The following is a 117,987-nucleotide window of genomic DNA, read 5'->3' on the forward strand; positions in this document are numbered from 1 at the left end:
TTCTGCTGGGTATATACCCAGCAGTGGTATTGCTGGGTCATATGGCAAATCTATGGTTAGTTTTTTGAGAAACCGCCAACCTGTCCTCCAGAATGGTTGGATCCTCCTGCATTCCCACCAGCAGTGGATGAGTGTTCCCATTTCTTCACATCCTCTCCAGCATTTGTAGTCTTCTGTTTTTTTTTTCATAGCTGCCAATCTTATGGGAGTAAGATGGTATCTCATTGTAGTTTTGATTTGCATTTCCCTGATAGCTAGAGATTTGGAGCACTTTTTCATGTGCTTTTTAGCCATTTCTATTTCTTCTTTGGAGAAGTGTCTGTTTAAATCTTTTTCCCATTTTTAAATAGGTTGTTTATCTTTTTATTTTCAAGATATAGGAGTTCTTTATATATGCAAGTTATAAGTCTCTTATCGGATATATGGTTGCCAAATATTTTCTCCCATTGTGTAGGTTCCATTTTTACTTTCTTGACAATCTCCTTTGAGGTGCAGAAGGCTTTAATTTTGAGGAAGTCCCATTTATCTATTTGTTCTTTTGCTGCTCGTGCTTTTGGTGTGGTATTCATGAAGCCATTTCCTAATACGAGGTCTTGTAGATGTTTCCCTGCACTGTTTTCCAAGGTCTTTATGGTCTTGGCTCTTATATTTAGGTCTTTGACCCATCTTGAGTTGATCTTTGTATAAGGTGTGAGATGGTAATCCTCTTTCATTCTTCTACATATGGATATCCAGTTTTCCAGGCACCATTTGTTGAATAGGCCATTCTCTCCCAGTTGAGAGGGTTCGGTGGCTTTATTGAATATTATATAGCTATAAATATGAGGTTCTATATCAGAACTTTCAATTCAAATCCATTGGTTTGTGTGTCTCTCCTTATGCCAATACCATGCTGTTTTTTTTTTTGTTTTTTTTTTTTTAAAGATTTATTTTTATTTATTTAATTCCCCTCCCCTACCCCGGTTGTCTGTTTTCTGTGTCTTTTTGCTGCGTCTTGTTTCTTTGTCCGCTTCTGTTGTCGTCAGCGGCACGGGAAGTGTGGGCGGCACCATTCCTCAGCAGGCTGCTCCCTCCTTCGCGCTGGGCGGCTCTCCTTATGGGTGCACTCCTTGCACATGGGGCTCCCCCACGAGGGGGACACCCCTGGGTGGCTCGGCACTCCTTGCGCGCATCAGCACTGCGCATGGGCCAGCTCCACACGGGTCAAGGAGGCCCGGGGCTTGAACCACGGACCTCCCATGTGGTAGACGGACGCCCTAACCACTGGGCCAAAGTCCGTTTCCCACCATGCTGTTTTCACTACTGTAGCTTTGTAATATGTTTTGAAGTCAGGTAGTGTGATTCCTCCAATTTCGTTTTTCTTTTTCAATATGTCTTTGGCTATTTGGGGCCTCTTTCCTTTCCAAATAAATTTCATAGTTAGTTTTTCTAGTTCCTTAAGGAAGGCTGTGTTGATTTTTATTGGGATTGCATTGAATGTGTAGATCAGTTTTGGTAGGATAGACATCTTAATAATATTTAGTCTTCCTATCCATGAACAGGGAATATTCTTCCATTTATTTAGGTCTTCTTTGATTTCCTTGAACAGCCTTGTATAGTTCTCAGTGTATGAGTTTTTTTACATCTTTAGTTAAGTTTGTTCCTAAATACTTGATTTTTTTATTTACTATTGTGAATGGTATTTGTTTCTTGATTTCCTCCTGATCTTGTTCATTATTGGTGTACAGAAATGCTACTGATTTTTGTGCATTGATCTTATAACCTGCGACTTTACTCAACTCATTTATGAGTTCTAGAAGCTTTTTTGTAGACGTGTCAGGGTTTTCTATGTATAGGATCATGTCATCTGCAAATAATGAAATTTTGACTTCTTCCTTTCCAACTTGAATGACTTTTATATCTGATTCTTGCCTCAGTGCTTGAGCAAGTACTTCTAAGACAATGTTAACTAGAAGGGGAGACAGTGGGCATCCTTGTCTTGTTCCTGACTTTAGAGGGAAGGATTTTAGGATTTCTCCATTGTAAACAATGTTGGCCGTAGGTTTTTCATATATACTCTTTATCATGTTCAAAAAATTTCCTTGTATTCCAATCTTTTGGAGTGTTTTCATCAAGAAAGTGTGCTGTATTTTGTCAAATGCTTTTTCTGCATCTATAGATATAATCATGTGATTTTTTTCCCTTCAATCTGTTTATATGGTGTATTACATTGATTGATTTTCTTATGTTGAGCCATCCTTGCATACCTGGAATGAATCCCACTTGGTTGTGGTGTATAATTCATTTAATGTGTTGTTGAATAGAATTAGCAAGTATTTTGTTAAGTATTTTTGCATCGAGGTTCATTAGAGAAATTGGTCTGTAACTTTCCTTTCTTGTGGTGTCTTTGTTTGGCTTTGGTACTAGGGTAATGTTGGCATCATAGAAGGAGTTAGGCAATGTTCCTTCTGTTTCGGTTTTTTGGAAGAGTTTCAGCAGGATTGGCAATAGTTCTTTCCGGAATGTTTTGTAGAATTCACCTGTGATGCCATCTGGCCCTGGGCTCTTCTTAGTTGGGAGGTTTTAATAACTGATTCCATCTCTTTACTTGTGATTGGTTTGTTGAGATCATCAATTTCTTCTTTCATCAATATAGGCTGCTTATGTGTTTCTAGGAATTTGTCCATTTCCTCTGAATTGTCATTTTTGTTGGAATATAGTTTTTCAAAGTATCTTCTTATGATAGTCTTTATTTCTGTGGGGTCAGTGGTGATATCTCTTTTCTCATTTCTTATTTTGTGTATTTGCATCTTCTCTCTTTTTTTCTTTGTTAGTCTTGCTAAAGGTTTGTCAATTTTATTGATCTCCTAAAAGAACCAGCTCTTGGTCTTGTTTATATTTTCAGGTGCTTTCTTATTTTGGATTTCATTTAGTTCTGCTCTTATCTTTGCTATTTCCTTCCTTCTTCTTCCTGTTGGGTTACTTTGTTGTTGTTTTTCTAATTCCTCCAAATGTGTAGTTACTTCTTCAATTTTTGCTCTTTCTTCTTTTTTGATATATGAATTTATGGTTATAAATTTCCCTCTCAGTACTGCTTTTGCTGCGCCCCATAAATTTTGGTATGTTGTGTTATCAGTATCATTTGTTTCAAGGTAGTCATTGATTTCTTTTGAGATTTCCTCTTTGACCCACTGTTTTTCTAAGAGTGTGCTGTTAATTTCCAAATCATGGTGTGAAATCTGGGCCTCTGGCCCTTGCAAATTTCCAGCTTCACTCCACTGTGGTCAGAGATATTATTTTGTATGATTTCGATCTTTCTGAATTCATTAAGCCTTTCTTTGTGGACTAACATATGGTCTATCTTGGAGAATGATCCATGTGCACTTGAGAAAAATGTATATCCTGCTGTATTTTGGTGTAATGATCTGTATATGTCTATTAGATCCAGCTCCTCTAATATACTGTTCAAATATTTTGTTTCTTTAGTGATTCTCTTTTGAGATGTTCTGTCCAGAGTTGATAGTGGTGTATTAAAATCCCCCACTATAATTATAGATGCATCTATTCTTTCACTTAGTTTTTCGAGCGTTTGCCTCATGTATTTAGAGGCGCCCTTGTTAGGAGCATGAATATTTATGATTGTTCGATCTTCTTGACAGATTGTCCCTTTCACTAATATGTAGTATCCTTCTTTGTCTCTCACAATTGTTTCGCATTTAAAGTCTATTTTGTCTGATATTAATATAGCTACTCCTGCCTTTTTTTGGTTATTGTTTGCTTGTAAGATTGTTTTCCAACCATTCACTTTCAGCCTCCATGAGTCTCTGGGTCTAAGATGTGTCTCTTGTAGACAGCATATAGATGGGTCATATTTTCTTATCCAATGTCCCAGTCTGAATCTTTTGATAGGTGAGTTTAATCCATTGACATTCAGTGTCATTACTTTCAAGGAATTATTTATGTTAGCCACATTTTGATTGGACTTGTGTTTGTCATATTTTGTTTGTTTGGCTTTTTTTCCCCTTCTCTTTTTGTCTTTTTGTTGCTCTTACACTCTCCTCCAACTCTGCCTGTCCTGTTTTTTTCCTTTCTTCCTGCAGAACTACCTTTAGTATTTCTTGAAGGGGAGGTTTCTTGTTGGCATAACCTTTCAGTTTCCGTTTATCTGTGAATATTTTGAACTCTCCATCATTTTTGAATGCTAGTTTGGCTGGATAGAGTATTCTTGGTTGGAAATTTTTTTCTTTTAGTACCTTGACTATATCATACCACTGCCTTCTTGCCTCCATGGTTTCAGATGAGAAATCAGCACTTAATCTTATGGAGCTTCCCTTGTATGTGATGGTTTTCTTTTCTCTTGCTGCTTTTAGAATTTTCTCTTTGTCTTGAGTGTTGGATAATTTGACAAGTATATGTCTTGGGGTGGGCCTGTTGGGATGTATGATGATTGGGGTGCACTGTGCTTCTTGGATATGTACATCTGTCTCTTTCAGTAGATTTGGGAAGCTTTCAGCCATTCTTTCCTGCAAACTCCTTCTGACACCTTTCCCTCATCTTCTCCTTCTGGGATGCCTATAATACATATGTTTGAGCATTTTGCATTGTCATTCAGGTCCCTAGGTCCTAGCTGGATTTTTTCTATCTTTTTATCGACCAATTCTACTATCTGTTTGATTTCCGATGTACTGTCTTCCACATCACTAATTCTCTGCTCTGCCTCTTCTAGTCTGCTGATATTTGCTGCAAGTGTATTTTTGATTTCTTGAACTGTGGTGTTCATTCCCACCATATCTGTTATCTTTTTGTGTATGTCTGCAATTTCCCCTCCAAGTGTTGTCTTCATGTTGTTCACCTCTTCCTTTACTTCATTAAATTTGTTGGTGATAAATGTTCTGAGATCTTTAATTACTTGTGCAAAGTTCTGCTCCCCTTCCTGGTTTTTAGTTTGTTCATTGGATTCAGCCATGTTTTCCTGATTACTGGTTTGGTTTGTAGATTTTTGTTGCTGTCTGTTCATCATTTTATCTTGACAGGTTTAATCAGTTCCTTAGCTTCTTTGTCTAGTCTTGGGGATTAATTCGCTGTTGTCTTTGCATAAGTGTTGTATCGCCTCTTTTTCACTTTGTTCTTCTTATTCTAATTTCTTATTGCTGGTTGAGTTCACTTTAAAGGAAAGTATTAGGGCCAGGGAAAGGCAATTGTGTAAGCAAGGAAAAAGTGTAAAGTAGTATTAGTGATAAATATTAACAGAGCAACAATATGAGATCTGGGAGGATGGATATTAGATTCATGTAGGTTGTGTAGAATTATAGCAGTAGGTAGAGTACCTATAATCAGGTAGTCGACTGAATATGGGAGGAATATGGTATGAATTAAAAAGCTATTGTTTTTCTGAGAGAGGGAAAGGGAAAAGAAGGGCAATAGTTTCAAGAGTGGATGAAAGACAGACAACAAAACAAAGGTATTAGAAATTAAGAGTTAGACATTTTGGGGATCAAAGAAAGGGAGGTGGAATATAGGAGAGACAGTAGATGATGGAAGATATCAAGATGTAGGGGAAAGGGGATAGTGTAGGTAGCCAAAATCAATTCACACAGAAATGAGGCAGCAGAGGATGAAGAAACCCAGCAAATGTGAGGCGTTCACTGCAGCACCTATTGTATAATTAAGATAAAATAAAATAAGAAGAAAATGAGGGACAAGAGAGAGAAGAAAAAAAAAGAGAAGAGAGGAAGAAAGAAAAAGGGGGTGGGTAAAGGGAGGGGAACAAGTAGGGAAAAGAGAAAAATGATATAGAACAACCACAACAGCAACAACAACCCCCCCCCCAAATAACTGAAAAAATAAAAAATAAAAAAAGGACTTTGGGGGATACGCTGGGAGAAAAGACTAGGAGATAATGCAATGTTAACAATCAGGACATTAAAAATAAAAATAATAAAATAATAAAAACAAAACAAAACAAAAAAGAAAAAATGCAAACGTTGAGGTCCTGGACATTCAAGGACCTGAGATGGACCTCAAGGTGTGATGGATTCAGGGATGGAAAGTCTGAGATATTGAAGACTCAAGAGGTGTGAATCTCTGGGGTGTGGGCCACCAGGGTTTCGGGGACTCAGACCTGGCAACCTCAAATCTGGTTAACAGGGAGCCTGGGAGCACCGCAGTGCAACACGGCCTTCAGGGATCCCCGCAGCTGGGTGCCAGCCCTATGGGAGACTCTAACCTATGTGTCTGAACCCCTCAATTCACTCACTCACTGGGTTTATTCTGTGGCTGTATCACCAATTCGACTTCAGGACACCTCCCACCCTGTAAGCCCCCCAAACGGCAACCTGGGGGCGCCTCTACACTGCAGCCAATTTAATGACACAGATCAGTACTCAGGCCCGGGGGTGGGGCTCCAGCCAGAAACACTGATAACAGAGTCCAAAACTGAAATTCCCATGCTTTGCAAAATATTCCCTTAATGGGCTTCCAGACGTCTCCCACCCTGCAGGCCCTGAAACAGTCCCCTGGTGATGTCTCTTTATTGTGAAAAATTTAAGGCTGCTTTAGATCAGCAGTTGGCCTGGGCGGGGGCGGGGCTCTAGGCGGAAGCGCTATTATTTGTGTCTGCAGTCAAAAATTCCCCGCTTCGCAAAAAAACTCCCGTTTGTCTCCCCACATTGGTCTGCGAAGGCCTTCTGTCCTGTTAGCCCCCCAATAGCCCGCTCAGGGCTTATGAATTCCCCAGTACGACAGAGCCTCCAGAAATCACCGCCGCAGCGCCGATGCCACGGCTCGGCCCACCCCAGGAGGGAGCGTCTAGCGTGCAGCTCCCACCTCTGTGTAATAGAGTCTCAATTATATCTTATAACCGAATTTTCTCTATTACCTTCCCACCAAATCGATGTCCAGCCACCTCCTGCCCTGCAAAATCCCGAAACAGCCTGGTCCCGAAGAATTTCCAACGCTGCCCAGCCGCTTCTTTGCAGGAGAGAATCTCAGGTGTGCTCACTCAGCCACCATCTTGCCCCGCCCCTCTAGCTTCTGCTCTTGCAGGCCCTCTGACCTCTCTTAGCCTCAGTCTCCCCATGCATAAATGAGATCATAGCTGCCCTCAAGGAGGCTGTGACATTGACTTGAGATGATGCCTGTAAATGTTTTAGCACAGAGCCTGGTCCAGGATGTTCAAGTGATTGCATCGCTTTACCATAAATGTTTCTCTCGTTGTTGACCAAATGCCATAGTGTGCACTCATCGCCTGCAGCAGAAGGAGGAACTACGGTGGGATTCTAGGGTGCCCAGGTCGTGGCAGAATTTTCAGGCTCCTGAGCCCAATCTGTGGCCTCTACGGTGCCCCTCCACTCTGTCACCCTGGCAAAGTCTCCTACCCCTCTGTTTCTGGGTGAGGAGGAAGGAGCACTGGATTGGGGCTCAGAAGACTGGGTGGGAACCCCTGTTCAGGGTCTCATTGGTTGTGTGACTGTGGGGTCACCCTGCACAGCTTGGGACTTCCTCTTTCTCCCTGGTCAAATGCAAGGATTTCAGTCAGTCTACACCTACTGCTCACCAAGGTGTGTGTATCAGGGGACACCATTAGGTTAATGTGTCAACTTGGTCAGTAATGATACCCAGTTGGGTGGTGAAGCAAACACTGGGCTAATTGTAATACAGTGGCACAGCATAGACTTTAATCAGTGAGGTGATTGCATAGAAAGCTGATTACATCTAGGATCACTTGAGGAGATTGGCATCAGCAATGAGTGTTGTTCATGCAATCACCCAAGGGCCTTAAAAGGAGAAGTGATGTCAGCATGCAGAGAGAGAATCCCCATCTCCACTTCAGACAGCCAGTGTGTGCTCCTGGGGAATTCATCAAGGGCCTTCATCTGAGCCCCTGGCTTCAGCCTGCCCCACAGAACTTGGACTAGTGCACCCCCACTGATCCATGAGTCAATTTTATAAAATCTCATTCTATTTACAGATTACACCTGTCAGTTTTGTTTCCCTAGAGAACCCTGACCGTGGTCCAGAGAAATAGCTGGACTTGACACCAGAGGCTCCCAGTAGGGAGGAAGCTGTGCCTGGCTCGACACTGATTGCTTGAGATGCAAAAAAAAAAAAAAAAAAACATATTTCTTTAGAAATATATTTTTTTCTTTAGAAAAAATAGAAGGAAGGGAGGGAGTTGGGGAGGGAAAGAAATAATTCCAGGTGTAAATGTAAATATCCATCAGAAGTCAGATGGGGAAAGGAAGCACTGACTGAAGAAGGGCCCAGAGTCAATCTGATGAATAAACCTTAAAATCTTCAGTGTGTGTGTGTGTGTGTGGCATTGTGTACATTTATTTTATTGTCATCATTGTTTAATCTCAAAGGGGAAATGGTAAAAACTGTGCTAACTATATCCTGAGGGGGGAAAACCTTAAAATGCTAATGATTTAAAACTTTAAATTGAACTTATATCTGAATTCTGAATCAGGACTTCTGGCAAATACTCAAGCCAGCCTCATCTAGCTAAAATATTCTGACAGAACAGACCAATATTTCTCAAGGATGACTGTATATTATTATCACCTGTGGATTTTAAGAAATCCCAGTGCTGAAATTAAAAGAGAATCTCTGGGATTGGAACCCAGGCATCAGTATCCTTTCTGATCTCTCCTGGGGGTTTCATTTTCAGTAAATTGGAGAACCACTGATCTAGACTGAGCTAAACCCCTAAGTCAGTTACGTATGGAATGAGACACATTTTCTCTCCCAGTCTATGCTCAGCCCCTATTCTTTAAATGTCCACCAAGAGCGAATAGCTGGGCATCTGTTGTCATTTGTCGGATACATTGTGACATTTACTTGGCCAACATATATTATTTATGCCCTTCGAGTAAGCAGGAGACTTAACTCTGGCAGAATCTAAGATTTGATATATAATTTGTTAAATCGTGTTTAATATTGTCAACAATTAATTTTAAAAGTGTAGTTGCTTGACCCATTAAATTGAAACTTTTCCCTGTTTTTATTCCCTTTTGGAATCTGGTGCCTAACTGATTGGCAAAATTTTCCTTGTTCCTGTTCCTAAAATACAGTTTGCTATTATAACTGGAAACTCCTGTAAAAAAAAAAATGACCGAGACACCAGCATATACCTAGTACAGTTCCCCAAGGTCAACACTCAGAAAGACTGCCTTAGCTTTGCATGTGCAGAAGGAAAGAGCAGCCTGTACAGGTCACCTCCAGGGGGACCTCCAAGGAAACTGTTTCTCTGCCCCTCCGTTCTCTGATCTATCAGAGGACAGAGAGGCTCCCACCCTCAGTAGCCCCTGGGCAGGCAGTGGGCTGCTGCCAGAGCTGAAAGACTTTTCTCTCATTGGAAGAGTATGATGGCTCCTCATTTCAAAAGATGTTTTTTGAAGCAATCCTGTGCTTGGTTTTATGGTTTCTTTATATTTACAGTGAGGTAAATATAATATATATTTACAGTGAGGTAAACTGGATACGGTTTTGCATATCCAGTAGCGATAGAAAGTTTCCTGCTTACATTAAATTTACTTAACTGTAAGAAGTGTTGAGACTTTTAACAATAAGGTTTAAGCTGCTGTGGACTTGACTGAGTCTGGGAAACAAGGCGTGCAATCTCACAGGTAAACACCCCAGGGTGCTGGGCTCAGGACAGGGCCCAAGAAGAATAGGTGGTAGTGGGATCTCTCCCAGGCACTGGGGCCCCTGGGACCCTATCTACCTGCTTCACCTGGACCACGTATCACCCTGGTGCTACCAAGCAATCTGGGTATTGTCCAGTAACCCCCCCAGGAGAAAAACTGATGAACTTAGTTAAAGTGCAAAAGTTCCTTGTAGATCTGAGAGAGAACAAGCATGAGTCAGCTTGGATATTTGAACCATTTGTACTCATAACTTAGCCCACATTAACAGGTGGTAGGGTGACATGGTTAAATGACATGTCCACAGCTATTCATCCTTTTTGGATATGGGGAAGGATTTCAAGATCATAAAATCTTTCCAACCCAAAATGCAATTTCCAGGCCAGAAAGAGATGTATTTTAATGCCATGTTTTCATTATTATTTTCATTGTACTCAACTATATTCTCTTTTCTATTGTAATTTCTTCTGCTCATTTTATTAGGAAGGGTAATTCTCAGGGAGCAGATGTAGCTCAGTGGATGAGCACTGCTTCCCATGGATGAGGCCCCAGATTCAATCCCTGGTGCCTCCTAAGAAAGAAAAACAATAATTCTCCATTTCCAAACATAGGGGGATCTCTAGTTAGGATTTTCTCAATTTCTAGCACAGTTACAATTATAATCAGAACACATGCTCTGATTTCATTTCTATGTTGAAATATATTGAAAGTTGCTTTTATTGCCAGAATCGGGTTAAATTTTGTAAATGTACCATGTGTGCTTGAAATTAATGTATCTTTTACAGTTGTTAAGCATAGTGGTCTCTATTATGTCTCTAATGTTTAAATGGCTTCTTATACAAATCTGATCTTTCCTCATTTCTTGCCTGCTTCTATCAAGGGCTGGGGGAAGGGTGTGACAACACCCAGCTCCGCTTGTCTTTTTGTTTCCCCTTACACTTCTGCAATCTGAGGGCATCCCTGGGATTTCAGGAAAGAAGGGAGGGTCCTAGAAGGGGGTAAAGGGGTGGGGGTGGGCGAGCTGGATTGGAAAGGGCTAGAACTCAGTAGTGACGGTTCCACAGAAGACCTGTCGGTTGGTGGGGATGGCTCGTGAGGGGGATCCGTTAGGGGGAGGGGCGTTCTAGGTGTGAGGTCGCGCGGGGTCCACTGTGATGGCCAGGAGCGAAGGCAGGGATTGGTCGAGGAAGGGTCTAAAGCGTCCAGGTTGCCAAGGCAGCGATCAAACCCGAGTAGGCACCGAGGAAGACAGAGCCTCGTCCTCCTGCTCCCACTGCTCTGCGAGTCCACTGCCCCGCGCCCGTGGCCCCGCGTCCTGCTGTCCTGCTGGTTCACCGACCCCGCAACCTACTGACCTGTCTCTGAACCGTCCTCCCGTCTCCCCAGCGCAGTCGGCTCCCCTCCTCCCCCCTCCCCTCCCTTCTCCCCATCCCCTCCCTCACCTCTCCCCGCCCCCATCCCTCCCCCTCTTAGGTACCCAATCGGCCCCTCCCTCCCAGCTCACACCCCCACCCGCGTCCTCGGCCCCGCCTCCATCCTCACCCCCAGTTCCCGCGCCGCCTGCTCCCGGCACCCCCTTAGGAGACCTGGACATGAAGGCGTCGCGGCTGCTTTTCTGGCTCCTCCTGCTGGGGTGTGCCGATCCCCGAGCCTCGAGTGTGAGTACACGCTGCCTGCACCGCGCTGTCCTCCTTTTCCCTGGGGCGTTTCTTGCTGGGGTTTAAACAACAGCTTTTGCTTAGGGTCTGTGAGGGGCCACCGCCCTCTCTGAGGACCCAGGACCTCAGGGTTTTCTTTCTTTTTTGTTTGCCAAAAAATTTTAGGAGGTACTGGGGACTGAACCCGGGACCTCGTCCGTGTGAAGCAGGTGCTCAACCATTGAGCTGCACTCGCTCCACTTGCAAACCATTTCTAAGCAACTTGGTAAATGGGTAAATTGTTCGTAGGCCGCAGCGGGTTCTTAGCCAGCCTGCCTGGACTGTGGCAGCCGCTGTCCACGGGGAACTCTGGGGCCTGCCGGCTCTGCTTGTCCCCTACACGGAAAAGACTGAAATGGTGAAAACCTGAAAATAGTAACTATCTTCAAAAAGTAAAGAACTGTAGACATATGAGAGCTATCGAATGCAGGGCTTTAAAGGGGGGAATTGTAAGATATGGGAATTACCTCAATGCTGTTGTTTTATTAAAAAGCAAGGGCCTTTTCGTTAATAGGCACATGGGCGTCGCTGTTGCTAAGCAGCGTCCCACGCAAGGCGCTGCACTCTTGTTGTCCAGCCCACGCACACTTCACTTTCCCTGTATTTATTCATATTTACGAAAGCTTGGCAGCCGTGCGAGTGATGATACATACGCATGGGTGTTATTACTACTCTGTTAAAAAAGCAAAACGCCAGCTGCAGTCTGTGCATTCCAGCTTCCTCCTTGGCTTGAGCACTTGGGGGCATCCCTTTCCTTCTGCTCCTGGAGTTCGCCCCCCTCCACAGAAGCCCTGAGAAGCCCGTGAGCCCTGAAACCCATGCCGCCTCCTGCCGGCATCTACTGAGTGGATCCCCTGGGAGGGACGCGGCCAGGAGGCAGAGGCGTTGCTGCCCTTTCCTTTGTTAGGGGTGTCTTGGTGGACTCCTGCTTCACCCAGAACAGATAAGGTCCATGATGTCCTTATGATTGTCCCAGCACAGGATGGTCTAATGTGAACACTTTCACTCTCATATGAAAACAAAAACAAAAACAAAAAACAAGTCCCCCAAAAAGAGACGGAGAGAGAGAGAGACTCAAGACACCCAGTAGCAATCAGTAGGTTTGTTTGATCTACAGGTGCCGGGTTTGCAGAGAGGGCTCTGGGAAGGTCCACTGGGCAGGGATACCCCTCGCGTGGAGGCAAAATCACCCCAGCTGAATCCCGCCATGCCAGGAGGGCCCATTCTCTTTCTTTTGAGTCTACTACAAGGGTTCATTTCTTGATCATCTTTATTCTGGAATTCTCCCCCCACCCCATACCTTGGCTGCATTTGCCATAGAACAGCTAGGTTAGGTTGTCTTCTGCCTCAGCTTTGAGCTTTTGTGGAGGAATTAACCCTTACTGTCTTGCATAGCCCACCTCCACCCTTGCTCACGGCCATGTCCTCCCTTACCATCCTAGGGATGGTACTAAGGTGAAATCTTATCATCCCCCTTTTGCAAAGCAGGGTCTTAGGACCAGCCAGAGGGAAACTTTGCACCCAGAGTAGGTTTCAGGGGAGCTTTGCTTGCCTTTCTCATGAGGCAGTTCTGTTCGTTGCCCTGCCTTGCAGCAGTTTGTTTACATGGCTTTGCCTCCCCGGGAAAGTCACATCTATGTAAGGGAAGAGGCTGTGCCTGGCCCATCCACCTCTTTCCAGAGAATACCTACAGGGCAGTGACAGTCATTTCCCTGCATTCTGACAATCACTAAGGCAGAATTTGCTTTGTAGAGGCAATATTCTACTTGCTTTGAAAATCAAAGGATGGTGCAGAAAAGTAAACTCAAGCATCACGTGGGTGGTGGGACATACAGATTGCTTCCTGTGTTGAAGGCAAATGATTCTCTAAATTACTTGTGAGATTATAAGAACCTTGACACCACCCCATATATAACTGGAGAGTTGATATCACCCGTGTCTTAGTGGCAAAGATTAAGTAAAAATAAATATCTTCCTTTCTTCATATATTTCTGATTTCTTTCTCTTTCCTCCTTTCTCTCATTCAGATTTTCCTCAAAAGGGAAAGTGTTCTTTCCCTCAGGGTCCCCTCTCATTGCCAAGCCTTGTACTTTAGGAAATTAAAAATTCTCTCCATTTGGCTTCCCATATGGTGGTTGTTTCTGAGCTTTAGATTTCATCGTGCAGGACTTTTTGATTATTTAAGGTTTCTGACACTGTGGGACCACAGCTTTGAGTGGCCCTTTCTGATCAGGCTAGCCAGTGTTACACTTCTGATACCAGAGTCCAGATGTAACAGGACTGCCCTGACTGGGGAGGCTTTGCCAGTTAGGGACAAGTTGGCCTTTGTTCTTTCCGTGCATTTGCTGCCCACCTTTAACTATGCCCTTAGAGCTATAGCTCCTCCAGAGGGCGGCTGCTTAGAGATAGTGTAAGTTTCCCCAGAGCACATACTTTCCCTCCCTCAGCTGTGAGGGCTGAAGATGAAAGGGCTCTAGAGCTCAGAGGCTATTTTCTAGACAGGTTTGAATGTGCAGGAAAGTGAAACAGTGTGTGGATTAGTATAAATTAGGTTGCAAATATATTTTCTTCTCAAACACTTCTACAATCCAGTTTCTATAAAAATGGTATCTTTGCTTTTTGTGGGTGGTTACCATACATGCCAGATTTTTGCATTCTTTTTGCATCATAATTTTTATGGTAATAATTGGCTTAGGTGCAATACTATGCAATATGAAGGTGAAGTCTTGATAGTGGCTCTGAAATTTTCTTTAGGGAAGCGGACTTGGCCCAGTGGTTAGGGCATCTGTCTACCACATGGGAGGTCCACGGTTCAAACCCCAGGCCTCCTTGACCCATGTGGGGCTGGCCCACATGCAGTGTGATGAGTGCATGGAGTGCTGTGCCATGCAGGGGTGTACCCTGCATAGGGGAGTCCCATGCGCAAGGAGTGCACCATGTAAGGACAGCCACCAGCATGATAGAAGGTGCAGCCTGCCCAGGAGTGGTGCCACACACACACAGAGCTGACACAACAAGATGACACAACAAAAAGAAATACAGATTCTTGTACCACTGACAACAACAGAAGCAGACAAAGAAGAACACACAGCAAATAGGCACAGAGAGCAGATGATGGGGAGGGGAGGGGAGAAATAAATAAAATAAACAAGTCTTTAAAAAAAAAGAAATTTTCTTTAGAACTAGCTACAATTGTCATAGTTTTAATTGATAGGCAAGATTCCTCTACTAGCAAACATATGTACTCCCAAAATCTGACATGCCCTGATTTAGAGAGAAAATGAATGTAGAAAGAATTCTTTAGTGGTTTTTGAAATGTGGGCTTAACAGTATTCTGTTTGAAATTTTATTGGAATAGTAATATTAATATAATATAAAGCAGTTTCCTATCTCTCTGTTATGGCCATACTGTAATCATATATATAGTTCTCTCATTTATATTTTTAATATAGAAATTTGATTGCTATTTTGTTGCATTCATTTATGCAGGTTCAGCATATTTTCAGGAATATGACAAGGAATTTAACTCAGGTAATTCATGAATATACAAAAGAAAACTTATTCTTCCCTTTTAATGTAAGTTTCAATTTTCTGTCAATTGTAAATTGGCTTCTAAATTGATCATTTAAATTGTGAACTATTTACAAAATATTTGCAGTTTTTTTGCCAGGAAATAAAAAGCTAAGTTTGCCTATCAGCTTATTTTTCTAAACCTTGGTTGAGTCATGTGATGCACAATAAACAGCAACTATTTAATGTATATAAGCAGTTGATTTTGACATGTGTATACAACCATGAAACTATCACTATTATCAAGAGAGTAATCATGATCAACAGCCCAGAAGTTTCCTCTTGCTCCTTTATAATCCATCTTCCCATCCCCTGTCTCCACTGCTACCACCTTCCCTCAACCACTGATCTGCAGTTGATAGAATTTATGCAATGGAATCCTATAGGATGTATATTTTTTATTTGGATGCTTTAAGGCAATGTAATCATTTTGAGATTGATGAATTCTGTTTTGTGTATTAATAGTTTGTTCATTTTCATTGCCAAAGAGAATTCTTTGTATGGATATACTACAATTTGTTTATCTTTTACCTTGGAAAGACAGCTGTGACTGGTTTTAACCATCTGGTCATGGCCATTAAAGCACAAGGAAGCACCTCTGTGAGATATACTTGTCTTTTGCAACTCAGTGCTGAATTGGATGAGGAAAAAAATCCAAATGGGATGGTGTCTAACAGAGTTCAAACACCTAGGCCTTTAATAATTATTTGGATTCTCATTCAAAAGAGCCATCACTGATTTGTGCTCTTTTGGTTTTGCTAATTCCACCTAATAGCATATGAAAAATTTCAATGAGATAGCAATATTAAGTCATTAGCATTCAACTAAACTTGATTTATCACATCTATCCATTCATCCATCCACCTACCAATCCTCCAGCCATCCCTCTATCCACCTGTCCCTACTCTCATTGTAGGTTAATTACTTTGTTGTAGAATTTCAAATAAATAGATGCTTATCAATGTGTACTCTGTGGATCTACTGCTCAGTACAACATTGCTGGGATTCATTCATGCTCTTGCCTGCATCAGTAATTCATTCTTTCCCCTTGCGAACTCTGTGTTCTATTGAATGAATATGCCTGTTTGTCAAAAGCTGTCTTCAAGAAAGCATTTAGAATTAGTGATATCAAGTTGTTTTTTAAAGCATATTGTTAAATTCTGAGTTATCTATCTAGATCACTCATCAGGAGCACTGCCAACTTTTCTTCCTTCACATCAGAGTGCCATAGAATTAAAATCAAGAATCTTAGAGAATTCTCACATTATTCATGTCATCTTCATTATCACCACTTACATTTTATTTAAACCCTAAAAGTTGACTTTCTGAGTAAATGTATCTATTGTTTTTTATAAAATGAATTGCCTCATGATGATCAAAATTAACTCATCCAAGAGAAAAGTGTGAATCAAAGGGACTTCAGCCCAGCTTTAGACACAGGAATGGGTAGGGTCCATGGTGACCAGGAAATTGTTTTCTACTTAAGGACACACACACGCAATATCCAGCAACACTGCCGGCCATGGGCAACACAGGGTGCCAACTCCCAGGCGTTCTTAGAGCCCAGTTTAGGGTTTCTGTGGTTGATGGTTTGTCACTGCTATATGACAGATTTCCTTGAAGTTCCTCCTTATTTCCAATATTTATATTCCAGCTGATTGAATACCTGCCTGAGGATTTTTATCCTGGTCCTGATTTTTATGAAATACCTTGGAAACCTCTCATCATTATTGTTTATTTGGGAATTGCTCCATTTGCCATTTTAATCTGCAGCTATGTGCTTGCCGTGAGTATATTAAAGTGCCTTCTAGGCGTGTTGGTCTCTTAAATAAGCAGGAAATTCTGTCTTCTTTTGGTTTTTTCAATTTTGCTTTTAGATGACTGACATGAATGCGTGTTTGAAATGGATGCTAACCTTGTACAATCCAATCTTTGAAATAAGGACTCAGTGGGCAAGACAACTGTATACTCTTGATGGAACCCTTAATTTATAAATCCCTTTTATCATAAAGTAGTACTACTATTAAGCATTTTCTGAGCCCTTCATATAGTGCTGGTGGAATTGTAGGTTCACCTGAAAAGCAATTTATTTTTTTTTTTTTTTTTTTTTAAAGATTTATTTATTTATTTAATTCCCCCCCTCCCCTGGTTGTCTGTTCTTGGTGTCTATTTGCTGCTTCTTGTTTCTTTGTCCGCTTCTGTTGTTGTCAGAGGCACGGGAAGTGTGGGCGGTGCCATTCCTGGGCAGGCTGCTCTTTCTTTTCACGCTGGGCGGCTCTCCTTACTGGGTGCACTCCTTGCGCGTGGGGCTCCCCCACACGGGGGTCACCCTTGCGTGGCAGGGCACTCCTTGCGCGCATCAGCCCTGCGCATGGCCAGCTCCACACGGGTCAAGGAGGTCCGGGGTTTGAACCGCGGACCTCCCATATGGTAGACGGACGCCCTAACCACTGGGCCAAAGTCCGTTTCCCACCTGAAAAGCAATTTAATAATGTGTCTGAAGCCTTTAAAATGTTCATATCATTTTTATTCATTATAAATCTACATATGAGACTCTACCCCAATGAAATAACCAAACATGCTTTCAGTGATCTTGGAGGAATATATTTGATCAGATGGTATTTATTACAATGAAAATGTGGCAACAGTACAGAAGAGCTAAATCACTGTACATCCTTATAGTGCTGCAGTGTTAGGCAGCTTATAAAATCCATATGTTCCAAAGGTATTTCAGGACATGGACAGCATTCTTGATCAAAGGTCAAGTGGAAAAAAAGCAGAAACCAGGGATTTCTGTAGAGTTTAGTTAGAACACATGTGCTTTCACACACACGGGGCTCTCATTTCTGGTTATGCTTGTGCATTTTCTCTGCTCCTCAAGCACTCCTTTTCTGATTTGTTGACCTCTGTGTTTAAGTGTTCTGATAAAAACACAGGACCTTCTTTGCTGTCATTGTAAATCAATTCAGCAAATAGTCAACTCTGAAAAAGATGTTTTAGATTCTGTATGGTGAATAAAAGAAGCATATTTTAGTTTAAAGATTTTACTTTTTCATTTGTTTTTTGGGGGACATTTTAGTCAACCCTGATTCTGGATTTCAATGTGTATTGGATTTGAAAACAATTATTTGCAAATAAATTTTTAAAATGTGTGCTATTTCCAAGAGGGATGTTTTTGATGTGGGAAACTGGGAGGGGGAGGGAGAGGGCATATGGGAATCCCTTATGTTTTTTATGTAATCTAAACCTTCTTTAAAAATAAAAAATTAATTTAAAAAAGTTAGGTAGATTGTGTTCTTTTAAATAGAATGTTAACCCATCAAGATAAGGCATTTACCCAGTACTCCTTACTAGGAATGATTTATGAATTATCACCATATAAACAGGATATTCTGTTTTTCAAATTTTAAATTCAGTGAATACACATTGAACTAAGTAAATATTGTTTTAATTTCATTGAATTATGATTTCATTTATCAGAAACTAAAGAATTGTTTTAAGAATATGTTTTGACATAAAATTTAATTTCTCCCCCCCACTCTTCTAGGTTAAACATCGACTATATCAAGGTACGGTTTTAGACTTATACTGTCTTTGTAATATATTTTAAATACTAGTGTTGACATGGGTTCTAATACAGCCAGAAGGATGTATGGTGACTTCTGATGCCTTGTTGGCTTCTTACCTCTCAAAATCTTACTATTCCTGGGCTGTCAGCCTGGATGCCAGAGAGGATGGAGGTGCCACCAATGGAGAGAGGTGATGAGGAGGAAAAGGTTTCGGAAGCTGTTGATGAGAAGAGTCTGGAGCCTGCAGGGAGGTGTTTCGCAAGACCTGGCTGTGGGAGCAAAGTGAGATGAGCAAGATACTGACTGTGCCTGTCAAGAGGTTAAAGCTCAGAGGTCTCCAGATCTTGCTAGGCAGAGATGTGTCATCACAGGGGTTCAAACCATTTGCTGTGGGGTTTGGGAAGGGCCATTGATTCCAGGGGAGAATGAACAGAGTGGAGTGAGGTAAAATGGAGATGATGAAATCTGCATGTGCTTTGTCGGTGGTGAGGCTTGAGTGGAGCTCTCTGTAGGGCAGGACAGCTGCACGGCCTATCACAGCCCCTCACATGCTCCTGTTTATTACAGGGCTGACAGTATTTGGGTGGTGAGAAGTGTGGCCTCAGGGCACCAGAGCTCTCAGTTTGGGCAAATAGAAGAAAAGTGCTCCCTGGGGTCAGATGAGAGAACTAAGTGCCAATTGGAGGAGTCTGGTGCCCTGGACCCTATTCGAGGTGCACATAAATGGTTCATACCCAGAAGGTAGATGTTTGTTGTTTACCTGTATGGTGGGAGACAACATTCTCATCGTGGCAGTGAAAAATCTTGTGACTTATAGATATTGGAAGTTGTCCAAGGTCCTCCATAGATCACATGGTTAAGTCAAGTTTCAACCAGGTGCATCTGATTCCCAAGCCAATGCTCTCCAGGCCACCCCACACTGATAGTCATGACATGGGTTCTATTGGGTTGCAGGACAACCCATGAGGCTTCTGACTAGATACAGCAGGTGATGTTTCAGAAGGAAATCTCAGGAATGAGTGTGGCGTTTTTGTGAGAGGAGTCATGAGGTTTTCCTCTGTAAGGCCACTGCAGTGACATACTTATTTGTCTTGATAATTAGAGGACAGACATGTAAGTGGACAGTATGCTCAATTTCTCTCTCTCTCTCTCTCTTCTCTGGCAATGGTATACCTATTTGAAGAGCTCCCATTTTTTAAGAAGGGTGCTTTAGTGAAGGGAGAGGTATTACTCTAAGATAATTTACTGTTTTGCAATCTCTGAAAAAATTAAATAGGAATCTCATTGAGATAAGATTCTTTACATATTTTAAAATAAACTTACATATCATTCACTAAAAATTACTTTTTTTTTTGGCATGACATTAATGCTAAGAAGTTTTCACTCATAGTGCCAGATAATGTGTTTTATCTGTTAATGCGTTGTGTAATTCAATTTTATAGGATTTTCCTAATAATTTCAGAGATTATTTTTATCTCTTTTTAGCCAATGTACAGCAAGTGATGTTGACAATCAAGAGTTGTATGGAGGAAAACAGTAAAATTCTAGAAAAAATATCCAGTAGGGAAAAAAAGGTAAAATTACCTTTTCATTTTCTTTTCTTATGGCTTCTCCTTGAATTCTCCCACCTTCTTGTCATTCAGGTTTTTTCTTCTTGCATGTTCCAGTTCTACTTCATCATGTTCTATAAACTGCAAATGCAAAGCAGCATCATGAGTACAGAGTAATGCTTTCTTTATGTCTGTGAGGAGTCACCCACTTTGAGACATATTTAGCAAATCCTATCATTAATAGTTTTGAATTCTGACTCTTTTATTGCATATCTGTACAGGTCAGTGAATTGACGGAATGGATTAAAGAAAGGAGGACAAACAATGATAGTCTGTCTAACAGAATAAATATACTTGAGGTAAAAAATCCCTTTTTTCTGCATTAGGTTCTAAAAGCAGAAGTAAAAGGAGTGACTAATTATTACTGATCTTGATGTGCTGTCTTCAAGGTTAACCTCAAAACCCTAGAAGAGAAAAATGAAACACTGACTGACATCCTTGGGCAGACACAATCATCCCTACAGGAAGAGAGGCTTAAGAATGCCAACTATCAGGACTTGGTAAGAGTTTTAGGACTCAGTGTTACTATCAGTTGGCTTTTGAGTCTCTGTACCTGGGATGAAAAGAGCCCCCTACTTTCCCGTGCTGTCACCTAAGGTGAGAGGAGTCTGCAAGCTGACCCTTCCTCTGAACATTGAACTGGAATATTCCCAAGTCTTTTGGTATTTTAGGACTTAAGAAGTATAGATTTTCACAACCATGGGTAATTTTCTCATCATTTGGCATGCTGTCCCTGAAAAGTAGAAGAACTGAGGGCCTGAGAGAGATGACCCAGAATTTCATGCCAATTTGAGGGTTCTCATGCTTCTTAATGTAGAACAGAGGCTTTTCAAAGTGATGGTTTGTTTTTTTGCCATGAAGAAAAAGCTTTCATTAGAGCTGTTTGACTTGAAAGATTCCCCACTCTCTTTCTGTTCACCTTGTCATCTACTAGATTCTCCCACCCTCTCTTCGGAAGGTTGTAGAGGTCACCAATTATTTATGCCTTCCAGGATTTTCTTCATTTCTCATTTCTGTGCTTAGTTTTCTCCTAGGGTTTAAACTGGATCAACTGATTTTACTTGAGCTATAGGGGTAGCTCAAGAGATATGTCTTATGATGTTCTTTTGAGCATATGGCCTGTTGTTTCTTTTGAAATCCTAATATGTTTTGTTTCTATCCTACATGCAGATTTCAGAAAATGAAAAACTTATAGCCAGCTTGAAAGACTCTATTTCAAAGACAGCTGCAGATATAGCTGAGGTATGGTTGCCTGCGCTTCCTTCAGGATTCACTGAGTACCTTAGCTTTGTTCAGGAACAAATATTTCATGTCTTAGACAATCCAAGTTATGTGATGTCTTGTGGGAATTGGGTAAATCATTTTGTTCTTGGGAATTAATTCCTTAATGGGAATATTTTGCTTTAGGTCAAAAATGCCCTTCTTGAAGCTGGCATTACTCTGGTGAAAGCTAAGACAGAAGAGGACAAAGCAAGGAAGGAAAATGCTGATCTGAAGACCCAAGAGGAGAAGGTAAAGAAAAGTCACTTCTAGAGACTGGGCAATGAGACAACCCAAAACCCTACCTTCTTGACTGTCCTTTCTCAAATCTGCTTGAAAGTCAGGGCAGGAGAGTGCAGGGTTCTCTTCTTATTGGCAAAGGTTGAAATGTGTCCCCAGGGCCATGGTGTGTGTGCACATTCCTTGTCTCTGCATACTTTTTTATGACCATCAGGAGGTTCATGCTTTGTCCTACTACACACCAACCAGATTCTCACCCAAGACACCCAGGGAGTGATGGCAGCTGATTCGACTTGAGCAGGTCTTTGATGATCCTCACCGGGGCAATTACTGCCCCACTGACCAGGGGAGGTTCCATCCTGTGGTTCCAAACCTGGGAGACACTGAGCCAGGCCCTTCCGTCCACACTGGAAGTGAGACGTGTGAATTGCCTGCTTGTGGACTGTTTTTATATGGTGTGAAAGTGCTTTCTGCAAGATATTCTCAACTCTCACTGGATCAACTTCCTTGACAGCTATTTTTGGGACTCCAAACACCCAATTCTGGCCTGACTCCAGCATTAAAGTTTCGACACTTTGCCTCCTACTTTTAATCAAGGCCACGGTTAGAGTTAGAAAGACTAATCAATGAGGGGAACTGGCATCCTCCTTCCCTACCTCAGTCCTGTGGCCCCAAATCCTGACTTATCTAGTGCTTTTATTTTAGGTACTGGGCATGGGGATTAAACCTGGGATCTCACACGTGGGCAGCTGGTGCTCAACCAGTGAGCCACATCGGCTTCCCTGAGGTGTATTTTCTGAGAGCTTGTTTGTGTTTTTAGGTGGCGCTGGGACCGCCCATGTGGGAAGCAGGTGCTCAGTGGCTTGAGCCCACAGCTGCTCCCTCTAATGCATTCCTTTTTGTTTTCAGTACAGCAAGAATTTGAATGCCAGATAAGAGAGCAGTCTGATTTCAGGAACAAATCAAAGACTTAGAAAACACAGAAAGAGTTTGAAGAAGCTTTGTGTGAAACATAATAATATTGTCATAAGTTCTCCACATTAATAAAGGTGGAAATTTGCTTAACTAAAATTGAGAGGCTTTTTCTGACTTTTTCTTTTCCCAGGCTTTGACTGACTGCACTGCTCAGCTGAACTGTGTCTCTGACTGTATGTCTGAGGACATGAGTGGAGAACTGGCAGGTAAGATCAACCTCAGCGGGGCCAGACCACTTTCCCCTTATTTAAGTTCTCAAATGCCCTTTTAGCCACTTGCATCTCCTCTCAAGTACTGGCATGTGGGCTCCCAGCCCTGGACCTGTGTCCATGAGTGTGTGTATGTCTGGCCAGGAGGGTGCTGGGCATGGCAGAGCAGGGGCACACAAAAAACCCTCACTTGTCATTTCCCTGAATTGTACACTTGAAGTCGGTGGACTGTATTGCATGGGGAGGATATCCTAATTACAGTATTACTTTAAGGAAAACGCTGAGATACCACTTCACACCCAGTAGGATGCCTATGATTTAAATGACAGACAATGACAAGTGTGGCCAGGATGGGGAGAAATTCTGATCCTGTACATCAAAGTTGGAAATGTACAATAGTGCAGCCCCTTGGAAAAAACAGTATCACAGTCACTCAAAAAGTGAAACAGCTTTACCTGATGACCCAGAAGTTTCACTTCTAGTTTATATTCAAGACCTACAGAAATGTAAGTCCATGCCTAAACGTGCCCTCAAATATTCGGAGCTCCATTATTTATAGGAGCCAAAAAATGGAAACAAACTAAATGACCATGATCAATAGATAGAATATGGCATATCAGAACAATGGAATGTTATTTAGCAATAAAAAATGAAGTACAGATACATGCTACAACATGGATAAACTTTGAAAACTGTTTTTCAAGCTAGACAACACACATATGATTCTGTTTATATGGAATGTCCAGAATAAGCAAATCCATAGAGAAGGAAATGAGATGAGTGGTTGCCAGGGATTAGGAGTCCGAGGTTTGGGTAAGTGGGGAGTGACTATTAATAGGTACAGGTTTTCCTTTGGGACTGATGGAAATGTTCTGGAATTGGATAGTGGTAAGGATTGCACAAATTTTTATTTTATGAATAGACTAGAATCCACTGAAAGGTTACTTTAAAAGGGTAAATTTGGTGTATATTACCTAAATATAAAAAGTCAATTACTCTTAATTCTGCTACTAATTGTGGTTTTCTCTGAATGTTTGAACCTAATGAAGTGTTTACTTCCTTGTAAAACTCTAGGATCAAGGTAAAGTTAGCAAGCAAAGGATTACAAAGCAACTTAACTCTTCTGTTTTTTTTAGGTGACATCAACCCAAGAACGAAAATTGAAATGCACCAGATGATAGATGTCTCCAGGGTATAAATCTTTTCATAGTTTCCTATGTGCTGCCTGGGAGCTCTTATTATTCCTCACTTTTAACTGTATTTCTGTTTGGAATTTGCAGGAAAATACTTCCGTATCAGCAGCTGAGGATGCTCTGAAACCTTTTAAATTTCAGCTGAGTGACTTGATGCCCGCTGTCTGTAAACTGCAGGGTAAGTTGCTTGTTGGAAAGAAATCTCCCCATTTGAGGAAATGGTTTTGCCCTAGACAGGTAAAGAGTGGCTTCTTGCTGTGGCAGTGTACTTCCTGCTGCCCATCAGCCCAAGCTCTCAGGCCTACATGCTCACACAGATTGGACAAAGGTGTTCTACTTTACAGAATACAAAAAGAAATTGGAAGATGATTGTTCTTTACTGAGGGCTGCAAACGCTGCAAAAGAAGAGGAATGTAAAAGCCTAAAGCTGAAAATAGAGATTTTTGATGAAATCTTGGAGAAGCAAAGGATGGCCGCCGAAGAGTAAGATGTTCCTTGTCATGGTTAGGATAATGCTGTGGGAATGAACGTGTGCGCCCAAGCAGATACCTGTAATATTCTAGAATAGTTCCCAGCATATGTTTGTCACTTTCAGTCACTACAGAGTTAGCTCTGTTCTTACTGCCTTGATTTCCACAATCTGTATTTTTCTTTGCATTCAAAATGGTTGTCAGAGATTCTTGCCTGTGTTTTATCTGGGAGGGCAGAAGGGGTACTGTTACCTCCAGTTACTGCTGCTCAGCTACTTCTGTCTTTTTCATGATCCTTTTCCTTTGTTCTCCAGCACTTCCTTGATCCTTGCTTTCTCTTTGACCAAGTTACTGGAGTCAGATCTTCTCTTCCACTTGTTCTAGTAGCTCTTGCAAATCTTGAGTATTTTGTAGGGCATGTGTTTCAGTAGAATAAAATCTTTGATGTCTTTAAGGAATCTTAACTATCAAAAGTGTCATTTGTTTTGGGTACAAAATAAGGCTAATATTCCAACCAAATGCTGTAGAGTGGTTTGGTGAGGGGTATCCTCTTGGAGAGTTAGACTTGAGTAATCCATTACTCTTCATAAATGTGCCTCTCCAATTTAGAATTAGGTTACTTTGAAAAATACACAAAACCAAAACAAAATTTAAAAAACTAAAAAACACTTGCAGTGCATTTTGTGTTCTTCCTCTATAAAAATAATTTCTCTGAAAACGGACTTTCTGTGTCGATTTTCATTTGTGACTGCACTTGTACTTTATTCTCCAAGTATGTGGTACTCTGAGAAGATCTGTTTTGTTTAAGCTAATGCAATTTAGTTATTTTTCATTGTTAGAGCCACTACTCTCTTCTGCCATCAAACCCTGAAACCACACCACTCGCTATTTCCACTATTTCCACTATTTCCTTCATTCTGTGCTCACCAGATCTTCTTTAGAGAAATGTTTCTGATTTCATTTCTTGTTTTTTAAAGAATGAATCTCTCCCTACAGTGGCCCTATGGTTCCATAAATATCTATTGTTTTCTTCCTGACAGGGATTCAGCAATTCCAACATCCGTTCAGGCCCCTGTTTGTTGCCCTAGTCTCCCTCCAAAGCCCCCTCCCTAGCTCTGGCCCGTATCCCCTTTCCTGCCCCAGTCTCCTAACTACTCTCCTTAATTCAAGTTTCCTGCCCTTCTGTGCCCATCGCAATATGTTATCTATCCTCGCTGGAGCTACTGAGGTGAATTTTCTAGACTCTGCATCATCCATGTTATTCCAGGCTCAGTCTAGAGAGGACATGCCACTCCCTGCAGGGCCGATGCAGCCCCCTGCACAGGGCAGAGTCCCTCCCTTCCATGGGTCTCTGGTGGCCTCTCCCAGTTCCTTCCCTGCAGTCCCCTCCCAAGCACACCCCCTGCACCCCTCTGTGAAGCTGCCTCAGGTCCCAGAAGCCTCTCTACCTCTGTGTGGACTGTGTTCTCAGCAGCGAACATTTTTCATGAGTGACTGGATGTGGTGTGTATTTCTGTGCCACCTTAGGATGCTCAAACTGAAGGCCCGTGAGCAGGAAGAAAGGCAGGCACAGCTGTCAGAGGTAGAGGGGAAGGCAAACATGGCCACAAAGGAAATCCAGAGCTACAAGTGAGTTCCCCCACCAAACACCATGGGATATGAGAAACCCTGTGGGAAGTTTTTGTTTTAGTCCTCTGGTACACCATTTAGAGAAAAATAGCACAGAACCAGAGATAAATGGTCAGAAGACCTAGAAAATTCACACAAGGAAAAAAAAGCTTACAAATGAAGGAAAGTATGAGGTTTTCAAAACTTTCCCAATCCTTCTTGTTTGTCAGAATGTACAGAACCTTGACTCATGCTAACATTTCTGGGGTGGTGTCAATGATGGAACTCCTCGGGAAAGTAGTTTGGTGTAGGATGAGTCACAGTCCCTAAACATGATTGTGCCATTTGAGAGCTCCAGTTCCTGCAGCCCTGGGCAATGTGCTAAGAACATAAGTAAAGGAAGAATCAAGCTATGATGAAAGATATTCTCAGCAGGAATAATCAGGGAAATCCTGAGACTGGCTAAGAACGTTAAAGCACATCACTCAGAACCTTCCAAGGCTGTAGAGAACAAGTGAGGGACTATGCGGTAATGCCTTTATCCTGTTGTGTCCTTCCAATCATGTGCCATGAGCTTTCACATGTATGGATAATGCCTCCAAGGGGCAGTTTTTAGGGTGATGGGAACAGAGCAGATCCCTTAAATTTGTCACCAATATTGTGCTTTTTTCTAATGTGAGCTCTTGTCACTCACAGGCAAAACATTAAGGCAATGGAAGAGAAGCTGCAGGCAGCAGAGTGCTCATTCAGAGAACAGGTAACAACTGATAGAGCCGGATGCCTGAGATTCTTCAGCACCCCATGCAGATGATTATAATGGCCTTGAGGATCCCTAAACACTTATTCTTTATTTGTTGTCTTTTTCAGATCGCTTGTCATGAGAAGAAAGCTCATGAAAACTGGGTAAGCTGTTTCTTCCTTTCCTTTCTACTGTGTACCATCTACTGCAACTGAAAGTGGATATATTTTTTAATCTACAGATAAAAGTTCTTACTTTGGAGAGAGAATTGGTTGAGCAGACCAGAGAGACTGACTATTTGAAATATAAGTATGTGCTTAAAAAAAATTTTTTTTTTACTTTGAAATAATTTCAAACTTATTTGAATGATTACAGAAAGAATAGCAAATCCATTCATAGAACTCCATTATGCCCTGCCCCAGATACTTAGATCCACCCATTTTAACATTTTCCATATCATTCTTTCTATCCATTTGTCTTTCTCTAATGTCTATCTATCTATCTATCTATCTATCTATCTATCTATCTATCTATCATCTAACTATCTATACATGTTTTAAATATTTGAGACTAGTTCTGTCCACATCATGTTCTTTGAAAAAGTCATACTTAGAAATATGATATTTTGATGTCCACTTTTTTAAGAGTGTTTTCAAGTTTTTAATTCCAAGTTGTTTGGTAGCTACTAAAGTGTGTGATTTTCTCACTTTTATTCAATTCTGTTCTCTTTCTATATTCAAGATTGGAATTCGCCCAAAATAGGAAGCCCCAAGAGGAGGGTGGCATTAAGGCATGGGTGCTGCGAAGGCCTGATATGCACCACCCTCCACCAAGAGGTAGGCAGCACCCTGTGAAGAGTCATCTTTCAGTTTGCCTAAAGCTGCTGGGAGCAGTTTCCTGGAAATGGGTTGGCTTTTACAATGGGAATTTAGTAGCTTAAAAGCTTCCAGTTCTGAGGTTGTGCAAGTGCCCAAATCAAGGCCTCCTTAAGAGCTGTCTTCTCACCAGGTTGCCGCTGTGGGTGCTCAGGCGCATGGCAGGACATAATGGTGGCTCCATTGTCTCTCGGTTCTCCTCCAGACTTATCTTCTCTCCGATGGCAGCTGTGGGTGATCAGGCTCACCACTCCTCTCTCTTTCACCTTCTCAGGGGGCCTCTCTCCAGTCCTCTGGTCTCTTCTGACTCCAGCCTCTGGGACCTTTCCCTCAGCCTCTCAGGATTTCTCTTGTCTCTCCAGCTGTCTTCTCTGTTTCTGCTGCATTTAGTTCTCCATTTATAAAAGATTTACAGAAAGAGGATTAATACCCACTCTGGGTCATGCAACCTAATTAGAGGCCCTTAACAGGAGACATTTAATGAAGACTTCCCATGTACAATCGTGTTACATGCACAGGAATGGATTAGCTCTAACAAGATAGTTATTTTTGGGATCCACCAAAAGCTTCAAACTGTCACAAGCTCTACAATAATTCCTGCTGCAAAGTCCACATAAAATGCTTTTGGCTCTGGTGGGCAGTCCTTGTGCAGCCTGAAAACAATCCCACACCCTTGCCAAAGAGAGTGAGTCACTTCACAGGGTGACCAGATGCTGTCATCTCAGCTCCCCCAGCCACAGTGGTTTCTTGGGTCTACCCCCTGTAAATGGAGGCAGCTCATGTCCCTCATATGTCAGCAAACACCCTCTACCCCATCCTTGGGGTTATTCTTGACTGAAGAGATGTCACCAGAAAGTTTTTGGTTTGGTACCCAGTTCCTCCCTTGTAGTAAACTTCTTTTGAGAAAAATCACACCAAACATCTTAGAACGTGGCATCTATGACTTAACTGGAGAAGCAATTTTCTTGATTTGTCTTAGTGAATATGTAGTCTACTACAACAGCTTCTTTAAGATATCAAACTTATATTTATTACTGTTAGTGATCACATTTTTTTGTTCATTTAAACTTTTTATTGATAATTACAATGCTCTATATACTTCCAGGAAATTTTGCTCCTCTACCCTAATGAATGTAAGCCTCACACTTCATGATTAATACTCCTTAGTTCTTTCTTTTCCTCATTACCGAGATGTAAATGTTGGGGCTTGAAGGGCAGGAGCTGTGCTCTTAATGTGTAGGGTTTGTTGACATTTTTCCCGTCCAAGGCTCTTCTTCTGATTTCTACTCTTGATCTGGACTTTGACTTCCCCTGTGTCTCTTGGGAGACCCCTGGTTTTCATGCTAGTCTGGGCCCTGACCTGTCCACAATTGCTTGACTCACTAAGAAAACACCTGGGCCTGCAGCCAGAGCCCCATCATGTCCTCTTCAAGGGTTAGGGGGTACCCCCTCCTTCCTCAGGATTATCTGGGCATCTGGGTAACTCTGTGCTTCTGGTGAGGGCTCCAAGTGGGTTAAAGAGCTAGAGATGGAGGAAGGTGGTGGAGGGTTTGCTATTCTTCCCCACCCAATGTGCAAATATGAAGAAACCCACAGCAGTTCTCCTGCGTTCCTAGATCCAGGACCTGGTGCAGCTCCCCTGTGGAACAATGGCTCCAGAAGCTCATTCCCTCCTGGGGAGACAGAAGAGGGCAAGGTAAGTGCTGCCTCACTTTCAGTGGTAAGCAGCTACTTCAGGAAACTTTGATAGCTTAGTACAAATCCTCTCTGGCCTCAGGTTGGTGTGGTTACTGATCCCTCTGCTGTCTCATTTCCTTTTCAAATAGCAAACTCCTCTGCCGAGGCCTGAGGGCAGCGCCAGTCCCAGCAGACCACCTTTGGCAGCACCTGGAGAAGCTGTAAGTCCTTAGGGCTGAGGCTGCAGGGTGTGTATGCTGCTCTTTCTGGGAGGAAGAGGAGGAGAAAGACCCTTCTCTCCACTACTTTACTTTTCCTGGTCCATGCTTTAGTTTTCTGGTTGCCAAAGTGAATTGAATACCTGGAATAGACTGACTTCAGCAATGGGAATTCATTGGCTCCTGGTTTTGAGGCTACAAGTCCAAATGAAGGTGTCATCAAGGTGGTGCTTACTTCCCAGAGACATCCTTCGTCTTGGCTTTTCTGTCACATGGCAATGCATGAGACTGCCTCTCCAGACCTCTTAAGTCATCTCTTCCTAGTTCTGTTGACTTCAGCTTCTGGCCACTCCTTTGTGTCTTTCTGTCTGTCTGAATTTCATTCTATTTTATATATAGGACTCCAGTAATAGGATTGAGACCCATCCTCTCTGAGGTGGGCCACCCCTTAACTGAAATAACCATATCCAAAGGTCCTACTTACAATGGGTTCACACCCACAGAGTTGGATTAAGTTTAAGAACGTGTCTTTCCTGGGGGTACTTAGCTCACGACCACCACAGGGCAGTTTTAGATTTGTTATGGAGCTCCTTGACTTGCTGGTGTCCAAAGACAATTCTACATGGAGTTTGCAGCCTACAGAATTGTCTTAGGGACACCACAAAGTTTTGATACAGCAAAAGAAGCCACATCACTTCCAAGAATGGAGGTAGTATCGGGTTTCTAGGGATAACACATGATTTTAATAGATGTAAAAAGGAAACTTACTTGGTTCCTATTGATTGGATGAGGGTTTGCCTTCCTCTACAGGCTGGTTTGGAGCAGATGGGCTTTGTTTTGTATTGGGCCAAATAAAGGGAACTAGGAGCTTGGTTGGCTATCTAGGTTAGTTAGCTTAGTAGGGATTTCCTGTTTCAAAAGATATTAAGAGGAAGCTCAAGGGAATTCAAAGAGGCAGGAGAGCACAAGTCTTTTGGTTCTCAGGGGCCCCAGGGGCCCCAGGGCTTTATTTAATTTTATCACTGGATTACTGAAATGTGCTTTTTTTCATTTTAAGGAGGTCGCAGGAATTGAATCTGGGACCTCATACATGAGAAGGTGGTGCTCAGCCACTGAACCATACGTGCTCCCCCTGAAATGTGTTTTTGTTGTTATTTATACCTTCTCTCATCTTAGATTAGCTGATTACCTGTTTAGAACCTGTGCTGTCATCCTCATTACTGAGAAAACATGAAAAGTCCCCCTTCCCTCTTACATTGTATGCTTCAGGCAATTTTGAGTGCACTTAGACACAGGGAGTCCATTGAAATTCCATAATTTATCATTGCCCCATCTGTGTTTGGAAATGTACTATTGCAGAATCCCTCCACTTACACCCTTGGTAAAAATTATCTGAATTATCACACATTACATAATTGGTAGAAATGTCGAGTAGGAGTGAAATAGTGAGACGTGAAAGGCAGCCATGACCTGGAGGGCGCTTTGCCAGCAAAGGCCTTCTGGCACGTTCACATGGTGGGGGGTTCTCGTGTGGCCTGTGCAGCTGGTAGAGCTGGTCATTCCTCTGAACGTGCCTCACAAGCTTTGTCAGCCTTGAAGTCAAAGTACAGTTAGTTCTGTTATGGGGACTTCCCACCTCACTTTTCCATAGGATGAAATGCATCTGCATCTCATAATGTACTTAACACACAGGATTCCCTGTGACTTTAGATAAATATTATAGCTGAGCAGCTCTAACTTTCATGGGTAATGTTTCTGTCTGAAAACACTGTCCCAGGTCCCCTGCAGGACTCCAGGAATATGACCTCCCCAGAGGGCTCTGTGGCCCTGGGCAGCTGCTCCGGAGAGAGAAGACCCCTCTGCCAGGGGGGCAGGCAGAGGCGGTGAGCAGAGGCCGGCAGACAGACCGGGCGTTGACACAGCTCTGCCTCTGCCTCTCGGAGACCCTCTTCCCTTTCATTTAGAGCAGGATGGTCAGGTTTAACTTTTTTTTTAAAAACAAATCAATTTTATTGATACATATTAATAAAGCATAAACCCAACCAAAGTGTACAGTCAATGTTATTTGGTATAATCACAGAGTTGATCATCTGTCATTTCAATCATTATTAGAGCAAGAGTTCTAGAATCGGAGGGGAGATGGGAGAGGCCTGTGGAAGGATCTGAAGAGTAGCTTCCATTCCTTGCGAAGAGAATGGACCTCTCATCCCCTCTCATTCCTTCTGTTTCCAACATGCAAAGAGTGAGCTTCTGTGGTGTTGCTGAAGGACCCTGGAAATAGACACGTGTCTGCCTGGATTCTGCTTTTTCCTTAGTTTTGAATGACCTCTGCTAATGTTTTGGGACAGGTCCCTCTCTCCCCTGGCACCCAAAAGCCCCTGCCTCTAAGCTGTCCATGGGATGAATGAGGGGGGTCCAGTTTCCCGGCACTGATGCCCTCTGGAAACCTGGCCGAGGGGAAGGTGCCAGGCGCTGACCTGCTTCACTGGGTTTCAGCTTCTGTTGCTATCAGTGTTTCATCTGTCACGTGAGAGTATCTCCAACCTTCACATCCTTCTCCTCTGCAGGTTAATATGGCTGCAAGGGGGCCCCCTCCTTTCCCAGGACCACCCTCCATGTACTACCCCATGGGACGTCCCCCACCACCAGTGTTGAGATGCCAGCCACCTCCTCCATCCTGGGGGCCTCTCGGAGGACCTCCCCCACCAGCATACCCTCCACCATTCGGTAAGAGGATTTGAACAGTATGAATTCTTTACAGCAAAGGTCACAGTTGCTACTTCGGTTTTCCAATGCAAGGGACACCCTGGCTGAGGACATTGTAACCCTCCTCAAGCGGTTAGGACACATGATGGGCTGCATCATCTCCCCACAGGAGCTGTCCCTTGGAGACAAAGAAGAAGGTTGATTATAGACAGCCAGAAATATCAGTTCTGCCACTGTGTTCAGAGCCACAGCCTGTGCCCGGCTCTCTCAGGGCTAAGACACCCCTAACTCTAAGAGCCTAAGATACCCCACAGGAGAGTGGCACTGCCATGGCATGGCACAGAACACGTGATTGCCCATAATGGAAGCACCAGTGGAGGGCCCTGGAGTGCAAAAGAGGGAGATGGGAAGGGCCTCTAAAATAATCAGGAGGATTTTGAAGAGGAGGAAGAGTTAAACTGGCGCGAAAAGGATGTTTTATTTACATTCAAATAGATGAACGTGGAAGGTCATTCCTGTTGGGGCAGCACCTTAAGCCTGCAGTTTGACAGCAAATGTGAGGTCCAGGCAGAGCTGCTAGCAAGGGTGTTGAGATAGCACAAGAGGGAATGACCTTGATCAAAATGTCCTTGTTGCCATAATGTCCTACTCCATAATTTGAAATGTAGATGATATTTTTCCTTTGGAATTATGAAGGTTCTGGATCTGCATGACAGAATCCCAGGTAGGGGGTGGGAAATTTAATTTGGTTGTATCAGGAAATTATGATTGCCTGACTCTCCTACACCCCAATGAAACAAAGTGAAGGCTAGACCTGGTTCACAGGAGCACTGTGTGGGCCTCCAGAATGAGCGAGACTGTCCGTGGGGCATTCACAGCCCCCAGTTGAACCTCCATCACCATGTCCCCTGCAGCGTCTGGGATCCCACCCAACTCACAGTTCACATCCACAAACATACCATGCTGGAGCCTGAGTCTTTGCCTGTGCTCCTGTGCCTCAGCTCCTAATACCAACCCTCCCGGGGGGTCTATTCTGAGCCTCGATTTTGTCATGTTTGAGACAGGGATAACAAGGCCAGTTTTACAGATGAGAAGATAAAGTACATGAAGAGAGCATCTTCCAGAATATCTGGCCCATGTTGGACCTTCACCCTTCTCGTACTTGAAATGAAAACATTTGCACACAGCCTTCATTACATTACATTACTTTACACTAACCTATGGCTAGACAGAGTCTGGGCCCAGAGACTCGCAATCCCCATTTCCTTGAGTCTGTTTTATATTAAAATTCAAACCCTACCAGATAAAAAAAGAGAATGTGCACACAGTGAAATTCTGAGCCTCCATCTGAGATGTGGTCAAGGTTGTTGCATTGCACATAGACCCACAGCTGCAGAACACACTGAAGTATTCATCCAGGGGCTGCAGTCATAGTGCAGAAGACAAAATGTATGAAGGAAAAATGAGATCAGATTGAAATAACCAGGGCCCTTTTGCCTTACAGGACAATTATATTGACCCTTGAAGAGGACCCTCAGCAGTGGTCAGCAGGCTGAGGCCGTTAGAAAGTTAGAAAAGGTGTCAGAGCTGCCTTAAGTTCTGAAAGCTTTCCCTGCCCCATCCTGCTTTCGCCCTCCTTCATCTCCTAGGTGTTTTCCCAATAAACCTCTTGCTATTATTCTACCCCCTGTCCAGTGTCTGCTTCCTGGAGGACTAACAACCACCCCCCAGGCACTGCACCCCCAAGGGGGGTTAACATTTCCTTACTAGGAAAAAAGCCCACAGCAAGGTGATGACACAGAAGCAAGGTTCCCCTCTGGGGCATTACTGGCTGGGAGGGCCCCAGGGATGCTTCCTGAGTGGAGGAAACATCCCTGTCCTGCTCTGGGAGGTGGTGGTGTGAACTCTTTCAGTCAATAGTCACTGAGCCCCACTGCCCGCCAGTTACAGTGTGCCAGATGATAAGACAGACAGGTATTTGACTCTGTGGAGGGCCAATTTCTGTGATGGGGAATGTGTGAGGGGCCAGAAGTGACCAAAAGAAACCAGTGAGGAGACACCGCTGTGGTCCAGGCCCTTGTTAGTGCCCTGCAGCGCTGTGCCAGCTGCCCCCTGTAGCAGCAGTTCAGAGGGGCTCTGACAGAAGCTGAGCTGGAAGCAGAGTTTTCTTGTCAAGTCCCACAAGCTCCCACAATCTGCCTACAGTTTCCTTTTTCAGGGATGGACAGAGCAAAAGTCAGTGGTGGTGACCCCCTCCCATGGGGAGTGAGCTGGGCGGAAAAGTCTGGCTCCCCTCCAAGTACTATGATCCATTGCATTCTGTCCCAGCAGCCCTAGGAACCCACAGGGCCTTCCCTCCTGCCAGTTGTGGGAGGTCCCATTTGCCAGCAACCTGGGTTCCCAGGTGAGACACCAAGGCGTCTAGGCCTGGATATGCATAGGCTGCTCCAGGAGAGGCTGCCAACAGCAGGGGGTCCTCAACTAGGCAGGAGCAGACATCTGGAGCTGCCTCTGCCGTGAGCAGGGCCTTGGCCAAGGGCTGGGATACATGGTGCCCCTCACTTCTGGACTGGGCAGGAGCAGAGGGCCTTAGGGAGTGAGCCAGGGAGAGGCAGAGAGAGACAAAGATGGAGAAGAAAAATCCATGGATATTGAGATGAGGGAGAAAGAAACAAAGAGGTACCAAAGGGGGAAAGAAAAAGGAAGGAAGGGTGAGAGAACACCAGAGAGAGTCAAGGAGAGAGCTGGGAAGAGACAGAGAGAGCCAAAGAGAAGGAATAGCTTGGGACAGAGGAAAGGAGACACGCGCAGCACACACACAAGCAGAGATCCAGAGCTGAACAGAGAGAGAAGTGGTCGCAGAAGAACACACAGCAAATGGACACAGAGAAGACAGATGGGCGTGGGGGGAAGGGGAGATAAATAATTTAAAAAATAAATCTTTAAGAAAAAGAATATGTATTAACTATCTATTACAGTAATTTTAAAAAAAGACAGAGGAAAAGGAGAGGAATGGAGGCAGAGATGAAGAGGTCATGACAATTCAGGAGAAGGATCCAGAGCAAGCAGTAGGGAGAATCAGAAAGAGACAGAAATATAGAGGAACAGCTAGAGTTGTGAGAAACAACGGCAAAGAAATTGGGGGGAAGAGAGAGAGGGAGGTGGGAGAGAAAGAGACAGGGAAGCAGGGAGACAGAGCCAGGCAGAGAGAAGCAGCAATGGGGAGCAAAGGGGGGATGGAGGGAGCAGGTGGGGCATGGGGAGAGGGAGTGAGGGGCCCGGGTGGGGATCTGGGAGGGTCCTGGAGAGTAGGGATGTGGACAAGGCAGGAAGGCCATGGAATCAGGGACTGGGGAGTCCTGGGTGCTGATGGTTCAGGTCCATTTGGCCAAGATCTAGAGGGACCACTGCAGTAAGAAATACAGGTCCCCTTTTTTGGCTGGAGCTGCTGTGTCCATTTGGGGAATCTGTCACTGAAGGGGGGAATTCTGGGAGAGAGGGTGGCCATTGGGCAGCTTTGCCCTGGAGGGCAGGTTTGCTCTGTGGGGAGATGATCCTTAAGCAGTCTCCCACACTGCCCCAGTCCCTGCTGCACTCCCCACCCCCGCTACCTGAGCCCTCATCAGAAGTTTTGCTGTAAAGCAAGTACCTATTTGTACCTAGTAGATACAAAAAACATTCAAATTTTAATGTATGATCAACTATAATTTGTCTTTCTCTACCAAATAGCCCCTTGTTTTAGTTTGCCCAAGGAATGTTGATGCAAAGTACCAGAAATCTGTTGGCTTTTATAACAGGGATTTATTTGGGGTAAAAACTTACAGTTCCAAGGCCATGTAATGCCCATTTAAGGCATCGGCAGAGAGGCTTTCTCACCAAAGTCAGCTCCTGTTGATCTGGCATTATTGCCACGTGGTAAAGCAAGATGGCTGCTGATCTCTGAGGAGGTTCTGCCTTCTCCTTCCAAAACTACTGTCTCTTGGAGCTCAGCTGTGAGCAACCAGATATAGTGAAGCTGGCTAGTAAGATAGGGAATCAATAGATGGCTCTGGAACCTGACAAGAAGTTCACATGGACATCAATAACCCCAAGATGGCTGCTGGATGACCCTCTCCAAAATTCTGCCACTCAGAAGAATTCTTTCAGAAATCAGGAGAAGCTCTGGATATTTGCCAAGGACTTTATCATTGGGCCCTCCTGGGACACTGATGAGAGGAATAAGCAATCAAAATGCTAAACAGCTAGAACTCCTCCCCTGCCATTTGCAAAGGGGTGGGATAATCCACAGTTCACAAAGGCAGGCCCCAGGGCCCGAGCTCGCTCTCTCACCTGCTCTCTCACCTGTGGACCCCTGTTCTGCCATCTGTGCACCGCTCTTGCCATTTTTCTTCTGTCATGTGGCCAAGTAAGTAAACCTGGGGATTTGTAACCTAAAATGGGGAATTGTAGTCTGTAAATCAGCCCTCCTTACCACATTTCAGTCCCTTCCTTTCTACCTGGGACCCCTGATCTGTTATCTTCTCCCATTCCTTGTCCCTCCTTACCTGAATAAATTAATGGCCTAACTCACCCGATGTGCTCTTGAAATTCAAATCTGCAGCATAGTCAAGAAAGTAATCAAAATCTGGTAACAATAGGGTTGTCTCTTCTGGGTCTCAGCTCTTCGAGCCTCTGGGGGCTTCTGTTTTCCTGCAGTCCTTTCCTTCCATGGCAGAATTAAACAGGGCACCTCCCTTTTCCTGTGTCTGCGTCAAACCCAACAAGAGGGTGGAGACCCAAACTGGCTCATGCCTCACTGACGGGGTCCAAACAAAACGTCCCACAGGAGTGAGTTAGTTTAAAACATAATCTTTTTCTTTTTTGGGGTTGCGTGGACTCAGTTGCAAGTATTCAACTCTGCCATTGTACAAAAGGAGTCAGAGAATGTATAAAAAGCCAATAAGCATAGCTATGTTCCAAAAAACTTTTATTTATGGATAAAATTTGAATTGAATATAATTTCTAGGTGTCACAAAATATTCTTCCTTAGATTTTTTTGATCATTTACAAATATAAAGAGCATTCTTAGCTCACACACCATTCAAAATCAGGTTGGGCAGATTTTGTCTATGGGCTGTAAATTTCTCACCCCTAGTCTAAAGAAATATTCTTTTTGACACATATTTATTTTTTGTCCATTAGGTAACTTCTACTTTATTATTAACCTGAGGTAAGGATAACAGACTTTGCTTAAGGCTTTATAGAAATTGCAGAATTCTTAAAATTACTTATGTCAAAATTAAGTGTACCACCCCAAAAATAAATGAATAAAGGAAAAAAGAAAACAAAAAATAAATAAATCTCTGTGAGAGGAACAAACTGGCCACATTGCATTTATTCTTTAGCATCACATCTGCCCAGCTCTCACACATACAAAAGGAAATGCTCCTTGGTTTCACAATGGCATTTGGCTGCATTTCTCAATGCAACACAGCAAGTGCAAATTCATTTGGAAATGTACATCTATACAACTTATATTAAAGACTGCAGCCTTATGATCTGTGATGGGAAAAGCATGCTTTGACAATACTAAACCATTTCTGTCTGGTTTAATATAAAATATACTCCATGCTTTAAAAAGAGGTGTTTGGAGCAGAATATAACATATTTGTTATTAAATATAATCATTTACCTTTTGAAAAATAATCTTCTAACTTTAAATCCTTGTTACTGAACAATTATATGAATATACATTATGGTAGCAAGAAACAAATTTGCATTCGGCTTTATTTTTATCAATATGGCTAAATTTTGAAAATTATTCATAAAGCAATGACAGGATTTTTATTAAAATATTATATTCTATTAATAATATAATAGTTTGCCAATATATTTTTTAGAAACATAAGTGAAATCTTTCCTTTCCACTTTTTAATATGGTATTTTCTTCCAAGTCATACACATCAGAAATCACTTGGATATTTTTAAATCAAACATGTATTTGTAGTTTCTAAAATGTTGAGCCACAGACCACTTTCTTGTGATACATATTTGTATAACAATGAAAATGAAAGAGAAAAATCACTGCTATCCTATCAAAGGAATGTTTCCTTTTCTAACATTCTTTTGAAATATACATATTCCAATTCTTACATCTCAACCAAAGTGGCAATGTAGTAAACATACTGTTTTGTTTTGTTTTTCTTCCCATCCCCCCCCAGTAGTCTGCCCTCTGTGTCCATTCGCTGTGTGTTCTTCTATGACCACTTCTATCCTTATCAGCGACACCAGGAATCTGTGTTTCTTTTTGTTGCAACATCTTGTGTCAGCTCTCCGTGTGTGTGGCACCATTCTTGGGCAGGCTGCACTTTCTTTAGGCTCTCCTTATGGGGTGCACTTCTTGCGTGTGGGGCTCCCCCATGCGGGAGACATCCCTGTGTGGCATGGCACTCCTTGCGTGCATCAGCACTGTGCATGGGCCATCTCCACATGGATCAAGGAGGCCTGGGGTTTGAACCGTGGACCTCCCATGTGGTAGGCAGATGCCCCATCCATTGGGCCAAGTCCACTTCCCAATACACTGATTTTTCCCCGTCACGTCCCCCAGACTACCTGTTAGAAACTCTTTTTTTTGATATCTCCAGTGCTTCCTGTATTGTTTTTTGTTTGTTTTGTTTTCTCCCTTCTACATTTGAGACAGCACCTCTTGCCCTTTGGCTTATGATTATATCTCAGGCAAGAGAAATGGGACCTCTTGCACAGAGAGCATTTTGGTTCATTCAGGTCAATGGGAAGATCTGCAGGGGAAGTTTCCCTCTTGGCTTTGACCTTAGAGTGTGTCTTTTTCTTTTACATTTCTGCTTTCTCCTCTTTTGGTGCTCCTGAGGTGATGTCACTGTGATCATAGTAATTATTATAGATGCATTCGCTCTGTTCTGTTTCTCTATTGCCAGGATCTTTCTCTCTCTCTTTTTGAGAATGGTTTCAGTATTTCATTGCATCATATTTTGTTTTTTTATTTTTCTTAGCAATAAACCCCTTCCCCCCTCCGTTATTATCTCTTATTATTGATGCGGCGGCTTGCTCGGTCGGTAGAGGTGGGGTCTGGCTGCGGACGAGGGGTTGGTCCCACTTGGGACGAGGAGTCGGTCCGGCAGCAGACGAGGAATCGGTCTCACAAGGGGTTGCGCGGTTCGGCTGACGGGGTCGCCCGGCGAAGCCGGCGATGAAGGGGTCGCCCGGAGAAGCAGGCGACGAAGGGGTCACCCGGAGAAGCAGGCGACGAACTGGGGACAAGGGAGGCCAGGCCCTTGTCGGGGGCTCTCAGGACTGGAGGGCGCACGGCAGAAGAACTACCGCGGAGACAAGGTAAACACGCAAGTCCACTTTACTGAGGGAGAGGCAACAGTTTTATAGGGGCTGGGGAAGGCTGATTGGTCGAAGCCACACCCTGTTCTGATTGGTTGCCGGCGAAAGGTCAGTGGGCGGTACTGGACGGGGGAGGGGTGGTGGTTAGGGATTGGCTGTCGCTGTTGCTGGGGGAAGGGGCAGGGTTTAGGGATTGGTGGCTGCTGTTGCTGGGGTGGAGGGCAGACTTGAGTTTCCCGCCCACGCCTGGCTATTGCTGCTGTCGGGGGAAGGGAAAAGGGCGGGCTGGATTTTTCCGCCCACGCCTGGCTGTTGCTGCTGTCGGGGGAGGGGAAAAGGGTGGGCTGGATTTCTCCGCCCACGCCTGGCTGTTGCTGCTGTCGGGGGAGGGGAAAAGGGCAGACTGGAATTTTCTGCCCTGCGCCTGCGCAGGGAGAAGGAAGAAAAAGGGTGCCGCCCCACAAGGCATCGGGTGGCGCCATCTGGGAGGAGGGGTGGCCGCAGAAGCATGGCTGCCGAGAAGGGGAGACCCGAGGGCACTCTGCGCCCATGCCGAGCTTCCTTCAGGGGTGGCGGTGGGCCCGACCAACCACCCTATTATGGGGGCAGCGGAATTAGGCCTACCGTGGCCGCTCCCCTGCCAGGCCAGCAAACCACACTTCAGCCCGAGGGGTGACCGCATTTCCCCCTTCTTTTCAAATAAGGGCCAGGATGGCAGCAGCAACAAGTAGCCGAGGCCCAAGAGGCAGTAAGCAATGAGGGAAGCGGGGCTGAAGAGGGTGGTGAGTATGATGGGGATACAAATGTACAATTTGGGGGGCAATATCTTGCCGTTGCAAGCAAGGGTGGCCAATGTCCAATTCTTGTTGATCTCGGTGGCTATAAGGTCCATCTGCTTGTTAAAAGTCCAGGATGACAGCGCGTTACAGGTAGTTGATCTCTTCTTGGCGGTGAAGAGCGGTAGAGGCAGACTGTGTGATGGTCTGGAGGATCGCAGCGGTGAGGACAAGTCGCGTAAGGGCACCAGCGATGGTGGTGGCGGCAGCGTCGGGAGTGGTGGAGACGTAGGCGAGGACAATAAGAAGGCCAAAGTCTTCACGGGCGCGAGAGAGGCCGATGTTAATGGGGCGGGCCGACATGGGGCGGCCCAATCTGCAACGCAGTAGGGGTTCAAGCGAAAAAAGGAGGGGGGCGGGGGACGAGAAAGGACGCTTTGGATGGCTGAGAAGAGGAGTGAGGTCGAGACAGGAGGAAGCTCCGCAGAAGTGTGGGGAGCTGTTAAAAGCAGAAACGTTATTAGATGCTAGAAAGCAGGCCGCAGGCCGGGGAAAGCAGGTTGCGGGCCGTTTCGCGGGGCTGGAGCTGCTTGAGAGCGATGGCGGCATGGGGGGCCGTGGTTACAGAAGACTTGGGGCTGTTTCAGAGAGATCTTACACCGGTGAGTGTCTAGGAGACCGGCGAGGGCCCGAAATTGTGGGGCTTGCTTAGCAGATAGGATGTTACCCATTGCTAATGGCCTTTTGGAGCTGATAAGAAAAGGGGCCCTTACCTTGAGAGCGCGGCGATGGGAGCCGAGGTGCGCGGTGAGACGAGGGGTCGGAGCCGGTGGGACTCCGACGGTGGTCGCGGGCCAAAGGAAGGCCCCGACAAGGGGAGGGCGGGACGACGAGCAGTGGAGCAAGGCAAAGGGGAGCAAGCACGGAGGGGAGGAGGCAAAGGTGAAGGCAGGGGTGGAGGTGCTCAGGCACGCGCTCCTGAGAGTTTTATTGGCGCCTCTTAATCATAGTGGGTCGGTATAAGCCCCCGACATGGAAGGAGAAAGCCATCCAGCGATTCTCCCAGACCACCGTGGATCATATGAGGTCACCAAGGTTCAGGAGCAGCAATGCAGAGTGAAAAGATAGGGGTGAGAAAACAGGAGGGCGTAGGGCTGTGGTAGGGTTACTTCAGACGTGCAAGCGCGTGCTCCCGAGATCCAAGGCTCCTCTTAATCATAGCGGTTCGGTATAAGCCCCCGACATGGAAGGCGAAAGCCATCCAGCGATTCTCCCAGACCGCCGTGGATCATATGAGGTAGCCAAGGCTCAGGTAGCAGCAATGTTGCACGAGAGAAGCCCCACGGTGAGAAGAGAGGGGGGGGGCGCCAGGTTATGGAGTGAGGCTGTGGTGGGGTTGCCTTGCCCCACGTTGGGCGCCAACTGCGGCAGCTTGCTCAGTCGGTGGCGGTAGGGGTGCTCTGCCCCACGTTGGGCGCCAGCTGCGGCGCCTTGCTCGGTCGGTAGAGGTGGGGTCTGGCTGCGGACGAGGGGTCGGTCCAGCTCTGGATGAGGGGTCGGTCCCACTTGGGACGAGGGGTCGGTCCGGCAGCAGACGAGGGATCGGTCTCACAAGGGGTTGCGCGGTTTGGCTGATGGGGTCGCCCGGCGAAGCCGGCGACGAAGGGGTCGCCCGGAGAAGCAGGCGACGAAGGGGTCACCCGGAGAAGCAGGCGACGAACTGGGGACAAGGGAGGCCAGGCCCTTGTCGGGGGCTCTCAGGACTGGAGGGCGCACGGCAGAAGAACTACCGCGGAGACAAGGTAAACACGCAAGTCCACTTTACTGAGGGAGAGGCAACAGTTTTATAGGGGCTGGGGAAGGCTGATTGGTCGAAGCCACACCCTGTTCTGATTGGTTGCCGGCGAAAGGTCAGTGGGCGGTACTGGACGGGGGAGGGGTGGTGGTTAGGGATTGGCTGTCGCTGTTGCTGGGGGAAGGGGCAGGGTTTAGGGATTGGTGGCTGCTGTTGCTGGGGTGGAGGGCAGACTTGAGTTTCCCGCCCACGCCTGGCTATTGCTGCTGTCGGGGGAAGAGAAAAGGGCGGGCTGGATTTTTCCGCCCACGCCTGGCTGTTGCTGCTGTCGGGGGAGGGGAAAAGGGCGGGCTGGATTTCTCTGCCCACGCCTGGCTATTGCTGCTGTCGGGGGAGGGGAAAAGGGCAGACTGGAATTTTCTGCCCTGCGCCTGCGCAGGGAGAAGGAAGAAGAAGGGTGCCGCCCCACAAGGCATCGGGTGGCGCCATCTGGGAGGAGGGGTGGCCGCAGAAGCATGGCTGCCGAGAAGGGGAGACCCGAGGGCACTCTGCGCCCATGCCGAGCTTCCTTCAGGGGTGGCGGTGGGCCCGACCAACCACCCTATTATGGGGGCAGCGGAATTAGGCCTACCGTGGCCGCTCCCCTGCCAGGCCAGCAAACCACACTTCAGCCCGAGGGGTGACCGCAATTGACATCTCCTAATATTGCGTTTCTCAGCTTGAATGACGGTCTCATTCTTCAACTTCTCTTGGCTGGTTTTGCCACTGCTGCCAATGGCTGGTCTCTTCAGGTGCCTCTTGACTGCCCACTGCCAGGGTCCACTCCTCATTCGGCTCACAGCTGAATCTGTCATTGTCCAATTCCTGACTCCAAATCAGGGCTCCCAAAAATGAATATAAAACTCTCCTCTTTTGCATTGTGTTCAAGGAGCACATTGAATACAGTTGACTCTCCAATGTTTAGAAAATAGATAGATGGATAGATAGATAAAATGAAACAGTAATTGTGGCAAAATATTAAAATTGGTGGATCTGAGTATGCAAGTGGAAAAGTTGGAGTTTTACTCTGGGTTTTGTTTTGTTTTTTATTAGAGAAGTTGTAGGATTACAGAAATATCACAGAAGAAACACAGAGTTCCCATATACCCACCTCTCACACCACAATTTTCCCTCTTAACACTGCATTAGTGTGGTGCCTTTGTTACACTTGATGAAAGAATATTATTATAATTGTACTGTTACTCTAGTCCATTTTTTACATTAATGTTCACTATGTTGTATAGTTTTATGGTTTTAAAAGTTTTTTACTTTGGTAAAATAGGGAGACAACCTAAAATTTCCCCCTTTAACCACCTTCCAATATACAAGTCAGTGTTGTTAATTATATTCACAATTTTGGTATAACATCATCACCATCCATTACCAAAACTTTCTTATCACCACAAATAGAAAGTCTATACTAATGAAGAATTAACTCCCCATTCTCATACCCCACCCATACCCCGGCCACCTGTATTCTAGTTTCTGCTGTGATTAATTTGCACATTCCAATTATGTCATATCAGTGAGATCAAACAACATTTATCCTTTTGTGTTTGGCTTGTTTCACTCAAGATGATGCCTTCAAGGTTCATCCATGTTGTCGCATGGGTCAGGACTTCATTCCTTTGCATGCTGAATACTTTTCCATGGTTTGTGTATCTCATTTTATTTGCCCATTCATCTGTTGATGGGTATAGTTACATCTGTCTTTTGGCAAACGTGACTTGCCAAAAGACACCAGGATGCAAATATCTGTTCAAGTCCCTGCTTTCAATTCTTTTGAGTATATACCTAGAAACAGGATTGCTGAACCATATAGGAATTCTATACTTAACTTTCTGAGAAATCGCTGAACTTTTCCACAGTGGTTACATGATGTTACATTCCCACCAAAAATGAACTAAGCTTCCTATTTCTCCACATCCTGAGTTGTTTTTTTGTTGTTGAGTAGGATTTCTTAATATAGTCTGAATAGTAAACCCTTATCAGGTATGTAGTTCCCAAATATTTTTTCCCATGCTGTAGGTTTTCATTTTGCTTTCATGATGAAGTCCTTGAAACAAAGAATTTACTTTTGATGATGTCCCATTTATCTATTTTTCCCTTTGTTGTTCATGCTTTCGGTATAAAATTTAAAAAACCAGTGCCGAACATAAGGACCTGAAGATACTTCCCTACATTTTTGGTAGGAGTTTTATAGTTTTCATTCTTATATTTAGGTCTTGATCTATTTTGAGTTAATTTTAGTATGTGGTGGGAGTTAGGGGTTCACTTTCATTCTTTTCCATATGGCTATCCAGTTTTCCCAGCACCATTTGTTGAAGAAACAATTATTTCCCAATTGAGTGGACTTGGCACCCCTCTCAAAAATCAGTTGGTCACAGATGTCAGGGTTTATTTCTGCACTCTCAAAATGATTCCATTCATCTCTATATCTGTCCTTGTGCCAGTACCATGCTGTCTTTTAAAATATATATATATTTTTGGGAAGCGGACTTGCCCAATGGATAGGCTGTCTGCCTACTACATGGGAGGTCCACGGTTCAAACCCCGGGCCTCCTTGACCTGTGTGGAGCTGGGCCATGCGCAGTGCTGATGCATGCAAGGAGTGCTGTGCCACACAGGGAGCCCCATGCACAAGAAGTGCACCCCATATTGAGAGCTCCAGCATGAAAGAAAGTGCAGCCAGCCCAAGAATGGCGCCACACACATGGACAGCTGACGCAACAAGATGATGCAACAACAAAAAAAGAAACACAGATTCCTGCTGCCACTGATAAGGATAGAAGTGGTCACAGAAGAACACACAGCGAATGGATACAGAGAGCAGACAACACAGGGGTGGGGGGGAAGGAAAGGGGAGAGAAATAAATAAATAAACCTTTAAAATACATTTTTTAAATTCATTTTTAAAAGATACTTAAATTACATAAAATGTTATGTTACAAAATATAAGGGATTCCCATGTGTCCCAGTCCCCACACCTCCCATGTTTCCCCACATTAACAAATTCTTTCATTAGTGTGATACATTCATTGCAATTGATCAACACATTTTGGAGCATTGCCACACAGCATGGATTATACTTGACATTGTACTTTACACTCTCTTCCACTCCACTCTGTAGGTTATAGCGGGATACATAATGGCCTGTATCTGTCTTGGCAATGTCATTCAGGACAATCCCAAGTCCTGAAAATGCTCCCATATTACAACTCTTTTTCCCTCTGACTTCAGTGCCTCCAGTAGCCACTGTCCCCATGTCAATGATAGAATTTCTTCCATTGCTAGACTCCCAATAATTCTATAGTAGAATACCAGTAAGTCCACTCTAGTACATATTTTATTCTCCAATCCTGAGGATTCTGGAATGGTGATGTCCACTCCACATCTAAGTGAGAGGGGGCTCAATCCCCTATGGCTAAAATGGATGGGACTCTCTTGACTACAGTTGTAGACTCTCTTGGTTCCTTGGTGTGGTAGCTGTCCTCACTTCGTTACTTGTCCTGCATTGTTGGAAACTGAGGCATAGTGGTCTCACAAAGAGAGATGTGCTGTTTCCATGGCTATGCTTTTAACATAGGAATGCAGCAATTAAGCCTTTTGGGTCAACAGGACAAAGCTGTCTGGGGCAGGGGGAAATATGAGGAAACATACTTTGCAGTTTGAAAGGAATACTAAATCTTTGTACTCTGAGATAAGTTCTTTAATTTATGAGTATTGTTAATGTGTAGCTACACTGCTTGTGCTCACAATAACTTGAATATATATAATGCCACTTGGAGATAATAAAGTTGTCTGAGGAGTCTCTACTCGCAGACCCCCTGGTCCCAGCTCTCTCTCTGTCTTTGTTTCCTTCTCCTTTTTCTCTTTCTTTCATTCCCAATATGCTTCAGGCCCAAATCACCAACACTGCAGGAGTCCAACGAACGGGAGAATAGGTATTGCAACTCCACTGAGGCTCAGGTCCCGGCTGGCACATGGACAGCCCAGAGATTCAAGTGTCTTGGACGTGTACCTACAAATGCCAGAGCAAACTATGGGCTCAATAAAGAAACAGAAGAGGCATGTGTCGAGAAGTCTCATCTGAGTCCAACTCTGTCACCCTCGGGAGCACAAACTTCAAAGTAGGGCCCACTGGCAAGGCACCAAACTTCGGAGATATCTGCCATGACCATAGAACCTGACTCAAGCATGGCCGATCAGTTTCTCTAACCAAGAAACTGTCCCTTTGGGCTCTTGGCAACGTGGGGTGTGCGGTGGCCACTTTCCTCCACATGTGCAGAAGAATAAGGAAAAGGTGGGCTAGAGAGAGAGTGAAATGGGAGAATAAAGTAGAGAAGCAGGGCAGGGATGGATGAAAAATGGCCTGTGGGTCAAAATCCTCCTCCCTCCTGCTTGTGTAAATAAAGTTGTATTGGACTGTGGCCATGCCCACTTGTTTCTGGATTACCCTGCTGTGCTCACACCACCCTGGCAGGACTGGGTAGATACGACAGGAGCCATGAGGGTTGTAGAGCCACACAAAGGCACTACCTGGTCCTTAGCTAAACACGTGCACATCCCGCTCTGGAGGCACTGCCGGCCCCGTCGCCACTGTGCTTCTCAGTGCCTTTCCAATAATTCACTTCAGATGCTTGAGCCAACTTGAATGGCTTTTCCCATTTATTAATATAAACCAACAGCCCCTGTGTCAGACAGACCCCATTAACCACACACATCAGCCTTGTAGGGGCAAATGCTGAGAATTCACTAGAACTCCAGGGGAAAAAAACACAACATTTCTTGAGGGATTTAAATGGCAACTTGGCAAAACAAAAATGGAACCCATATTAGCAGGTAGGAGACAGGTGTTGGATTTCCCACAAATATATCTCTGCATACGTACGAGGTCATCCAATCAGCCCCCAAGAGGAAAAGTGGCAAACACTGAGGGTGCAGTTTGCAAAGAAAAAAGGGGTGGCGTGTTTTATTTAAAATGTCCAACCGCTCTACAAATTAAATAAACACAAGATTAAAACGTAACGCTTCCTACTTGTCAAAGTGGAAAACGGATTTAAGGGAAAGGCCAAGGGACAGGACCCCCAGGCAGAGAGGCAGCAGGGACCGGAACATGGCAGGGCACCCCCTGGGAGTGTAAGTCGGCCCCGTCTTTCTGAAACATGCCGTAGATGTGGGGATCCAGGGCCGTAAAACAAAGAGGGCCGCGGAATTGAAAACGCCAAACTCTGCTTCTAACGACTGATCATAAAGAAGTACCGAGGGCTGTGCTGGAAGCTGTGCTTGCTTGGCTCTCAGCTCTCACCACGACATCCATGCCAGAGGCTCAGGCCAGGGAAGAGCCTTCGTCCAGCCGTACCACATGCACACATGTGCATGACACACTCATGCACACTCACTCATACCACGCCTGTGCACCACAAATGAACATGGCACACACAAACCACATGTGAATATGACACCTGCATGTGTGCACGCACATGCTACATGAGAACTGCCACGCATGCACGCGTGAACAACGCACACGTGCCATGCATGGACAAGGTACACATGCATGTGCACACGCCACACACGGACATGGTGCACATGCATAACACATGCACAGCACACGAGTGCATGCACACACGACACATGCTTGTACATGTATGGAAAACAGCATGGTTGTTGGCTTGTACACACATGTGCATACACACACCACTAAACACTCATGTTCCCACACACAAATGACACGCCAAACAGTTTGCAAAAGTACAAAAGTGGTTTGCTCAGGGGAGGGCGATAGGATTATACTTTTTTTTTCCTTGTCATTTTGGGATATTCAAGTTTTCAACCATCATGTTTTTTAGCTTTTCAAAATACAGAATGTCATTTTAAAATGAGAGAAGAGTTTAAAGTAGTTTTTTTAAAGAAACCATATTACTGAGTACGACCGGGTGGTGCTCTCCTCATCAGTTTGCATTTTCAAGGAAAACACTCACCTGGATCCAGGAGCGTGGACAGAACTCACTAACGCGCACTTCCAAGGCACTCCCTTCTGCTTTCACCCGGGAGCACTCAGGCCGGGCACTGACCAGGAGCCAGTGTCTGCTCCTGAGGGTGCACAGCCCACGGTCTGCCCCGGAAAGCAGATCCGAGGGCACCCTCGGCCCTTCCCCGCAGTCTGGGGGCTGGGAGCAGACCAGCCCCCACTTCTCACTCAGGCCACGCGCCCCGGCCTGGGGGCAGGTCAGAGGGGAGGCAGGGATGGGATGAAGCCCCGGCAGCATGGACACCCACGAGAAGGGCTGGCGTTCCCCGAATCGCACGTCCGAGAGGGGACAGAGACCACAGGGTGCGGGGGGTGGTGAGGATTCCCAGCACCAGCCCCTCCCCAGCTGCCCCTGCCGGGGGTTCTGACGCCTCTGTGCACCGTCTGGACCATCGTGGGCGTCCCTCCTTTTCCACTGATCCCTCACTCCTCACACGGCAAGGCTTCCTCACCACGGACAACGAAAGCCACTGTCGTTGACCCCAGGGAAAGAGCAGAGAACAGAAGATGCCAGGAAACTGCCCCTGCACGCCGGGGCCTTCCGTGCCTCGCTTCAGGGAAAAGGAGGGTGAGCAGACTCAGGTGAGCCTAAATACACGGGGCCCCGAAGTCCCAGCTAGGGAGGCAGGTGCAGCAGCCGCTGCGCCGCGCACGCCTGCGATGCCGCCTCGGCCGAGGCCCGCCCCATGCCCCCTCTCAGTTTCAGACCCTCTGCTACCAACTGGAAGTTTAAATTGGCTCCATATTTCAGAAAAGGCAATGCACTCCTAAAGGACCTCCATGTCATTGCCATCACACTGGGCTTATAAATCAACGCAGGAAAATCACAGTGGCACCGCTGCGCCCCACTCTCTCCTTGCTGCTCGCCCTCTCCTTGTGAAGAGAGAAAGCAAAATCAGCACGAAGAAGAGACCCTGGCACCCACCGAGCACGGAAAGGGGGATCCTTCACGCTCGGCCCTCTGCACCGTGGGAAAAATCCTAGCGTTCTTCCCATCACAAGCCCCCACTTTGGGAAGCCAAAACCAAAGAGTGTGGACACAACCCGGTCTGAACCCACCTTTTCCACCCTCCTGGCCATCCCACGTCAAACTCAGCTTCTTTCCTACACCAGACACCTCCCCCGATGCCCCTGCTCATTGGCTGCACCAAGCTCTCACCCTCACCCCTCACCAGAGACCATGCCCACCCACCCAGTCACCCAGGCCCCAGGGATGCAGCCCCCGCAACCCATCCCCACCCACCTCACCCACAATCTGTGTGTTCGGCTGTGGAGCTGTCTTCTAGCAACTTCCATACCAGGACCCAGGTTTAAGTCTCTGCAGCTTGAGTAAGTTGCAACCCTCCTCCCTGCAGCAGGCGGTGCCCACGATGAAAGCCGCTGGTTTCCAGCGATGCACCTTCAAGGGGGCTGCCAGGCCCCCATCCACAGCGTCTGCCACGTGCATGCCTGGCTACTCCCAGCAGATTCTAAGTCAAAAACTGGCAGCTTCCAGGCCAGATTTTCAGCCCAGAGATGTGCTGTGTTTGGCTCAGAGAATAGTAAAAAATAAACTGGGAATTTTTACATCAAAATCCACATTGCTCCCTTTTCTTGGAAAGTGGAAGTGCCGCCAAAGACTACATCTTGGGAGGCGACAGGTGACGGCACCACGGTGGAGGTGGCATGTGGATCGCCGGCCTGGCCGCAGGGCTCCCAGCTGTCCTTCCAGCTCGGTCCTCAGCCACCTGGCCCGGAGGCATGAACGCCCCACCGCTCTGAATTATGGGTGCGGGAACCTCGTGCCACAGAGACAAAGAGCCTGGGGGTGAGTGCTTCGCACCAGGTGCTGGGAGAGATGGAGGAGCCTGTCCCCACAGCTGGGAGCTGGGTCTCCCGGGAGCCACCAACAGCCAAATGCAAACCCCTGAGAAGGGCAGGTGGGAGAGGCCCCTGTGAGGGGCCAGGGACGTCCTGGAGACTCGGCCCTCCTTGTCGCTTACCCCACCCAACCCAGGGCACTGCTATTCCGCAAAGACTTTTGGCACTTGAATGCTTGTCTTTAGGAGACACTGGCAAAGTCAAAGGCCTGGCTCCGAGGACCGCGTGACTTCCAGGCCATGCCCACCCTGGTCCCCCGTTCACCTGGGTCTTGAGCACTGTCACCTCAGGACAATCATTTTGAATGTCCAGTGATACCAAGAGAAGCTGCACCGGCTACTCGGGGGACTGAGCCTCAGCCCATAAAGGAAGCCCCCCCGGGGCCTCAGAACAGAAGAGTCTCCCTGGGCCCTGGCCGGGAAGGGCACCCACAAGCTGCCACCTGAAGTCACCGTGGATGCCGAGGGACCGTGTCCTCAGCCCCCAAACACATCCTTCGATTTCCAGAATGAGCGCTTCCCTTCACCATCTCATCTGGGACAGCCTCGGCTGGACAAGGCAGTGGAAGGAGGCGCATCAGGAAGATGTCCCCAGCCAAGCGTGCGACCCTGCATGGTCAGCGCAGGGAAGCCTCCGGGTCTCCACAGCCTCAAGTCCGGACGAGCTTATGGAGGGGCCGATGCTCAGCAGTGGAAGGACAGGATGGGAGCGAGGTCTGGGGATGGACAGGTGCGGCTGGGGGGAGGTCACACGCTTAAAAGAAATGAAGCAGAAGTCAGCACGGCACCTCCTTGGCCTCCTGCCCCCTGGCCGAGTCACCGCCAGGAGTTCAGATACCAGGAGCAGCCCTAAGGCCGCTGGACGGAAGGTGCCAAGGGACGGCGGGTTTCCACCCAGGTCCAACACAGGGCGTGGGCCAGAGAACGGCAGCAGCTCCCGAAAGGCCGGGACGCGATTGGCCTGACCGGCACCCCCGTAGCATCCAGTCAGAAGTGGGCCCCTGACGCCCCATCAGAGCCCTGAGCAGAAGGCACGAAAAGGGAGAGCCTGCCTGGTACGAAAACTCCCACCACCATCATCTTCATCGTTATCCAGGTACATGCCGGTACCTGAAGCCAGCACGGCCACAGGGGCAGTTTCATTAAACTAAGAGCCGCTTGCCTTCCTGTGCTTCAGTAACGGCTTAATAAATAAAGGGCGTCAGCCCTAAGGTGCAGGTGCAAAATGAAAGACACTTGGGCTTCTCCATTTTATGCCTATCCTTCTCCAATTGTCAGGCTTTCATATTTTCTTGCTTGTCTGTTCCAGGCTCTGCCCCCTCCAAGAGGTGGGAGAAAGCACATCTTTGCCTTGCAAGGAGCCTTCCTGGGAAGGAGGTTCTGGGTGGGTGCACTGGGACAGCTGTCCCCACTCCCACTCCACCAGCCCACGAGAACATACACACACATGTGCACACACACATGCCTCTAGCCTTTCCCAGAACACACACACATTCACAGTAAGACCACAAGTTGGGTGGACATGGAGAGACATATCTTAGTAAAATGGGGGACAACAGAGCTAGAGGTAATGGATTTAGCCCTGGCAAAAGAGAAAGAAGAAGACAGCAAATGAGGGCTCGGCTGAGGAGCAACATTTGAACGAGGAGGGCCCAATCGCCTAAGATTCCCACAGACAGAGGGGCAGGACAGGTGGGGGTGGGCAGCGAAAGCAAAGGAACAACAGCAGGAGGGTGCCCTTCCAGAAGGGCCAGGGAAGAGGCTGGAAGTGGCAGGCATGGCCCAGGGAACAGGAACATGCCCTGGGACCACAGAGGGCTGGTGGGGTGCTGGACTTGATCTGCATCTTCCAAGCTTCTGAGGGTTCTAAGGGCCTCAGGGGCCACCACGCCAAGATGGCTGCAGCTGCTTGGAGATCTGAGAGTCCAAGGGTCCAGGCACCACAACAGCAAGGGCAAAGGCAAAACACAAGACCTGATCCGTGGACAAAGCCTGTGGCGTCTTGCGGGCCCCACTCCTCCACCTGGCCAAGGTCCCCTTACCCTGGGCCTAGTACCCAGGGGATGCTGGAGTAACAGGCCCAGACTCCGTACCCAGGGGATGCTGGAGTAACAGGCCCTCACTTTACAACGGGGATGTGCAGCGCCACCTGCCTGGCCCGCTCTCCCAGCAGGAGCTCTGTGCACCCCTGCACCCTGCTGCGTGCCTCAACCTGTGTTTCCCCCTTGGCGCCCTGGAAGCGGGGGCCTGGGCCCTGCTGCTCAGCAAGCGTGGGCCTCAGGGTTCCCCAACCCCATCGGGGTGGGCGGCGACACACTTTTATTTGTGCGGCAAAACAGAAAAGCCGCCATTTCTCACAGCGAGGCGCACACGGCCGCACAAGGGGCCGCCGCCCGACCCCCGGCCCGGCTGGGCGCCCACCGCCGCGCCCTGGCATCTGAAATGACCTCGAGTGACTCCACGTGGACAGGCACCGAGGAGCGCCTTGACCGCAGCTGCTGCCCATGGCGCTCCCAGAGGAGGCCCCCAGGACCGCGGGCCCTAAGCGAGGCGGCACTGCAGGCCGTGGCCTCGGGAGGTCATCTGTCACTGAAGCCTCGCCTTCATCCTTCCTACATCTCCACGTGCCATCGGCAAGAACACGCAGCGCACCCGGAAGGGCCGAGGGAGAGCAGCCGAGGTACCACCATAGCCGGCTTCCAGCCCGCTCCACGTTTCAGAGCCTCCAAAGCACGGCGGCCACCCCAGCACCCACCAAGCAGCTGACGGCCAGCACCCCAATTGTGGAGGAAGGAGGGGACCTCGGGGCGGGAGCTCCTGAAATGGGCACGGCTGGACTCGAGCGGCAGGTGGTGCGGGGGCACGGCCCCTGCCAGAACCACCAGTCCAGAAAGACCCTGCAGACACAGGCCCTGAGCCAGTTTCCTCCAGGGCTCTGGGCCTCAGTTTCCCCAACAGTAGAAGGGGAGTGCCAGCACAAACGCTTAAGTTTTCAGGAGAATTCATTGAAGTCTGCTGCGCGGGGCCTGCCGCAGAGCAAGTTCTCGGTAAGAAGGCCAGCTGTAGACTATCAGACGAATGGCTCTGTCTCTCCCATGGGCTTCTGCTGTGTCTAAGGAGCCATCTCTACTCCTCTGTGTTCTTCTCCTTTATGTTCACTTCCCAGGCTCTAGCTCAAAAACTCCAGCCTCTCTTCTCTGCAGTGTGGCTTCTCTCTGAGTTCCTGCCCACAAAGAGGGTGGGGACTCAGCTTCCTACTGTCGTGGCCCAATCAAAGCCTTAATCTTTATTGAATCAAGTAAGAGTAAAACCTCTGAATCCAATACACTCTAATATGCCCAGAGGAAAACACCAGTTTACATTATCCAATTATCCAACATTTCTTTTTGGAATTCATCAATAATATCAAACTGCTACACATGCCTTTGGAAGGTTTATAAAAAACCAGTTGACCATAAGGATGAGAGTTTATTTCTGGATTCTCAAATTCTTTCCAATGAACAATTAGTCTATCTTAATGCCAAGACTCACTGTTTTGACCACTGTAGCTTTGTCATATGTTCCAAGTTCAGGCAGTGAAATTCCTATGTTGCTCTTCCTTTTCAGAATGCTTTTGGCTATTTGGATGCACTTCTCCTTGCGAATTTTACTTCTGTAATATAGACTGTTGGAATATTGATTGGTAGTGCATTGAATCTATAAATCAGTTTGGGCAGGATTGCCACCTTCAAGATATTTAGTATTTCAATCCATCAACATGGAATTTCTTTCCAAATGTTTAGGTCTTTCAAATTTTCTTTTAGCATTATTTTTTTTCTTTTTTCCTTTTGTCATTATTTATTTTTTTATATTACATTAAAAAAATATGAGGTCCCCATATGCCCCCCACCCCCTCACCCCACTCCTCCCCCCATAGCAACAATCTCGTCCATCATCATGAGACATTCATTGCATTTGGTGAATACATCTCTGAGCACCGCTACACCTCATGGTCAGTGGTCCACATCATAGCCCACACTCTCCCACGTTCCACCCTGTGGGCCATGGGAGGACATACAATGCCCAGTAACTGTCCCTGCAGCATCACCCAGGATAACTCCAAGTCCCGAAAACACCTCCACATCTCATCTCTTTCTCCCATTCCCCACACCCAGCAGCCACCATGGACACTTTCTCCACACCAATGACACATTTTCTTCGATTACTAATCATTATAGTTCATGAATACAATGACTATCACTTAGTCCACTCTAATCCATATTCTATTCCTCCATCCTGTGGACCTTGGAATGGTTGTGTCCACTCCACATCTATATCAAGAGGGGGCTTAGATTCCACATGGATGCTGGATGCAATTCTCCTGCTTTCAGTTGTAGGCACTCTTGGCTCCGTGGTGTGTTGGTTGACCTTCTTCAACTCCATGTTAGCTGTTAAGTCCAATAAACCAGAGTGTAGGAGCTGAAGATTGTTGAGACTCATGGCCTGGCTATCATATGGTCAGTCCAGAGATTCAGATCCCCTGGGTATATATTAAACCCCAGCATCAACTACAGTTCTGAAAAAAGTAACAGGAGAAGCTTCTGAAAAAAGATCACATCTGAGTCCAGCTCCATCACACAGAAACACAAACTCCAAAGAAGGGCCAACTGACATGGCACTGAACTCCATCTGCCATGACCATAGAACCTGTGGGTCTCTGTAGCCCTCAGAAGAACCAATACCCGGGGTCATATCTACTTTATCTATCTCTGGGACTCTACTGAGGTGTGCATAAGGGCAACCCCTCTGATAACCTCCCGGCTTTTTTGGAGACTCATGGCCATATAAACTCATTTGTCCTTTCCATTTCCCCCTTGATTCAGGTCAAAAAGCATTTTGAACTCCTGGTATTATATGTAGACTGAGATATTCTGCTGATCCAAGTTGACCCTTTTATTCAAGGTCATTTTCTAGCTACATCAACAGCTGGTACTTGGTAGTAATCCCTCGGCACCAAGAACGCTCATCCCTGGGAGAAGGCAATGCATTTACATGCTGAGTTTGGCTTTGAAACTGGCCACATTTGAGCAACACGGAGGCTCTCAGGAGGTAACTCTTAGGCACCCTGCAGCTCTAGGCCTTGTTCTTATTGCAGGTGCACAGGCTCACAAGCATAGTCATTAGTATCAAGGGCTCATTGTTGGGCCTTCATTCTTTTTTGGTCTCTGTCATTGCACTTGGGGGATTGTTGCTGTTCCTTTAGGGACTGTGATAGAGCTCCCCTGGCTAGGAACTCAGCACTCCCTCAGTTGTTGTTTTTAATTGAATCCACTATGAAAATATCCAAACATTTTCATGTACTCTGGATATATGCCCTGTAGAACTCCCTGCCAACCATGTGTCCCCTGTCAATAACATCCCACACCAGTATTCCTCCTCTGCCATTGTTGAACCTCTCTGTGATCCAAAACTTCCTGAAAAGTGAAGCCCAAAATATTGCCAGGTTCCATTAATAGTAAAATGGAATATAGCGATGAGTTTAAAGGTTAGATATAGAATATATATTAATTTGGAAAAATTACAGTAAAAATAAATTGGAGTATCAAAAAATTAAAAAATGCAAATGCTTTGTTTTTGATGTTTTGTCTTCCATCACTGCAATAAGTGTTGACCTGTATGCAAACTGGAAGGCAACTACTTCCGTCTTTTCCTCAGTGTATACGTCCTATCTTTTTCTTTTCTTTTTTCTAATTGTTAAGCTTATCTTTACAAGAGTTTTAGATCACAGTAATTCATATATGCAATATACAGTACTCCCACATATCCAATATAAAACCTTTTCCCTTCCACAGCAATAATCTTTTTACATATTCATATTATATTTACTGAAACTGATGTACAGATATTGAGACAATAGCTTTCAAACAAGGTAACATTTGTGTTGACATTGTGGTTTATATTTTAGATTATACAATTTTCTAACATTTTAGTTCTTATGTTTTACATTATGATTTACATTTTAGCCTGTCAGCCCCTATATATTTTTGGTGTGATTTTACATGTCTTATATCCATCCTTGCGTACTCTTGTGGAACACTTCTATTGCCCACACAGTTACACTGGTTCCATCTATTCCATACCTCTTTCCCCCTCCCCTCAGGTCCCACAGTGACAGTCAATCTTCATTGTTTGAAGGGCCATGTTCAGAGATACTTGCAACAGTGTTGAGGGCTTGACATGCTCAACTGCCCTAATGCACTGGGAGCCACTATTTCTCTTGAGAGATACAGTTCCCTCTATTTGAGGGCATCAATCCTCCCCAGGATGTGGGTATACCTTCACTCTCATTATATGGGTCTCTATCCAATGATATAACCCATTATGGCAAAATGAGCATTCACATATTCCCTAGGAGCCTGTCCTGTATCAGATTATCCCCTTTAAGCATCTTAAACAGATAACTTTCCTTATTATATTTTTGAAAAGGTTTTCTCAGCATTATACTCTCAACCAAATACCTGACAATCTCCTATGTTTGTATATTGCCCCACCCTCCCCCCAATTTCTTGGGCAATATTACCCATCCTCCCATTCCTAGCCCCCCTCAAACCCATAAATCCCCACCCAAAGGTAACCCTATAACCCTATTTTATCCTTTCCTTGTACAAATACTTACCTCCAGCTTATCACAGATTTCACCCGTGCAGGTATCAGGTTACATCCTTCCTCTACCCCCCAATATCCTGTAAGCCTATCATCCAGTCTCTAGCTCTCTGAGGCAGCTTGGATTACTTATTTCATATCACTGAGGTCATGTAGTGTTTGTCCTTCAATGCCTGGGTTGCTTCACTCAACATAAGGTTCTCAAGATTCATCCATGTTATCACATGTGTTTGTAGTGTATTTGTTCTTAAAGCTGAGTAGTATTCCATTGTATGTATATACCACATTTTATTTATCCATTCTTCTGTTGATGGGCATTTGGGTTGACTCCAACTTTTGGCAATAGTGAACAATGTTGCTATGAACATTGGTGTGCATATATCCGTTTGTGTCCTTGTTTTCAGTTCTTTTGGGTATATATCCAGCAGTGGAATTGCTGGGTCACATGGCAGATCAATGGCTAGTTTTTTGAGAAACTGCCAAAATGTCCTACAGAATGGTTGGATCCTTCTGCATTCCCACAAGCAGTGGATGAGTGTTCCCATTCCTCCACATCCTCTCCAGCATTTATAGTCTTCTGTTTTATTCATAGCTGCCAATCTTACGGGAGTAAGATGGTATCTCACTGAAGTTTTGATTTGCATTTCCCCGAGAGCTAGAGATTTGGAGCATTTTTCATGTGCTTTTTCGCCATTCGTATTTCTTCTTTGGAGAAGTATCTGTTCAAATCTTTCTCCCATTTTTTAAATGGGTTATCTTTTCATTTTCAAGATACAGGAGTTCTTTATATATGCAGGTTATAAATCTCCTATCTGATATATGGTTACCAAATATTTTCTCCCATTGTGTAGGCTCTCTTTTCTCTTTCTTGACAAACTCCTTTGAGGTGCAGAAGGCTTTAATTTTGAGGAAGTCCCATTTATCTATTTGTTCCTTTGCAGCTCGTGCTTTTGGTGTGAAGTTCATGAAGCCATTTCCTATTACAAGGTCTTGTATATGCTTCCCTACACTGCTTTCCAAAGTCTTTACGATCTTGGCTCTTACATTTACGATCTTGGCTCCTTGATCCATCTTGAGTTGATTTTTGTATAAGGTGTAAGATGGTAATCCTCTTTCATTCTTTTACATATGTAAGAGAGACAGTAGATGATGGAGGATAGCAAGATGTGGGGGAAAGAGTATAGCGCAGGTGGCCAAAATCAATTCGCACAGAAAACAGGAAACGGATGATGAGGAAACACAGCAACTGTGAAGCGCTCCCTGCAGCACCTATTATGAAAGAAAATAAAATAAAATTAGAAGAGAAAAAAAAGAAAAAAAAAAGATGAAAGAAAAGGGGGTGGGCAAAGAAAAGGGAGGGAAACAAGAAAAAGAAAAGGAGAAAAAAAACCTAAATAAATGAAAAAGGACCTTGGGGGATAAAATGGGAGAAAAGACCAGGAGATAATGCAATATTAGCAACCAAGACCAAAAAAAACAACACAAAAAACAAAAAACAAAAAAACAAAAAAAAAACAACAAAAAACCCACAAACGCTGAGGGCTAGGATAACCAAGGACCTCAGATGGACCTCAGCGTGCAGTGGTGTCAGGGAAGGGAAGTCTGTGATATTGCAGACTCAAGGTGTGTGAATCTCTGGAGTGTGGGCCACCAGGGTTTAGGGGACACAGACCTGGGAACCACGTATCTAGTTAACTGGGAGCACCGCAGTGCAACACAGCCTTCAGGGATCCCCGCAACTGAGCACCAGCCCTAGGGCGAGGGGTCCCACCCGCAAACTCTGACCTCCGTGTCAGAAACCCAAAATTCCACCTCTCACTAGAATCTCTTCTGTCACTCTCTCACCCAATCAACATCCAGACACCTCCTGCCTTGCAATCCCCCGAAACAGGCTGCTGGGGGCGCCGCTGCACTACAGTGAGTTCAGGGACTGCCGCGTATGGGCTGCCAGCCCTAGGTGGAAGGGTTCCTCCTCGGGCTTCTGACCTCCGTGTCAGAAATCGAAAGTTTCACCTCTTGCAAGAATCTCTTCTATCCCTGTCTCACCAAATCGACAACCAGACACCTCCTGCCCTGTAAGCCCCTGAAACAGCCTGCTCGGGGTTTGGAAGCTCCCCACACAACAAAGATCCCAGGGATCACCGTGGCCCGGCTGCCACCCTAGGGAGAGGGGCTTCACCCGGAACCTCTGACCTCTGAGTCAGAAACCCAAAATTCCACCTCTCGCAAGAATCTCCTCCGTCACTGTCTCACCAATTCAATTTCCAGACACCTCCCACCCTGCAAGCCCCCAAAACACCTCACTCAGGGCTTGGGAACTCCGCAGCACTACAAAGCCTCCTGGAATCACCACCACCGGGCTGCCGGCCCCACGTGGAAGCGTCCCGCGCACAGCCCTGACCTCCGTGAAAGAGACCCAAAATTCTACCTCTTACAAGACTCTCCTGTGTCACCATCCCACCAAATCGATGTACAGACACCTTCTGCCCTGCAAACACCTGAAACAGCCCAGTCCAGCAGGACTCCAACCCTACTCAGCTGCTTCTTTGCAGGAGAGATTATAAGCTGCACTCACTCAGACGCCATCTTGCCCCGCCTCCTCTTTTAGCATTATTTTGTATTAATAGTTCTCTGCCTATAGGTCCTGTACTTCTTTGGTTAAACTGATTTTCCTATGTATTTGGGTCCTTCTGTTGCTATTATAAATGGAACTTTGTCCCTGATTTCCTCCTCAGATTGTTCAACTACCATACCAAAACATGACTGATTTTTCCTTGTTGATATTGGATCCTGCCACTTTGTTGAATGCATTTATTAGCTCAAGTAGCTTTGTTGTAGGCATTTCAGAATTTTCTGAATATGGGATCATGTCATCTGCAAATAGTGAGCGTTTTACTTCCTCTTTTCCTGTTTAGGTGACTTTTATTATTATTATTATTATTTTGTCTAATTACTCTAGCCAGAACTTCTAGCACAATGTTAGATAACAAGGGTGACAGTGTGCATCCTTGTCTTATTCCTGATCTTAGAGGGAAAGCTTTCAACCTTTCCCCATTAAGTACGATTTTGGCTGTGGGTTTTTCATATATGCCTTTTATCATATTGAAGAATTTTTCTTTAATTCCTATCTTTCAAGGTATTTTTTTTCAAGAAAGGATGCTGGATTTTCTGCAGGAGTCAAGATGATTGTGTGTTTTTCCCTTCAATTTCTTAACATGGGGCATTACACTAACTTGATTGACTTATGTTCAACCCCTTTGCATACCAGGAATAAATTCCACTTTGTCATGATATATAAGTCTTTGATATGCTGTTGGATTCAATTTTCAAGTATTTTGTTGAGAATTTTTGCATCCATGTTCATTAGAGAGATTGCTCTGTAATTTTCTTTTCTTGTAGTGTCTTTCTTTACCTGGCTTTAGTATTAGGGTGGTGTTGGCTTCATAAAATGTGTTACTTAATTTTCCCTTCTCTCCACTTTTTTGGAAGAGTTAAAACAGGATTGGTCTTATTTTTTTCTTGAAATGCTTGGTAGAACTCACCTGTGAAGCTATTTGGTCTTTACTTTGTTGAGAGATTTTTGATGACTGATTCAATCTCATTAAATGTCATTGATTTGTTAAGTTCTTGTATTTCTTGTAGCATCAGTGTAGGTTGTTTCTGCATTTCTAGGAATTTGTCCATTTCATCTAGGTTGTGTAGTTTCTTGGCATACAGTTTCTCATAATATCCTCTTATGATCCTTTTTATTTCTGTGGGATCAGTCATAATTTCAGCCTTTCATTTCTGATTTTATTTATTTGCATCTTCTCTCTGTTTTTCTTTGTTAGTCTAGTTAGTCCATTTTATTGATCTTCTCAAAGAACCAGCTTTCAGTTTTCTTGATTTTTCTTTTTCTTTTTTTCTCAATTTCATTTATTTCTGTTCTAGTCATTATTATTTCTTTCCTTCTGCTTGCTTTGGGAGTGGCTTGATGTTCTTTTTCTAGTTTCTCCTGTTGTTCAGTCAGACCTTTGATTTTAGCTTTTCTTTTTTAATAGAGGCATTTAGGGCTATAAATTTCTCCTTCACAACTGCCTTTGCTGTATCCCAAAAGTTTTGGTAAGCTGTTTTCTCCTTTTCATTCATCTCAATATATTTCCTAATTTCACATACAATTTCTTCTTTGACTCACTGATTATTTAGGAGTGTGTTGTTCCACCTCCATACATTTGTCTATCATTGATTTCCAGTTTTAGTCCACTATGATCTGAGAGGATGCTTTAATTTCAATCTTTTTATATAAATTGAGACTTACATTTATATTAATTGAGACTTACCAATGGGAAAAAGATCCAAAAGCACTTGGGAAGAATGTATAACCTGCTGAGTTTGGGTCCAATATTCTGTATATATGTTAGGTCTAACTTGTTATCATATTGTTCAAGTTCTCTGTGTCCTTGTTGATCTGCTGCATAGTTGTTCTATCTAATGATGTTATTGGTGCATTGAAGTCTCCAGCTATTATTGTAGAGATGTCTCTTTCTCCATTCAGTTTTGCCAGAGTTTGCCTCATGTATTTTGGGGCACTCTGGTTAGATGCATAGATGTTTATGACTTATCTCTTCCTGGAGAATTCTCCCTTTCATTAATACATAATAGCCTCTGCATCTCTTAGAACTTTTTGCATTTAAAGTCTCTTTTGGGGAGGCGGATTTGGCTCAACTGATAAGAGCGTTCACCTACCATGTGGGAGGCCCAGGGTTCAAACCCAGGGCCTCCTGACCCGTGTGGTGGGCTGGCCCATGCGCAGTGCTGATGCGCGCAGGGAGTGCTGTGCCACACAGGAGTGGCCCCTGCATAGCGGAGCCCCATGTGCAAGGAGTACACCCCCGCAAGGAGAGTTGCCCTGAGCAAAAAGCACAGCCTGCCCAGGAGTGGCGCCACACACGCGGAGAGCTGATGCAGCATGATGATGCAACAAAAAAGAGACACAGATTCCCGGTGCTACTGGCAAGAATGCAAGCGGACACAGAAGAGCACACAATGAATGGGAAAAGAGAGCAGACAATGAGGGGGATGGCGATATTTTTAAAAATCTTTTAAAAAATTAAATTAAAAATAAAGTCTGTTTTGTCTGATAACAGCATAGCTACTTCTCCTCTTTTTTAGTTACTATTTCCATGGAGTATCTTTTTCCAACCTTCCACTTTCAGCCAGTTCGTATCCCTAGGTCTAAGCTGACTCTCTTGTGGGCAGCATATGGGTGGGTCATGTTTTCTTATCCATTCAGACAGCCTATATCTTTTGATTGCTAGTTTAACCCATCCACATTCCTTGATATTACTGTAAACGCACTATTTAATTCCACCATTTTATTCTTTGGTTTTCATACATCATATCTGATTTTCATCTTTTTCTTCTTTTGGTTATCCTTTCTGCTATTCTTTTTTCTACACTGTCTTCCAAGCCTTTCTCTCCTATCTTTCTTCCAGGCTCTAAGGCTTCCTTTAATATTTCCTAAAAAAGTGGATTCTTCTTATGAACTCTGAACTTCTCTTTGTGAATATTTTATATTCACTTTTATATTTGAAGGACAATTTTGCTGGATAAAGAATTCTCAGCTGGCAATTCTTCTTTTCAGTATCCTAATTGTATCATTCCACTGTCTTCTTGCCTCCAGGGTTTCTGATGAGAAATCTGCACTCTTACTGGGATTCCCTTGGATGTGATGGTTTTTCCCCCTTTGCTGGTCTCAGAATTTACTATTTGTCTTTGATGCTTGACATTATGAGTAGTATGTGTCTTGGAGTAGGCCTGTTCAGATTTATTCCGATTGGGGTACACTGTACTTCTTGGATATGTGAGTTCATTTATTTTATGAGAGTTGGGAACTTTTCAGCAATTATTTCCTGAAATACTCTTTCTGCCCTTCTTCCTTTTTCTTCTCCTTTTGGAACTCCCATGACATGTAGATCGTTCTTTTTCATCTTATCATTCAACTCCCTGAGCCCCTGCTCAATTTTTCCATTCTTTTCTCCTTTTTTCTCTCTGTTCTTTTGTGTTCTGTCTTTAGTACCACTTATTCTTTCTTCTATCATTTCGAGTCTGCTGTTGTAAGCCTCCAAAATTTTTTTTTTTTTAAGGTACTGGGATTGGGGATTGAATCTGGGACCTCGTATGTAGGATGCTGGTATTCAACCACTGAGCCACATCAGCTCCTCCAATGTGTTCTTGATTTCACAAATCATATTTCCATTCCCATGAGATGTTACTTTTCTATTCAGGTTTTCAAATTCTTCTATGCTCTCTAAATGTCTTCTTGATGTCACTGATCTCTTTACTCATTTGTCTTTCAACTCATTAATTTGATTTTGGAAATTTGTGTGCATCTCACTGATTAGTTTCTCAAATCCTGCATCTCTTCTATGGACTTGATATATTCTTTTCTTGGGCCATGTCTTCTATTTTCTTAGTACGGCTTGTAATTTTTTGCTGATGTCTAGGCATCTGATTATGATGGTGAGTTACTCAGATGCGCAATTTCTCTTTGTTTCATAGTGATTCAGTGGTGGGAGGCTGTTTATTACTGCTGTTCTTTGGTTTTTGGTTCACCCTGTTCTGGGTCTTTAGGATTCTCCCTGTTAGTTGCTCAAAACTGGGCTCTGAACCCAGCAATGGGTTGTAGGCCCACTTCTCCTCCTTAGGGCCTTGGGGAGTGAGGGTGTAAAGCTGGAAAAATCCTCTTATTTACTTTTATTTTTTTAACAAATCAATTTTATTTATACATATTAATAATGCACACAATTCATCCTAACTATACAATCAATGTATTTGGCATAATCATTGTACATTCATTAACTAAATCATAATTAGAGCAGTTTCATTATTTTAATACTAATAAACTAAAAACTAATTGACAAGAAACATTTGCACCCATTTATCTCTATGCTTACCCTGCTGTCCATAGCTATTTGACTATTCTTATGTAATTACTTACGATTTATTAAGCAGTTTTACTGAGACAAATTCATATACCATACAATTGATCCAAAGTGTACAATCAATGGCTTTATTTTTCATTTAAATTTTTATTGCCCCCCCCTTGTGGCTTTGCTTGCTGTCTGCTTTCTGTGTCCATTTGCTGTGCGTTCTTCTGTGTGTATTTATTTTTATTTATTCCCTTCCCCTTGTGGCTTCTTTGTTTTCTACTCTGTGTCCATTTGCTGAGCGCTCTTCTTTGTTTTTCACTTGTCTCCCTTTTTGTTGCATCACCTTGCTGACTCTCCGTGGTGCTTGCAGACCAGCAGAACTCCATGGCGCTTGTGGGCCAGGCAGCTCTCTGTGGCATGAGGGCAAGCCTGCCTTCACAAGGAGGCCCCGGGAAGCGAACCCAGGGCCTCCCATATAATAGACGGGAGCCGAACTCATTGAGCCACAGCTGCTTCCCAATCAATGGCTTTTAATACAATCACAATGTTGTGCATTCATCGCCACAAAAATTTTTAGAACAATTTCAGTGCTCCAAAAAGAAAAACTTCACACTCTTAGCAGTCCTTCCCCACCCCTACATAACCACTAATCTAACTAATTTCTTCTCAGGCTCTAGCATATTCCTTTTCTTGGGCTATTTCTTCCATTTTCTTAATGTGGCTTTTAATTTTTCCTGATGTCTAGGCATCTAATAATGATGGTGACTTTACTCAGATGTTCAATTTCTCTTTCACGGGGATTTAGTGGTGGAAGGCTGCTATCACTGTTCTTAGATTCTTGGTTCAACCTGTCTGGGTCTTTACGACTGTCCCTGTTCATTGCTTATGTAGGGGCACTGAATCCAGTAATGCGTTGCAGACATACTTTCTAGGGTATTGTGGAGGAAGGCTGTAAAGGCCAGAAAAAGCCTCTCTTATTTACTTTTAATTTTCTTACATGCACATCCTTGGTCTGCCAGCAGATGGTGCTTTCTGGCAGCCCTCTCAGTTCAAAGCCTAGTCAGTGGGTTTGTTGTAACATGGACTGGATCAACATGATAGAGGATCCTGTCTGGAGGCTAAGAGCCTTGTAATTCAGTTTCTCAAAGGCAATTCTTCAGCCTTTGTTGGCAGCCCCCTTCCTTTTCCCAGGTAGGAAATAATTCCACTCCCCTCTGTGTCCTCAACAACCAGTCCCAGTCAGTAGAGGGGATATTGAGAGGACTGGATCTCTTTACTCCTGGATCTTATTCCTGTGCAGGCTTCCAAGGTAAACAATGGTGGGGCCCCAACTAGCCTGAAGGGCTTCTGGGACACAGCAGACCAAATTTATGGGTCAAGAGCTGAGTCAGCCTTAGGCTGTGCTCCCCTTTCTCCTCTTTCCTAGGGAGTGGATCGCCTGGGGCCTCCTTTGTAGCTGCTGGGCCCTGAGGCCTGAGAATTCAAAAGTGTGGAGGAGGTTGCCAACAGTAGCAGCTGCTGCTTTTAACTCAGTTTCGCCATTATGTTTCTTTTCTTTAGTCCCTCTCTTTTCCGGGCAGTGTACAGTCTTCCCCTGGGTTCTAAATCCTAAAAGACTTTTTTTTCCAGGTCATTTTTGTCTGTCCTATAGCTATTTTTCTGGCAGCAGAGAGAGTCCCATGTCTTTTTAGTCCACCATCTTTCTGGGAGTCTCTGTGCTGGCCTTTTACAACCACAGCCAGCTCCCTCTTCCCCCCCATCCTTAACTTCCATAAATAATAAATGATAAGAGTACTGTCATTTCAAGACTACTAGGTAAGTGGAATCATATATATACATATAAATTTTTGATTGGATTTTTTTCAAGCATAATCCCTTGAGATACACCCAAATGGTTGGTGTGAATCAATTGTTCTTATCTTTTTATTCCATTGAATGAAAGTACTGCAGTTTGTTTACTCACCCACTGAAGACACTAGGGTTCTTTCCAGTTTTTCATTATTCCAAATAAATGTGCTATCAACATTTGTGTTTGTATTTTTATACCAACACAAGTTTTCAGTTCACTGGGATGAATGCCCAAGAATGCAACTGTTGATTCACATGGTAGTTGCACGTTTACTTTTATAACAAAAACCTCCAACTATTTTCCAGAGTTGCTGTAGTATTTTACATTCCCACCTGGATTGTATGAGTGATTCATTTTCTCCACATCCTTGTCAGCATTTTTCAGATATAGTTTTGGTTGTCAATATTGGGTAAGCAGATGTTACTGGCATCTAGTTGGTAGAGGCCAGGAATGCTGCTAAGTATCCTAAATTCACAACACAGCCCCCCACAACAAATGATTATCTTCCCCAATACTAATAATCAGTAATGCTGAGGTTGAGAAATATTGCTTTACTTACTTTGAAAACTGTATCAATGTTTTAATTTTTTGCTTCATCTGTTACAATAAAAAGCTGAAAATGTTAATCTACTTACCCGTATTTGTATTCTTTCCCTTTTCTTATTTCATTCTGAATATCCAACTCTCTTTTTATTTGAAGAACTTCCTTGAACTATTCTTCTATACTTGGTCTGCTGGTCACATATTCTCTCAATTTTTCCTTCATCTGAGAATGTCTTTATTTCACATTTATTCCTAAAGGTCACTTTTGCTGATAGTTCTTTTCCCCAGCACCAGAAATATCTTGTTCCACTTCCTTCTGTCCTCCTGTGGTTTCTGATAAGAAAGCCACTGTCATTCTAATCATTGTTCCCCTATACATAATGTGCTTTTGTTTAGCTGTTTTCAAGACTTGTCCTTTGTCTTTAATTTTAAGAAGTTTGTCTTTAAGAATTTTAAGAAGTGCCCGCCAAGAATGCAAGCGGACACAGAACAACACACAGTGAATGGACACAAGAGAGCATACAATGGTTGGGGGGAAAAGGGGAGAGAAATAAATAAATCTTAAAAAAAAAAAAAAAAGAAGAGTACAATGAACTCCTTTTTAAAAAAAAAGGCACAAGACTATTATTACACCTAAGAACACTGACAGTAATGTCCTACCATTCCTGAGCACTCAAGGCGCAGGCCAGAGTATTCACCAGGCCGCAACAGGGAAGCCAAAAACCCATCCTAGGGAGGTGGTGAGAAGCAGGACTGTGCTTGAACCCAGGCTCCAGACTCCCAGTGGCACATGCTCCACTGTCCCATCAGACTTCACTTACAAAACACAAACCCAAAGATAAAATTACAGAGAACTTCAAAACATGTCCCAGGGCCTCCCTGGGAAGGCAGGCTCGACAGCAGGCTGGGGAGTGCCGCCCAGCCCACAGGTGCCATGGAGAGCCAACTCAGCAAGGAACACAACCAAAAAAGGGAGACAAGCAAAAACACAGAAGAGTGCGCAGTGAATGGACACAGAAAGCAAGCCGCAAAGGGGGAGGGGAAATAAGATAAAATAAGAAATACAGATACAGAAGAATACACAGCAAATGGACACAGAGAACAGACAGAACGCAAAAAAAGCCACTGCGGGCTGGGGGGGGAGGGACGGGGCAGGAATATTACCACTAACTTTAGCCCATATCTTACATTTGGTGTATTTTTCCTCCAACTCACACAATTATTGACACCCTATGTTAGTTAATATTCATGAGAAAATATTCTATTTGTCCTGTTAACTACAGTCCATCTTCTACCAGTGGATTCCCTGTGTTATACAGTCCGATGCTTTGTGCAATCCATTCAAAGTGTACACTCAGTGGCTCTCATTTTCATTACACAGTTGTGCTTTCATCACCTCAGTCAATCATAGAACGTTTTCATTACTCCAAAAGGAAAAATCGATAACCCCTTATACTCCCCTATAGTTGTCCCTTAGTACTGAAATAACAACTTCTTACCATTGCTGTAAAATATTACAAGAATCCTGTTAACTATTGTCCTTAATTGTATTCATGTTTTTAAAGAACCAGTATTTAGTTTTATAGCGTGCACCTAGATCACATCTTTATTTTCTACACATATTTTTATTTTCCTCACTCTACTTTATGCAGTTGGGTTTCCTAACTTCTTTAGTTGGCATCTTAGCATGTGGTTTTTTATTCTTTCTTTTCTAACTTAAGGCTAAAAGCATATAAATTTCCCTCCTTTAGCTGCATTCCTTTTCCTCACTTAATATAATCCTTTAGCAAGTCCTGTGTACTTTGTTTCCAAAACACATCTCAGATCTATCCCTACCTCTCTATCTTCCTCTTAAGATACAGACTGTTATCAGCCATCTACAGCTATCTACAGCACCTCTATGTGCAAGTGCCCACTGGATGTCTCTATGCCTATACATTGCACAGCATGCCCAAAACTGAACTCATCTGCTTTCCTTTTCTTCCTCTATTCCCCAGCTCAATCCAGAACTTTGGGAAACATCCTAGACCTCTTCTGTCTTAAACTCAAATGTCGACAGAATTACTAAGTGCTAAAGATTCTATTTCTCTACCACGTCTTATATCTGCTACTTCCTTTTCATACCTCTATGCTATTCTGCTTAGTCCAGGCCAGTGACAGTTTGAATTTTGTGAATCCCAGAAAAGACTGTTCTTGAACAAACTGGTTCCTGTGGTTGTCGGCCTGCATTAAATTCAGTTACAGGGCTTTTAACTAGAGCACTTGATTAGATCACTTTAGGGCTTTTGACTGGACTATGTCAATGAGGCATGACACAGGTAGGACTCTGCCCTCTTCCTGGGTCTTACAAAACTGAGAACACACAGAGAGAAAAAGACACAGAAAAGGGAGCTTGTCATTCTGACCTGGTCATGTGAGACAGAGGACTCCAGGTCTGCCTACAGCTGTAGAAAGGCAGAGAAGCCCCTGGAGCCAAGGCCCAGGAAGAGATGCCTGATAACCCACAGATGAACTCCAGGAAAAAGCAGAGCAAGACTGGCAGGCCATTTTGACTTTTAGGCCCCGACGATACTCTGCAAATTTTTATCATAGGGCCGGAAACACCTTACTGCAGCTGTCTGTGTATGTCTATCTTCTCAATCAAACTGTAAGCCTCTTAAGGACATAGACCATGTCTTACTTGTCTCAGCATACCCAATATCTGGACAGAAAACAGGTGATTAAAAACTTGAAAGTTCATTACATGAATAAATCAAATGAATTCAGGCTTAAAATAGCAACTAAAATTTAATCTAGAAATGCTATTAGGTAAGAATAATAGGATTCAGAAATAAAAATATCAACCGTAAATCAGAGTACCATTCATTAGGAAAGAACAAAACCTAAATCAAATATAAAAATAATCAGGATCCAGATCCATTCACCATCTGCAATTACAAAGCATTGAGAAAAACAATAGAAAAATCTGAATTAAAATGTCACTTCTGGAGGACAGTCATTAAAACCAAGTGACACCAGAAGCTAAAGACTTAGATATGACAATATAAATACCCACAAATTAGCATTCATTGTCAATATAAGCTAATTTCATTTAGGGCAACCTCCAGAATAGGCCAACTGTACTTACTAAAAATTCCTACCATTCACAAAACATTTGCAAATATGAAATTATGAAAGTTATTTCCTCTACAAAGAATTCAAAAAATTTTCTGTAATCCTTACAATAGTAAATATGACTTTTAATTAAAGAATAAGTTAACCTTTGTTTGGGAAGAAGAAAAGTGGAGACAGAAAGCATACAGCCCACCTCATCCCTTATCCCTCTATACACACACCAAATCATCCCAAATCCAATTACAGCAGAGGTTCTTAACCAGGGGTCTGTGAGCTTTAATTGAAATTCAAAAAAATATTATTTTTGTGGGGATGCGTTGGTGCGGGTATGATATATCTATTAAATAATACACAATATAGTGTGGACTTAGTAAGGGGTCCATGGTTTTCATCTGATTGGCAAAGGGGTCCATGGAACAAAAAGGGTTAAGAACCCCTGAATTAGAGACTTTCACCACGCTGAAGAGAGAGAAATGACCAGGGCTGAGAAGCTGCCTCTCTGCAGAGACCAGGGTTTAAGGTGCACAGAACATGACCAAAGGGCAACTTCACAATCACATGAAAACATGTGACAGAAGTTCATCAACACAATATACAAAGCTTTGAAACTAGTTCAAGGACAACACTAAAAATCAGGTGGGGATTTAAGTATGCAAAAGGCAATCCTGAGATCACCTTCACGTTAACTCAAGCAACCCAGCAGAAAAGCACAAGTTACTTAAAAGGGGGAGGAGAAGGACTATATATTATAAACTTCCTGGGGACCAATTTGATCATACAACATTAACAGTGTTAAAAGCACCATACTAGATATCTAGCCAACTGGTTCAAGTATGCTATATACCCAAGAGGAATACTGTGTAGCCAGTAAAAACGAGATCCAATATAACACACAGATTTGTAGATTTTTCAGTATAAGAGATTAGGTGCATAGGCACACATGGGGAAAAAGATATATAACATACCCCCGGATGTAAATGGTGTGGTTATTTCTAGCTGGTGTGAGTCTATCTAATATCTTTCGTCTTTTTATTTTTTAATCTCTATCATGAATATGTATTTCCCTTAGAATAATAATTTTAATAACATTTATAAATATAAATAATCTTCAACTGGTCTTGCTGGTCCAGGGGTCAAAATAAAACATTAAATTTTAATACAATTAATTTTCATTACTAAAGGTGAAAAACAGGGGAAAAAAACAACTACAACTCAAGAGTGGTTTCTTACTCCAGAAAAACAGCACTAGCTCATTCTCTCTACCTGAAAGACACTTCTTTACCTTCCCTCCTCTGCAGCCCACCTACTCCCACTCCTCTTTCTAGACCAGGGGCTCTTAACCTTTTTTGTTCAATGGACCCCTCTGCCAATCAGGTGAAAATCATGGACCCCTTACTAAGTCCACACTATGCTGTATATTATTTAATAAATATAACACACCTGCCCCAAAGCACCCCCCCACACACACACACATACAAAGACACTAGAAAACAAGAGGTCCTCTAACATACCCTGGTGCCATAGAAAGGCAATCTTAAGGGCTGCAGTGATTTGTACTCAGAGGGAGCTGTGACAACACCCATGAATACAATTAGAAAGTGCATTTAGACTTGGCTTCTACAGATAATCTGGTACTACATGCTCCCATAGCAGTGTGCGCACAAATGTTTTCCAGACAAGCATGGGTTTCCTCAATGAGGACAGAGGTCAAGAGGCCAGTGGAGAAGGGGAAGGGGAAGGGTAACTCTAAGTCAAGAGGGTGCCCAGGAAGGCAAGATGGATTGCAAGGCCAGAGAGAAGAGTTTCAAGAAGGAAGAAGTCTCAAATGATGCCAGATGTGGAAAAGCAAGTAACTGTTAAGAGCTGGAAAGGAAAGGAGAAAAAAAAAAAGGAAAGATACCCTGCACCTCTTTGGTCTTTAAAAAATATTCAGGGGAAGTGGATTTGGCCCAACAGATATGGTATCCACCTACCACATGGGAGGTACAAGGTTCAAACCCTGGGCCTCCTGACCTGTGTGGTGAGCTCGTCCACGCGCAGTGCTAATGCACGCAAGGAGTGCCGTGCCATGCAGCAGTGTCCCCCGCGTAGAGGAGTCCCATGTGCAAGGAGTGCACCCTGTAAGGAGAGCCGCCCAGCCTGAAAAAGGTACAGCCTGTACAGGGTGGCGCCACACAAATGGAGAGCTGACACAGCAGATGAGGCAACAAAAAGAGACACAGATTCCGGGTGCCACTGACAAGAATCCAAGCAGACAGAGAAGAACACCTGCAAATGGACACAGAAAGCAGACAACAGGGTGGGGCGGGGGTGGGGGGAGGAAGGGGAGAAAAGCAAATAAAAAATAAATCTTTAAAAAATAAAATAAAATAAAAAGTATTCAGAGAGGGGTGCAGATGTAGTTCCAGTGCTTCAAGTGGCTGAGCGCCTGTTTCCCACATATGAGGTACCGAGTTCAATCCCCAGTACCTCCTGAAAACAAACATACAAATGAAAAAACCAACTCTCACTGGGAAGCAGATGCAGCTCAGTGGTTGAGCACCTCCTTCCTATGCACAAGGTTCTGGGTTCATTCCCCATTACCTCCTAAAAGAAAATATAATCAGAGAAAATTGAATTCTACATAATCATCTATCAAGATAACTGGTGAACTCTGAAACTGCACCCTTAGAGAAAAGGGAAGAAATCACATGGGAAGGAGTAAGATAACAAGTGATGAGGAAACTGAAGCAACATATTTATACCAGTGCTTCACAAGAAAGGTACAAGTGGGGGGAAAGCCAGTGAGGTAGAGAAGCTGATTTTTTTTTTTTTTCTGAAGCTCTATATTCAAATTTCCAAGCATGTGTTGCTGTTTTTGTGGTATTTTTTAGGTGGTACCACGGACTGAACCCGGGACCTTGTACATGGGAAGCACACGCTCAATCACTGAACTACACCCACTCACCAGGATTTTTTATTTTTAAGTGAGGATACACAAATACATTTATAAGCACAGATAGGGGGAAGGCCTCTCAAGGGACCTGAAGATATAAAATTCAAACCTAATATTCCTAAAGGTAGAAGTATATACGTAGTTTGGCAACTTGATTGTAGTAATTTATTAGAAGGAAGTAGATTAACATTCATTACTCCAGGCACTTCAGTCCTTTCACAGTTTCTCCCCCTTTCCAAAATCCATGTACTTTATACCACACAGCGTCTTATCCAAGTTTAGAACTAGAAACTTTGGACAGGAGAGTGATGCCTATTCCTAGGTGATAGTTCCTAAATAGTTTCATCATATCACTTATATTATTTTCATTTAAGACTCATTAAACCATTTACCTGTGACCTAGACCAAAAAGGTCATTTTTCGAGAATATTTAATACAATAAAATCAACATCCATCTTAAACTAGATTTTCTACCTCCAGCTAAACAGGAAATTCCTTAAGGCTCTCCTATAAAGCCAGGCCCTTTTTACAGTTTTGGAGCACTTAGAGGCTGGGGGAGAAGAGGGCACAAGGAGAACGAGGGAGCGGGGCGTAGACGTGAGAAAGGCAAGCCTGCTCTACCTGCCCACCTCAGGAAATACAGCGGCATGTACTGAGGTGGGAGAGAGGCCCATTTTGAACATAGAAATTAAGGTTGCACTTCTCAAATATCCTGTAATGTGTGAGCTATTCCAAGGACTTTAGGGCTGGAGGTTGTAAAATCCAAGCCAAATAAAGAATACTAAGCAATGTGGTGCCAGATGATCCAAGGCTTAGTTGAGAGGAGGACGCTTGCCGGTATCAGACAAACCCTGCGTGACCTCGAGCACCATGCTATTCCAAGGCCTGGTAGAAACCATCCTCCCTCCTCACCATGAAGCAGCAGGTATACACCGAATGAACCCTCACAGAGGCAGGCAAGAAGCAATGAAGATGTGGGAAGACGTCCAGGTCGCCAGTAACCTCCCGGATGCTAAATCCAAAGTCCGAGCTTCAGTCCTCATCTCACCTCACCTCACCACCGCACTGGACAATGGCATCCGCATCTTCCAGGACTCCACTCGACTGGTTTTCCTTTCACTTATCTGGTCGCCCCTTGTCCCTCTCCTTCAAAAGCTGGCCAGGAGACTCTGCTCAAGTACATACTCATTCATGGCTTCATGCCAACTTTATGCATCTCTTCTCCAGATCCCAGGGTCCACCAAACGGAGCTCTCCACCGAGGTGACTAGTGGGCCCCTCAAACCAATAAGGCCAAAACGCATCAAAGTCACCCCATCAGCATCGCCTCAAAATGAGAGATCTAGCCAGGCATTCCTGATTCTCCTCCCACTGTTACCAAGTCCTGTCGTTTCTAATTCTGAAATGGCTCTCAAAAGCAGCGCTCACTCCATCCCCACCACACAACCTTTTGCAGCCAAACTGAATTTCAAGTGTCTCCTGCTCACGGTGTCTCTCATTGCCATGAGGTGGTTCCCACACTTCCCACCTTGGGCACTGCCTGGCACCGAGAAGGTGATTCACAACTAGGTCTAACATCCCTGCCTGCTTTTTGCTAGAGAGGCACTGTTCTAATGAAGACATAAAGAGGTTAGATATCTTGCCCATAATCAGTCAGGAAGTGAACCTGGATTCAAATACAGCTGGCCTCCAGAGCCCATGCACTGACCACTAAGCTCTACTGCCACCTGATAAAGGTGGAGGGTTTGAACAGAGTCAACTCCATCAAATGAGACTGAGAAGCAGCCATTCAATTTTGCAATTAAGATATTTTAATAAGGAGTGACACAGTATCATTCTTTTCTTTCTTTAGAGTTTTTATTTACTCTATAATCCCCAAGCAAAAACTTCACCTTTCCCCCTCCTCTGAACCCCTCGTAACCTCTAATTTACCTTCTCCTAGAGTATCATTGTGGTGCCAGGCACCAGGCCAAGTGCTTTATAAACATTATATATACATCATATCTTTTTCTTTTTGTATTGTTTTTATTGTGGCAACATATATACAATATAAAATTTGCCATTTTAACCATTTTTAAGTGTACAATTCAACAGCATTGTGGGGTCATGCTGCTGAAGTAATCAAAAACACAGGAACATTTTTATAAATGGGTAACGGGTATTTTTTGGAGAAACTATGAGATGCCTGATAGCTTGAAAAGGCCTAGGTTGCTTTGAAGAGACTGTTGGTAGGAACATGGACACTAAAGTTATTTCCAGTGTGGCCTTATAAGGAAATAATGAAACTATTATTGGAAACTGGAGGAAAGGCGATTGTGTTTTAAAGTTGCAGAAGACTTAGCAAAATGAACTGGTGATGTTAGATGGAAGGCAGAATTTGAAAATGATGAGCTTGGACATTTAGCTGAGTAGATTTCCAAAGTAAATGGCCTGGCTTCTCCTTCCATTTTAGAGCAAAATGCAAGAGGAAAGAGATAAACTGAGAATTGAATTGTTGAGCACAAAGAAACCAGAGACTGATTCTGGAAAGCCCAGGCTTCCAGATAACAAACCCTAAGACTACAGTAGCCCAAAGATATAACTAAACTTGGAACTTGAAAGTCAGGATTGAAAATGCAGTTATCCAGTAAGGACTTGTGGAAAATCTTACTGCCTGATGTCTTGGATCCCTGTCTCCTGCATGCTAGAAAAACACACTTTTTGTAAGATCTGTATGAATGAAACCACTGTCATCCTGGACTAAAAGGTACAGGGAAGGTAGAGATTGTAGAGAAAATGGCTTCATGAGGAAAAATCATGGAAGCTGAGGTCTGGGATTAAGACATCTCCTCAGGCCAAGAGAAGGACCCTACTCCTGGTACCAATTTCTTTTTAGTTTGCCAAAGGGGTGTCAATCCAAAGTACCAGAAATGGGATGGCTTTTATAAAGGGGATTTATTTGGGGTAAAAATTTACACTTCCAAAGCCATGTAAAGTCCAAACCGAGGGAACAGAGATGCTTTCTCACCAAAGTCAGCTACTGTTGATCCAGCATGTGGCCCCATGGTGAAGCAAGATGGCGTTGAACTCTGGTCAGATTTCAGCCTTCCCCTCAGGGTCTTCCTTCTCCTCTTGAGCTGCACCATGGGCCCAGCCTCGGGATTTCGTGCTTAAGCGATCCTGTAGTCCTCCCTACAGGATCAATGATGGTGGCTTCCTTTTCCTGTGTCTGAGTAAGTTCCTCTCTGTGTTTCCATTTATATCAAACCCAGCAAGGGAATAGAGACTCAACCTGAGTCACCTCTCACTGATAAAGTCCAATCAAAAGCCCTAAATTGATCTTATCAAGTAATCTAATCAAAGCCCCCTCAACTGAATTTAATGCAATCAAAGAGTATCACATCCAGAGGAACAGATTAGTTTACAAACATAATATTTCTCTTCCAGAGATTCATAAAATAATTTCAAAACTGCCACAAGTACATTCACAGTGTTGTGCTACAATCACCACCATCCATTACTCAAACATTTTCATCACCCCAAACAGAAACTGTGGACCCATTAAGCAATAATTCCCTGTTCTTCCTTCCCCTAGTCACTAATTTATTTTCTGTCTCTATGAACTTGCATATTCTAGTTACTTCTTATAAGTGAAATCATACAATATCTGTCCTTTTGCGTCTGGCTTATTTCATCCAACATGATGCCTTCATGGTTCCTCCATGTTTTAGTATGTACTAGAACCTCATTACTTTTTAGGGCTGAAGAATATTCTATTGTATGTATATACCACATTTTGTTTAATCCATTCATCTGTTGATGGACACTTGGGTTCCTTCCACCTTTGGGCTATTGTGATTAATGCTGTTATGAACACTGAGGTATAGATATCTGACTCCCTAATTTCAATTCTTTGGGGTATCTACCTAGAATTGGGATTGGCCAGGTAGGATGGGTAACTCTTTCGTTCTGTTTTTTTTTTTTTTTAATTTATTTTATTTCTCTCCCTCCCTGCCTCGTGGTTTTGCACTGTCTGCTCTCTGTGTCTGTCTATTGTGTACCCATCTTTTTTAGGGAGGCACTGGAAACCAAACCTGGGACCTTCCTCGTGGGAGGGAAGCACCCAAAGGCCTGAGTCACCTCCGCTCCCACATGAGTAACTCTAAGTTTAACTTTTTAAAGAACCATCAAACTGTTTTCCAAGTGACTGCCCCATTTTACATTCATACCAGCAATAAATGAGAGTTCCAATTTCTCCACATCTTTGCCAACACTTGTTATTTTACTTTTTTCTCCCTCCGTTAAAAACAAAAAATCAGTCATCCAAGGGGATATGAAGTAGTAGCTCACTGATGTTTTAATTTGTCATACATCATATATTTTAATCCCCACTACACTGCTAGATAGGTATTTCTATTTAGTTTACAGTAGAGGAAATTGAGTTAAAAGAGGTTAATATGTAGACGGTCACACTGCAAATAAATGGCAGAGATAGACTCCGACTTAATATATCTAACTCCAAAAGTGCCATCAATCACAATGCCAGGACTTTCAATTGGATTTCAAGTCAAATGCCAAATTAAAAAAAAAAAATCTTTCACTTCCCACGTGTACTGTATTTTGGCCACTGTCATCAATAAAATGCACAAGACTGTTTTATCTTTTGAAGTGTAAAAAGTTTAGCATATGTTCCATCTTTTGCAAGACAACTTTTATCTCAGCACTCTTTCAGCAGAGTGTAAACCAAAGAATGGAATCTTCTTCTGCAAATAGTTTATTATTTCTTAATCAGATACAATTCCTAGTGCAGAAGAGCCTTTCAACAAGTTTAAAATGACCAAAAGTTAAAATTACAACAGAAAGCAGAAAGTTCTCACATTTAAATGTGCAGTTTGGGCAATATGGACTGACATAATTACAGGTGAGTAACCAAACTTCATTTCAAAAATTCACACTTTGTATTTACACTCACTCATAATTAATGAGCACACTGTTCCATTTCCAAAATCATGATATAAAACGATGGTAACTTTCATAATTTAAAAGAAAATTCCCATTTAAAAAAAATTCTCTTAAGTAGGGAGATGGAAAATAATTGATCTTTTTTGAAATTGCTGACTTTTTTAAAAACCAAATTAAAAGTTCCCCCATATTAAAGTTTAATGTTTTGAGGTTTAATTAAAAGGCATTGAAGAAAACAAGTCAGGGAAAGATGCCAGGATTCAAGGAATGCTAAAAGCTCAACAAGAAATCATATTATAGCATCCAAACTCAACAGAAATCCTGGGAGATGTTTTGAAACTGGCACTTTTAACCAAACAGCACAAAAAGTTCAACTGGTAAATGACAGTACCTCACATACAACCACTTCCAAGGATTTCATTTAGGTATGTTGTTATACACAGAAAGAGAGCCTACACCTGGGAAAGATAATTTAAGGATTTCCATGTTCATCAAAATAAATCCTAAATGGAAATTCAATTTGCTAAAAACCCAAACTCCATTTTCATTTTTCATTTTAATTGGAATGTGAGAGTACAACACAAAAAAATGGTTTAAAGCCCTCTTACATGGTAAAGGAACCCTGTGGTACATGTCAATATTGAAAAAAGCCTCTCATGTGTTTGCCATCCCTTTACTATGTTATGCCACATCCCCTATAACAACTACCATTTTTCAGATACTTGTCTGTTAGAAGCAGACAGAGTAGTGGTAGAGAGGAAAGAAGTGTCAAAAAGAAGCAGCCAGGGAAGTGGATGTGGCTCAACCAATTGAGCATCTGCCTACCATATGAGAGGGAGGTCCAGCGTTCAAACCTAGGGCCTCCTGACCCATGTGGTGAGCTGGCCCACCCGCAGTGCTGATGTGCGCAAGCAGTCCCATGCCACGCAGGGGTGTCTCCTGTGTAGGGGAGCCACATGCACAAGAAGTACGCCCCGCATGGAGAGCCACCCCTCATGAGCAAAGCGCAGCCTGCACAGGAATGGTGACACACACATGGAGAGCTGACACAGCAAGATGATGCAACAAGAAAAGACACAGATTCCTGGTGCCGTTGACAAGAATGCAAGTGGACACAGAGAGCAGACAACAGGAGGTGGGGGGAAGTGGAGAGAAATAAATAAAAATAAATCTTAAAAAAAAAGGCATTCCAAAGTTAATATGGGGGAGAAGATGTGGCTCAAGCAGTTGAGTGCCCACCTCCCACTTGGGAGGTGGATTCAGTTCCTGATGGCTCCTGGAAAAACAAAAACAAAACAAATGAGAAAAAAAACAAAAAACTCTGGGAAGCCAATATAATATGGCTTTGTGGTTGAGCACCAGCTTCCCATATTTAAGGTCCGAGGTTCAATCGCCAGTATCCAGAACCTCAAAAAAAAAAAAAGTTAATATGCTACAGTCTTGAATCACTCTCCCATCTCTAGAATTCCAATGTGCTATCCATTGCGCCACACAGCTGCTCAAGACGGTACAGAAAGGATAAGGCGGAAGCCAGTGAGGTCCTGAAGTCAGCACAATGCTCGAGCAATTACAAGGCATCGAGGTTTAAATGGTTTCGACAAAATTCAGCAAGAGAAACAGCATCTCTGTGAAGTGGACTGAATGTTATTCAGAAACACTCAAGAGATGGCTGGAGGGCTTGCTAGTTATCACTTAGCCGTCGCCAGAGCTGCAGAGACCTGAACACATTTGAGCTTTGCAAACTAAACAGAGGCACTGGTGCCATGTCAGTTGGCCCTACTTTGGAGTTTGTGTTTCTGTGTGATGGAGCTGGACTCAGATGTGGTCTCTGTCCACAAGCCTGTAGTTAGTGGTGGGGTTTAGCGTATACCCAGGGGACCTGAATCTCTGGACTGACCATGTGATAGCCAGGCCCTGAGCCTCAATATACTTGCAACTCCTACACTCTGGTTTATTGGACTTACCCCACTCAGCTAACATGGAGTTGAAGGTCAACCACCGCACCACGGAGACAAGAGTGCCTACAAATGAAAGCAGGAGGACTGCATCCAGCATCCATGTGGAATCTAAGCCCCCTCTTGATATAGATGTGGAGTGGACACAGCCATTCTAGGGTCCACAGGATGGAGGAATAGAATATGGATTAGAGTGGACTTAGTGATATTCTATTCATGAACTATTGTGATTAGTAATCGAAGAAAATGTGGCAATGGTGTGGAGAAAGTGGCCATGGTGGCTGCTGGGGGTAGGGAATGGGAGGCAGACATGAGATGTGGGGGCATTTTCAGGACTTGGAGTGGTCCTCGGTGGTGCTGCAGGGACAGTTACCGGACATGGTATGTCCTCCCACGACCCACTGGGTGGAAAGTGGGAGAGTGTGGGCTATGATGTGGACCAGTGACCATGAGGTGCAGCGGTGCTCAGAGATGTATTCACCAAATGCAATGGATGTCTCATGATGATTGAGGAGGTGGTTGTTATACGCGGAGGAGTGGGGTGAGGGGGGGGGGCATATGGGGACCTCATTTTTTTTAACATTAAAAAAATAAAGACAAAAAATAAAATAAGGGAAACGGACTTTGGCCCAGTGGTTAGGGCGTCCGTCTACCATATGGGAGGTCCGCGGTTCAAACCCCGGGCCTCCTTGACCCGTGTGGAGCTGGCCGTGCGCAGTGCTGATGCCCGCAAGGAGTGCCGTGCCACGCAAGGGTGTCCCCCGGGTGGGGGAGCCCCACGCGCAAGGAGTGCACCCGTGAGGAAAGCCGCCCAGCGTGAAAAGAAAGAGCAGCCTGCCCAGGAATGGCGCCGCCCACACTTCCCGTGCCGCTGATGACAACAGAAGCGGACAAAGAAACAAGACGCAGCGAATAGACACCAAGAACAGACAACCAGGGGAGGGGGGGAAATTAAATAAATAAATAAATCTTTAAAAAAATAAAATAAAATAAAATAAAATAAACAGAGGCACTGTGAAACAACTCACAGACACCAAATTTAATTTCCTGATTATTAATACCAGACAGGAAAGGCAATGGGCATCTTTTCATTGCCCTTACCGTAAGTTAAGCACTGTTTTATGCCATTGGCTTAATAAAGCAAGACAAACTCATAAAATGAAAATGTCTTTAAAATCAGAAATCTACCAGGAGCCCAACGGGGTGGCATATGTTTTGCCTCTCTATTCCCTCTTACAAAAGCATTTAACCCTTAACCAGCTGTCTCGGCCAATACTCCTGGGCACCTACTGCTCCACTATCTAATCCATTCTAATTCACCAACAGACCCTGGACATTTCATTTCTCAGCTAATTCTGAAAGGCCCAAATCCTCCCTATGGACCTCAAGGTCACAAACTTTTTTTTGAGGTACAGGGGCTGGGGATTCAACCCGGGACTCCATATGCAGGAAATGCAGGAAGCTGGTGCTCAACCACTGAGCCACATTGGCTCCTCAGCTGGTTTTTCATTTGTTTGCTTGTTTTTGTTGTTGTTGTTTGGGGGAGGCACTGGGAACCAAACAGGGACTTCCCATGTGGAAAGCAGACACTCACCCCCTTGAGCCACATTCACTCCAAAGGTCACATCCTTGATGAAGCCCTTTCTCTGATTCTAACCATAATAAAATCCCTAACACTTGGTATTCCCCTATGGCCATTAAGTCCTGCCACATTTTATAGCTTACTGCTTTAAGTTCCCTGTGGTTAGAAACTATTTGCCCTTAGTTCTCTCACTCTCCTTCCTGCAGCAGCTGCAGCTGGAGCCCAAATAGAGACTGTGCACTTGATCAGCACTTGGAATCTCAGTGCCCAGACCTTGCCGGCCAGCCCTGAATCAAGTCCACCGCAAACAGGCCACAAGAACTCCTCCAGCACCTTCTTTACCATGGTAAAACAAACCATCGCCTTACTCCTACAGAGAAAAAACGCTTGGAGCCATTAAGTGTATTTGAGGTCCACAACAGGTCTAATTCCTTTCAGAATCATTAGAAGAAATGAAGGAGGAGGAAGACAGCACCAGTGGAATTCCATCCACAGCTGGGTACAGAAGCTCAGATCCCAGGCTGACCAAAAATGGTGTTATAGGGACAAACCAGATTATCAAATATTCATCATCAGCCTTGGAGTTTTTCCTCCCACCTACCACAGCGGCTCACCTTTGAGGCAGGAAAGTAGCAATTAAGAGGAAGCCACAACTTCCCTGCCAAAGCAGGCTGCAAAGAAACTCACCATTCATCACCCAGTGAGAGCTATCATCTGCTAGTTAAGAAGTAAACTACAGACATCAGAATCTTCAACAAGGCCTCCTCACCAGCTGTCTAACGGTTGTGGTATTCAGTTCTGAAAACAATTCAAAACAGCACGACGGGCCTAGCTTTATTCCTAACTGTGCCTATAAAGGGAACTGAAACTACAAGGCTCCAGGGTTTCTTGAAACTACTCATTATCTTACTCAAATCTTAGTGAAGATACCAATCCACCCCATTTTGGATATTTCCCAAGTTTGACACACAAAACACGGACATTCCACTTTACGTCTCTGCACTTATGTATCCCCCACCTTCTTTCTGAGATACATTTACTTTGTAAACGCAGAAGTAACCCAAACAGTATCCAGAGTCAAAACTGGCAAGCTACCAAAACGCTCCCCGTGCCAAGCAGCGAGGCCTAAGCTCCAGAGAGAGGAAACCCTGCCATCTGGAGGGCGGCAGGGGCCCTTGCTCAGAGAGATAAGGCTGGACAAGCCCCGGGAGCAGGTGGCCAGGACGAGGCCGCCAGCGCAGGCCGGACCACGGCTGACTCGGCGCGACCCCCCACCGGCGGCAGGGGCTGCAACCGGAGAGGCCAGGAAAAAGCGCGCACGGAAAAGCCGCTCCGCGCCACCGCGCCACCGCGCCTCCCGCGCCTCCCGCGCCTCCCGCGCCTCCCGCGCCTCCCGCGCCTCCCGCGCCTCCCGCGCCTCCCGCGCCTCCCGCGCCTCCCGCGCCTCCCGCGCCTCCCGCGCCTCCCGACCCCACTGTCAGCCGGCTGGGCCCCGACCCCGGCTCACCCCGCCCCGGAGGGCAGCGACGCGCCCCGGACCCCGACGGCAGCACCAGAGGCCAGCACCGCACAAGCCACCGCTATTCGGGCTCGGCTCCGCCAGCCGGGGTTTCCGGGGGAGAAAAACGCCACCGCCAACGCTGCCGTGACCTCCGACCCCTGCCGTCCGAGGGCGGCGCGGCCGGGACAAGATTCCTCAGCCGCCCCCGGCGAAGGGCACGCCTCCTGTCTTCCGTGTGTGTCCACATGTATCAAGTGTGTATGTGGGATGTGTGCCTTTGAACGTGGAGTGCGTGATGCACGTTTCTTTATCTGAGCGCGAATGTGGTGGTGCGAGACTAGGGCTGTGGGATGTGTGCGTGGTGCGTATGCGTCAATCTGGGTGGGTTTCTTGGCGCTTGTGTGGTGTGTGATGGCTGTGAGTTTGGGCTGTGCAGGCATTTGTGTGGTGAGCGTGTGTGTTTGCGCACATTTATGCTGTTTGTGTCTGTGTTTATGTGTATCTCTGTGTTTCTGTACACGTGTATTAATCACTGGTAATGAGAGTATAACTTGGTACACCACTTGGTAAAATAACTTGGCATTATCCAGGATATTTGAAGATAGACATTCTCTCCCTTTTTATTTTTTTAAACTTCTATTTATTTTCTCTTCCCCTACCCCGCCCTGCTGTTTTTGCTGTCTGTGTCCATTCACTGTGTGATCTTCTTTACCTATTTCTCTTTCTGTCTTCTCATCTGTCTCCTCTAGGATTCACCAGCATTCGATCCTGGGGACCCTGATGTGGAGTGAGGTTCCTTGTCAGTAGCGCCACAGCAGTTCCTGGTCTCTGCTGCTCTTCTCCTTGACTCTGCCCTCCGTTTCTCTTTTGTTGAGTCATCATCTTGCTGCGTGACTCACTTGAGCAGACACTGGCTCACCGTGGGGGCAGTCACGTGCGCACTGAACTCAGCACATGGTCACTCGCGCGGACAGCTCACCATGTGGGCACTTGGCTCGCCACACGGATACCCACTTGGGTGCTCGGCTCACCACATGGGCACTCGGCTCGCCATGCGGGCACTGGCTTGCCACACAGGCATGCTTCCTCTTCTTTTTCACCAGGAGGCCCCAGAGATCAAACTGGTCCTGCCATGTGGCAGGCGGAGGCCTTATCACTTGTACTTCCCTCTCCCTTTTTTTTTAATTTTAGTATGTTATTCATATATGAACATACATAAACAATTATTGTATAGTAAAAGTTATGAACTTAAAAAATAAACATGTACAACATCATACAGGGGACGCATACATGACCCCTCCAACACCTTGCATTGTTGTCATACATTTATTACAAACTATGCAAGAGCATCGAACAAATATTACTACTAAGTATAGTCCATACCTTACATTTGGTGTATTTTTCCCCCAACCCACCCTATTTTTAAAAAGTAAATCAATTTTATTGATACATATTAATAAAGCATACAATTTATCCCAAGGGTATAATCAATGGTATTTGGTATAATCACAGAGTTGTGCATATATCACTTCATTAATTATTAAAGTATTTTCATTATTTCCATAAAAATAAACAAAAAACAGACAAGGAAATTCCTCCTCTCTCAATCTCTCTGTTTCCCCTGCTGTATGTAGCTGCTATTTCTGCTTATTCTTGCACAATTATTTATTTGTTTACTAGGCAGTTTTATTGAGATATATACATACCATATGATCTATCCAAACTGTATAATCAGTGGCTTTTTTTTAAGCTATTAAAAAGACCTTTATTGTAAAATTTTAAAATAAATAGAAAAATTAAAGAAATTACAAATTTTAAAGGAAAGTGCAAGTCCAGGTTAGAGTTCGTATAATCAATTCTAAGAAGTAGGTAGTAAAGAAACAAACATTTGTAAATATAGATAATCCTAATATAATAAAAATTATAACAGAATTCCAATTTTTATACTACACCTCTATTTGACATAATAATCCCTAAGAATGAAATTAATCATTGGTTTAATTATTTAATTTCCATTTAGACCATAATTCTTTCTGGATAATCAAATTCCTGTTTAGGACTTCTTCACATCTTATTGGAATGAATTATAACAGATAACAATATGGCAGTTCATAATTTTATGAGCCAGAAAAACTCAATCTTTTTCAGCAGTACTCATGCTAAATCATTATTGAACATTCTCTCTTGAGAATATATATCCCAATAACCCTATTCCTAGGCATATACCCTGGAGAAACACTTGCCCATAGACACAAGTAAACATGAACGATGTTTACAATAGCACTTTCTGTAGTCCTAAAAAATTGAGGTGGTAGAGAGCGGACTTGGCCCAGTGGTTAGGGCATGCGCCTACCACGTGGGAGGTCCACGGTTCAAACCCCAGGCCTCCTTGACCTGTGTGGAGCTGGCCCATGTGCGGTGCTGATGCGCGCAGGGAGTGCCGTGCCGTGCCACGCAGGGGTGTCCCCCGCATAGGGGAGCCCCACACGCAAGGAGTGCACCCCATAAGGAGAGCTGCCCAGCATGAAAGAAGGTGCAGCCTGCACAGGAGTGGCGCCACACACACAAAGAGCTGACACAACAAGATGATGCAACAAAAAGAAACACAGATTCCCAGTGCCACTGATAAGGATAGAAACGGTCACAGAAAAACACACAGCTAATGGACACAGAGAGCAGACAACTGGGGGGCAGGGAGGAAGGGGAGAGAAATGAAAAAAATTGAGGGGGTGGCTGAAGACAACAAATGCCCATAAAGAGTCAAATGTAAAAATAGATTTTGTTGTATTCCTATACAATCAAACACAAAACTTCAGTGAAAATGATTGAATATAGCTCACACAGGAATGAGAATCAATCTCAGGATGTACTACTATTAGGGGACAACCAAATCACCAAATGTTATGTTACAGCATCATTTCATTACACAAAATTCCAAAACATGCCAAGGTAATCAACATACTGTTTGGAGGTAGATGCATAACTGGTGGAACTATGACAAAAAAAAAAAAAGAGAAAAAGCTGCATAGGCTTCATGTTAATGGGACAGGAGCGCACAAGGTACTTCAAAGACAAGGAGGGCAAGCTAAGAAAGCACTGATAAAAGGAGCCTTGTGCTTAGAACTGGCACCTAGACAATATGCTCCCACCCAGCGACGGAAACGAAGCGAGCGTGCATGTCAACACAGCTGCATTAGGAGATACCTTAATTCAAACGGAGTCCAAGGTCTCCCAGGGACAATGGCAAAGGATCCTCACAGCAGAAGGGCTCGCTCTTAGGGGAGACTTAGGAGCCACCTGGTCTATGGGATTCTTCACTGAACAATGCAACCTATTAAAGTGCTCTTTAGCAGCTTTGGTTCCATGACCGAGTGCCAACTATCCTTTCCCTAACGTGCACCTTGCAGGTATTGGACATATTTTAAACAGGACTAGAGTGCTTCCCATGGGGGAGTAATGCGCCTTGGGGTATCTCTCTCATGGGGAACCAATATCTTTCAAACCATATATCCTGAGAAAAGGAGTATGGCTATACCAAGACGTTCTGATTCTGAAGATACCATAGACTTCTATTAGATTTAATGTATGGTATGTGAGAAATGATAGATTTTGTTGGGAGGGACAAAATAATGAGAAATTAATTATGGTTTTTAATCACTCAGGAGAAGTATACTGTAAAGTGCAGCTAGCCGTTGATCAGGGAGGCAAAAGAAATGTAAAATTAGTCCAAAAATATGGCAGGTCGTGCTGCTATTATTGGATGGTGCAGCTCTCTGTTTAAATGCATACCACCCCCTCCCTCCATAATTAGTGCAAATATTTGGGGTCAGTAGACACATTTTGATTTTCTAAATGATTATAGACTGTTGTAAGTCAAATAATTGCTCTCAAACAGGGTGATAATGTTTTTGGAAAATTGCCTTGACCATGGGTCTGGAGGGTGGACTGAGCTGGGAGGGTTAACTCCAAATTGGCCTGAGCTGTTTTGCTCAAGTTTCTGCACGGCACTGACAATGGTCAAGGCATGGCCCATGCTGATCAATAATGTTGTTTTGTGTCCATGGGTCCAAAGAGTTTCCAGGCAATTTGTAGCAGCTGCGTGGCATCGTTTACTGATAACAGTGAGACTGTTGATTTACACCTGGGCTTGAGACTCTCTGGAGCAGGGTTTCTTAACTAGGGGTCTGTATTAGTCAGCCAAAGGGGTGCTGATGCAAAATACCAGAAATCTTCTGGGCGTTATAAAGGGTATTTATTTGGGGTAGGAGCTTACAAATACCAGGCCATAAATCATAAGTTACTTTGCTCACCATAGTCTATTTCCACGTGTTGGAGCAAGATGGCTGCCCACATCTGTGAGGGGTCAGGTTTCCTGGGCTCCTCTGGGCTCAGCTCCTCTGTTTTCTCCACAAGGTCAGCTGTAGACTATGAGCCTCTCTCCACAAGGTCGGCTGTAGTTTATCAGGTGAACAGTTCTGTCTCTCTGCCTGGGGTTTCTGCTGTGTCTAAGGCGCTGTCTCTATTCCTCTGTGTTCTTTCCCTGGCTCAGGTCCTCTCTTTCCGGGGCTTGCTTCTCTTTCCTCTGTGTACTTACTTCCTGGGGCTTCACCTTAAGACTTCAGCATCAAACTTCAAAATCAAAACTCCAACAACAGAAACCCTCAACTCTGTTCTTTCCCATGCCTTTTATCTGTGAGTCCCCACCCACTAATGACGTGGCCCAATCAAAGCCCCAATCATAACTCAATCACGCCCAGGTACAGACCAGATTACAAACATAATCCAGTATCTATTTTTGGAATTCTTAGCCATATCAAACTCCTACAGGGTCTGTGGAAAGATTTCAGGGATCCATGAGCTTGAACTGAAAAAAAATCACCTTAGTATCTTTATTTTCTCTGACTGCCCACTGAAACCTAGCATTTCCTTCACTTATGAATGTATGCAGTAAATAAATGACAGTAGTATTCATTTTACCTGATGGGCAAAGGGGTCAGTGGAACAAAAAATGTTAAGAACCCCTGCTCTGGAGGGTGCTGTAGTTGAGACTGATGGAATAGCAGGAATGTGCCTATGTGATCAGAAATGAAAAACAACAAACGGAGGCGACATTTGGGGCTCCCTGTCCCATGATGTTTTGTGCACGTGTTGGTGGTTCCTGAGCCAGGACAGAAAGCGCATTCTGTCTTGGCTCTTGCAGGGGGAGCTCCCTCCTGGCCTTTCCAGACCCCAGTCTGTGACACAGCCTTTGTCTGTAATGCATTTCCTTCCTGTAACTCTGTTGCTTCTTTTAACCCTTTTCTGTGGTGAACTACAGCTCTATAAGCCCTGCCACTGTGAGTCTTTAGCAATAGAAAGCTGTTCACCACCGACAGGGCAGTTATTAACAAACTATCACTGGGTCTCCTGAAGGGTTTCACTGAGAAGGCCACATCACTTCTTTGTTATTCCTGCCCCAAATGCTTAAACTGTGAATCTAGTCATAAGGAAATGATCAAACAAATCCGGGAAGAGGGACATTCTGTGAAACTTCAAGGCCATACTTCGAAAATAGCAATGTCAGGACAAACAGGAAACAAAGAGGCAAATAAGGCGGCACCCCTCTTCTGTCATAGCTTAAGGTGACTAAAGAGACAGGGCCAGCAGAAACAATGAGCAATCCTGCACAGGAAGCTGGATTTTTTTTTGAAGAAGTTTTATTGAGATATATTCACAAACCATACAGTCATTCAAAGTGTACAGTCAAGGCTTTTAGTATAACCACAGTGTTGTGCATTCATCACCACAAAAGATTTTAGAACCCCTTCATAACTCCAAAAAGCAAAGCTCTGCACTCCTTACCAGTCACCTCTCAATCCCTCTTCCTCAGCCCTACATAGCCACTAATCTAATTCCATCTCTAGTCATTGATTCATAGTTACTTTTTTTTTTTTTTTTGGTTTATAAAATGTTATTTTATTTTATGTTACTCTGCTGTTACATAGGGCATAACATTTTCACAAGGCTTTTTTGGGACTACAGTCAATGATTAGCAACACACAATAGTGGTCCAACTCTCTAAACAACAATCATTAGACAAAGTGGATACCCTCTTACATGTGCACAAATCTGCATGGAAAAGTACTAAAATTTTAGACTTGGACTTGTGTACTTTAATTTATATCCCCTTTCTAGTGTATTAAGAAATGACATGCACTTTAATTTGCCAAAAGCAATGCTTGTATTCTGGCAGCAACATGCTACTTCTATTACATAGTAAAGTGAATACCAGAACTACAAAGGCAGGAGTGTAAGTGAATTTTTATTGGGAAGGGAAGTTGTCAACTTAAACAGCAGCATGTCAAGAGTGAGTAAGGAAACTCCCTGTTGTCACAGATATACTTGACTTCCTTAATATATATTATGTAGGAGGCATTTCAATTTGTGACCCCCAGCCCAGAAATGTCCAATGCTTTTCCATTCAATCTAATACTTCTGGATTCCTACTAAAAAGGAATACTTTAAGAGCATGGAAAAGTTGCTTACTGAAAGGAAATCCCTGAAGAAGAGTAAGGTAGAGAATGTAGAAATTAAGAAATTATGTAGAATACTCTCTAATTGTAATCAACTACATTTTCTTGTCTTCACAGTAATACAAAACAGTCACTTGCAGAACTGGTTCAGATTACTTAAATACCAGATACATTTTAGTCCTCTATATAAGTGTTTGGAAGTTACTTATGTTTATATGAAATGAAGCTATTAATACTTTTCTACAGCAGTACTGCACACCAGGAAGGCCAAGACAAACACAAATCAAGGAATGGAGTTTTCCCAAAGCTGCAGTGTGAAAAGACTAAACAGTTGATTCCATACACATGAATGGATTTCTTTACTATAGGAAATCCAAGTGGAATAAGGAATGGAGATGTGTAAAAAGGTTTCTTGAGGGGAAAGATGACACCCTGTATGCATTTAGTTTTCTGCCCCTTCTGCTGCTTCGCATTCTCCTGCACTGTCTGATGTCCATAATGTTAGGTTGTCTCTAAGCAACTGCATGATGAGGGTGCTGTCTTTGTATGAGTCTTCATTCAGTGTATCAAGTTCTGCAATGGCCTCGTCAAAAGCCGTTTTAGCCAGCGTACAGGCAAGCTCTGGGTTACTAAGGATCTCCTAGTAAAATACAGAGAAGTTAAGAGCCAGCCCCAGGCGGATTGGATGTGTGGGTTGCATCTCTTTCTTGCTGATATCAAATTCCTCTTGGTAAGCTCCTTGGGAATTATCTATCGTTTGTTTTCGATCATCACCACATGCCACTTCAGCAAGGTACCGGAAGTAATCTCCCTTCATTTTCAAATAGAAGACCTTACTCTCTGGATTAGTTGCATTGGCTCTTAAATACTTATCCAACAATTCCACAACCGGGGTGCAGATGGACCTCAGTTCCGACTCCACTTTCTCCCGATAGTCCTTAATCAGCTGCAACTTCTTGTCCGAGGTGTCGGTTTTCTGCTCCATGCTGGAGATGACCCTCCAAGCGGACCTGCGGCCCCGACCACGTTCTTGTAGGCCACCGAGAGCAGGCTGCGCTCCTCGTTGGAGAGCTCGGCGCCCTGCGCCGTCACGGCCTGCGTGCAGGTGGCCATGTCGTCGTAGCGCTCGGGCTGCTCGGCCAGCTTCGCCTTCTGGATCAACTCCGTCTTCTCCGTGGCTGGCGCGGGGGACGGCGGTGTGGGGCTCCGGGCGAGGGCCGGGGAGGAGAGAGAGCGGGCGAGGCGCGCCGGCGGCGAGCAGGGACCCGGCTCAGGCAGAGGCCTCCTCGGCAGCCTTTCCCGTCCTGGCGGCCGCGAGGTGAGTCCCTCCACTTGGATCCGCTCTGGGCTCGGGCGAAGGACCCTCCCGTCTCAACCTAACCCGGGGCCCAGTTACATTTTATGTAAATGGCATTATACAAGATGTAGTACTTTGTGTCTGGTTTCTCTCACTTAGCATAATGTGTTTTGTTTTGCTTTTTTCCTGATATTAACATCTTATAATATTAACGTACATTTGTTCAGTTTCAAGGAAAACCAGTCTTATATATGCAAGATTACCCATATTCAGCTTTCCCATGACATTTACTATGCTATACAGTCCTATGCTACATTTGTTAGATTTCCTTTTATAACATACATGACTTTAGACTTTTCCTTTCAGTATACCCATATAATATCACTGCTAGTTAAAAATATAATGGGGAAGCAGATATGGCTCAAGCAATTGGGCTCCCGCCTACCACATGAGAGGTCCCTAGTTTGGTTCCCAGTGTCTCCAAAAGAAGAAAGCAAGCTGGTGCAACAGGCAGGCATGTCAGACTGATGCAGGGGCATGATACGGGAAGAAAAGCATGATGAGTGACACAGCAGGGCAAGGGACAGAGGTGGCTCAAGGGATTGGGTGCCTCCTTCCCACATTGGAGGTCCCGGGCTCCATTCCCGGTGCCTCCTAAAGAAACAAGGAAGAAGAACAGATACAACAAGTACAAAACAAGGAGTGAGTGGGGAGAAAGAGATGAATTAAAATAAATCTTTAAAAAACAAACCACATTATGATATGCTTTTCACCTTTTCTATTCATTTCCAAAAATTAACGAACAACCTTTTCACCAATTATGCACAAGTTAACCTTCAGCTTTCCGTTCTCTAACCTCATTCTATTTTCTGGTGACCTATATTCTACTTATTAACTCCATGGGTTTACACAATAAAATTAGTTCATAACTGCACAATCATCCAGTATTTGTCCTTTAAAAAAATCTACACAAGACAGTATTGGGAAAGTTTGGATGTGGTCTGTTTTTGTATCAATGTTAAATTCCTATGGCCACATTGGAAAAAATGTCCTTATTCTTGGGATAGTGAGATACACTAATGCATTTAGAAATATTAATGTTTGACCTAACTTTCTAATACTGCACCTGCAAAGTGTGTGTGTTTAGAAAGAGGGAAAGAGAAGAGAGAGTGAAGGCAGGAAGCAAAATGTGACAAAATGTTAAGAAGTGTTGAATTAAGGAGAAAGGTCTATAAGTGTTCACTGTACGCTTCCCACAACTTTTCTGTCGATTTGACGTTTTTCAAAATAGAAAGTTAAGGGAAAAAATGAACAATCACTGTAATACTTTAGGCTAGGGGTCAGCAAACTTTTCTGTAAAAAATATTTTCGGCTTTGCAGGCCAAAACGGCCTCTACTGCAACCAGTCAACTCTGCCGCATACATTGAAAGCAGTCACAGACCATCTGTGAGCGGGTGTGCCAGTGTTGCCATAAAACTTCATTTACAAAAAACAGGCGTTGGGCCAGATTTGCCCCCCAGGCCGTTTCCTGTCCCCTCCTCCTGTAGGCGATGGGAAACCCAGGGAGATCCTGCTGCGTCCTGTGAGTGACTAGAAATTCATGGCTGCTTAGGAATTGGTAAATTCTGTTTAAAACATTAATCGAATATTGTGGCTGGAAATGCTATAATCCTAATCGTCTAATAACTGAGGATTTAAGTGCCACATCTCATTTAAAACATCCTCTCCCCTTTTTCCTCTTTTCTCTAATAAAAACATTGGAAATCTCATATTCTGGAAGCCCAAGGACTAGAGCTCCAATGCCCTACCATTCTCTCTTTCCTCCCATCTCCAACCTCTTGGGAAGGTGCTGTAAAATGGTGCTTAAGATGGGGTCTCTGGAACTGGACTGCCTGAAATTATATGTAGTTTGTGCTCCATATATATATTTAGAGCATAGAATAAATATGCTTTAACAAGTCAGCCTAGTCCAGCCCCCCTCCCACCCTCACCTCTGCCTCCCAAATTAGTTCATAAGTTCCTGAAAGACTGAGTCACCATGATTTACTAAGTAATGGGGCAAAGTTTCCACTTTCAACAGTAATCATGTCCATCCACCCCTCCAGCTTTTCAAATTAGGAGACAGTGATCTGACTTTTCAAATTAGGAGACAGTGGCCAGACCCCATTCATCACCCTCCTAGCGGGGCTTCAAAATTTCAAGTTCATTTCCAACAATCGCCCCTTGCCTTAGGTGAGTTTCCTCTGTCCTATAAGAATGCTTAGCAGTCTTCTGGTGGGCACAACAAATCCAAGAAACTAGATTTCTTTCAGCTTCATTGCCCTTTTGTTAAAGGAGTGAGCACCTTTCCTCCGAACCCACTCAGCAGGTGTGTAGTTGTGTAGAAGGAATTCAAACCAGCCACCTACCTCTGAGGACAACTCATTCTTGCGAGGGGAAGCAGGGCTTAGAAACTTCAGGGAGGGCGGTTGTGCTCTGGAAGGCAGCATTCTGTGTTGGCAACCACTGACAGGTTGCCTGGGGAGCCCTGTTCAGAGGCAGCTGTGCTGCTTTTAATACTAAACTTCTCTCTCTAAGAGCTGATGTGTGCTATTACAATTGTGCGGTGCTGTTTGCAGCGCTTTTTAGACTTTTTGAATAATTTGTTCCCACTTTCTGATGCTAAAACAACCATGGTATTTTCTAAAGTTGGGAAATTTTAGAAAATAATAAAAAGGAAAAGGAAACCGCCAATAACTGCTGTTCATATTTTGCGGCGTTTCCTTCTGGGTTTTTTTTTTTTCTGTGCATTTCATGGAATTTTAAAACATATTTGGAACATTCTACTGACTATTATGCTGCGATAGTTTAACACATAATTACTGAAAACATTTTTTCAGTAGTAATTAAGTTTTAAATGCTAATGAGTCACTTTTTCTTTGAAAACTTAAAAAAATGAATGATGTTCATGAGTGTACTATGATTTAAACATTCCCCTATGCGCTTAAATACACTTAAATGCTGTTTGAAAAAAATATTTATATATATTTTTTTACTTTGGTAGTCAATATTCTATTGTGTTTCTAATTCTTAGGATAGATTTCTAGAAATGGGATTACTATGCCAAAAAGTAGAAAGATTTTTAAGACTCTTGACACACCATACTGAATTGCTTTTTGGAAGGTGACAATTTGTACTTCTATCAATGTACATTTCTCTATACGTTTATAGGCACAAACTACTAGCATATAATTTCATCTTTGCCAGTGTGATAAGAGAAAAAGTGTACTTTGTTATTACTTTATTTTACATTTCTTTCATACTGATGAATTTGAAAAATTTTCATCTGCTGTTGGACATTTGTACATTTTATTTTGTAGTCTGTGATGTTTGTTCATCACCTTTGTGCATTTTTAAAAACTATTTTCCAGAATGGTGGGACCATTTTGCATTCCCAGCAGCAATGTCTGAGGGATCCAGTTTCTTTACATCACCCCTAGCACTTGATATTGTTGGCTTTTTACATTTTCAGCCATTCTAATAGGTGTGTAGTGGTAGCTTTTTTTTTTTAGGTGGTACAGGGGATTGAACCCAGGATCTTGCACATGAGAAGCAGGTGCTCAACCACTTTAACTATATCTTGTTTCCTTCATCAGTGGTTTTAATTTGCATTTCTCTCATGGCTAATGATATTGAATATTTTTTCAAGTGCTTTGTTTGTCTTTCCTCAGTGAACTTTTTATCAAGTCATGCCCATTTTCAAACTGATTTTTTTAAAACACTGTTGAGTTTGGAGAGTTTTTTTTTTTTAAGATTTATTTTATTTACTTCTCCCCTCACCTCTGTTCCGCCCATTTCCTGCTCTCTGTGTCCATTCACTGTGTGTTCTTCCGTGTCTGCTAGTATTCTCATTAGGCGGCTCTAGGAACCAATCCTGAGAACTTCCGGAGTGGGAGAGAGGAGATTATTCTCTTGCGCCACCTCAACTCCCTGTCCTGCTACGTCTTCTTATTTTCTCTCTTCTGTGTCTCTTGTTGCGTCATCTTGCTGCACCAGCTCTCAGGATCAGCCAGTACTCCTGAACGGGGTGGCATTCCCACACAGGGGGCGCTCCTGCGTGGGTGGCATTCCGGCATGGGCCGGCACTCCACATGGGCCAGCTTGCCCTCACCAGGAGCCCCTGGGCATCAAACTCTGGACCTCCTATATGGTAGACAGGAGCTCAATTGGTTGGGCCACATCCGTTTCCCTGGAGAGTTCTTTATATATCCTGGATACTAATCCTTTGTTTGATATGTGATTTGCAATTTTTTTTTTTTCCAATCTCCAAATTATCTGTTTACAGTCTCTCACAGAACAAAAGCTTTCATTTTGTTTAAGCTGATTGAGCCCAATTTATGAGTTTTTCTTGTATGGATGATGCTTCTGGTGTGATGTCCAAGAACTCCTGGCCTAGTCCTCAGTCCCAAATATTTTCTTCTCTGTTTTCTTCTAAAAGTCTTACAGAAATTATAGTGAGGTGGAGGTTCAGTTTTCTGCCTGTGGATGGCCAATGGCCCCAGCACCATGTGTTGGAAGGTCTATCATTCTTCCACCAAATTGCTTTTGCACCTTTGTCAAAAATCATTTGGGACAACAAGCTGGGGGCCACCGATGAGCTGTGGACACCGCCCAACATCGTGTCCTCTGTCACCGTCATAGTTATAGGCAACATCCGCCGTGGCTTCCACGTCCTGCTGGGGATGCGCAGTGGGCAAGATGAAAGGCGCCCTGACCCCTGGGCCTCATGGTGGCCGACATTTTAAAGTCTTTTCTCTAAATGAGATCGCTCAAGCTCGACGCTCAGCACAGGGACGCCGTTCCATGCCAAGGGTCGGAGGCTGCTTAGGAAGTCGCCACAAGCCAGTCCGGAGACCTTGTGATGCCTGTGGGTGGGTGCTGGTGGAGAGGCTGGGAGAAGAGAGATGTTCGCTGCAGAAGCCAGAGATGAAGTGTTACCCGATTTCATTTAGGTTCTTTGACTACGCTGCAGAAAGAATTTCAAAAGCACGCTGGGTGAGTTACACCAGTAATTTGTTCAGGTAGGGGGAAAGAGAAATGGGAGAAAATAACAGATCAGGGGGCCCATGTAAAGAGGAAGGGGCTGAAAAGTGGTAAAGAGGGCTGATTTACAGACTACAATTCCCCATTATAAGTTATAAATCCCCAGGTTTACTTGCGTGGCCACACAGCAGAGGAAAAATGGTGAGAGCAGCGCACAGAAGGCAGGAACAGGTCCAGAGGCAAGAGAGCTGAGAGCGAGAGCGCTCGTTCAGGCCCCGCTTGGTTTTGTTTTGTTTTCTTTAACTTCATTTATTGCACCTTTCATTCCCATAAGATCTGCTATTTTTCTATGTATGCATTCAAATACTTCCTTTTTTTTTAAGATTTATTTTTCATTTCTCTCCCCTTTCCCCTCCTCAGCTGTCTGTTCTCTGTGTCCACTTGCATTCCCGGAGCACCGTGAACCTGCATCTCTTTTTTGTTGCGTCATCTTGCTGTGTCAGCTCTCCATGTGTGCAGCGCCATTCCTGGGCAGGATGCACTTTTTTCCACGCTGGGCAGTTCTCCTTATGGGGTGCACTCCTTGCGCATGGGGCTCCCCTAGGCGGGGGACACCTCTGTGTGGCACGGTACTCCTTGCACGCATCAGCACAGCCCGCATCAGCACAGCCCGTGGGCCTTTTGGCTTTTTGAACTGTTAATTATCCCACCCCTTTGCTGATGGCAGGGAGGGGTTCCAGCTGCTTGCTGTTTTGATCACCCCACCTATCAATCGCCCAGTGAGGACCCAATGATAAAGTCCTTGGGAAATATCCGGGACTTTTCCTTGCTTCCAGAAGAAGTGTGTGTCCTGGATAGCAGAATCTTGGGGGTGGGGGGGTCTTCCAGCAGCCATCTTGTCCACATGGACTCTGCCAGGTTCCAGATCCGTCTCTCGATTCCCTTACTAGCCTGCTTTAGAAGGGTCTGGGAGAGCAGCGGGTCTGCTCAGAAGCGCAGGGCTCAGGCCAACAAGGGGGCTCTGCAATCCACCTGCCGCTCCAGCCCGGGTGCCCTCATCCTTCTCCATCCCCAGCTCAGAGACCCCGCCAGGCCGTGACCCCCGCAAGCCAGCCTGCAGCCCTCCGACCCCGACAAGCCCGCCCCCGGGGCTCACCAGCCCCCGGAGCCCGGCCTCGCCCGCGGGCCCTCCTCGCCCGTGCGCCCTTCGTGCCCGGGGCAGTTGCCCCAGCGCGGCCCCGCAGACCTGGCTCCGCCGCAGCGGACGGGGGGGGAAGAGCCGGTCTCCCACGCGGGAGCAGATGCGTGCCCAGGGGCCGCGGCGGGCTGCAGGAGCAGCCGGCGAGGCCTGGGGCAAAGCGGCCAGGAACCCTCCTGCCGGCCCCGCGCCCCGGGCCCCGCGCCCCGGGCCCCGCGCCCCGGGCCCCGCGCCCCGGGCCCCGCGCCCCGGGCCCCGCGCCCCGGGCCCCGCGCCCCGGGCCCCGCGCCCCGGGCCCCGCGCCCCGGGCCCCGCGCCCCGGGCCCCGCCCTGCCTTTGCTGTAGGAGGGCCCAGGAACTTGTGCTTGGCGGCCTTCGCTGAGTCATCAGACAGACAGACTGACAACCCGCAGGGCCCGGTCTCCCCCTGCCGGCCTCCGCGAGTGGTGGCCGAGCCTCAGCCTCGTTAAGGCTCTATTGTCATTTCTCTGAGGTGGTTGGGGCTTTATAAACATTGTGCTGTGGATAATTTTTTTGTATCATTCAAGATACGTCTTTTTTGGATTCAGTACTACAGTTTTGAAAATAAAGTTAACCCCCCAGAAGTTGTCACTTCCTAGTTTTAGTGGCAGCAATGCCTGTTAGCCGTTTTTAATTTTTTTTTCTTGACGAAATCCCACTATCCCGGACAAAAGGCTTGTACTCGCCAGTGGGACGCCCTCGCCGGCCCCCAAAGCTGAGGGCACTAAAAGTGGCCCCGGGTGATTCCGGGGACCAGGAGGGGACGTCCCACAATTCTACTGAAAGAGCCCACACCCGCGGTTTTGTATTTTTTCTTTTGTATAGTCGTGAACATTGAAAACTAGTCTTCTGGAACCTGTATTCACTGTAAAAAAGAAAAAAAATCAATTGAACAAAAACAAAAGTCAAGTTATTGTACTTGTATGGGCCTCTTTCTGTTTCTGGGTTCTCTCTTCTGCCCTTGGATCGCCCTCTGCTAAAACCGCGCCGTCTTGATTACTGTACCTATGCAGTAAATCTTACAGTTTTAGGTCAGGGTGTGTAGTAGTCTGATGTTGTTTATGAATTCCATAAACATAATATTGGATTATGTTTGTAAACTGGTCTGCCCCTCTGGGCGTATTAGGTTGTATTGGATTCGGAGTTTTCATATTCACTTGATTAAATAATGATTAAGGCTTTGATTGGGCCACGTCCCTGAGACACTGAATGCCCACCCTCTTGGTGGGCAGGAAGTCACCGAGAAACCGGGCCAGAGAGAAGGGACGGGTGTTGATCCTGGAGCCAGAGAAGTAAACACGCAGAGAAGCAGACACCTGAGGAAGGAGAGAAGTCTCCATTAAACACAGGCAGAGATCTCGGAGGGAGAGCTGTTTGTCTGATGTTCTACAGCTGGTCTTGTGGAGAAAGCAGATGAGCTCAGGAGGAAGAGAAGCAAGCCCTAGGAAGAGAGGAACCCAGGAAGCCTGAACCCTGGAAGACATCGGCAGCCATCTTGCTACAACACGTGGTCAATAGACTTTGGTGAGGGAAATGATGCTTTATGGCCTTGTATCTGTAAACTCCTACTCCAAATAAACACCCTTTTTAAAAGCCAGCAGATTTCTGGTATTTTGCATCAGGACTCTTTTGGCTGACTAATGCAGGGTGATTCCTCTCACTTTATTATTCTTTTTAAGGGAAGCAGACTTGGCCCAGTGGTTAGGGCGTCTGTCTACCACATGTAGTTCAAACCCCGGGCCTCCTTGACCCGTGTGGAGCTGGCCCACGCGCAGTGCTGATGCACACAAGGAGTGCCCTGCCGCACAGGGGTGTCCCCCACGTAGGGGAGCCCCACGCACAAGGAGTGCGCCCCGTAAGGAGAGCCGCCCAGCGTGAAAGAAAGTGCAGCCTGCCCAGGAATGATGCCGCACACAGGGAGAATTGATGCAGCAAGATGACGCAACAAAGAGAGACACAGATTCCCGTGCTGTTGACAACAACAGACGCGGACAAAGAACACACAGCAAAATGGACACAGAGAACAGACAACTTGGGGAGGAGGGTTGGGAGAAGGGGAGAGAAATAAATAAAAATAAATCTTAAAAAAAAAAGAATCAATTAGTTCACAGCTCTAAAAAAACTATTCTTTTAAAAAATTGTTTTACACTGTGATTATAGCAGAAGTCATTGATTATACACTTTGGACAGATTGTATGTTATGTGACTACAGCTCAATAACACTGCTTTAAAAATTGTTTTAGCTGTTCTTTCCCTTGCTTTTTTATATAAATTTTAGAATAAGCTCTTCTAGATGAAGAAATAATCTTGCTTGGACTTTGATAAGAATTGCATCAGATCTTCAGATCAGTTTAGGGGAGAATTATCTCCAACTCTTAGAGTCTTCCAATTCATTTATTTAGACCTTCCTTGAATTCTTCATTTTGAAGATATTTAACATAAAAAGTCCTGTACATGCATTAATGGGTTTATACCTTTACATGATTTTTGAGCATTTGTCAGTTATAGTGTATTTTATATTTGGTTTTCACCTATTCACTCTTAGTATGTAGAAATACAGTAGATTTTTTTATACCTACATAACTTTATTTTGATTTAAACAAAAGAGTAAACGTTTAACATCCCCCGTGGCAACGTGCCTATTTACTTTTATTTATATTTCCATTTTTTGCTATGCATTTGTTTTTCAAATACTCCCATTTACATCATAGCAAAATCACCAGGGGTGGCTTTAAGAAAACAAAAATTGCTAAAATTATGCCAAAGTGCATCATCTTTGAAGCAAATTAACTTGAAATAATAGTTTACTGAAGAAGAAAAAAAAAGAACAAAAGCTAAAAGTAAGTGCCACAGTTTATTCTGGAGGATTTATGTGAAAAATTTTAGAAGCTAAAAATGAGATCCAAAACTGCTGTGCTGATTTTTAAAAAAGTTTTATTGAGATATAATTCACATACCATAAAATTCAGCCTTCTGAGGTGTACTGTTCGGTGTTTTGAAAATATTCATAAAGTTGTGCAACATCATCACTGTTTAATTCCAAAACATTTTCATCACCCCATAAAGATATCTCTTACTCAGCAGTCACTTCCCATCTCCCTCCTCCCACCATCCCCTGACAACCATTAAACAACTTTCTCTCTGGACTTCTCCTATCAGAACTTCATTCCTGGGAACAGATGTGGCTCAGGCATTTGGGCGCCCATCTCCCACATGGGAGGTCCTGGGTTTGCTTCCTGGTGCCGCCTAAAGAAGACAAACAAGCAGACATCAAGCAAACAATGAGGAAAAAACAACAAAAGCAGATAGCAAGCAAAAAACAATGAGCAAGCAACAAGCAAATACAAACAAGCAGGAAGGAGATGAGAGGGCCCAGGTTTGATTCCCAGAACCTCCTAAAGTTGAAACAAGCTGAGAGAAAAAAACAAAAAAACCAATGAGCAAACAGATAAGAGCCATCTCAGAGTGGGAGGGGTAGGGAATAAAAGAAAAAGTTATTAAAAAATAAAAATAAAAAGAACCTCATTCCTTGTTATGGCTGAATAATAATATACAACATTTGCTTTGCCATTCATCACTTTACGGGAATTTGAGTCATTTCTACATGATTTAATATATTTGTAAATAAATTCTTTATTCTGAGATCATTATAGAGCTACATATAGGAGTTAGACATAATAAATAGAGATCCCATGTACCCATCACCCATTTCCCCCCAAAGGTAGTATCTTACATAAATGTATTGTCCTATCACAACAGGAAATTTACATTGATACAGTACACTGATCTTCCACAGACTTCACCAGCTTTACATGCAATCATTTGTGTGTTTGTGATGGGTTTAGTTCTATGCCATTTTATCATCCCCACAAGGATCGATTGTACTGTCTTTTTTTAAAAAGGCAAATCAATTTTATTGATGCTTATTAATAAAGCATACAATCCAGCCAAAGTGTACAGTCAATGTTTTTAACTAGCTGTACTATTATACGCATTCACCTTTTCTAATCATTTCCAAACATACATCGTTTTTACCAATTCTGCACAAGTTAGTCCTCAGCTTTCCATTCTCTAACCTCATTCTATTTTCTGCTGACCCAAATTCAAGTTATTAAGTCCATGAGAGTACATAATATATTTAATTCATAGTAGCACAATCATCAGTATTTGTCCCTTTGTGTCTGGCTTGCTTCACTAAACATAATGTCCTCCAGGTTCATCCATGTTGTCATATGTTTTATGATGTCATTTCTTCTTACAACTGCATAATATGCCATCATGTGTATGTTAGTCAGCCACAGGGGTGCTGATGCACAGTAGTAGAAATCTGTTGGTTTTTATAAAGGGTATTTATTTAGGGTAAAAGCTTACAGGTACAAGACCCTAAGGAGTCCAACTCAAGGTTAGTTTCTAACCAGTCAGTTGCCATGTGTTGAAGCAAGATGACAGGTGGCCTCTGCCTGGTCTCTCGGGCCTTAGCTGCTCAGCTGCTCTGTTCTCTTCCACTGCAACTATCAGGTAAATGGCTCATCTCTCCCTGAGGTCACAGGATCAAAATTCTGTCCTCTTCCATTTCATGACAAAGTTCTCTCCTCTGGTGTCTATAGAGCTCAACTGGTTGAATCAAAGCTTTAATCTTAACATAATTTAACCAAGACAACTCAGCTGAATCTTTATAATCAAAGGGGATCACACCCAGAGGAGAAGAAAAGTTTACAAACATAATCTCTCTTTTTGGAATTCATAAATAATCTCTAATTGCCCCACTCCACCCTCTGAATTCCAAAAAGACATTACAATATTCAGGGAAAAAAACTTAAATCCTCTCAGTTAGCAATGCAAAGTATAAAATTGCATCACAAATATATTTATAGGACACAGTTTGCCTTGGGGAAAAGTCCCTTCTGGCTGTAGACTTGTGAAACTCACAAAACATTTATCTGCTTCCAATACAGAAAGGGACAGATACAGGATAAACATTTGCTTTACCACAGGAGAATTTGAGAAGGAACCATGTCTCAATGTCCCCAACAGTTCTGAAAACCTGCAGGGCATACTCCATTAGATTTCAAAGTCTGAGAGTCATTCTTAAGATGATGGTTTCTTCTCCTCCTTGGGGCCTCATGGGGGCCCACCCTTTCCATGGGCTTGCCCAATGGCCGTTTTCTTGGTCCTCCCCTAATCAACGATCTGGTGGCCACTGAACACCAGACCTCACCCTCCAAGAATGCTGGGGTGACAGACACACTTTACCCAATCTCTGGGGTAGTCTTGACACCCTTATTTACAGTGAGATGGTGGAAACATTTTCCCTAATCTCTGGCATACAGGGTCAATTTCCTCAGAACAGTGCAGTGGTGACCTGGTCTCTCGTAATCTATGGAGAACAGTCCAACCCCTCTCAGAGTACTGGGGTGGTGACCTCACTCTCCCCAACCCTTGGGGAATGTGCTTCAGCCTCTCTGGGTGCCTGGGGTGGCAAAACCCTCCCTGAACAGCAGGCTGGAACATCCACCCTCTTCAAATGCAAACTCACCCTTTCCATACATATGGGTGGGGTTCCTTTCTGGGCCCAAGGAAATGTTTTAATTCCAGACCTCAGGTTCCATGGTTTTCCTCTTAAAGCTGTTTTTCCTTCCATTTCTCCCCTCCATGTCTCTTTTAGTCCAGGCTGACTGTGGTTTTGTTCATACAGAGCTCAGAAAAAGCTTGTTGGTTTAGCATGCAAGAAACAGGGGTCCAAGCCACCAGACAGTAAGACTTTAAACAAGTCTTTCTTAGATAATTGCATTATCACTCCTGACTTACCAGTCCCAAGTTCAGGTAATTCCTCAAATGGGGCACTATCATCTGGGGCTGATTTCCAGAGGCTTGGAATTTCCAGAATCAGTTTCTGGTTTCTTTGTGTCCAATAATTCAGTTATCAGCTTATCTCTTTCCTCTAGCATTTTGCCATAAGCTGCAAGGAGAAGCCAGGCTGCATTTTCCATATTTAGTTTGGAAATCTTGGCTAAATGTCCAGGTTCATAATTTTCAAATTCTGCCTTCCATATAACATCAGAAGTCAATCTTGCTAAGTTTTCTGCAACTTTAAAACACAGATTGCCTTTTCTCCAGTTTCCAATATAGTTTCATCATTTCCTTCTTTTTTTAAAAGATTTTTTAAAAATTCATTTCTCTTCTCTTCTCCCCACCCCCAGTTATCAGCTCTTTGTGTCCATTTGCTGTGTGTTCTTCTGTGACTGCTTCTATCCTTATCAGCGGCAGTGGGAATCTGTATTTCTTTTTGTTGTGTCATCTTGTTGTGTTAGCTCTCCATGTGTGCGGCACCATTCTTGAGCAGGCTGTACTTTTTTCACGCTGGGCAGCACTCCTTATGGGGTGCACTCCTTGTGCATGGGGCTCCCCTACACAGGGGACACCCTTCCATGGCACGGCACTCCCTGCATGCATCAGCACTGTGCATGGGCCAGCTCTACATGAGTCAAGGAGGCCCGGGATTTGAACCATGGACCTCCCATGTGGTAGGCAGATGCCCTATTCATTGGGCCAAGTCTGCTTCCCTCATCATTTCCTTCTAAGACCTTACTAGAAATAACTTTAGGCTCATATTCCAACCAACGGTCTCTTCAAAGCAGTCTAGGCTTTCTCATTAAGCACCTGACAGTTTCTCAAAAAAAATACCCCTCACCCATTTATAAAAATGTTCCAGCATTTTCGTTAATTGCATCAGACTCTACCCCATTCCCAGGACCAAATTCTGTATTAGTCAGCCAAAGGGATGCTGATGCAAAGTATGAGGAATCTTTTGGCTTTCATAAAGGGTATTTTATTTAGGGTAAAAGCTTACAGTTACAAGGCCCTAAAAAGCCCAACTTAAGGTTTGTTTCTCACCAAAGTCAGTTGCCGAATGTTGAAGCAACATGGTGGGCAGGCTCTGCCTGATCTCTTGGGCCTCAGCTGATCAGCTGCTCTGTTCTCTTCAGCTGCAAATAGCAGGTGAATGGCTCACTGCTCTCTGGGAATGCAGGAGCAAAGTTCTCTCGTCTTTCATGTCATGACAAAGTTCTCTGACATTTCTGGAGCTCTTTCTCTTTTCTCACTCATCTTCTTCGTGTGTCTTCTTGAGTGAGTATCCATTTATATAGGCCACCAAGGGGGCAGGGACTTGATCTGAGTTATATCCTACTGATGTGGTCAAATCAAATCCCTCTCTTAACATAAATTAATCAAAGACATCTCAGTTGAATCTAAACAATCAAAAGGTATCACGCTCAGAGGAACAGACCAGTTTGGAAACATAATCCTTATCATTTTGGGGGTTCATAAGTAATCTCAAACTGCCACCATGTTTGTACACCAGCTTCTTTATCCATTCATTGGTTGATGGACACCTGGGTTGTTTTCATCTCTTGGCAATTGTGAATAATGCTGTTAGGAATATTGGTGTGCAGATGTCTGTTTGTGTCACTGTTCTCAGGTTTTTGGGTACTTATCAAGTAGGGGTATTGCCAGGTATGGTAGTTTGCTATTGTTCATGAATTCCAAAAATAGATATTGGATTATGTTTGTGAACTGGTCTTTCCTCTGGGCATATTAGATTGGATTGGATTCAGAGGTTTCACTTTTACTTGATTAAATAATTATTAAGGCTTTTACTGGGCCATGTCAGTAGGACATAGTGGAGGAGAAATTTAGAGTCTTGAGCTGAGGCCCCAGGGAGTAAACACACAGAGAAGCATATACATGAGGAAAGAGAGAAGCCTCCACCAGACAAGGCAGAAGCCCCAGGAAAAGAGACTAGCCATTTGCCTGACAATTTACAGCTGGCCTTGTGGAGAAAGCAGAGCAACTGAGCCCAGAGAGAAATGAACCCCAGGAGAGAGACAAGACTTTTCTCAGCTTTTGGCTATTACTGGAAGAAGCTGGGACCACAGAACTTTGGAAGGTGGAGGAAGACTGAACGCTCCCAGATGCTGCAAGATGCTCCATCTTGCATCAACATGTAGCAACAGAATTTGGTGAGGGAAGTAACTTACACTGTATGGCCTGGTGATTGTAAGCTTCTACCCCAAATAGATACCCTTTATAAAAGCCAACAGATTTCTGGTACTTTGCCTCAGCATCCCTTGGATGACTAATTCTGGTCATGTGGCAAATTTATATTCAACTTCCTTAGGAATTGCCAAACAGTCTGCCAGAGTGGCTGCACCATTCTACATTCCCACCAACAGTGAAAAAGTGTTCTTATCTCTCCACACCCTCTCTAGCACTTGTAGTTCTCTGTCTTTTTAACAGTGACCATTCTAATAGGTGTAAAATGATATCCCATTGAAGCTTTGCTTTGCACATCCCTAATCAATAGTGATGTTGAACATTTTTTCATGTGTTATTTTGCCATTTGTTGTTCTTCTTTGGACAAATGTCTATTCAAGTCTTTTGCCCAGTTTTTAATTGGGCCATTTCTCTTTTTATCATTGAGTTGTAGCATCTCCCTATATATCATGCATATTAAAGCCTTATCAGATATGTGATTTCCAAATATTTTATCCCACTGAGTTGGCTGCCTTTTCACCCTTTTGACAAAATCCATTGAGGTGCAAAAGTGTTTATTTTGAGGATGACCCATTTATCTTTATTTTCTTTTGTTGCACATGATTTGGGTGTAAGGTCCAAGAAAACCTACCTATCACAGGTCTTTAAGATGTTTTCCTAAATATTCTTCTAGTAATTCTATGGTCCTGGCTTTTACATTTAGGTCTTTTGTCCATTTTAAGTTGATTCTTATATAGGGAGTGAGAGAGGGATCCTCTTTCATTCTTTTGGTTATAGATATCCAGTTCTCCCAGCACTATTTGTTGAAGAGACTGTTTTATCCCATTAACATGCTGTATTAATCAGCCAAGGGGGTGCTAATGCAAAATACCAGAAATTTGTTGGCTTTCAGGAAGGGTATCTTTTTGAGGTAGAAACTTGCAGTTACCAGGTGGAGCAGTTTAATATTATTGATGAATTCCAAAAAGAAATATTGGATTATGTTTGTAATCTGATCTGTTCCTGGGCATGACTGAGTTATGAACTGGGCATTGATGAAAGGCATGGCAAAGAACAAAGTTGAGGGTTTTTTGATGTTAGAGTTTTAATGATGGAGTTTGATGCTGAAGACTTAAGTTGGAGACCCAGGAAGTCAGCACGGAGAGGAGAGAGAAGCCAGCACCAAGAAGGAAGGAACCTTGAACCCAGAGAAAAGCAAGCCCCAGGAATGTAGGAACCCAGGAAGCCTGAACCCTCACAGACATCAGCAGACATCTTGCTCCAAATAGACTTTGGTGAGGGAAGTAACTTATGCTTTATGACCTGGTATCTGTGAGCTCCTACCCCAAATAAATACCCTTTATAAACACCAACCAATTTCTGGTATTTTGCAAAAGGAACCCCTTTTGGCTGACTAATACACCAGGCCATAAAGCCTAAGTTACCTCCCTCACCAAAGTCTGTTGCCACAGGTTGGAGCAAAATGGCTGCTGATGTCTGCCAAGGGTTCAGGCTTCCTGGGTTCTTCTCTTCCCAGGGCTCGTTTCTCTCTGGGCTCAGCTGCTGTGCTTTCTCCACAAGGCACCACCAAGAGGGAAATGCTGCGTGCGCTCCTTGGAACCTTCCATCACCTGACACACCCACGTCCCAGCCCAGGACCCAGGACCAGGGCATGGGCTCCCTGGCCCTGCCAAAGGGACTTGGCAGAGGGGATGAAGCCAAGTTCCCTGAGATGGGAGATGGCCGAGAGGGCTCGAGGAAGCAGGAGCGGTATTACAGGAGATGAGCAGGAGGTGAGGGGCAAGTGGGGAGGGGGCAGGTGCTGGCTGCTGCTCTGCGGACGGAGGGAGGAGCCACGAGCCAAGGGACCAGGGCAGCCTCTAGAGCTAGAGAGGGGAACAGAAGGGGTCTCCCCTGGAGAGAGGAAGGGAGCCCAGCCGACACCTTGGTCGGACACCTGCTGGGACTTCCAACCTCCAGAAGTGTGAGATGCTAGATGCGTGTGTTTTAAGACCCAGAGATGGGGAAATCTGTTAATGCCCAGCAGGAAACTAACACAAGCGTGAAGGGAGCAGTTCCTCCCTGGAAAGGCAGTTTGGGGAGGTGAGAGGTCACCTGGAACATGCCCTCTGCTGACAGCCCGTGACTTGGGCGGCGTTTGCAGGGGTCACATTATTTACAGCTGGTAAGTCCTCTCCCTTGCCCATCATGGGAGGTTAGAGGGAACTAGTTAGTCCTGGGAACACGTGCTGGTCAAAGGTAACTAAGGGGGCTTTGTTTTGTCCTGCTCTCTTTTCCTCTGCAACTGGAGGAAAGACACATGCACAAAGACAGAGCAGTCAACAGGCGAGCAGGCCGCGGGCCCCCAGGAGCAGCCCACAGGCCTCCGAATTCTGACCATTTTGACAGAGAGCAAATAATTTGACCTGCCCGGCTGGCCAGGTGCCACATTCTCCCTCCAGGGCTTAAAAGAACTCACAAGCGCCTCGGGGTTTACAAAGCAAGAATTTTTTTGCCCTTGACAAAAGAAATTTCGACCAGCCTGCAGGACTGTGTAAGCAGGACTTCACAACTCGGAAAAACTGGGGAGGGGAGGGGAGGGGAGGGAAGACAGAAGAAGGGGGAGCTGGCCCATGTGGAATGCTGGCCTGCATGGAGCACTGGCCTGCACAGGAGTGCTGCCTGATGCAGGAGTGCTGTGCCATGCAGAGAACTGGCTGAGCAATATGATGCAACAAAAAGTGACACAGAGGAAAGACAATAAGAGATGCAACAGACCAGGGAAATTAGGTGGCACAAGAGAATGATCACCTCTCTTGCACTCCAGAAGGTCCCAGGATCGGTACAGAGAGCCACCTAATGAGACTACAAGCAGGCACAGAATAATACACAGCAAATGGATGTAGAGAGCAGACAATGGAGGGAAGGGGTAGAAATGAATAAATAAATCTTTTTAAAAAATTATAGATAATTAGAAAAACTAAACATGGCAAAATTTTAATAATAAGGAGATAATCCAAGTGAAGGATGATTGTTGGTCTATTCTTTTAATTGTTGTGTAGGTTTGACATTTGTCAAAATAAAGAGTTGAGGGAGATTTTCTTTTCTACTTGAAAGGTTAGTTTATAAATACTAGTAATCCTTTCCAAAATAGGGCAAAAATGAAAGGGCTTTCTCTGGCAGTAGGATGGACTAAGATTTGCCATGAGGAAGAACTGTCCACTGGTGAAGGCTGTGGCTGCCACACCCTGGGCCACCTCCAGGAGATGAGGTAGAGTCGCCGGCTCTTCGGATACCAAAAAAATCAGCCAGCTAAGACCCAAGACCATATCCCTGGAGTGGCTGTGAGCATAGACTCAGGATTCAGGCAGGCCTGGGCTTTAGTTTCTGTTCTTTTTTTTTTTTTTTTTAGATTGTTATTATTTCTTTTTGTTTGTTTGTTTGGTTTGTTTTGTTTGTCTTTCACAATTTTATTTTTTTTCCAAATTCTACTCAATTTATTCATTTTTTAAAAGATATTACATTAAAAAAATATGAGGTCCCCATTCGCCCCCACCACCCCCACCCCACCACTGTCCCCACAGTAACACTCTCCCCCATCATCATGTCACATCCATTGCGTCTGCTGAGTACATCTCCGGGTATCGCTGCACCCCATGTCCCCTGTTCCACACCATAGCCCACACTTTCCCATGTTCCATCCAGTGGGCCATGGGAGGACATACAACATCTGGCAATTGTCCCTGGGGCACCACCCAGGACAACTCCAAGTCCCAAGAATGCCTCCACATCTCTTCTCTTCCTCCCTTTCCCCACACCCGACAGCCACCATGGCCACTTTTTCCACATCAATGCCACATATTCATGAACTATTAACCACAATAGTTCATGAATAGAATATCATTAAGTCCACTCTGATCCTTACTGTATTCCTCCTTCCTGTGGACCTTGGCTTGGTTGTGTCCATTCCACATCTATGTCAAGAGGGGGTTTAGATTCCACATGGATATTGGATGCATTCCTCCTGCTTTCAGTTGTAGGCACTCTAGGCTCCATGGTGTGGTGGTTGACATTCTTCAACTCCAGGTTAGCTGAGTGGAGTAAGTCCAATAAATCAGAGTGTAGGAGCTGAAGTCTGTTGAGGCTCAGGGCCTGGCTATCATATTGTCAGTCCAGAGATGCAAATCCCCTAGATATATCTTAAGCCCCAGCACCAACTACAATTCCAGTAAAGTAGCATGAAAGTCTTGTGAAAAGAGATCCCATCTGAGTCCAGCTCCATCATGCAGAAACACCAGCTCCAAAGAAGGGCCAACTGGCATGGCAGTGAACCCCATCTGCCATGACTATAGAACCTGTGGGTGTCTTTAGCCCTCAAAAGGACCAATATCTGGGGTTGTATCTACTTTATCTGTCTCTGAGACTCTGCTCAGGTGTGCAGAAGGGCAATCCTTCTGACAACCTCCAGACTCTTTTTTTAGAAACTCATAGCCATATGAACTCATTTGTCTTTTCCATTTCTCCCTTACTTTAGGTCAAACAGCATTTTTAACTCCTGTTATTATATGTAGACAGGGATATTCTGCTGGTCCACACTGAACCTTTAATTCAAGGTCATTTTCTAGTTACATCAACAGCTGGTACTTGGTAGTGATCCCTCGGTGCCAGGGAGGCTCATCCCCGGGTGTCATGTCCCTCGCTGGGGGGAAGGCATTGCATTTACATGCTGAGTTTGGCTTCGAGACTGGCCACATTTGAGTAACACAGAGGCTGTCAGGAGGGAACTCCTAGGCACAGTGCTGCTCTAGGCCTTGTTCTTATTTCAGGTGTATAGGCTCACAGCATAGTCATTAGTATCAGGGGCTCACTGTTGGACCCTCATTCCTTCCTGGTCCTTACCGTTGCACCTGGGGGACTACCGCTGCTCCCCTAGGGACCACGACAGAACCCACTCCCCGGCCAGTAACCCAGTACCCCCCCAGCTGTTGTTTTTAATTGTTTCCACTATGAGTATATCCAAACATTTCCATGCACCCTGGACACATGCCCTGTATAACTCCCTGTCAACCATATATCACCTGTCAATAACATCCCATACCAGTATTCCTCCGCTGCCATTGTTGAACCACTCTATGATCCAAAACTTCCTGAAAAGTGAAGCCCAATATAATGTCAGTTTCCCTTAATAGTAAAATGGAATACAGCAATGAGTTTAAAGGTTAGATATAGAATACATATTGATTTGGAAAAATTCTACATCCTATCTTTTTCTTTTTTTCTAACTATTGAGCTTTTCTTCGCAAGAGCCCTAGATCACAGTAATTCATATATACAATGTACAGTACTCCCACACATCCACCATTAAACCTTTTCCCTTCCACAGCGATAATCTTTTAACTTATTCCTATCCTATTTACTGAAACTGATGTATAGACTCTGAGACAATAGCTTTCAAACAAGGTGACATCTGTGCTTACATTGTGGTCCATACTTTAGGCTATACAGTTTTCTAAATTTTTTAGTTATCCTATGTTTTACATTATGGTTTACATTATTAGTCTGTCATCTTCTATATGTTTTTGGTGTAATATTACATGTTTTATATCCATCCTTGTGTACTCTCGCGAAACTCCTCTCTTGCCCCCACATTTACCTTGGTTCCATCCATTCAACATCTATTTTCCCCTCCCCTTGGGGCCCACAGCGACAGCCAATCTCCATTTCCTGAGGAGCCACATCCAGAGATACTTGCAACAGTGTTCAGGGCCTGACTTGCTCAACTGCCCTAATGCCCTGGGAGCCACTCTTTCTCTCAAGAGATACAGTTCCCTCTACTTGATGGCATTAGTCCTCCCCAGGATGTGGGTCCACCCCCACTCTCACTACTTGGGTCTCTACCCAATGGTACAACCCACCCTGGCAAAATGAGCATTCAGACATTCCCCAGGAGTCCATCCAGTGTCAGACCATCCCCTCCGAGCATCCTAAACAGGTAACCCTCCTAATTATATTTTGATACGGTTTTCTCAGCATTTTGCTCTCAACCAACACCTGACACTCTCCTATGTTCGTATGTTGCCCCTCCCTCCCCCCAATTTTTTGGGCAATATTACCCATCCGCCCATCCCCAGCCCCGCTCAAACCCGCAAAGCCCCACCCAAAGGCAACCCCTTGCCCCCATTTTATCTCTTCTTTGTGCTCATACTTACCACCAGCTTATCATAGATTCCACCCCTGCAGATGTCAGCTCACATCCTTCCTCCAACCCCGATTTCCTGTAAGCCTATCTTCCAGTCTCTAGCTCCCTGAGGCAGCTTCTCATTTCATATCATTGAGGTCATATAGCATTTGTCCTTCAATGCCTGGGTTGCTTCACTCAGCATAAGGTTCTCAAGATTCATCCATGTTATCACCTGTGTTTGTACTGTATTTGTTCTTAAAGCCAAGTAGTATTCCATTGTATGTATATACCACATTTTATTGATTCACTCATCTGTCGATGGGCATTTGGGTTGATTCCAACTTTTGGCGATAGTGAATAACGCTGCTATGAACATTGGTGTGCATATATCGGTTTGTGTCCTTGTTTTCAGTTCTGCTGGGTATATACCCAGCAGTGGTATTGCTGGGACATATGGCAAATCTATGGTTAGTTTTTTGAGAAACCGCCAACCTGTCCTCCAGAATGGTTGGATCCTCCTGCATTCCCACCAGCACTGGATGAGTATTCCCATTTCTTCACATCCTCTCCAGCATTTGTAGTCTTCTGTTTTTTTCATAGCTGCCAATCTTATGGGAGTAAGATGGTATCTCATTGTAGTTTTGATTTGCATTTCCCTGATAGCTAGAGATTTGGAGCATTTTTTCATGTGCTTTTTAGCCATTTGTATTTCTTCTTTGGAGAAGTGTCTGTTTAAATCTTTTTCCCATTTTTAAAATGTGTTGTTTATCTTTTTATTTTCAAGATATAGGAGTTCTTTATATATGCAAGGTATAAGTCTCTTATCAGATATATGGTTGCCAAATATTTTCTCCCATTGTGTAGGTTCCCTTTTTACTTTCTTGACAATCTCCTTTGAGGTGCAGAAGGCTTTAATTTTGAGGAAGTCCCATTTATCTATTTGTTCTTTTGCTGCTCGTGCTTTTGGTGTGGTATTTATGAAGCCATTTCCTATTACGAGGTCTTGTAGATGTTTCCCTACACTGCTTTCCAAGGTCTTTATGGTCTTGCTCTTATATTTAGGTCTTTGACCCATCTTGAGTTGATCTTTATATAAGGTGTGAGATGGTAATCCTCTTTCATTCTTCTACATATGGATATCCAGTTCTCCAGGCACCATTTGTTGAATAGGCCATTCTCTCCCAGTTGAGAGGGTTCGGTGGCTTTATTGAATATTATATCGCTATAAATATGAGGTTCTATGTCAGAACTTTCGATTCAATTCCATTGGTCTGTGTGTCTCTCCTTATGCCAATACCATGCTGTTTTCACTACTGTAGCTGTGTAATATGTTTTGAAGTCAGGTAGTGGGATTCCTCCAATTTCGTTTTTCTTTTTCAATATGTCTTTGGCTATTTGGGGCCTCTTTCCTTTCCAAATAAATTTCATAGTTAGTTTTTCTAGTTCCTTAAGGAAGGCTATGTTGATTTTTATTGGGATTGCATTGAATGTGTAGATCAGTTTTGGTAGGATAGACATCTTAATAATATTTAGTCTTCCTATCCATGAACAGGGAATATTCTTCCATTTATTTAGGTCTTCTTTGATTTCCTTGAACAGCCTTGTATAGTTCTCAGTGTATAAGTTTTTTTACATCTTTAGTTAAATTTGTTCCTAAATACTTGATTTTTTTATTTACTATTGTGAATGGTATTTGTTTCTTGATTTCCTCCTGATCTTGTTCATTATTGGTGTACAGAAATGCTACTGATTTTTGCGCATTGATCTTATAACCTGCAACTTTACTCAACTCATTTATGAGTTCTAGAAGCTTTTTTGTAGACCTGACAGGGTTTTCTATGTATAGGATCATGTCATCTGAAAATAATGAAATTTTGACTTCTTCCTTTCCAACTTGAATGACTTTTATATCTGATTCTTGCTTCAGTGCTCGAGCAAGTACTTCTAAGACAATGTTAACTAGAAGGGGAGACAGTGGGCATCCTTGTTGTTCCTGACTTTAGAGGGAAGGATTTTAGGATTTCTCCATTGTAAACAATGTTGGCTGTAGGTTTTTCATATATACTCTTTATCATGTTCAAAAAATTTCCTTGTATTCCAATCTTTTGGAGTGTTTTCATCAAGAAAGTGTGCTGTATTTTGTCAAATGCTTTTTCTGCATCTATAGATATAATCATGTGATTTTTTTTCCCTTCAATCTGTTTATATGGTGTATTACATTGATTGATTTTCTTATGTTGAGCCATCCTTGCATACCTGGAATGAATCCCACTTGGTCGTGGTGTATAATTCATTTAATGTGTTGTTGAATAGAATTAGCAAGTATTTTGTTAAGGATTTTTGCATCTAGGTTCATTAGAGAAATTGGTCTGTAACTTTCCTTTCTTGTGGTGTCTTTGTTTGGTTTTGGTACTAGGGTAATGTTGGCATCATAGAAGGAGTTAGGCAATGTTCCTTCTGTTTCGGTTTTTTGGAAGAGTTTCAGCAGGATTGGCAATAGTTCTTTCCGGAATGTTTTGTAGAATTCACCTGTGATGCCATCTGGCCCTGGGCTCTTCTTAGTTGGGAGGTTTTTAATGACTGATTCCATCTCTTTACTTGTGATTGGTTTGTTGAGATCATCAATTTCTTCTTTCATCAATATAGGCTGCTTATGTGTTTCTAGGAATTTGTCCATTTCCTCTGAATTGTCATTTTTGTTGGAATATAGTTTTTCAAAGTATCTTCTTATGATAGTCTTTATTTCTGTGGGGTCAGTGGTGATATCTCTTTTCTCATTTCTTATTTTGTGTATTTGCATCTTCCTCTTTTTTCTTTGTTAGTCTTGCTAAACATTTGTCAATTTTATTGATCTCCTCAAAAAACCAGCTCTTGGTCTTGTTTATAGTTTCAGGTGCTTTCTTATTTTCGATTTCATTTAGTTCTGCTCTTATCTTTGCTATTTCCTTCCTTCTTCTTCCTGTTGGGTTACTTTGTTGTTGTTTTTCTAATTCCTCCAAATGTGTAGTTACTTCTTCAATTTTTGCTCTTTCTTCTTTATTGATATATGAATTTATGGCTATAAATTTCCCTCTCAGTACTGCTTTTTCTGCGTCCCATAAATTTTGGTATGTTGTGTTATCATTATCATTTGTTTCAAGGTAGTCATTGATTTCTTTTGAGATTTCCTCTTTGACCCACTGTTTTTCTAAGAGTGTGCTGTTTAATTTCCAAATCATGGTGTGAAATCTGGGCCTCTGGCCCTTGCAAATTTCCAGCTTCACTCCACTGTGGTCAGAGATATTATTTTGTATGATTTTGATCTTTCTGAATTCATTAAGCCTTTCTTTGTGGACTAACATATGGTCTATCTTGGAGAATGATCCATGTGCACCTGAGAAAAATGTATATCCTGCTGTGTTTGGGTGTAACGATCTGTATATGTCTATTAGATCCAGCTCCTCTAATATACTGTTCAAATATTTTGTTTCTTTAGTGATTCTCCTTTGAGATGTTCTGTCCAGAGTTGATAGTGGTATATTAAAATCCACCACTATAATTATAGATGCATCTATTCATTCACTTAGTTTTTCGAGCGTTGGCCTCACGTATTTAGAGGCGCCCTTGTTAGGAGCATGAATATTTATGATTGTTCAATCTTCTTGACAGATTGTCCCTTTCACTAATATGTAGTATCCTTCTTTGTCTCTCACAATCGTTTCGCATTTAAAGTCTATTTTGTCTGATATTAATATAGCTACTCCTGCCTTTTTTTGGTTATTGTTTGCTTGTAAGATTGTTTTCCAACCATTCACTTTCAGCCTCCATGAGTATCTGGGTCTAAGATGTGTCTCTTGTAGACAGCATATAGATGGGTCATATTTTCTTATCCAATGTCCCAGTCTGAATCTTTTGATAGGTGAGTTTAATCCGTTGACATTCAGTGTTATTACTTTCAAGGAATTATTTATGTTAGCCATATTTTGATTGGACTTGTGTTTGTCATATTTTGTTTGTTTGGCTTTTTTTTCCCTTCTCTTTTTGTCTTTTGGTTGCCCTTACCCTCTCCTCCAACTCTGCCTGTCCTGTTTTTCTTCCTTTCTTCCTGCAGAACTACCTTTAGTATTTCTTGAAGGGGAGGTTTCTTGTTGGCATACCCTTTCAGTTTCCGTTTATCTGTGAATATTTTGAACTCTCCATCATTTTTGAATGCTAGTTTGGCTGGATAGAGTATTCTTGGTTGGAAATTTTTTTCTTTTAGTACCTTGACTATATCATACCACTGCCTTCTTGCCTCCATGGTTTCAGATGAGAAATCAGCACTTAATCTTATGGAGCTTCCCTTGTATGTGATGGTTTTCTTTTCTCTTGCTGCTTTTAGAATTTTCTCTTTGTCTTGACGGTTGGATAATTTGACAAGTATATGTCTTGGGGTGGGCCTGTTGGGATGTATGATGATTGGGGTGCACTGTGCTTCTTGGATATGTACATCTGTCTCTTTCAGTAGATTTGGGAAGTTTTCAGCCATTCTTTCCTGCAAAACTCCTTCTGACCCCTTTCCCTTCTCTTCTCCTTCTGGGATGCCTATAATACATATGTTTGAGCGTTTTGCATTGTCATTCAGGTCCCTAGGTCCTAGCTGGATTTTTTACCGATCTTTTTATGAACCAATTCTACTATCTGTTTGATTTCCAATGTACTGTCTTCCACATCACAAATTCTCTGCTCTGCCTCTTCTAGTCTGCTGATATTTGCTGCAAGTGTATTTTTGATTTCTTGAACTGTGGTGTTCATTCCCATCATATCTGTTATCTTTTTGTGTATGTCTGCAATTTCCCCTCCAAGTGTTGTCTTCATGTTGTTAACCTCTTCCTTTACTTCATTACATTTGTCGGTGATAAACATTCTGAGATCTTTAATTACTTGTGTGAAGTTCTGCTCCCCTTCCTGGTTTTTAGTTTGTTCCTTGGATTCAGCCATGTTTTCCTGATTACTGGTTTGGTTTGTAGATTTTTGTTGCTGTCTGGTCATCATTTTATCTTGACGGGTTTAATCAGTTCCTTAGCTTCTTTGTCTAGTCTTGGGGATTAATTAGCTGTTGTCTTTGCATAAGTGTTATATCTTCTCTTTGTCACTTTGTTCTTCTTATTCTAATTTCTTATTGCTGGTTGAGTTCACTTTAAAGGAAAGTATTAGGGCCAGGGAAAGGCAATTGTGTAAGCAAGGAAAAAGTGTAAAGTAGTATTGGTGATAAATATTAACAGAGCAGCAATATGAGATCTGGGAGGATGGATGTTAGATTCATGTAAGTTGTGTAGAGTTATAGCAGTAGGCACAGTAACTATAATGAGGTAGTCGACTGAATATGGGAGGAATATGGTATGAATTAAAAAGCTATTGTTTTTGTGATAGAGGGAAAGAGAAAAGAAGGGCAATAGTTTCAAGAGTGCATAAAAGACAGACAACAAAACAAAGGTATTAGAAATTAAGAGTTAGACATTTTGGGGATCAAAGAAAGGGAGGTGGAATATAGGAGAGACAGTAGATGATGGGGGATATCAAGATGTAGGGGAAAGGGGATAGTGTAGGTAGCCAAAATCTATTCACACAGAAATGAGGCAGTGGAGGATGAAGAAACCCAGCAAATGTGAGATGTTCATTGCAGCACCTATTGTATAATTAAGATAAAATAAAATAAGAAGAAAATGAGGGACAAGAGAGGGGGGAAAAAAAACAGAAGAAAGGAAGAAAGAAAAAGGGGGTGGGTAAAGGGAGGGGAACAGGTAGGGAAAAGAAAAAAATGATGTAGAACAACCACAACAGCAACAACAACAACAAAAAAAAAACCCTAAGTAACTGAAAAAAATAAAAAATAAAAAAAAGGACTTTGGGGGATACGCTGGGAGAAAAGACTAGGAGATAATGCAATGTTAACAATCAGGACATTAAAAAATAAACATAATAAAATAATAAAAACAAAACAAAACAAAAAAGAAAAAACACAAACGTTGAGGTCTAGGACATTCAAGGACCTCAGATGGACCTCAAGGTGTGATGGATTCAGGGATGGAAAGTCTGAGATATTGAAGACTCAAGAGGTGTGAGTCTCTGGGGTGTGGGCCACCAGGGTTTAGGGGACTCAGACCTGGCAACCTCAAATCTGGTTAACAGGGAGCCTGGGAGCACCGCAGTGCAACACGGCCTTCAGGGATCCCCGCAGCTGGGTGCCAGCCCTATGGGAGACTCTAACCTATGTCTCTGAACCCCTCAATTCCCTCACTCACTGGGTCTATTCTGTGGCTGTATCACCAATTCCACTTCAGAACACCTCCCACCCTGTAAGCCCCCGGAATGGCCACCTGGGGGCGCCTCTACACAGCATCCAATTTAATGACACAGGTCAGTAGCCAAGCCCAGGGGTGGGGCTCTAGCCCGAAACACTGATAACAGAGTCCAAAACCGAAATTCCCATGCTTTGCAAAATATTCCCTTAATGGGCTTCCAGATGTCTCCCACCCTACAGGTCCTGAAACAGTCTCCTGGTGATGTCTCTTTATTGTGAAAAATTTAAGGCTGCTTCAGATCTGCAGCTGGCCTTGGGGGGGGCGGGGCTCTAGGTGGAAGCGCTATTATTTGTGCCCGCCATCAAAAATTACCCGCTTCGCAGAAAAACTCCCATTTGTCTCCCAAAATCGGTCTGCGAAGGCCTTCTGTGTTGTTAGCCCCCCAATAGCCCAGTCAGGTCTTACGAATTCCTCAGTACCACAGAGCATCCAGAAATCGCCGCCACATCGCCAATGCCACGGCTCGTCCCACCCCTGGAGGGAGCGTCTGGTGTGCAGCTCCCACCTCCGTGTAATAGAGTCTCAATTATATCTTGTACATGAATTTTCTCTATTACCTTCCCACCAAATCAATGTCCAGCCACCTCCTGCCCTGCAAAATCCCGAAACAGCCTATTCCAGAAGAATTTCCAACGCTGCCCAGCCGCTTCTTTGCAGGAGAGAATCTCAGGTGTGCTCACTCAGCCACCATCTTGCCCCGCCCCTCTAGCTTCTGCTCTTGCAGGCCCTCTGACCTCTCTTAGCCTCAGTTTCCCCATGCATAAATGAGATCATAGCTGCCCTCAAGGAGGTTGTGACATTGACTTGAGATGATGCCTGTAAATGTTTTAGCACAGAGCCTGGTCCAGGATGTTCAAGTGATTGCATCACTTTACCATAAATGTTTCTCTCATTGTTGACCAAATGCCATACTGTGCACTCGTTGCCTGCAGCAGAAGGAGGAACTACGGTGGGATTCTAGTGTGCCCAGGTCATGGCAGAATTTTCAGGCTCCTGAGCCCAATCTGTGGCCTCCACGGTGCCCCTCCACTCTGTCACCCTGGCAAAGTCTCCTACCCCTGCTGTTTCTGGGTGAGGAGGAAGGAGCACTGGATTGGGGCTCAGAAGATTGGGTGGGAACCCCTGTTCAGGGTCTCATTGGTTGTGTGATTGTGGGGTCACCCTGCACAGCTTGGGACTTCCTCTTTCTCCCTGGTCAAATGCAAGGATTTCAGTCAGTCTACACCTACTGCTCACCAAGGTGTGTGTATCGGGGGCACCATTAGGTTAATGTGTCAACTTGGCCAGTAATGATACCCAGTTGGGTGGTGAAGCAAACACTGGGCTAATTGTAATACAGT

At 44.1% G+C, this 117,987-nt stretch overlaps 1 protein-coding gene, 2 long non-coding RNA genes and 1 pseudogene across 4 annotated transcripts; 2 read left to right on the forward strand and 2 right to left on the reverse strand.

The window, feature by feature from the left end:
• The first annotated feature begins 10,845 nt into the window (after positions 1–10,845).
• On the forward strand, positions 10,846–29,385 carry LOC111762203 (transport and Golgi organization protein 1 homolog). Its single transcript, XM_058286180.2, has 19 exons — positions 10,846–11,281; positions 14,810–14,851; positions 16,545–16,676; positions 18,438–18,459; positions 19,945–20,033; positions 20,291–20,368; positions 20,459–20,569; positions 21,240–21,311; positions 21,477–21,581; positions 22,675–22,750; positions 23,890–23,945; positions 24,034–24,124; positions 24,291–24,429; positions 25,944–26,045; positions 26,721–26,781; positions 26,892–26,927; positions 27,005–27,072; positions 27,505–27,599; positions 29,255–29,385. Exons 1-19 carry the CDS (start codon positions 11,216–11,218, stop codon positions 29,383–29,385), a joined length of 1,572 nt encoding a protein of 523 aa, XP_058142163.1. The 5' UTR covers positions 10,846–11,215.
• A 77-nt stretch (positions 29,386–29,462) lies between these two features.
• Positions 29,463–33,922, forward strand: LOC131275486 (uncharacterized). The gene is made up of 3 exons (XR_009182951.1): positions 29,463–29,536; positions 32,101–32,260; positions 33,744–33,922. It is a non-coding gene; the product is annotated as an uncharacterized lncRNA (long non-coding RNA).
• Positions 31,530–81,905, reverse strand: LOC105744673 (uncharacterized). Of its 2 annotated transcripts, XR_009182946.2 has the most exons (4): positions 80,701–81,905; positions 75,087–78,296; positions 36,810–57,997; positions 31,530–31,804 (listed from the first exon to the last, which is right to left on the reverse strand). It is a non-coding gene; the product is annotated as an uncharacterized lncRNA (long non-coding RNA). The 2 variants fall into 2 exon arrangements; XR_009182945.2 differs by having other exon boundaries at positions 75,087–81,905.
• A 5,838-nt stretch (positions 81,906–87,743) lies between these two features.
• On the reverse strand, positions 87,744–94,546 carry LOC101443215 (14-3-3 protein theta pseudogene; annotated as a pseudogene).
• Between the last annotated feature and the right edge of the window lie 23,441 nt (positions 94,547–117,987).

Source organism: Dasypus novemcinctus, chromosome 23 (genome assembly GCF_030445035.2).
Source record: "Dasypus novemcinctus isolate mDasNov1 chromosome 23, mDasNov1.1.hap2, whole genome shotgun sequence".
Lineage (NCBI taxonomy): Eukaryota > Metazoa > Chordata > Mammalia > Cingulata > Dasypodidae > Dasypus > Dasypus novemcinctus.

What these genes read in the sequence shown, in the direction of transcription:
- LOC111762203 (XM_058286180.2), top strand. Translation starts at nt 11,216, where the DNA reads ATGAAGGCGTCGCGGCTGCTTTTCTGGCTCCTCCTGCTGGGGTGTGCC. An exon ending in CAGCTGCAGATATAGCTGAG is followed by an intron (nt 21,312 to 21,476) that starts GTATGGTTGCCT and finishes ATTTTGCTTTAG; the next exon opens with GTCAAAAATGCCCTTCTTGA. An exon ending in AGTGCTCATTCAGAGAACAG is followed by an intron (nt 26,782 to 26,891) that starts GTAACAACTGAT and finishes TGTCTTTTTCAG; the next exon opens with ATCGCTTGTCATGAGAAGAA.